Source organism: Zingiber officinale, chromosome 2A (assembly GCF_018446385.1).
Source record: "Zingiber officinale cultivar Zhangliang chromosome 2A, Zo_v1.1, whole genome shotgun sequence".
Lineage (NCBI taxonomy): Eukaryota > Viridiplantae > Streptophyta > Magnoliopsida > Zingiberales > Zingiberaceae > Zingiber > Zingiber officinale.
This window is the reverse complement of record NC_055988.1, coordinates 172,013,241-172,127,008: the sequence shown is the minus strand read 5'-3', so window position 1 is coordinate 172,127,008 and position 113,768 is coordinate 172,013,241. Positions and strand designations below refer to the sequence as shown.

The following is a 113,768-nucleotide window of genomic DNA, read 5'->3' as shown; positions in this document are numbered from 1 at the left end:
TATGGTTTCACCTGTTGGATCGAGAAGCGCTAGAAGGGGGGGGGGGGTGAATATCGCTCGTGCCTTTCACTTTCGAATTCATAAATCGTACGAAAAACTAACAGAGTAATAAGCAGCGGAAAATTAGAACAAACACACAGACACGAAGGAATTTACTTCGTTCGGAGCCTGTGACGACTCCTACTCGAAGGCTCGCGATCCTTGATCGCTTTCCGTGGACAACAACTATAAGCTCGATAAGGTTTTACAAGTATTACAATAAGTGCAAGATTGAGAAACAATATATAATACTGATAACAATAGAATGTAAACAGAAGCTCCGGGTCGTCGGAAGGTCGCTGCAGCGCTTCAGGAACAGTTTTTGAGCATAGCACAGAAGAAGAATGCTTTTCTCAATTGATGCTTAGGCCATTGCTCGAAACCTCCTTTTAAACAGTGCTGGAGGTGCCTCCAAGCTCGTCTGAGGTGCCTCCAGGCCGTCGAGTCGCGCGCGTGGATCAGCACAGACTTGGTCGAATTTTATCTGGTTCAAGGTGCCTTCATGCTTCTTCAAGGCGCCTTCATCCACCAGTCCAAGGCGCCTTGAGCTTCCTTCAAGGCGCCTCCAAGCTTGCTTCGCAGCCAGCTCCAGCTTTGCACCCGAGGCGCCTCCAAGCCTCATGGAGGCGCCTCGTACACTGTTCATCCGAGGTGTACTTTGTGTTTTTGGTACCTGCAAACATGTTAGTGCCAAAATACCTACAACACAAGGTTAGTACACAATAATAGTATGAATATGAAAGTTTGACAGTCTCCAGACTGTCTGAGTCTGACTTCGGATTTTCAACCGGAAACCTTAGGTTGACCCGACGCCTACTGTTCCCTCTACGGGGAACACGTCCTCACCTACTCCACTCAGGAGATTTACCTGTTGCCAGTGTGATCCTCCAGATCGATTGGACTTTTGCTCGGCGCTCGATGCTTCCGGACTTTTTGTTGGATTTTCGCTTCCCGGCTGGTCCAGTCTTTCACCTGGTTCGCGACACCAGGACTTTCCACCTAGGGTTACCACCCCCTAGGACTTTTACCAGAAGCACTCGACCCGCCAAGACTTTCCGCATAGGGTTACCACCCCCTATGACCTAGGGTTACCACCCCCTAGGATTTTCCTCCACCTAGGGTTACCGCCCCTAGGACCTAAGGTTACCATCCCTTAGGATTTTCACCTGCCTAACCACAGTTAGGACTTTCCTGAAACACTTAATCAAGCACGTTAGATCACAACAAGACTTAACTTTGAACCCTTTTCCATTATCAAAACTTGGGTTTGATTGTCGGATGCTTCCCGCACCAACATGATCTCTTCACAGCTTAATAGTATGTATGTTTTTGCAGCATGATATTCATCTTTGGTTAACCATCTAGAACGTGGTGCACCCATTGACTTACCAAGAAATTTAAAAATAGAAAGCATCGATGGGTCTATCGTCTGAACATCATCAGAATTTCTAGGACATTTGCGGTTTCTTGTTTGCACACTATCAGTAAAATAATATGAACAGAAAGAAGATGCTTCTTCAACCAGATAAGCATTACAGATTGACCCCTCAACTCTTGCTTTGTTACAAATATTATTTTTTAATTTCCTCAAAAACCGTTCAAATAGATACATCCATCTGTACTGCACAGACCCTCCTATTTGTGCCTCGTATGGTAAATGCACTGGTAGATGTTTCATTGAATAAAAAAAACTAGGTGGAAATATGCGCTCCAACTTACATAATATAAGAGGAATGTCTATTTCTAGCCGAAGCATATCATCCATCATAATATATCTCGCTGTCAAATATCTAAAAAATAGACTCAATTTAGTGAGTGCTTGCCAAACATGTTGAGGAAGTAAGTCATGGAAGACTGCTGGAATAAGTCTTTGCATGAATACATGACAGTCATGACTTTTCATTCCCAACATCTTTAATCTATTCACATCCACGCATCTAGCCATATTTGAGGCATACCCATCTGAAAATTTGATTTGTTTCAACCAATTGCATAAAGCTTGCTTACCATCTTTGTCTAATGTATAACAAGCTTTCGAAAATCTGTTGGTTGTTTCATCCTGATGCAACTCTGGTCTATAACTAGTTCCTTTAATTCTTCACATGATTTTGCAGTGTCTTTAGTTCTTCCAGGCATGTTCATCACAGTGTTGAAAATATTATCGAAGAAATTTTTCTCAATATGCATGACATCCAAATTATGTCTAATAAGTAGATCCTTCCAATACGGTAGCTCCCAAAAAATACTTCTTTTCTTCCAACCACACTTGCACATCCTAACAATGTATTTATTTAACTCATCAGAATCAGGTTGAGATACTGGTAGAAATCCATAACTATCTATTTGCTCAATGATTTGTTCACCTGAAACATGGCCTGGAGGAGATTTTCTGACTACAACATTTTTTAAAAAGAATTTCTTATTTCGCCTAAAAGAGTGATCAATTGGTAAAAATTTACGGTGATTATCAAACCAAGATACTTTCCCACTGTAAGGTAATGAAAATGTATCAGAATCTGTCATATAGTGTGGACAAGCTAATTTACCAGCCGTGCTCCATCCCGACAACATTGAGAATACTGGAAAATCACTGATTGTCCATAATAATGCAGCATGCAATCTAAAATTAGTTTTACTTGCAACATCGTAAGTCACTGACCCTACATTCCATAATTTATTCAACTCGGCAATCAGAGGTTGCAAGAAAACATCTATTTTCTCTTTTGGATTTGTTGGACCAGGAATAAGTACTATAAGAAACATAAATTCATCCTTCATACACATCCATGGCGGTAAATTGTACGGTGTTAATATAACTGACCAAGATGAATATTGTTACCCTGACTGACCAAATGGCTGAAATCCATCGACGGAAAGTCCCAATCTCACATTACGTGGTTCAATTGCAAACAAGGGAAATAAAGCATCAAGATGTTTTCATGCAGGGGAATCACAAGGATGACACATCAGCGCTCCATCGTGCTCATGTTCATGATGTCACATCATGTGGCAAGCTGTAGCAGTAGATGCATACAAACGTTGAAGTCTAGCAGTTAACGGAAAATAATACATCACTTTCTAAGTAATTTTTTTCTTGTTCTTCCCTGGTATACGAGTACCATGCTTATAACGAGGGTGTGTACAGATTTTGCATTCACGTAGATCATTGTCTTCATTCTAAAATATCATGCAGTTGTTTATACAACAATCAATTTTCTCTACAGGCAAGCCTAAACCTCTGACCAATTTCTTTGTATTGTAAAAACTATCAGTCATTATGTTATCAGCAGGAAGCAATTCTGACATCAATTGACATATGTCATCATATCATCTTCTAAAAAATGATGTTCTGCTTTCATATTAAATAACCTAGCAGTAGCTAATAACTGAGAATGACCAGAGGGAATGTCTTCCCACACTTCTCTTTCACTAGCTTTTAACATTTCATATAGTTGCTGATATTCAGCTGTTGGTGTTTCATCCATATTGGAATAATCAACTGCATTCATCGCATCGTGAACCATTGACTGCATTGCAATATCATTAGTTGAGATATCAGGAGCAGTATAAGTTATGGCAGATGACGTCCCACTAGAAGGTCCAATTGATTTATACACATAAGGCTCCCCGTGACAATATCAATTATAGTAATTTGGTACAAAACCATTTCTGCATATGTGAACCTTCACGGTATCCTCATCACGAAAAGCTCTATTCCTACATTTCTTAAGATTACACGAACACCATAACTCATCACCATTCATACATTCTGGATGACTCTTAGCAAAGTTCACAAATTCTTCAACTTCAGTAATAAAATCATCTCTAATAAACCCATTTTTCAAACAATTGTACATCCAAGCTTTGTTCATAGACATTTTGTCCTTAGACTAATAAATTGAAAATTAACAAATATTAACGTACAAACACATTACAAATGAAATAACTATATTATGTTACAGATTAATATACGAATATAACATATATCTAAATTAAACCATGCTAAATAATATAAAGTACAATTTAATAAAATATACCTGAAGATGTGTAGGTCAACCGGAGAAGAGCAACAAATGCTATCTATTTACAAAATAAAAACAATTTAGTACAAAATTTTACTAAAAATTAACAAGTACAAAGCATAAACTATTGCTACCGACCAAGACAGCAGTGTCCAACGCAGCAACGTTCACCAAGGCAGCGTTTGGAACAACCGACTCACCAGCAACCGGCACAGCGTCGAAAGAAAGGGTCCGCGATAGGTTAATTAGGCGTGTTTGCCGACGGAACGTTTTTTTCGTCGGCAACCCATAATTTTACCGACATAATACTTTATTCCGTCGCAAGACTTAGGATTTTACCGACGGAATACTTTATTCCGTCAGTAAAATTAAGGATTACCGACGGAATAAACATTCCGTCGGTAAAATTAAGGGTTACCGACAGAAAGTTTTTTTCGTCGATAAAACTGTATTCTTTTGTAGTGTTCGTCACCCCCCATAGATATTCAAAATATGATATAGGTATCTTTTTTTTGTTGATATGTAAAATTAGTTACACATTATACTTTTTTAGTGCATTGCTCTCACTTCCTTTCTTTTTTGTTTGTTTGAGTATTTTTGAGAGATCTAATCATGAACAGTTGAGCCATGCATCATTATTTTTTTTTGAGATTTCATCATTTCATTGTAGTACTACCAAATTATATTTATTATGTTTTGATATTTTAATCTACACAAATATTATATTATTGTATGTTTCAGGAGTTCCTATTGACATATTGGTGGCAAAAGGCGAATACGCTTGCCCCCAGCGCCCCCGCCAACCCGTCACAGGGCCAACACGGAGGAGGTAAATCACGGGCGGCTACTAACCTTTAGAATAGTGACTAGCACATAAGGGAGACATTTACCTCGGCTTTGCCGAGATTTGAACCCCAGACCTCATTGGTGGCAACACCTCATGTGCTAGCCACTAGACCCATCCGAGGGGACTCCTATTGACATATTGATCATTATCGTCATGGAGTTCCTATTGACATATTAATCATTATCGTTATTCATCATCTGCTCATTTCTATTTAGGTATCAAAATTAGTTATACATAAATCATTACCAAAATTTTATCGTATTCATAAATATGATCATATTATATTGTATTTTATTTTCTGCAGGATTTTCTATTGTATATGGATGTATTGTTTGGAGTATATTATCATGGTATGTATTTAAATATCTAATTATGTAAATTTGGATTTACATATGAATATTTGGATAGTTTAGTTTATTTCTATTATTGTGATTTGTTTAGATTTTATTTGTTTTAGATTATTGTGATTGTTTTTATTTATATTAGTTTGTTTGCATGGATTTTGTAGTTTATTTATGTTTATATAGATTGTATGAATTATTAGGATGTATATGTGATTGTTTGTAGGTGTATATATGATTGTTTGTATGTGATTATATGAATGTGATTATTTGTATATATGAAATATTATCGTCTGTAATGGTTTAGTGCATATATGGATTGTAAACAGGGTAAAAAAAGAATATAAATTTTTTCCATATATTTTTTTTTTTATTTTATCTACGGAATAAATATTCCGTCGGTAATTATCGTAATGGTTATCTACAAAAACTCTATTTCCGTCGGTGTGTACCGACGGAAATAAATGATTCCGTCGGTAACAATTGCCACCGGAAACACTATTTTCGGTGTGATTTACCGACGGAAATATAAATTCCGTCGATAAAATTTACTACAGAAATATAAATTCCGTCGGTATATCCATTTCTGACAAATTATCTCTCGACAACTGATTTTCCGTCGTAATTCCGTCACTAAACGATTATATAGACGGAAAATTCCATCGGTAATCCTATTTGTTTTTTAATATTCTATAAGATCAAGATTATCATTTTAAAATTAATTCATAAATTAAATATATGATACTAACTAAATAAAAAATTAAAGCAGCAGTCTTAATAATTAAAAAGAGCGTTTTTACTTTAAAAAATATTCTATTGTATATTTAATATCGAAATATTCTTATTCCAGATTTGCTGTGGTAGTTGTAGAATGGATGCTAACGTGTTAAAATTGATTATTTTTCTATTTAGTTTAACTTAGTCAAAAATATTATAAATAGAGTATTTTTAAATTAAAAAATTATTTAACTAATACTATTTAAATTTGATCAATATCACTTTTAAAAGGTTAAAATCACTTTAGCAACCCGCTGTTATAGCAATATAACAGTTATTCAGTGGCTGCTACAGTGATATAACCGCCATAATGATATGCTCAGCGAATATAAAGCACGAAACGCTCAGCGAATGAGTCAGCACTTCTTACATGGAGAAAAAAAACAATAAAAAAATCAATACGGAGAACACTAGACTTGGAATCGGTCTGGGGACCGATCAGCCTAGGGGACCGATCAGAGACCTTGAGGACCGATCAACAGCATCATAGAAGCTTGTGACTGTGAAATAGCAAAGCTTGTGACTGTGAAACTGCTGTCCTGGAAGAAACCTTTCCATTTTTGGTGTTTCTCACGCAATGCCCATTCGACTGAGGCAGCTCCGGAGACCTTAAGGGGCACCAAGGATAAACATGAGAATTGTCAGTATCTTCTCTTTCGATGACTACACCTCTTAGTCTTAGAAGAAATGAGAAGTCATCCCACAAAGAGCTTTTCTCTTCTTTAAAATCTCCAGACCTTGAAGAAACTGATACGGTTGAATGAGTAGAATCGATATCACTTGAATGGTCTTCGGGCAGCTTCATGTGGCGACATTGAAGAGCAACAGCCACACCAGCTGGTTTAATGCTGCTATGCAATGCCGCACAGATTTCACTTGCGAGTCTTTTAGGTTCCTGAAGCCTCCTCGCGAATACATCTGCGGTGCACGAGAGCTTACTTAGGCCAACGACGCGCCCTCCAGAAGGAATGTAACCGACATGGCACTTGATGCTGAAGGGAAGCAAGCAAGACTCACAGTATGAGAACAAGTTGATGTTGCGAACAACCACCAGTCCACCGGCTCCTCCTCCATGACCGATTCCCAAATTCAGTCCAGATTCAGGAAACAAAGCATCCTGCACAATGTCCTTCACATTTTGTTTGTAACCTAAGACATTGATAGAATTATTCCAAACATCAATAAAAAGAACCAACCCTTTATAAAGACATTGATGGAATTAGTAGGAACAATTTGTAACACAAGAAACCGAGACAATTGCAAGATAAGAATGCTGATAAAACTTAATGGTAGAAATTTTGAAAACATATTCATGTTTCATAAGCAAGTCAAATGGAAAGGAAACTTCAAATGGCCAATCAATAACTTTACGCTGAGTATGAATGAAAGATTTTAAATTCAGATAGTAAATCCAAAAAAAAAAGGAGTCTGAAGATTTGCTTAGCTTACAGAGAGAAGAAGAACATTCTGACTATAGACAACAATCAAGGTAATGCATTAGTCAACGAGTTTAAGATTGGAAAGTAAAATAATTTACAACAGCATAGACAATTCCACCCTGATCGGTCCAGGCCTAGTGTTCTCCGTATCTCAATATATAAATAACAATAAAAGAGAAAAAAAAATTAATACGGAGAATATTAGGCCTGGACCGATCAGGGTGGAGTCTGATCGGTCCTCAAGGTCTCTGATCGGTCTGGGGACCGATCAGGCCCTAGGCTGATCGGTCCCCAGACCGATTCCAGGCCTAGTGTTCTCCGTATTGATTTTTTTATTGTTTTTTTTCTCCACGTAAGAAGTGCTGACTCATTCGCTGAGCGTTTCGTGCTTTATATTCGCTGAGCATATCATTTCTCTAATAATTATATAGTAACTAGTAAATAACTGCTATAATAATTTTAAGATGTTTTTGAGCATGTTTAAATGATTTTAATTAACTTTAAATTGATTTGGTAAAAAATATAAATTTATATAAAAGTGTTGCATTATATATATATATATATATATATATATATATATATATATATATATATATATATATTTTTTTTTTTTTTTAATACGTTGAACAAATTTATTTTAATACAAGTAGCAGCTGTTATAAGATATACCGGCACGATGTTACAACAATGTTAAAATAAGAGAATATTCAAGATAAATAATACTAGCTAGGTTGTTTGATTTTTTAGGGTTTTTTCTTTTAATATTTTGTTGCCCTATTTAAATAAAGAGGTCCAAAAGATAAGGACGGTTGGAAACAAGATCAAGGTTGAGTCAAATTTAATTTTATGTTGTTAACATTTATTTGATAAAATAATTAAGTCGAATTTAGGAGGAACAAAATAGTTGAAATGGTTGTTCAATTTTGATTTAATTTATTTTTTATGAATTTGTTTGAACTTAGTTTAGATGTTTTAAATTTATTTAATGATTTTAAATTTTTATAGTTTTAAACTAGTGGGTTAGAATTTGATTTTGAGAGCTTATTTATTTCTTTATCATATTAATAAATATTTTATTGATAAATATAATTTATAAATTCTATTTGTATTGTAGTAACAATGAATAAAATTTATAAATTACATATATATAAAAAAGACAGTTTATAATTTTTTTTAATATATGTTCAAGTTTATTCATGGATTATTTAACCATATTTATTTGATTGATATGATGTATATAAAATAAATAAATTTTTATTAAATGCTCTTTGAAGTTTATTCATGGATTATTTAACCATGTTTATTTGATTGATCTGATGTATATAAAATAAATAAATTTTATTAAATGCTCTTTGAGTCATTATTTATTTATTTATTTATTATTATTATTATTTTAGAATTATATTCTAGAGTAGATAGGTAAAATGAAAAAGGCAAAAACACAGGAATAGACAAGTTGAAGATCTAAGCCATATTAACAACGTGTTTAATGATCGCCTACCTCATAAAATCACTCATTACCCTTCTATTTACCATAATGACTATCGTAATAACGTGTTTGAAATTAATCATATTTACCAATTGGCACTCCCATCTCGAATCCCACAGTCGCCCGACAAACCCAATCAAACCCTCCCCCACGTAGGCGCGCGTGCGGACGGAAAAACATTTTAAAGCCAAAAAGCAAAAGGCGGCCGCAGAAAAAGAAAAGCGTACGACTGAGGCGGTAATAAGAATTCAAAAATCGGTCCGGAGGAGAAAAAAGCGACCGAATTAAAGGCAAAACGTAGCTCCACTTTATTTCCCTCTTGGGTTCTCACCCGTTGTACGGTCTGACCCACGCGAACCGACTTCGCTCGGTTCAAATCGGTTTAATTAATTAATCATCAGAATTTAAGAATTACAATATTATAAAAATAGTTTTATATTTATATTTTATATGATAAATTAATTAGACTCGCGTTTCGAAAACACTGCTGAGTCGGCTCCTCTTTGCCACTCCGCCACTTCGTTTCAAACCCCCAACTACCCGAAACTACTGGAATCATGATTAAACCGAAAAGTGATCGCCACGATCGTAACCGACACGGAGACTTCTCTCTCTGTCTTGCGCTTTTTTCCCTTCCATTTAAGGAACTTCGATCCGACTTCTTCTTCGTCTCGTCTCCTCTTCTCGTATCGTATCGGGTCGTTTGTAACAGCCGAAGAGAGAAGATGCAATGGCGAAGGAACCAGAAGCCAAATAAGGAAGCGGAGAAGCGTACCTCCGATGCTTCGCCGTCCAGCTTCTCGCTCGCCCGCTTGCTTCCGTTCTCCTGGTTCGGTAAGCTCAACGCCTCCGCGTCCAAGTTCAGGCGGGGGAGTGATACCGCTGAGGCGTTCGCCGCCGTCGCTCCTCCGCCTTCACCTTGCCCGCCGACGGGTCCGATGCCTCGCTCCGCGTCCGCTCGCCTGCTTGCCTTCTCCGACCGCTTCCCGCCTCCCCCTGCCATCGAGGCGCCCCCCCGGCGTGCCTCTCTCGGGGGAGAGGGAAAAAACCGAGCGGGGGATCGCTCCGATCGCCACCGATCGGTGGGCGATATCGAGCTCACCCTTGGTCACATCATCCCCTTCTCGCGTCGTGAAGCGCCGGCGCGGCGGGTGGAATCGGAATCAGGGAGCGAGGCTTCCGGCTGCGACCTCGGGATAGGGCGGCGTAGGCCCCTCCGGCTCCGCAGGCGACGGCGGGTCCCGCCGGGTGATTCGTCGGGCCTGAGGGATGCGCAGCCGCGGCGGTCGATCAGCGGGAAGATTCGGCAGCGACCCAAGGTGAAGGTGCGTTCGCCTCGGCCGGCGGCGGCGAGGGCGGAGGTCGAGGGGACAAGAATGGCGGCGTCGTCGGCGGCGGCGGAAAGAAGGAAGAGAAATGCGGGGTTGGAGCGGTTCGCCGTGGTAAAATGCTCCTGCGATCCGCAGCGTGACTTCAAGGAATCGATGGTGGAAATGATCTGGCAGAAGGGAATCGGGCGGCCGGAGGAGCTGGAGAGCTTGCTCGCCTGCTACCTCTCCCTCAACTCCGACGAGCATCACGACGTCATCGTCAAGGTGTTCCGCCAGGTCTGGTTCGAGCTCAACCCGGAGCGACTCCTCGCCGAACCAGACCGGCAACGCTGTTGACTACTTCATTGCAATTTTAACTCTCCTCGATAATTAAAATAGTAAGAAAATATATTTTTATCTTCTAATTTACCATATAAAAAAAAGTTCCTATCAAATTCATCAAAAGATGAACAAATTTACATCACAAAAAATTTAAAATTTGAATCTCAAATGCAGGTTAATATTTCGAATTTACCTAATAGATGAACCAATCTACTTTCTAGATTAATCGAAAGACAGAAGCCATTTGTATGCTAAGTATTGAACATTCACATCTAATACAGGGAAACATTCTGAGAGTTATGATACATACAGAACTAGGATTAGGTTTTCTCTGCTGAAGTGAGATTCTTCTTCATATCGGGTGAAAAGTTATCGACACTTTTCCTGTCGATAACATTTCCTTGATTGTCTTCTGAATCTCTTCTAGTTGACTGAGCTTCCTTCGTATTGAAAGAGCCCGGAATTTCAGTGAGAAACTGCTCCCAGAATACATCATTTGCCCCGGCAGGCACTGCTGAGGTTGTGGTTGTGCCAACATCTCTTGATGAATCAACCTCAGTAGAATTGGGCTCCAAATTCACATCAATCTCCGAGAATTTGCTACCCGAATCCACTTCCTTTTCGATCGCAGGAACAGAAGGAGTCTCTACGAAGCTCGTAGATTCTTGTATCTCCGGCGATGAAGCGAGCAGTCTCGGCACCGATGAGGCTATTGTCTCGGAGATGATCATGTTATCGTAAGGTATGTCGTCCCCGGATGCTTGACTAACACCTCTAAAGAAATTCTCAAGTGAATTCAGAGACGATTCCATCTTCTCGAACGACTCCATGTCGAATGCTTGGACCGGCTGTTCTTCGCCGTAGATGTCGTCGTCATTCGAGTAGTCGATTCGCGGCAATTTCCTCTTCTTCTTGGTGTGAAATTCCTCCAAGTGTTGCACAAAGTTAGAAAGGAAGCCAGCGGGGTTTTGAATGGCCCTGGTCAAGAAGGACACCAGCCCCTTCTGCCTGTGCCCAAGAACCTGCAACCTTTCCTCCAAAGCCTGCATTTGCCATTCCAACTCGCACTGCTTCTGCGTGTGCCTCTGGATCTCACTCCAAAGCCTCCTCTTGTCCAGCTTGAGTCTCTCGATCTCTTCCTCGAGCTCTTGCTTATCGATCGAGGAATTCAAATGGGTGGCGGCGAGGGAATGGCTATGGATCGGCTTGCGTCGGTGTATGTTCTTCAGGAGGTGCCTCTGTCCTCGCACAAAGTCCTCGTTTGCAAACTCCCATTGATCGGGGTCTACCTTCCTGAAACCCTAGAACAGGGCATAAAACGACACCTCAATTATCTTCGAACAACAAGAAGAACATTAGGAAAAACACAGATATGGATTTTCGACTGATTGACGTAATTCAACAAACACAAAACCGGCGAGATTACCGGATCAATGAATGGACAGAGAAGATGAACACCTCAATTCTCTTCGAACAAAAAGAAGAACATTAGGAAAAACACAGATATGGATGTTCGACCGACTGAGGCAATTCAACAAACACAAAGCCGGCAGGATTACCCAATCGATGAATGAACAGAGAAGATTATCTCGAGGTGGTTTTGATGGGATGATTTTTTTTCTCCCCACTTACGTAAGTGTTGAGCTGCCTGACGAAGCTGGAGAAGTTGTTGTGCTTGAAGTAGCGGGGGAGGAGGATCCGGGAGAAGTCCGGCGCGTTCCAGACGACGAAGCTCGCGTTGCTAGCGCTCCACGAGACGACGGAGTTCGTCGCCGGGTCGTCCACCATGTCGTATGTCTTGTCGAGAAACGGCGGCGGCTGCGAGCTCGAACCGCCGCGGGAGCCGCCGCCACTGCCTTCCGTCTCCATCGGCCGACCGGCGGCTAACCACCAAGCTTTTCTGGTGAAAAAGGAAAAAAAGATGATCGTTCTCTTTTCCTCAAGATCTTCGCCTCGTCCTTCCTTCCTTCCTCGTTCGTGTTTCCATAAGCGAGAGAGATCGAATTCTTCCGAGTCCGTTCTCAAATTCTGGTACCATTCGCGAGTCGAAGTCGTTGGAATTTTCTAGAAGGCGAAGGGAGCAAGAAAGCGCAGAAAGTCCTTTCACACGACTCCGGAAAAAAATTCCTTTTAATTTTTTTTTTCAAAAAGAAACTAAATCTACACAAATTTATTTTTTCCGTAAAATATAATACTTTTACTTTAAATCAAGTTTAATGAAGAAAATGAATAGAAAAATTCAAGCTTTTCCTTATTTATTTATTTATTTATTTATTTTTAAAATATTCAAATTTGTCAAAACCAGGATAAAAGTTGCGGAGAGTAGTCTTTGTCTCTATCTTGATCATTTCCCATTTTATTATTAATTAAACACGTGGCAGGCAGAGAAAATTAAGCCATTTGTTAAAATAAGGAACAAAGAAAATTTTTAATTGTGTGGATTTCACGTTTTTGCTTAAAATAAATAAATCATAGAATATTGTGAGCGAAAAGATAAGGATGAAGATTCGATTCGAGATAAGATAATGTATATATTCAGAAAAAAAGAGAGATGAAATTATTTACCAATTTTAATATTTTTATTGGTAGTTGCCTAGTGATAAGAATCCACCGCACAATATTAAATAATGTAACTCTCAACATTAATTAAATATTATGGTCTGCAGAATAATATTATTATCTTCAACTAATTTATCATTTTTATATTCGAGGAAATTATTCTACCATGCTTCCTGACATATAATTAATTAATAAATTTAAATTCGTGTATGTTGATATTTACATAGCTAATCTGCCATAGATTTAGTTAATTATTTAATCTAATTAATAAAACGTTTATTTAGTTTATTTTAAACTATAAGGATGTCTCTTATAACAAAAGGGAACTTCTTGCGTTATTATAATAATTTTAGTCAAAATTAATATATAATAAAATTGTTCTAAATTAATTAAATTGTTGTATTTAAAAGTATTACTTTTTATATCAAAGTATTTTTATTTAGTTTGACTATCTTTTTTAAATTTAATGAAAAATATTATAATATTGTATCGTAATTAAATTAATTTAGTAGTTTGATCAAAATAATTTATGATAATTTTAATTAAATTTATTGAATGTTGTATAATAGTAAAAAAAAACAAGAGCTTCTTATGTAAAATGACATAATTATGATTTAAATATACTGTTTAATATTATTATATGATGTCACACGCATTAAATTCTAAACCGATCAATTAATTATATGAACAAAATTCTTCAGAGTTTTGATATTTATTTGATAATATGTTTAATAAAATTTTAACGGTTAGCTATAGAAAAATCAAGTTTTTAAAAAATTAATCTCTAAAATAATTTTAATTTTAAAAATTCATTTTTATTTTGATAAAAAACTAATAAAAAATTATGTAACAGTACAAAATTCCAGCTAACAAATTACATATTTGTTTATTACAGAACAATTTAAACCTAAAAAATTGAACATAAAGATTACTAAAAATAATTTTGCTAATAATGTAAATAAATCAAACAAATTAATTTCTAGTAATTAAATAAAAAATCTAACAAGTCAAAATAGATTTTGGAATTCATTATAAATTTTTATAATTTGGCTCTTGTAATTTCTAATATACTAATTTAATTCAAAATTTATTGCATAAGTATTCAAAAATAAGTTTGGAATTTTAAGAATTTTTTCTAACTTTAATTTTTGAATTTTCAATAATTCTTTTAATTTAGAATTTTTATTTTTAATTTTATCAAATTCTTGTAATGGCCACGTGCATTTGCTAAATTAACTCTTAACTTAATATTATCTTTTTTTTTATTTTAAATAATTTATTCTTTGTTTACATAATGATCTAGATAATATTTTACTGCTTCATACAATTTATCAAAAGATAAGAATGATACCTCTCTCATTGCGTTAGACTCATAGGTAGATGCTACCCTTTTCTCTATGCTTTCCTCCGAGGTGTCTTCGTCTTATTTTTTCTGACTTGTCATTAATGCTAGTTCAACATATTCTTCCATCTTAGACTCTTTTGAGAATAATTCGGTCCGAGTCGCCTTGAGATTCTTATTCTCAGATCTTCTTGTCCTTTTGACCTTTTCTATTCCCTTGTTTTTCAATTTTGGATAATTGTCCATGATATGTCTTTTTTCATTACAATTATAGCATCTTATATTTTTCACTCCTTTTTCTTTAAAGAAACTTCGAAACTTGTCGCTTATCAAAATTGTTAGTTCTAAAAACTTTATTAAACATTTCTTACTATATATGCTTCTTCGCCTTCGTCAAGTGAGGATTCATAATCTAACTCACTCCTCTTGGCTTATAATAAAAAATGTGGAACCGTCACATCAGCGATCCCCCTAGAGCCAGTCCCACGGATATTGAGGGAGGTAAATGCAGGTACACAGGTGGAAAGTGCATGGCGGAGACGTTAACCCCAGGCAATGACACCCCGGGGATCGACTCTTGACTTATAATGCTAGGTTCTAATTTGCCTCATTTTCTTTCCTTAGTTCTATACATCGAGATTCATGTAATTCTAAATTCAAAAATAAATTTTCTAAACTACTTATCTCGAGTTCTTAGAGATGTAGTAAGAGTCTACAATTGATGTTCATTCTTGGGTTCTCAAAAATACATTTAATGCATATAGGAGGGAATCCTGATTTGACATCATTTCTCTAAGGTTAAAGAGCCCAGTGATAAACTCAATGAATTTTGCGTGCATTTGAGCAACTAACTCACCATTTTCCAGTTGAAGATTTTTGAGTTTGTTTTGGAGCACATCTCGTATAGCCAATTGAATTTTTGATGTACCTTCGCGAAGTTCTAAAAATTTTTCCCAAAATTCTTTTGCAGACTTGTAGACACTGATTCAATTAATTTCCTACACTAATAGGACATTTAATAAATGAAATTCAATTTTACCGTTGGTCATGAATTCATCTCTTCGCTTCTTTGTTTATAGATGCTCTTCTTTTTCTTCTCCATCCTAGTCCCGGGGTGTTTCAAAATCATTTTTAACATAGAAAAATATTGAAATCAATTTTAGAAAATACCTCCATTTTTATTTTCTAAATGATGAACTCCCCCTTGAATTTCGTTGGGTAGATATTTGATCCAGCCATTCTCTTTATTGTTTTAGTTGACGGTTAGTCCTTCTAAGATAATTGAGCTCTGATACCACTTGTTAGAACGAGTGGACTGGTTAAATAGGATAAATAGCTTGCAAGTTAAATTAGACATTCTCTTGATAGCTTACTTTAGCAAGGACGCACTATTAATTAAATAAAAATAAATAATATAAAAGTAAAGTATGAGGTAGGGATTTTACTTGTTATAACTAGGATAGTTGTTAATCCACGGTAATAGAAAACACTAAGAAATCTTCTTCTTCGACAAAGGTTGAAGGTGGAGTAGCCTCTTATAACAGTTGAAAAGCTCAAAAATGAAAATACAGAAGTGAAAGTCAGTGTGTTACTTTATAACTAAGTCTACGGCACTATGTATAGTGTACTAATCAAAATTAATGTTTTGCTGATGTAGTAATTCGGTGTGCCTCCATTTATCCAGGACATCTCTACCGTTGAATTTTATCTCCACCGCAATGGCCACTTTCTGATCTAGCAGCATCAAAGGTGCCTCGGTTTATCAGAGGTGCCTCGGTTGTGCAGAGTTGGAATTCACTGCCTATCCACTCGGCAACAACTCTTGGGCATCTGAGGCACCTCTGTTCATTCGAGGCACCTCCAGAGTTTGATTTATGAGGTGTCTTACGACAACTGAGGTACCTCGTGTTGGAATGTATACTGAAAGCCTAAGCTTTGTAAACATTCATTATGAATAAAGAATCACATTTGGTCAAATTGTCTACATTTAGTTGTAGTTGTTCAATTAATTTATATTGTAGATAACATAGTATGTGGTGTCACATGCAGAAGATGATGTTATCAGTACCTTATAAATTATAAACAGTAGCCCACGACCAAAATGGAAAGGAACAAATCATTAGAAGGTCGTAGTGTAATTAGGTATCAGTTTATCTTGACTGTATAATTACACTAGTACACTTAGAGTGTATTGAGTAGGATCATTTGAGGTCGTTTCTTTTATACTGACTTTATAAAGAAACAAAGACCTTGGTTATTATGGAAGTGTGTGCTCCTAATCCTAATATAATAACAAGCACATATATTTGATATTTATTTCTTTAATTTATCAGTGGGTGAGATTTAGTTCGATAAATCAATAAGCCCGATAAGTTGGGAAATGGTATCACTTATAGTGTGTGTTGTTGATTATAGAAGGAAACTATGTTCTAGAGATACTAGGTTGATAATGTCCCCAAGAGGAGCTCATAAGGATTGTCATGTTAAACCCTGCAGGTGGACTTAGTCCGACATGATGATAAGGTTGAGTGGTACTACTCTTGGACTAAGATATTAATTAAATGAGTTGTCAGTAACTCACTTAATTAGTGGACATTCGATATCTTAAACACAGGGAGACTAACACACTCATAATAAGAAGGAGCCCAAAAATATAATTTGAGATTGGTGCGGTAGTTCAATAATAGTTCTCTAGTGGAATGAATTATTATTGATAAAATTAAGTTGTGTGTTCAGGGCGAACACGGGATGCTTAATTTTATCGGGAGACCAAAGCCAATTTCTCCTCTCGGTCCCTATCGTAGCCTCTTATTTGTAGAGTAATATACCCACCTATACCCACCTTCTATACCCACCCAAAGGGGGTCGGCCAAGCTAGCTTGGGAACCAAGCTAGGGCCGGCCTAGGTATAAATTGGGGTGGCCGGCCCTAGCTTGAACCCAAGCTAGAGGGGCCGGCCATATTAATTTAAAAAAGGATTTTAATTTTAATTTTTATTATGTGGGAGATATAATTTTTTAAAGAGAATTAAATTTAAAATATCTCTCTTGTAAAAGATCTACAAAAGATTAAAAAAAGAGATTAGATCTCTTTCCTTATTTGTAGACTGGTGAGATATTTTATTTTCTCTTTAAAAAATATTCACATGTTGTAAAATTAAAATTATAGAAATTTCCTTTTATCAACCATGAAGAGATTTTTAAAGAGAAATTTTAATTTTAAAAATTTCCGGAAACAAATTAGGAAGTTTTAATTGTTGATTAAAACTTGTCTAATTTATCTCTTTTAATGTGGCCGGCCATTAGAGATTAAATTGGGAAATTTTATTTTATTTTTCTCAATTAAATCATGTCAAGGAAATTAAGGAAATTTTATTATAATTAAATTTCCTAATTTGCCTAGGCAAAGGAATATAAAAGAAGGGGTGAGGGTGCCTTCACAAGATACAACCTCTATTATTTCTCTCCCTCTTTTATTCCTTGGAGTGGTCGGCCATCCTCTTCCTCTCTCCCTCTTTGTGGTGGCCGAAACTCTCAAAGGCTTGGAGCTCTTGTGGCGGCCGGATACTACTTGGAGAAGAAGAAGAAGAAGAAGAAGGAGAGAAAACTAGCATCTCTTGGAGCTTGGTTGGTGTTTTGTTCTTCATCCTTGGTTAAGCTTTTTGTGGCCGAACCTAGCTAGGAGGAGAAGAAGGTGGTTGGTGGTTTCTCATCTAGGAAGATCGTTGCCCACACAATGTCCGAGGTTAGAAGAGGAATACGGTAGAAGATCAAGAGATATTTCTAGAAAGTATAACTAGTAGTTTTTCTTTTTCCGCATCATACTAGTTATTTATGGAAATAATATCAAATACAAGAGGCTTACGATTCTAGTATTTCGAATATGTTTTTCGATGTTGTGTTCTTTTGTTTTATTTATCCTTGTGATTTGATTGTTCTTTTCGGTTAACCTAAAGTTATTTTAGAAAATTAAATATTAGCTTTCTATAAAAGGTTTTGTCTAGTCGGTGGTGGTTGCTCCCATATTCAAAAAGGCCATGTGCCTCGCCATGTCAGTACTGGGAACCAATTATGGAAATTAATATTTAATGGAATTAATAACTTAAGGCTATTTGGGTCGAACGTGTTAAGTTCCGCAGGAGACCCAAGTCAAAACCTAAAAGAACAAATAGATTATATAAGTTTTGGATCAAACGTGTTAAGTTCCGCAGGCGATCCAAAATTTAATTTAAAAGAACACATGGTAGCTAGGAAAAGGTTCAGACCTTTGTACAAAATTTTTGTACAGTGGAACCTCTAGATTTTCCGAGTAGCAACCAACACCTCAACCATCAGGGCATCTCCAGTCAATGGAGGCGCCTGAGATGGTCAGCCTCCGAGTTGATTGCCCACTTTTTCGTATATTTCGGTGATACTCCGACCGTCCAAAGTTGAGCTCATCCAAAATCAATTCTGATCGAGCAGGCTTCCACCCAACTTCTCATCCCTTAGATGCACCGCGAGCGTCCTTTTCACTCCATCAATATACTTTTCCGCAGCTCCTCGTTTCTTTGATGCACCGAATCCGTCAACTCCCTTCCCATGTCATCCTTATCGCTCGCTACATCTAGGTACTTACAATAGCTGCTATAAATGTTGTAGTAACTATGATTTCGTAATTATTACCATAGTTATAGAAGTAACAGTTTTGTAACTACTACAACATGAATGTTGTTAAACATGACAAGTTTGAATTATAACAGTTACAGTTTATAATTGTTACAACGAGAATATTATTGAACATAATAAATGTGAGTGGTAGCAACTACGAGTTTAATTAATACGTCATGAATGTTAGATGAACGTGTCAAATTTACATTGTAGTATCTACAAAATATAATTACTACAATATGTGGTAAAAGGAGGTAAATCATAACATCCTGAGCGAACATGTGGTAGGTGGGGTGAGTTGCACAGGGACCTGGGATTTATGCCCTGACTACCCTGAGTTTCGACCCCCGTGATCTCATATGGCAAGCATCCCATCACATACCAACTCGGGTGACTTGTGGGGTCAATATGAATATTATTGAACATGTCTAAGTCTGCCTAAATGGTTTAAAATTTAAACTTAGTTTAAACTTGAAATCGGCTTATTAAAAATCAAAACTAATTATTTGAGTACAACCTTATTTGAAATCGACTTATTAAAAAAAATCAAAATTGATCTATAAAAAATCAAAACTAATTATTTGAGAACAATTTATAAAGGGAGGGTTGATGGCTGAGGTGACCTTTTACTTATTACGTTTTTTATTTTTTATTACATGATGTATTAAAAATATTTTAATTATAAAATAAAAAAGTTTTTTTTTAAAAAAAAGTTATTAATAAATGAATATGTTAATTTTTAGTTTAAGATTGAATCTGCTGCAGCAGAATCAGCATAATTCCTATCTCATATCTCTCTCTTTCCAACAGCTCATTAAAGAGCAGTAATGTTGCTGAAACCTGATTTGAACACTGGGAAATTGAACCAACGGATGGACCCAGCAAGCATTTTCATCGATGCTTGCTTCAACCAACTTTAAGGTCAATTTTTAGTCAATATAAAATAATTGATCGAGTGTTTGATTTTTCGGATAAAGGGTTATTGTATTAAAATATTCATATCAATTCCTTATTATTATATCTAAAATTTAAGATAAATAATTTATTTTATTAAATTTAGATAATCATTTTTCACTAGACACTATATTAACTATCCTAAAATTTTTATCATCTTTAATTTTTTATTATTTTCTTCTCTTTATTATATTTTTTATTATTATATTTATAGAATAAGTAAAAGGAGAGAGATTAAGGAAAAATATTATTTTATTTTTAGGATAGAAGTTTCATTCCCTAAATTTAGAGAATCATTATTCATCAAATCTAAATTTAGGAAATGGATTAGGTAACTCATGCAAAATTTTTTTAATTATCTTATCAAAAATTTAAAGAAAATTTTTTAAATAGAATAATTGATATGAATGCTCTAGTATAAATGCTCATTTATTCTCTTTTAGAACACTAGCATCACTTTGCAAAAACTGTTAAAATTTGACGACTTTATTTTATCCTCTAACAATAACAAATTGAATGGAATTACAGTTAACAAATACAGTAAATTTTGTTGGTTAAAATCTTATCGGTTAGAAAATGAATTGTAATATATGTCATTTTAAATTATAATTAATTATTAATATATATAGAGATAATTTTATTTGAATACTTTTAATAATGACTTTAAAATATATTTTAGCTGCCGCATCTTGCATTGCCCTAATAAATAATTAATAAATCAGATCCATGCATGCAACTCTACGATATATTCTTGCAATAATTCCTCTACAACTTTAATTTCTACCATAGATATTAATAGAGACTATTATAAATAATGGTCATTACATCAAAATTAACTAGTGAAATGACTGATGGATATCTAATTTCTAGTAGATCTTATCTTAAGTACAAACTCCATAGATATGTCTTAATCTCCTACCTATATAAATATATTTTAGAGGCTAATGGATCTTTCACTTTCACACCTACTACTTATTATACCTTAATTACTTAAATATGGAAGGGTCCTCACCTAACATTTTGCTCTATTGTACACATCGTGCAGAATATTGGACCACGCAGTGCAAATCAAACTGCGCCTCCGTCTTAACATCCACCTTATCACTTTCACTTTAATTTGGTATTCACCTTACGACTAGATTTCGTTGGAGAACTGCTACGGAACTTCCTTCTACTGACTTGGACCATGTCAGTTGCTATTGAATCCGTCTTCTTCAATAGGGTCGGTTTGTAGCGGATTGGAAGCATACCGCTGAATGAAGAGGGGATGAACAAAATTTGAGGAACCAACTCTTCCTTTGCCTCGTTGGAGACCCTACTTCTTTGCCAAAACAAACCAACCAGAGGTTAGAAGGGGCCAGGGCGCTCTTTGGTGTGACCCATCCGACGTTCAAATCAAAATTGAAAAAAAAAAAAAAAAAAATAGAAAACAAGAACATAGAACGATAGCAATTTAGAAATCAACTGTGCATACTAGTGGCCGTCCTCTTCATGCTAATATCATTATCTTATATAGGAAAGGAGGGTGAGTAGGGTTTTTCCAACGAATGCCTTTTTGTATGCGGCATGCCTCATTCTTTAATTGGCGCCATTGTAACCGCCAACGGCGCAGTGTAACGTGATATCCTTCTCTACAGCCTGTGTCTTTTGTATAACTAATGCATGTTTGGATGCCTTCAAGCTACTCCCATACCCAAGCAGAGAAAACAACGTATAGTGATATAATGTACGGGACACTACAATGTTCGGGACCATCATCCACTCAGGCTCGAGCACTTGGTCACTCAGAAGTGTCCCCTACTCAGGCTCGGGAGCTTGGGCATTTGGGAATACTACAGTGCTCGAGAGCGGCACTTCACTCAGGCTCGAGCACTCGGGCACCCGAAAGCATCACCCACTTGGGCTCAAGATGCTATACTGTTGGGATGCTAATGTGTTCGGGCACTATTGTGTCCGAGATGCTTTAGTGCTCGAGATTGTCCCCACTCAAACTCGGGCACTCGAGAGCACTACTCATTCGGGCGTCACCCGCTCCGGCTTAATTGTTAGATAATCTGCCAAGTGGTAGAGTGGTTGACTGGGAAAAAACAAGTCGCAGAGTGGATGATTGGGCTGGGTAGTCGACCCGACTCAGTAGCATATTAGTAGAAGACAGGACAACTTAAAGGCAGAGTAGCTTGAGCAGGTAGAGAGGCCAAGTGGGCAAAACGGTCGAGTGGGCGAAGCGGCCAAGCATGCAAAGCGGCAGAGCGTGTGAAGCTGACCGAGGCCTGCGATTGACGACTCCAGTATCGATTCGCCATTGTCGTGGGTTTGAACTGATCAGGTTCAGTTATGAGACCACTATGCAGAGGTTGTTTATTTCTCGTCCCTCATTCAGGTTGACCTCCTGCTTCTTCTTTAGCTTTTCGCACTCCGAAGATTTGTGACCGACTCGGACACAATTGAAGCACTTCACAGAGAACTTTTTCCTGATGGCTCCTCTGGGTCCCATCTTGAAAGACTTGGGGTTCTTCCATTTCGAGTTTTGATCGTGCTCGACCACGTTGGCTTTCATAGTAGCCTAAGAGAACAACTTTCTCTCAAAACTCTTGTTGTCTTCTTCGATGTGAAATTTAACAATGAGTTCCTCCATATTCATTTTCTTCCGCTTGTGCTTTAGGTAGTTCTTGAAGTCCTTCCACCCGGGAGGCAGCTTCTCAATGATAGTAGTTAGCTGGAAGACTTCACTCAAAATTAGTCCTTCTGAGTGGATCTCGTGCAAGATCACCTGAAGCTCCTGGACTTAGCTGATCACTATCTTGGAGCTAACCATTTTGTAGTCCAGGAATCGACCCACGATGAATTTCTTGGTCCCTACATCCTTTGTCTTGTACTTCTTGTCCAGGGACTCTCACATCTCCTTAACCATTCTCTTTGTGCTATATATAACGTACAATAAGTCGGCAAGGTAGTTGAGAATGTAGTTTCGGTAAAGAAACTCAGAGTGAGTTCATGCCTCCATTATACTGATGGTCTGCGCATCAGCATCCTTAGCATGCTTGGGAGGGTCCTCAGTGAAGACTTGAGCCAGATTGAACGTGGTCAAGTAGAAGAGCATCTTCTTCTACCACCTCTTGAAGTTCAATACAGTGAACTTCTCTTGTCTTTTCATGTGGTTGATTGACACATTTCCAATCGGGGCGGAGTGAGCCTTCATGTGTTGAGTCTGTTGCACATCAACACCTTGTTCTGTGGCCATCTCAACAGAATAAAATATATTTCAAGATTGTTAGACAATCTACCAGAGATTTTGGGGAATCAACCGAATTTAAATTACACTGAATTAAATTCAACTTATATGCTAAGATGATCTAAGTTGATAATCCCAGACTACTAGCGGGGGTTGGTTTCTGTCAAGTGTTGATTGCAGACTGCACAGTGGCCGAGTGGGTAGATCGGCAAAGCAAGAAGAGCGTCCAAGTGGGAAGATCGACCGAGCAGGCAGAGAGCCAAATTAGGCCGAGTGGGCAGAGCAGCAGAATAGAATAGATGATTAGGACGAGTGGCCGACCGGACAGAGTAGCTACCGACTAGTGCAGTAGATTAGGCCGAGCAGCAGAGCAGAGTAGCCAATCAGGACAAGTGGCCGACCAGGCAGAGTAATCGACCAGGTAGTGCAGTCAAGCGGGTAGATCGAGCCGTGAGGTAGAGTACTAGAGTAGCTCAGTGGCAGAGCGACCGATCGGATAGATCTACCAAAAGGTAGATCAGCCGAGTTGTAGAGTGGTTGACCGGGCTGAGTAGCCTACCAGGCTTAGTAGCAGATAAGTAGAAGGCGGGCGACCTAAAGGCAGAGCAGCTTGAGCGAATAGAGTGGTCGAGCGGGCAGAACGGTCGAGCGGATGAAATGACCGAGCGGGCGAAGAGGCTGAGCTTGTGAAGCGAACCAAGGCCTGCAATGAATGCAATTTTCTTGAAACAGATTCACCCCACTTCTAGCTTTGCTTCGAGGTTTTCTCGGGGTCGTTTATTTCCTAGGATATAACGGTTAACCGTGATACACATTTAACACTGATGGTCATGATTAACTGAGAGGTACCTGATTGCTATCACGGGTTCTCCGTCGAGCAAGAGATGCACGACAAATGAGGAGGGGAAATATAGATGGAGAGCTTCAACTTTTCCATGTGCGTGTCTGCTCAAGACCATAGTCTCTTTTTATATAGAAGCACTATCCCTCACTTGCATTGAACGTCGAGTAATGATCATTCAATGCCCCAGGATTAATGATAACTGGTGACCATGACTGACCATTACTATCCAGGAGGTTACAAAATTGCCATTAATAATGGTTAATGTTTACGTTACCTTCTTGAGTAGTAAAATAAAGGAATCCATTTGGCAAAATGTTAGACCAGTTCAGCATTCGACGCACGCATGTCATGCTTGCATACGAGTCAACTTGGTTCAGCACAATTCGGACCTTGAATTTGTACCCCTGCACACTCACATGTGAGAGAGAGTCTCTCCCCATGTATTTATTCATATCATCAATTCATGTGAATCAATATAAACCAACAAATATGCCTTGAAACTCCTAATATACAACTAAAGTCTCATTTACAATAGAGTTTCTTTCTTTTTCCACCTCTTCTCCATTCACATATATCCAACATTATTATTGGCAGTAGCTCCACTAGAAAAAAAAATATGAAATTAGCAACGAAAAAAATCATCACAAATCTATAACAAAATTAGAGATGAAAAAGAAATTGTCCCTAATAAGTAAAGAAATTAGTGACAAAAAACATTTAGTCTCAAAGTTAGCAACAAACAAATCTCGTCATAAAATTCATCGTTAAAATTAATTTTATCACAAAATTCATCACAAATTTATGATGAATCCAATTTTTATCGCCAAATTTGTGAAGAAATTTGAATATGTCACCAAATTTGACCAAATACATTGTAAAATTTAAAATTTCTGTTCCATAAGATGAGAATTTAGCGACGAACTTTGAATTCGACACCAAATAAAACCTAAATTACATCTCCTCGACCCAACCTTAACTCCCTTCCCCCTCCCTCTTTGCTGACGCCGACGAGTGCTTAACTCCCTTCCTAGTTCCCCCTCCCTCTTTGGCAATGATGATGATTGATTGATCCATTCTAGCCGTCTCTAGCTCTCGAAGCTCTGTCAAGGCGTAAGCTATTCTCTCTTCTCTCCTTTTCCCTCCCCACACTAGTTGGATTTGGTCGCGGCGAGTTGTGGCAGCAGCTAGCTAAGTCGGCCAGGCCAGGCCTGATCTTGGGCATCGCCTCAGGCAGGCTACGAGGTTGGCCGCTGCTTCAACTGCCACTATGACCGCCGCCTCAGCATGGTAGCAAGGCTAGCTGTGACCTCCCTCCTTGGTAGCGAGCTTGGTCAGCCATGAGCTTAAGTCAGCCACGAGCATGGTCGGTCGTGAGCTCAACCTGGCCGCATGGTTGACTGTGACCAGGACTGGCCCTGGAGGAGGGCGACACTGGGCGATGGCCCTGAGCCCATAATTTAAGAGGGCCCAAATTTTATTTTTTTTAATATTATGTATTATAGGCATGTAATTGAGGTCTTGAATAGTTAGGCCCAAATTCATATTTCAGAATCTTTTGATATTGTCTTTTATTTTTATCATTTTAGACATGTAATTGGGACCTTTAGTAGTTGGGACCCAAATTTATTTTGGACATTTTTTTTTATGTTCCAGACCTCCTCGGTAGAAGAACCGGAGCTGACTGTGACCTCCCTCCCTTGTAGCGAGCTTGTTGGTTGTGAGCTCTGATAAGCCGCGAGCTTAGCTGACCGCAAACTCAGCTAGATAGTGAAAAAAAATGCACCGATCACAAGCTCATCCGACCGTGAGCTTAGCCATAGTCACGAGCTTGGTTGGCAATGAGCTCAGCTCTGGCTGCGATCTCTATTTTTTGTTTTGATATTCATTTAGTTTATTAAAAATATTTATTTATGTACCTTAATATTTAATTATTGACTTTATAATATTATTTATACGGGTCTCTTTTTGCCATGAGCTCAGCCACATTACTGCTCGTTAAACGAGCAGTAATGTGGCTGATATGAACAATGATAAATTGAATGGAATTGTAATTACTAAATAATTAAGGGAAATGAATTAGATACATGCATGCAACTCTACGATTGATACAATAATCCCACTACCATTAATGAGAGAGAGATGTTAATAGAGATTAAATTATTATAATTAATTGTAAATCATCTTATCTTTCTAAATTATATAAATTAAGATAAATTATAATATCAATTTATAGTCTACTGTCAAATGATAAAAAAATAATTTTTTTTTCTAAAGATATGTAATTGACCTCTTAACTTATTATAATAGTTATCATCCTCTAATTAATTAGATATTTGATCCGATGGTAAAGATGGGACATCCACGTCGGCGGCGGTCAACGACACGTGGAGGTCAAAAGTCAATAGAGGCGGCCCCAAGGTCCTACCGAGCAGACAGAACATCTAACCGGTCGGCAGGATGTCCTCCGGACCAATCGGAATATAGCTCGACCATAGGTCGAACTTCCGACGCTTAAGGTAAAGGAGCTTATGGGCCGAGCGGACAGGCCGCTCGATCGAAGCACAGATCACTAAGGTACGATCCCAGCCGAGCCCAGGACCGAGGATCTTCCCGCTCGATCCAATACATACACGCACTCGAGGGATAGGAGCGCCGAGTGGCAAGACCACCTGGTCCTAAAACAGACAAGGGACACAAAAAGACGAAAGGGACAGCTGGTAAACATCATCCTCGAGACGTCTGCCGTCGACAAGCAGCATGGTCGGCGGCCGGACCGGACAGAGTATCGTACGTTGGAAGTTTCCACTATCACGTCAGGGATATGCTCGAACGATTGCGGAAGGATGTCAGACATGCTTTTCTGACACACTCATTTGGAGGTATGTTTGGGGAAACGAGCACGCATCGAGAAGCGTGCTCGCGCCTCCTCGGGGTCCTATATAAGGACCCCAAACTTCGACGGAGGTATGCATAATTCTCATCACTGTAGCCACAGTTACTCTGCCTCTTTTCTTCTTCGCCTGACTTGAGCGTCGGAGGATCGTTGCCGGGAACCCTCTCCCGGCTCGGCTTCTTTGCAGGTTCGCCGGAGATCCACATCACCAGTCAAAGTCAACGGAGAGCGCCACACCCCCAACATCTATCGACTCAACGCTCGGACATCATCAATATCTATAAAGACTAAATTATTATAATTAATTGTCGTTAAATCAGAATTAATTAGTGAAATGATTGATGGATATATCTAATTTATATATGTCGCTTAATCTCTCACCTATAAATATATTTGAGAGGCTAATGAATCTTTTACTTTCATATTTTACCTGCTACTCATCATATCTTAATTACTTATATATCGAAGGGTCCTTACTCATCTAACATTTTGCTCTAGTGTACAGAGTGCATGCCACCTCGTGTTGATTTGACCACGGCTGCAGCCCAAACGAGACCCCTCTCTCTGTATATATCCTATGTGCTATTCAAACTACCTAAGATTAGTATCCATTCCTAATTTGCTGCTTCTATTTTAGCCTAAAAATAGATTAGCGGAGGTATTAGGATGAACAAATTATTTTTTGTCATCACATATTATAAGTATCCTAGGTAATTTTAATATGGTCAATCAAGTTAAATTAAGTTATATTATTTTGATGTCTTGTATCTGAATATGCAAGAACTAGGAATATAAGAAGCCGAGCAGAAAATATGGTGAGCGAAAAGGATAGCACGGGAAACGAGTTGATGGGTTCGATGCATTCAAGGGATAAAAAGTTGCGGAAAAGTATACTAGCAGACGAGAAGGACGTGTGCGGAACATTCAAGAGATAAGAAGCCTACTCGAGGAGAATATCAGAGTTGGGTTCAGGTGAGTTCAATTCTGGACGGTTGAAGAATTACCCAAAAAAGCACAAGGAAGAGTTAACTGATTGGAGGTTAACTAGATGCCCTAAAGGAGCTTGGAAGCGCCCTAAAGGAGTTTGGAGGTGCCCTAAAGAAGCTTGGAGGTTCCCTCGTACCTCTGGATTGGAGGCACCCTCGAGCCTCCGTTATAGGCGTTCTCGCGTCTCTCTTGGAGGCACCCTAGAGCTTCCATAGAGGTGTCTTGATTGAACAGTAGTCGTTAGGATACCATTGAGAAGAAAATAATCTTTTATCCTCTTGGAGGCACCCTAGATCCCTTTAAAGATGTCTTCAAGCAATGGTAATTTTTTCCAAGAGATTATAAAAAAAATCCTGGACCTAGGAATTATTCATCAACTCTTGTATTCATTTCCTAAGCTAATTTCTTGAGCTGTCAACATCTATAAGAGACTATTTCACCTTTAACGAAGGAGTTTTTTAGTGAGTTTTTCATTGCCTTAGATTAATAACCGCTTAGGTTATAACCAAGTAACTCTTTGAGCCTTCTTATCTTTTTTAGTTATTTCTATTATGTTAGTTATTTGTTTTTGCTAATATTATATTCTTACTTAGTTCAAATAGCAAATGATTTTCATATTTATTTTCAAGGTCATTTGCCTCCCTCTAGTTGGCTTAACGTGGACCTTCACATATATATACAAGAATGATACCCTGCACAATCTATTTCGGATTGGCGGGGGCGCTAAGGGCGAGTATATTCACCTTTTGTCACCAAGAATGATACACTGCACACTCTAACTTAAGTGACAATAGGAGACATCCAACGTGGATGATTTGACGTGACCAAAATTGATTTTTTTTATTTTCCTCTTTCATCTACATGCAACTCTTTTATCTCTCCTGCATTTAGTGCTAGTCTTTAAAACCAGCACTAGTGTTAGTTTGAAACCAGTACCAACATTGGTGCTGGTTTGAAATTAGCACCAGTGTTGGTGTTGATTTCTAGAAACTAACACTAATGTGGTACTGATTTTTAAAGAACAACACCATCGTTTGTTTGAAACCAACAGTGGCACTTGTTTGAAACCAACACCAGTGCTCATTTGAAACCAACACCAACGTGGTACTGGTCTTTAAAGACTAGCACCAACGCTGATGCTGGTTTCAGAACCAGCGTTCATGTTGATCTTTAAAGACTATCATTAGCGCTAGTCTTTAAAGACTAGCATCAGCGCACAGTGCTGGTCTTTAAAGACCAACATCAACTAGTAAGACCAACATCAACTGACTATTGGTTTCAAACTAGCATTGGTGTTGGCTGGTATTGATCTTTAAAGACTAATACCATTTTGGTACTGATTTGTACAAACCAACAATAGCTTACATGTAAGAGAGAGAAAATAGTTACTTATAGATATGAGAGAGGGAAATAAAAAAAAAAGTTTTGACCACGTTATATCATCCACGTTGGATGTCTCCCACCGTCACTCAGGAAAGAGTGTATAGGATATCATTCTTATATATATAAATCGGGTATTAGCCAGTGTATGAGATGTTACCACCATGAGATTTGGGAGTCAATTTCGAGCTAGTAACCATGTTCCTACTCTCTCCTATTCATAGTGTATATGATATCATTCTTATATATATAAATCGGGTATTGGCCAGTGTATGAGATGTTACCACTATCAGATTTGGGAGTCAATTTCGAGCTAGTAACCATGTTCCTACTCTCTCCTATTCACTGGTTACTGTTCTGTTTAATAGTCACTCATGATTTATCTCCCTTCACATAATCTAGAGATAGAATATGAGGTATATATATATATATATATATATATATATATATATATATATATATATATATAGAGGTTTGATATTGTGCGCGACGCGCACAGTGCGCGACTTTTTTTTTTTTAATTTTTTTTAAATTTTTTGAATTTAAAAAATTCAACATTTCCTTATTTAAAATTTAATATATAAATATATCCCCTAAACACATTACAATACTCAATAAATACTTAAATTAATTTTATTTTAATTTTTTTTTAAACCAAACACTATAACCTAATTGGAAAGCCTAAACCCTATAGGTAAAATCTAAAAAAAAATAACTTTAACACTATACCCAAAGCCTGAACCCTATAAATAAAATCGTAAAGAAATTTTGTAATTATTTTTAAATTTACAAATTAAAAAAAAAAATTAAAAAAACAAAAAAACGTTGATATTGTGCGCGACGCGCATAGTCGCGCACTGTGCACGTCGCGCACAATATCAAACCTGTATATATATATATATATATATATATATATATATATATATAACTAAACTTCTAAAGATAAAATTTTATTAACATGGCCGAGGGTTAAAAAAATGAAAAAAAAAAAGAAAAAAAATCATCATTGTGGACATCTATATATAATCATGACACTTTACCCTTATTCTTAGTCTTTCATATGATAAAAGGTGATTCGTTCGTTTTTAACATTTTCGTCAATTTATTCGTAGATCAACACGAAGAAGGTAAATCATAATTGACTACTAACCATTAGTACAAGTGGCTAAGATATCAAAGAAGACATACTCAGACGCACCATATTTTTAACTCTAAGACCCAGAGTTCGAATCCTATATCCCGAACTTTCATATCTTCTATGCCCCATTTATTGATCCAATAGTTCAGATTATATATCATGAATATCATATTATGAGGATATCATACATAGGGATGACAACGGGGCGGGGCGGGGCCGGGTTTGCCATTCCCATCCCCGCCCCGTTTCCATTTTTTCGGGTTCGGGGATTCCCCGAACCCGAACCCACGGGTTCGAGGATTCCCCATCCCCGCCCCATTTCTAGATTAATTTATATTATTATTATTATTATTTAATAATAATTATTAATGATAATATTAATATTAATATCAATATCAATAATATTATTATTAATAATATTTTCAAAAATTTTAATATTAATATTAATACTATTATTAATATTTTTTAAAAAAATCATATTATTATTTATTAATATTAATAATAATAATATTCGGGGCGGATTCGGGGATGAGGATAGTATTCCCATACCCGCCCCAAACCCGCCCCATCCCCGAAAAATCGGGGATCCCCATCCCCATTTCGGGTTTTCCCCCCGGGGCCCCAAACCCGCGGGGAAAATTGCCATCCCTAATCATACACATCTTAAAGATGTCTTCGGACATAGAGGATCCGAACTCCTCAGCTGGGGTCCGTCGGTTTGACTCTGACTATTCCCCTGGGTTGGTCACCGCACGTGGGCCTTTCGAGTGGCTCCCTCGGCCCGGTAGCGTTGCCCTTCCGGTTATTAAAATTTAATAGTTTTAAATATTATCTTTTGCTCTTATAATTTATTAAAATAAAATTTTTGTTATGATTAAATAGGCCCTTCAGGTTACGACCTCACGAGGAATTCGTGTCTTTTGTCGCTACTCGACGCGGCATCCACATCGCATGACCCCGTTCACGCGGCTCGCGAGCCAGCAGCACGAGGGAGGAGGGGGATCATGTGGACGACCCGTGTTCAACGGTGGCATTTGCGTAAATATTCTAGTCTTATGTGGGCATTAATGTTGCGTGTTTGACTACCTCACTGCTGGTGTTCCGTTTTATTCGAGCTTCGTCCCCAAATCTCTCGTCTTGTTCTTCCCGGGGCGATTTTCCTCGCCGGATCTGTGGATCTCGCTCGGCGAGGGGTGGCTGCGGAGGGATGAGTTGACCCTGCCGCCGAAGGAGATGACGTCGGGCGCGAGGATGGCGACGTGGAGGGAGCGGGAGAACAACATGCGGCGGGAGAGGAGGCGGCGGGCGATCGCGGCGAAGATCTACGCTGGCCTCCGGGCGTACGGCAACTACAGTCTACCCAAGCACTGCGACAACAATGCCGTGCTGAAGGCTCTCTGTGAGGAGGCCGGGTGGACCGTCGAGGAGGACGGCACCACCTACCGCAAGGTAAACAAACAACTATCACCGCCGTCGCTTCCCCCCTCTCTCTCCTCCTTCTCCTCCTCCTCCTCCTCCGTCGTTTGACTTCAAACCTATCAATTAGAAAGAAAAAAAAATCGCGTGCCACGGCGCGAGATCGCTGCCGTGCTCGTAGCGGAGCTACCTCAGCTCGCCGCTGCCGGTGCTGCCGCGGCGCAAGTTAGCGACTGGCCCTCATTCAACGTCTACCGCGGGCGGTCCACGCGACGCAGTCTCGGTCCATCACTTTGACCGAAGGCCGGGATCGTTCGATTCGTCTCCCCACAAATGTTTCCCGCTTTTGCTTTCACACAATTGACCTCGTTCTTTGTCATTTTTATCTTTCAAAGATCCTTTTTTTCTCTCTCTCTGGGGAGCTGCGTCACGCGTCACGCGTCACGCAACCCATGCCCGCCTTCCACGGTCTGATGCCACCGAATCGCACCGCCGTCCCGATCCGGTCCGAGGCGGCTATGGACATGGCGGTCGCCCTCCCTCATCCTCTTGTCCAAGTCAACGCGCCATCGCCATGGCAAGTTGCAGTAAATTCCATGGACAAGTAGTCGATGAGAAAGACAGGCTTATAGATGATAAGAATTGAGATGTCCTACTTTGTTCCTTCCATGCATTCTTTCTGTGGTGTTCCATGAGAATGTTTGACAACTGCATTCGCTTGTTGTTTTTGTTTGGGGCAAATTGGCATCAACATAGCAGTCAAAGTCATAAGCTTTGAAAAGAAGGCTAATTGTGTTGGTGTTCTCATGATGATTGCTAGCCGGCTAGACTAGTAACAGAGGTTCTAGAACTCAATCTAGTCAAGATAGAAGGCTTGTTCAACTTGTCAACATTATGATCTTATCAGAGTTCAACTCTACTTTTTGTTTGTTAGCTGAAGATTGATATTTCGATACCTAATCACGTTGATTTATTATGTGTAGTAGCTTCCATAGAGTTTAAGCTTTGAATCTTTTGTATGTTTACTGATCTAAATTCAAAAGCTCTTCCTTTTATGAGATAGACTAAGAACATTTCACAGAAATTGCCAATTGGCAATGATAATCTGAATAATTCTTTCCAAATGTTGTACTGCAGAACATTACAAGTTTCTCTTATGTTGATTGAAAGCAAATCCAGATTGAAACTGAAACATGTTTGAATGTGCAGGGAAGCAGACCAGTCAAATCTGTGGAGATTGTCGGACCATCGGCTTCCCCAAGCCCTTGTTCATCTTACCAGCCAAGTCCTAGTGCATCTTATAATCCCAGCCCAGCTTCATCAACCTTAGCAAGTCCTGCATCATCAACTTTGATCACGAATGGCAAGAATATTAGCGATGTTCGAGGCAACTCTCTGGCTCCATGGCTTACAAACCTCCCTCATCTATACTTGCATGGGGGATCCATAAGTGCACCTGTATCCCCTCCACTGAGCTCCCCGTCTGTGCAATCCCCACGCATCGAAAAGGATTGGAATGAGTTAAACAGCCTGCCACCTTGGGCTGGTTTCAACCATAATTACTTACCATCCTCCATGCCGCCAAGCCCTGGTGCCTGGGCTACTCCTGATTCTTCCAGGCTTGACGGTTTACGGCTGCCTTCTGGCGGCCCTTCTTCACCCACATTCACCCTTGTGTCACCTAATCCTTTTGGTTTTTGCAACGAAGTTAGTGGCTCCAGAATGTGGACTCCTGGACAGAGCGGGACATGCTCTCCGGTTCAGGGAGGGAACAACCATGGTGATGTTCAGACATCCAATGGCGCTTCGGATGATTTTGCATTCGGTTGCAGCAACGATACCGCTCCTACAGCTATTGCAATGGTGAAAGCATGGGAGGGAGAGAGGATCCATGAGGTCTGCGCCTCCGATGAATTGGAGCTTACTCTGGGATGTTCGAAAATCAAATCAATTGCTTGAACGACAATGGTGAATCACACTTTCCCACTACTTATGTCAATTTTGAAGGAAAGAAGATCTTTTATTCATCCAGTGTTCTTAGAGATTGTTAACATTCGTAGGGGATTCAAAAGGTAAGGTTTTAGTCTCTTACCTTCAGCCTCTTTGCTCCTCTTTCCAAAAAAAGAAGTGATCTTTCGTCTAACTCGATTGCATATTGGTTATGAAATAGAGATTGTTCCAGAGCAAAATCTGATATATCTACTCACTGAGAAATGAATATGTGTTTATACAAAATGACTAGTTACTGAAAGTACACATGTTACTGAAATCATGTTTATGCTGTCTTTTTAATGACGATAATCACCTATACTTGATCATAATTCATAGGTTTATCGTTCCGGTGTTAAACATCCTTTCAAGCGTCGAGTGTTGTGCTTGCACAAACCAAGTCGGTGGTTTGCGTTGAGCCCGGGGTCGGCAAGACTAAGATTTGGATTGTGTTTGGTCAAGTGAAGCAAGATGTCTTTTTATCTTTAAACTTCTTGTGTTCGTTGATCTCTTTAGATGAGACCTCCTCGAGGAGATGCACTAGGCACACCACCAATAGTCGATCTCTGCAGTCTTCGCCACCCTTTTAGAGCCGTTCCAACGCCAAATTGAATACTTTGCTCATGAAAGTAGATTAGTGGAGTTTTTTCCGCACACGGGTACTTCGGCCCACCGCCATCTAACTCGAGTTTTTAACTAAATCACGGTATTCTTGAGTATCCTTGCTGTGCCTCATCGATGCACCGTATCCAAAGGCTACTCTAGCTTTTTTTTAGTTAGCACTAAATTCCTAGTTTACGTCAATTAATTCTAGGGGTGATCGATCCAACTACATATAATTTTTTTTATCGATTATTAGGGTATATCAAGAAGCATTCACAGTGAGCGATCCATCAGTCTAATATTTTTAGGTCAACCATCTATTAAGAAAAATTTATCTATTAATTTATCAAAATTAGTACTTAATTCTTAAATGTCTAAAAAATTAAGAATCAAAATTAGGACTTAATTCTTAAATGTCTAAAAAAATTAAGTAGGCATTATGCCGTTGTATTGTTACCCAGATCTACTCTAACGATATACTTTAGCTCCTTTATAACATTCATACTAGTTTACTTATTCAAAATACATAATTTATAATAAAAAATTAATTTATTAAATTTTAATATCTACTTTTCACTATCTCATATATCAACTTTTCTATTTTTCTATCTCCTCTAGAATGTTTAGAGAATGAAATTTATTCCTTAAATTTAGAAAAGTATTATTCATAAATATCGTTGTACTGTTACCCAGATCTACTCTAATCATCTACTTTAGCTCCTTTATAACATTCATACTAGTTTCCTTATCCAAAATACATAATTTATAATAAAAAATTAATTTATTAAATTTTAATATCTACTCTTCACTATCTCATATATCAGTTTTTCTATTTTTCTCTCTCCTCTAGAATATTTAGAGAATGAAATTTATTCTTTAAATTTAGAGAAGTATTATTCATAAATGTTAAATTTAGGAAATGAATATGATAATTGATATAAAGATTTTTTAATTATTTTATTCAAATTTTAGGATAAAATTTTTAAATTAGATAAATATAGATGCTCTTAGTACCGTGCAATACGATACTTACGAAATTAACATATTACATAATTGCAACTCCTTTGATTATTCAATAAATTAACTGTAAATCTCTCTAGAAAAATATCTACCTTTTAATTAATACATCCAAAACAAAACTAAGAAACATATTGTTTTCATATAATTTTATCACCTCAAGAAAAATTGGAATAAATTTTCCTTAATAATAAATTCAGTCTTTGATGTTCACAAGGCCAGTCAGTGAATAGCACATTGATTGATCAAGGAAACATTTATTGAGGCCCACCAGGACATGTTACATCCGAAGATTTTTCTACTAATTAAAGTAGAAAAATCCAATAAAATCCCAATGCTTAACAAAATTGGAAGCTTTTAATAAGATTTCAACCCAAATAATAATAATAATAATAACAAAATCATTAATTTTTTAAAATTAAAAATTGATTTATAAAATTAACATATACTACTACTAATTCAGTTTCATATACATCTATACACCTACGTTTAGAACTTTCATAATTCAATTTGAATATCAAAACCAAACTGTAACCACTTAAACTGAAATTTCTTGATTTGAGTTGATTTAGGTTTAGATCTCAGACATGGAGATAAAAGAAGATTAAATCCTTCGAGGAGAGCTAAATTTTTGCACCGGAACACCAGACACTTAGCCAGCCCAAGATCAACTGATAACAATGAAATCTAAGCAATAACCAGAGTTGTTTTCCACCTGAAGAACTCGCCAAACCTTCCTCCATTGATGCTGCTTCAGTTGGTCTTCCAGCATCTTGGCACAATTCGACTCCAACGTCGACGCTCTGCATTCCCCGGTTGGAGGCGTTGAGACAGAGTTCAGGATTGCCACTCAAATCCAAGTTCCTCCCCAGCCGCCGGATAAACCCGCTGCCGAAGGGTACCACCCCACTCAGCAAATTCCAGCTCAGGTTCAAGTGGTAGATCCTCCCGAGGTCCGAAAAGCCGGTGGGGATCTCTCCCGACAGCCGGTTCCTCTCCAACGACAGACTTGTCAGGTTGGTGAGCCGCGCGAAGCTCTCCGGGATTTCCCCTGAGTAGCCTGAGTTCCCCAGCCGCAGCTCCTGGAGCTTGTCCAGCCGGCCAAGCACGGCCGGCAGCAAGATGAACATCGGGTTGTTGTCCATGATCAAGTACTGTAAGCTCAGTAGCCCAGCCATCCCGTTTGGCACCTCACCATTCAGTTTGTTGTCGCTGAGCGCCAGAAACTCGAGCGAGGTGAGGCTTCCAATGGTCTCCGGTATGCGGCCGGTTAAGTCATTCGAGCTCAAGTCGAGCTTTTGGAGGAGCACCATTTGGCCAATCGACTGCGGAACGGAGAGGGAGTTGTAGCTGAGATCAAGGTTGATTAGTTTCTTGAGCTGGCCTATTTGGGGTGGAATGCTGGAGGTCAAAACATTGTAGCTGAGGTCGAGATGGACGAGGGAGGCCAATTGGGAGATGCTATCAGGGATTCTCCCAGTGAGGTGGTTCTGAGACAGAGTGAGGACTTGCAGAGAATTCAGCGAAGAGATTTCAGGTGGGATTGCGCCAACAAGAGATGGGTTTGACTTCAAGCTCAGCTGTTCCAGGGAAGCGTAAGCCTTTTGGTCAGCGGCAATGGAGAGGGAGGTCTTGGTGACGTTGAAGCAGTTGAGGAAGAAGAGGGACTGGAGGCGAGGGAGAGCAAAGACTTGGGCTGGGAAAATGGCAGTGGGTTTGCAGGTCGGATTGGGTGAAACTCCAAAAGCCAGCCTCGTGACATGGAGTTGTTGGTTGGAATCGCCATACGAGCTTGGCTTGCACTCGATGCCTGGCCAAGGGGAGCTGCATGGGTCAGGGTTGGAGGACCTCCAGTCTCTGTCGGAGGACATGGTCTCCATGACATGGAATAGAGTCTCCATCTCTTGAGGATCCATGGAGGTGGACGTGCATGGAAGGGAGAACTGGATTAGGAGAGGAAGAAGGAGGAGGAGGTGGTTCATGGATGGTGCTTCAGCTGGGACTGCGTACAAGCAAGAAAGTGAAAGAAGGGAGGAGGAAAAATATTGTCTTTAAAAGGTGAAGTCCGAGTGAAGACAAGAAAAGGAGCCTACACGGAATCCACTTTCTCCTATGAACTGGACAAGTGAAGAGGGGAGAGGACATACCAGCAGAGAAAATGTTGATGAACAGTGGCAGCAGTTGATTCGTGCGAGGCAGGATTGGTGGCTGGCTCATGGCTAGCAGGAGCAGGAGCAGGTCTGCTGCAGTTACTGAACACTTAAAATATAAACATGGTGATCATGCGTGATTCATGGATGTGTGAGAAGTAAGAAAGAAAGCTGCTTATGCGATGAATTGAAAGGATGAAACATGCAGTAAAGGGATTGATCAGGGAGTTGTTGACTGGAAAGAACACAGGGTGATTACTGAATCTGACAAAGAACTGCGGAGGGATGTGACGAGTCCACCAACCTGGGGCCAGCTACGGTTGTCGCGCTTGCATCCACCCAATTATATGGTACAGCTCGATCCTCTCCCCCCATTGACAGGTTCCAGGCTCATGCAATCTTCTCAGCTGTGGCACCTGTTTACTCAGACAGGAAGAGGCAGCATTATCTTAATGAAATGGTAGTATCTGGCATAACTACAAGTAAACAAAAGGCTTGAAGGAATGTTGCGACACCACTGCACTTAGAGGGAAGAGAACAAGCACAAAATCCAGTGGCAGGGTGAGGAGGATGGTGGGGGTGTAGCCAAGGTGTCAGTGTTGAGCAGACCAGCAACACGAGTTCTCTATCTCTTAATGCACTGTTTACTGGAGAAGATACAGAAGATGGCTGGGTTCAATCTGTTCTTATTGGTCAATGGAGAAAGGAAAAGGCAATAAAAAAGAATCCATTCTTTTGAGAAAAAAGGAAACTTGTCTAACCAAACAGTTAGTGAAAGAACTTACTGAAGTAGCCCGTGAAGGATGACTCTAATTCTAATATACACACACATACACTTTTCTGTAAAACAAAAAAAAATGATAAACTTGGATTTAAGCTTCTGACTGTATGTGTGAGTTGTTCATTGACATAATAATATAAAAATTTTAAAAAAATTCAATCCTTTTCTTTTCTTTCTTATTTTGTTTCAAAGAAAACAAAGCTCCTTTGTCAGCTTGTTTTCTCTTTGATTTCAATCCTTCATGGCAGATCATGAGAATTGTATCTAATTAGCCCACATGGTTTTAGTATAAATGCAAGTTTAACCATTTAATTTAATCTTAATTGATTAGATTGTGTTGTGTAAATTCTTACATGCCAACCATTAATGCCTGAGAATATGCAATGATTAATTGAACCATTAAAGAAGTATTGATCAACAGAATAACCAAATTCTTTCAACTCCTATGGACTATTGCCACTTGTTCAATTGAGACATTTCGATACCTGCTTCTAAAATACAAACCTCTCCACTTTCTCAGTTTATATGCTTAGGGCAGACGTTCCATTTCAGAATTTTGATATCGTTGGAAAGAACGTCAGACCCTGTGCGGCAACAAAGCAATACTGATGCGATTAGTTCCTCAGAATGAGCAGTTGAATCAGCATTGCCAAAATGCTGCCAATAGAGATGTTGATAACGTTAACAATATCGTTGCTCAGCTGCATGAGAAGGGAAAAAGCAATATAACTCAGCTTCAAATTGGCAGAAAACATTAAAGAACTTGAATAATAGTAAGCATATTACAGTGGAATCTGAAACCAGTGAAAACCAAAAGAAGTTGCCAAATCTCCTCCATTCTTTAGAAATTGATTGTAGAAAAATGCATTGGATGAGAAATGAGTTGACAGAGATATAATTGTACAACTGCTTTTCAACACTAGAAATCCAAGTCAAATTGCATTGTAGTAATCAAAGGGCAGGTGCAGGATATTAATCTGTTGTTACTTAGCCAGTGATCATATTTGGTACTAAAGTTGACCCCAGAAAAATATATTGGAAGACGAATAGAAAAGAGAGGTTGTTTTACCACAAAAGCTGCTTTTCAGCATTTAAAATCCTAGCAACATTGCATTTCAGAAATCAGAACTACTACTATTATTACTTGGTTCTAGCATTATCTATCTGAAACCTTTCTAATGATCGTTTACTTGGAAGTTCCTATAGTCTAAAAACAATCAAAGCGCAAGGGATTATTCATATCGCAATTTTATCACAAAAGACCAGTAAAAAACGAAAGTGAAAAGGAAAGATATCTACTGCAAAATCATAGATGGGATTAGCCACATCCTTGGACACTCAATAAACTCTCAACAGGAGTGTGAAACTTAATTAGTTTACATTGTCACTAGGCTAGCAGTATCTGACTACATGAAAACATAGGGAACCTATAATTTTACTAACACCTTACCCATTGAAAACTGTCTTTGTCTTGTAGAGTAGCACCAATTAGGCTCTCACAAAAGTTTGCAATCAGAGATGCCAGAATGCATATAGAAGCTTTTGGTAAATCTACCTGCATTATCAAGGTGTATAGAAAAAAGGGATTTCTTAAATCAAGAACCAAAATAGCTCTTTTTTTTTTAATTCAAATATTTAACGAGCAGAGTTTGATGGATCCATTCATTAAACATTTGTCTAAAGTCTACACTGGCTGACAAACTTTCTCAAATATTTAATGAGCAGAGCATTTAGGAATTTCTCCATAATAATTTCTTTGGTTCACACAGAAATCAGTCATAAGTGTAGTAATTTTGTAGTAGAACTATCTCACTAAAATCTTAGTTTCATCATCATTGTTTGTTCGAACTATTTAGGATTGGCTACATGAATTTTATTCTCCTATCCAGTTATATATGAAGCAATATCACTAGTAATAACCAAATTAATGTCATTATGTGTTGTATTGTTTCTTTTGTCATCATCTACCCTTTACACCTTCCACTCTAATCGGTTCAACACCTTTAGCTACAAAATCTATTGATCGTCCTAGAGCATTTCCATACCATCTCGTCTATTTTTTTTTCCCTTTCTTAATCATCTATTAGAGCTACACAGAATTCCTCTTGAACATTAGCTAGAGTCAAAATCAGTAATGCACACACACATTATTTAATTTTTACTTATGAATAAAGAAAGTGAATCCACAAGTTTTCAAAAATATTTTAAATTAATTTAATTGGATAGATATGATTTAGATCTCATCAAAACAATAGATAAATGTTATCTAATTATAATCTATCCTACCCATATGGTTAAGTAGTGTTCTGTAGAATAAATTGGGGCATGTTTTATAATTTCGCCCAGGGCCTTTGAACAATAAGGACCGGCTCTGCATACGGATAAACTATCTTACCCTTATTTCACGTGAGGACCTCTACTTAAAGGGATCAATACACCATGTGGATGAGTGCACTATTTTACTATAATTTTATTTTCTACTTGAGATTCTTAGAACCTATAACAGGGCTTCCCACAGTTTGCTGTTAACAGGAAGGCTATCACCTATTGTTTCTTGGGGTATAGTTCTGGATCATCCTATACAAACAACCAAAAAAATACCTTAAGACAGCCATCTCACCTTCAGATCCTATCTATTTTATCTTTCCTCCTTTGATTTTTTTTAGTATTTTAAATTGTTAAAATGTTGCATACTAGTTCTCTATTGGTTCTAGAATGAAATTATAATTTGTTATATTTGTCACAGATCAGAAGATGACTAATGAATTTTTAATTTGGATTCAGAGGTGTATGAGGATCTACAGGCCATTCATATTCGTCCAATGAATCATAGACATCACATATAAAATGGATTGAATCGTCAAAAATGTGTTCTGAATTCCATATTTCCTTCTTGAATGCTTTTTCATTATAAGAGACCTTCATACCAAGTCTTATCCCACTCAGTAGAGTCTTTGGATAAGAGACCTTCATGCATCTCAAAAATCATTTTTTTAAAATCTTTTAGATGTAATTAATGGATGGCATATAATTGTGCATTTGGAACACAATAGAGTGACAAGGACTTAATTTACCATTCTCCCTCAACAAGTAGGGTAAAGTAGAGAAGATACAATGAATAATCCTCTTTCTCATTCTACTTCTGTTATATGTGATGGTGTAGGTTGAGGGTGGGTCTAAGCAATAAAAAATAAATAATAGATGATTATTAGAGGTGAGCCACAAAAAATACCACTGTACAATTACATTTTTGTAGGAAAGCAAGGGATAATAGCACAAAGCGAGGCAAAAAACCTTAGCATTTTCCACATCTCACTTGTAGATTTTATTTTTACATTCTGCCACTGTGGGCTCGCCACAGATTTCATTTTTTCTGCTGCTGCTGCTGTTGTTGTGGTAGTATGCTTTGACCTATGCAAGTAGTGTGGGTATATACTTACTTGAGATAAAACAAAATATCATAGATGAACTCAAGCCCTTTACTAAATTAAGCTCCAGAAGGATGAATGAACAACTATGATAAATTTAAGGAAATGAACACCAAACATTGTCAACTAGACCACATGCTTATACAGTTGCACCCATTCCAAAAGTATTAAATTCAAGAATATATGAACTATTCCATAATTTGAGAAGGTTTTAAACTTTTGACAAAGTTAAATTAGAGTAGTAGCATTGACCCCTATATTTTGTCTTTTTGAATGCTAGCTAATATTTTGAATTCTTTCATATAATATGAATTCAAATCAAATGGAGCGTTACATGTCATTCTAGAACAATTTTAGATGGTGACAAGCAGAGATTCTAGAGATCTCATAATTGTACCAAGGCGGTTGTAAATACTGAGATGAATTTATGTAAAATGAAAATGCACCTGCCCTAAAGAACAGGCAATGCCAGCCAGAAGAATTGACGAAACAACTCCAGCAACAGTTCCTTCAATACTTACAGCTCCTTCTGTGCCCCTTGGTACAACCTTAAATGTGGTGGCCAAGTACCTGTTCTGAAAGAACCAAGTTCAAAAACTTGTAAACAATTTGTGCATCGAGAGTTCTATATGTTGGTTTCTCCCTTTGAATATGCAGGTCTGCGTGAATAAAAAGATATGATAGTATATAGAGCACATAAGCAAGTAGGGATGCCCAACTTTGCAAGATATACACTGAAGGGAACTTAACAAAATACCTACCTTTATATATATATATTAAATCACCTTACATTAGTGCAAAAATCCAGAAATGAAATAGAGTCGGGAAAGGAATACCTATGCAATAGATGGAAATTTTAGAAGTACAGTTTGTGACAAAAGCTGAAGTTCAACCCAGCATAATTGATGAAAAATAGTAAATTAGCTTACAGTATTTAGTTTCTGATGTGTGTAAAGCTACAGACTCAATCCATCAGTAAGATTCTTCAGGATTCATAATAACTCAATTCTTTCTGTGGCACATTAACACGATATACTTGCAAAATGATCATAATTTTTAAAATTGTGCAATTTTTTAGAAAAAAATAGCAATATTGCAAATTCAAATACTAAATATAACATGTCTATGACTAAACTAAAACCAACTAAACCATAATTGACCATCACTGCAACATACTAATATGATCATAATATATTCGTGTGTGCACGCACAGGTGTGCAAATTGAAAAAGATTAAAAGACAATAAGTTATGAATTAAGTAAAACCAACTTACAAAATCCTAATTGATCATCATTGAAAAGTATTACTATGATCATAATATGTGCGTCTATTTCTGTTCAAATAGACTTACGTAGTTTTTCCATATGCTTTGCCTATCTCACTGGATACAGTATCGCTCAGCTTAGTACAGAAGCTGGCAACAAAACCTAGTTGCCAAAGTGCTGCAAATACAGGCCCACCAATATTGAATATTGATAGGACTGCGCAAACACAAGCAGCAGCACTCGAACCAACAACACTGCCTGGTCCTCTTCTTCCACTCCTTTTCTCTGCTATGCCAAGAGCCTCTTTTTGTGCAATTTTCAACTTTGTAACTGCTGTCCCCTGTGTACCAAATATGATAAAGAGAAGGCAGAAAAACATATAAGGAACAAGGCAGGAACGGCACTCCACTGTTAACTGAAGAATATATTTCTTCAATGTATATATAAAAAAACCTCGTCTTTGAATCCTGCTTCACTGATTATAGCATTACAAGTACTCGCCATGTAGTATGAATACAAACTATTAGACTACTGCGCTGAACTACATTATTTAGCCACTCACATGCTCAAAGTGGGAACCGTGAAGGAGAGGTGCCAGAGAAAGGACAAAGCGCATCACACAATAAAAGCGCTCCTATGACTTGTGGAAATGAGATTAATTGACGGTTGATAATGATGGGCAATGGATACTATGACGAAATGAAACTTGATCAGCAATCTTCGCAATCAAACATCAAAACTATGGAACATGAAAAAGGCCTCCAGAAAAAAAAAAAGCCCTAATTTACGATACAAAAAAAGATACACCAAAAATCGCCCAGACCAAAACCTAGGAGGAAAACCAGAAGGAAGCTAGTGATTCCAAAATAATTATTGTACACCAAAAATCATAAAAGAATCCAGACTTACGATAACAAAGTAGGCCGCTACAATGAGGAACCCGGAAGGCCCGAAGGCTCTCCAAGACAAAACCCCGAGTAGGAAGGCCGATCCGATGCCGGGAATCGTAAGGCCCGAAAACAGAATGGGGGACCCGACGGCGAATATCAGGAGGTTGCTGGCAGCCGCCGACTGCCAGGTGGGCGGAGAAGCCCGGATGAGATGGAGGAGGGAATCCTGGAGCGGCGCCAGCTCCGGGAACGGGGCCGCCTTAGGAGGCGAATGGGGCTTTCGGCGGATCGTCGATCTCGGAACGTGGACTAGGAATTGGGGAACGGCGTAGTGGCGGAGAGGCAGCCGGGGAAAAGGCGAGAGCGGAGAAGACGGAGGAGCGTACGCCATTTCGGAAGCGGGGAGCTGAGCACGGAGCTTAACAAAGTAGATATTTATTGCAGCAAAAACGATTAATTAAAAGAAAATCCCAAATTTCCAATTTTTTTTCCAAATTTATTTACTTTATTAAAAAAATTCTTACAATTTTTCAATTGATTAAATATCTGTTTAAATTAAATGAAACCATACGATAAAACTAAATAAAAAAAAAACACAGCTATATTTTATTTCATTTAAAGCATCCTGGTGACAAATATTAAAATATTATTATCTCAATACAACTTCATCTCTTCGGCTCCACACAGTATAGAAATAAGCAACGACCACTTTGTCTTCTTAAAAAGAAGGGGAAAAAAATTAAGGCGAATTAAGAAACAGAGTTCCTCTGTTCCGCTGATGTTCATACTTGAGCAAGGCTACTGATGTCCATCGGGTAGGCGTCCGACGGCGACTCTGCTCTGTAAGATCTCCTTCCGATGATGACGTTCGCAGCTTCCGTCGGGTGGAACGCGTCGAAGAACAAGTACTCGCCCCTGTTCGGGCACGGCGCCTGGTAAGGCAGGCACGTGATCTGCCCGTTGTTCCTCCCCACGCCGCAGCATCCCCTGTTCGTCACGCTCAGACCTGCAGAAACCGCCGTATATAGCTAGTTTGAGAATCGCAAGGCAATTTTCGAAGGTCGGATTGAGAATAGGTGGCGGAGGAGGACGATGACCGTATGAGCCGGCGTCGTTGAGGATGTCTTCGAAGATGCCGTAGCCGTTCACGTAGATGAAGTGGGCGCCGTCGAGGGTGTTGAATTGGTCGACGAGGCCGATGACCTTGGCGTTGAAGATTCGGATGGCGCTGTTGATCTCCTCGACGCAGGTGACGCCGTTGGGGCTGTGCTGGGCGAGTTCGTTGGGGGAGCAGCCCACCTGGCCGACGCCGATCACCGCGACCTTCCTGGCTCCGTAGTTGTACAGAGTCTGGATCGATCAGACACGAGAGAAAGCGTGTGAGACAATATCGTCGATCTCGCATGGGAATTAGGGACCTTCGTGCTGACTGACCCTTAGTTGCTCGGAGTACTGCTGGAGGAGCACGTCGGCGAATTGCTCGGGGGTGTACTGTTGGCCGGTGGAGTAGAACGCCGGCATGAAGTAGTTGTTGAGGTAGTCGTTGCTGCCCATGCCGACGGAGAAGATGCACTTGCTCAGGTAGTTGGCGGCGGAGTCCTCGTCGCCCAGAAGGCTCACCATCTCCGCCACCGCCGACTGGTAGTTCTGCAGCTGCCCGCCGAACGGAATTCTACCGCCCTGCGCGTGCATCGATCGATTGACTCCGAAATCAAAAGTTGACTTCTTTAATTAGAATTAATTAGAAGGTGGGTTTGGGTTGCCAATTGATGCAGTGGTTTTGGCACAGGCATATATACCAGTTGCCGGCCGGTTTCTTCTCGGATTCCGGCGGCGGCTGAAGCGAAGTTGGCGCCGGAGAGAAGTGCTTGGCCGCGCGTGCTTACGTAGGGTGGGATGAAGTCGTCGAATCCGAGAAGCTGAGCTGCTCCGGTGAAGTTTTTCATTAGAAATTAATAAAATTTGGCCGAAATTCAAAATTTGCCCTTTTTAGCTATTTCACACAAAGGACTCTAAAATTAGGAATGGAGTGAATTATTATTTTGATATATTTTTTCCAAGAAGGCACTGGTGTTTTACTCTATTTTTCATTGTGCCCTCTCTATTTGATTTTTCTAATATTTTTATTTTATTACTATGATTTACAAATTAATGAAACATTGAGAACTTTAATACAAATGACCTAGTACAATCTAACTTGTACTCCAACCCAAATCAAAAATATCGTTGACACAAAGTCCGAGTTGGCCCGACCGGAACATAATTGAGGTCATGCTCAACCTAACTAAGATGCAAACAGTTGAATCAATAGGCCGAACATGACTCTAATTGGCCCTAAGCTTACGTTAGCTATAATCTTGAGAGCAGGGATTCTCTGATCCATTTTTAACGGACCACTGCGTTGATTTGGAGGGATTCAATACCCCTACCTACTAAACAGATGGAGATCATTGAATCCCTCTAATCATTATCCTTGATCCAGGCCGGACTAGGGTAGGCAGGACCAGAGAATCCCGCTTGACAATATTGACCACATTTTACTTTTTTATTTCCCCCCTATAATTCAGATATTTTAAACTACAAGGGCTAAAAAATTGGGGAAAGTACGGGGTACCATGGAATTTTTGCTAAATTTTAAGTACCTTTGAGCAAATATGAGAGAAATATGAAAAAAAATACCGATGACGTCGACGGTGGTCAAGCCGTTGGTGAAGCGGCCGTTGGGTCCGCCGTCGAAGTCGATGCCGTAAGGCGGGTAGTTGGCCACCGCCAGCGACGCCATGTTATTGTTGTTCCCGTTGTCCACCAGCGAGTCGCCGAAGATGAAGTAGCACGGGACTTGCGGGTCCGCCGTCGTCCCCGGCGACCACCCCAAAACCAGCAGCGTCGCCACCGCCGCAAGCGCAGCGGCGCCGCCAAGAACCTCGCGGGACGACATTTAATCGAGGAGTCGGCGTGCGAGAACTTGACGAGTCGAGAAGGAAGTGAAGTGGAGGTGGTTAAATAAGGGGAAGGAGTGAGGAGTCGAGCAGAAGAGCTGGTGAGGGAGGACTCCGGTGCATTAAATGGGCGAGCGAGGTTAACGTGGAGGGCCTCATGGGGAAGACAAGTAGTAATACTAGTGTTCTTCCTATTTTCTCTCTCTCTCAATTTTTTTTTTTGTTTTTTTACCCAACAATTAAATGGCGAGATTTCCCATAGATTCTCTTAATAATTGTACGCTAAAATAGATGGTAACAAAATTTAAAAAGCATTTTTTTATCCGGTCTGACAATTATACGAATAATAAATTGGGTAATGCTAAATGGTCAGAATCTGGCCAGCTAGAATCAATACATGCAAGTGTACACATGGGTATTTTAGTAATATCATCTGTGTACATTAATTACATGCATGTACATACATGCATTCGAATTGGAGCATAACAAATTCTAACGGATCAGATTCTGGCCAACAAGAATTACCGTAATAAATTTACATTGTAATGCTTGCTGTTTACCGCTTCTATCGTAGTTATTCAAATTATATTTTCATAATTATTACATGAATATTATTAAATAATATGATTACAACTACACCATTATAATTCGTATATCATGTTCATATAATTAACCAACTAATATAGAATTTAATGCGTGATAGAAAATAATGATATTAAATAATATATTTGACTGGAGGATAGTGGGGTGTCTTTTTAATAATAAAAAATAAAAGAGGTATAATAATTTTTTTAAAAAAATGTTCTTTTGATTTTTATCAAAATTTAAATTATGCATTAAAAAAAGAAATGTTGTCTAGTAAACATTAAAAAAACAAATTTAAACCAATGTGTTATTCTAAATTACTATATGCTCCCGTATTGGTCAAATGCCATTATAGTAATTTTTTGCTCTACATTAATTTTAAATATTTAAATAATATTAACTAAAATAGTTTTTGATCAAAATAGTATAATAGTATTGAATATTTTATAAATAAAAAAATATAAAAAATCTGATGGTAATAAAAATAAAAAATTGAGGGTAATAAATAAGGGGTGTGGTGCATCCCACCTAATCTTTCCTTCTAATTTATTAGAGAAACCAAGTGGATGAACAATATTCAATTTATATCCATTAATTTTGAGATATTGATGTAGTCGTATCGAAGTTTTCTATAGATTACTAGAGTAAATTGAAAAGTATCGAACTGACGGTTCATTAGTCGAGCATTGTTAGGTCAATTGTCCATTAAGAAGAACTCATCGATTAATTCATCAAAATTGGATCTTAATCCTTAGATATATGAGAAATTAAGAAGACAATTTACTACTATATCATTACCCCAAGGCAATTGTCTTTCTTTTCAATGATATATAAGGTAAAATCAAATATGTGTCCAAAGATAATCATTTATTTCAGATGAATTATCATATATGATAGAGCTCATATACATGTATGTATACTCTAATTGTTATCCTTCTCACAAAAAATACCACTATCAAACATACGGACTCAAGCACCAACAACTCAACTAATCAATTGTGCCGGCCAAGATCATCCTACCAAATGCAAGGAATAATCTAGAGTATCTAACCACATTGAAGTATTTGTCACTCCGCCAATGTCATAGTGCACATGACAACCAAAAGCCTCAGCTCCGGTCTTCCCCAGTCTATGTATCCTCAGCTAACTGTATCGTGACATCAATCACCTATATATTCGATTGGGCTACAGAGAGGACTCGGTCAGTCTACCAACAAATCATGTCAATGACCCATCAACCTAATGCTCTAATATTCTTTTTAGTGTTTTGTACAACGGTTGTCAAAGAATCAAGAGAATATTCCCTGTGCAATCTTTATGAGTGAAACTTCTATTCTGTAAATTAGAGAAATGACGGTCCTATTTTTGAAAAGGTGTCAGAATATCAAAAGGATCGGTCCTTTTTTGAAAAATATATTGATATTAGTGCACAATGGGAAAGTAACACTATATAAAAAAGATATCCATCTACAGGTGTAGGTACGCAATGTTACGTTATCGTATTGACTCGGAACCACTGTTCATTACATTCCTTTTCCTCTCGATCATTCACCGACTTAAACATCAGAGTGCCTACGTCAAGACTCCTTCATGGCTTGATTACAAGTGCTTTTTCACTCTACCTTATGTCTTTGGCCCGCAAGAGTGCTCGTCGTCATTTTCCTCTAACTCATAGTCTTCTAGCGGTGTACATTAGGACCATCTGTCCAGGGCTCCATCATTCTCAATTTCAGATTATATATAAACCCTAGGGTAAAGTTGAGATAGGCGTTAACCTTCGCCCCTAGACTAGCCTAGCCTAGCCCATCGACATTGTATATTGGACATAAGTTGGCTGGAGACCCTACAAGAATTGAATGACGGCGCGTTGAAACTACGAACAGCAGTACTCAGACACCAAATCTGCCGTCGACGAGCAGATCTGGGCAGCTGAGGTTGACTAATTGTGCCACCCCAGGCAGCTCGCACCTAAATTTAGCAGCTCTTGATGAAGGCGAGCCTGCCTGCCGGCCAGCCAACTAACCCTCATCAATGCAGGAAGAAGCAATTAACCGATGAGCCATGGAAATGGAGGAGCCACTAGCTGCTCATTCCAACTCTGTCAGAGCAAGTGCGTGAGCATTCAATTCTCTCAGTTCCCCTGGCTGGCTGGCTGGAGAAAGAAGCGCGCACACATACATCACACATGGATTTGTTGATGGAGCAGTAAATGCTGTACAGCAGCTCACAGATCTAGAAACTGCTCTGCTCTGCTCTGATCTGCTCTGTACTGCAGACTGCTCCGGAGCTGGCCGCTGGGCATGGAGTGGAAGGCTCTGGGGCATGATGCATGCCATGCGTCGCTGGGGCATGATGCATGCAGTGAGCTAGCTACGAAATGGCGTGTGGTACAGCTGCATAATGTTTGGCATTTAACAATTTCCGTCCTGTTCTGTTCGGAATGGGAAAAAACAGGAAGGAAGCTTCTTCATTTGACACAGAGAATGAACTATAGCTAGATAGGAAGAAAGCAGAACGATGATATCATTCATTTTAGCCTCTTATTTGATCAACTAGTTTTGCATAGTAAAAATAAAATATTACCTCCTCTGATCCTGAGACGAATTGAGAGAACGTTGGAAAGAACATATTCGTTTATACCACCGTAATAAAAAATTAGTAAATCATTAAGATAGAACACTTTTCTTTTCAAAAAGTTATAAAAGGATATTTATTATTATTTTATTAATAAAGGTCATCAAAAGTTCGATTAAATCTGGATTAAGTTAATTTGCTTTTCTTAATATCAGTTTTATTTTTTTTTTCAATTATGATTTTAAATTCTACAAATCAATTAAACTGCTTAAATTAAAATATCATCCGTTTATAAACAGTGATTGATATATTTATATTGAATCGGACTATAACTACACAACTTAACTAATAAACCAAGCTAAGCCCAAATTGTTTAAATAAACAACTCATCAATTGACTGATACATTATCAATAGAGTGAGACTAATTCGATTAATTGGATAGTGTTGGTGCAATAATTGGATAGTGTTGGTGCAACGGGACTAATAAAAAAAGGATGAATTACTTATCTGAAAATTAAATAAGTCTTTTCCAATCTCTCAACTCAGATAAATAACAGTAGCACAATTATAATAAAAATAAATAAACAACTTTAAAAAAAGATAAAAGGGTTATTTGGTTACAACGTAGGTGGTTGTTAATGTAAGACAAATAAAAGTACTAAAAAAGTCTCCTTTGATGAAGGTGAAGAAGCCTCTTACACTCTTTGAACGCTTAGAAAGTTATTACGAAATAAATACAAGAGTTGATAATTATTTTCTAGGTCTAGGGGTCTTTTTAAAGCCCCTGGAAAAAGTTATCAGCAGCTTGAAGGCGCCTCCAAAGAAGTCAAAGGCGCCTTCCATCGGATAGAGTTTTATCTTCCGAGGATAAACTTCATCCTCGGCTAACGGTTAGCAAAGATGCCTTCAAAGATTGGAAAACGCCTTTGTACTATTCATCGAATGCGCCTTTAAAGGTTGGAAGGTGCTTTCATACTGTTCATCGAAGGTGTCTTCCACAGGGCAACTCAACTCAAAGTTGATCTCTTTGCGTAGCTCTTCGCATAACTCTTCGTGTAGGTGATTATCCGTCTAACTAGAGTTGAGCTCACCTGAACCCAACTCTGACTTTCTCTTCGAGCAGGCTTCTTCCTCGGGTTCACATCCCTCGAATGTCGTGCACGTTCTTTTCGTTCATCGGTGTACTCTTCTGTAGTATTTTGTCCCTCTGATGCACTAAGCCCATCAACTCCTTTTCCCATGTCATCCTTCTCGTTAGCTGCGTCTTCCACTCGACTTCTTATCTTTCTAAGCTCCTACATGCTTAGACACAAGGATCAAACACAACAGGATCTAACTAAACTTGGTTAACCATATCAAAATAACCACGGGGGTACTAACAATCTCTCCCTTTTTGATGTGCATCAACCTAAGTTAAAGTTAAGGTGAAAATTACAATGAAATAATATAGTAAAACAATGAATTAAATAAGTTAATTGTACAAATAAATACAAGGATAAAAATTATGGAAATTATCCTAACTCCCCCTTAATTCCCTCTTAACTTATATTTATTTCTTCCCTTTTGATCACATAAAAAAATTTGGAGAAAAAATTAGAAAAATAAAGTAAACTGTTAGAAAATTTTGAAAAACTTTTCGAGAGGTACATTACAACGATTATCAGTAAGCTAATATATTTCAGAAATAATTTAGAAAATACTTTATTTTTACTAATTAAACTCATGTTTTGACAAAAATAATGTTAAAAATACTTATCGATTTTGAAAAATCCTGAAAAGTTTTGTCAACCTCAACCAGACAGTATTAGATAAAAATTCACACAATGAAATACTTTGTATTTAAAAAGGAATACATTATTTTAGTAAAGAAGCAAATTTTCAACTCGAGATACAAGATGAATTAAAAAAATATTTTTCTAATTGAGAAAAAAATAAAATTTAATCTAAAAAAGATTTTGGAACCCAATATAGACTCCTGCCTATTAGATTTACTCAAAATTTGGAAGGTACATAATTTTTAGGAATTTTCTTAATTTATCTCTAGTGATTTCTAATGTTCCAGTTGATTCTACCATAATTTCTAAACTTTGGTTGAATGTAGTTATAACATGCATGGTAATCTTTCAATTTTTCTATTTGTTTTTTCAACTTTTTATTTTCTAATTTTAAATTATTAAACAATTCTAGTGGACATGCATCGGCTAATTGTCTTTTCAAGTTTATATTTTCTTTTTCTAATTTGCATATATTTTTAGAAATAATTTCGACAAATTCAAAAGATTGCTTAGGAGATAGTGCACGCACCTCACTTACCTCGTGTTCTGATGCTTCCCCTTCATCACAGCTTTCCTCTGATGATCCCCCCCCCTTTATCGATGATAATCTCTGAGCTGCTTTCATCTCCTCCTTGGTGGTTTGCCATTAGAGCTAGTCCGGTGTAAGTTTTGATCTCGGACTTGGAGGACGACGATTCATGCCATGTAACCTTCATATTCTTGTGCTTTGATCTTGTTGGTCTTTTACCCTTGTCTTTCTCCTTCTTTAGTTCGGGGCGACCACCTTTGATATGTCCTTCTCCTTAGCATTTGTAGCATCAGACCTTCTTTTGCTCCGAAAGTATTTTTTCGCTTGAGACTTATTAAATTTATTAGTTTTAATGAACTTACTAAATTTTCTTACTATTAACGCCGCTTTATCTTCGTCAATTGATTCTTCGGCGTCTGAATCTGGTTCGTCTTTTTTGTTGGCCTTTAGAGTTATGTTGTGAGATATCTTTTCTTCTTTATGTCATAAGCCTACACATCTTGATTCGTGAAGTTTAAAAGTGAAAAATAGATTTTCTAATGAATTAATTTTGAGGTCTTTAGATATATAAAATGAGTCGGTATTTTAGGAAATGCATTTAAAGCGTACCTTAACGAATCTCGACTCGTTACCTTTTCTCCAAGATTCATGAGTCCGATGATGAGTTCTTTGATCCTCGAGTGTAGATGTGCGACTGTTTCGCTTTCTTCCATCCGAAGGTTTGTCAGTTCGTTCCAAAGCAGGTCTCGTCTCGTGAGCTTTGCTCGGAGGTTCCTTCGTGTAGCTCCAGGAACTTCTTCCAAAGTTTCTTTACTAATTCGTAATCTCCGATTCGATTGACTTCTTGGGGTGGAAGTTCACTGAGCAGGTGGAATTCGGCTTGTCCATTTGTTATTAAGTTTGTTTGCTCTTTTTTAGTCCATTAGTATTCTTCTTTTTCACTTCCTTGTGGATATTTGGGAGTTACAAAATCATAGTTTATAATTAAGAGAATCTAAAAATCCGTTTTAAAGAACCTCCATCTGACGTTTCCATTACACAAAGTCTCCTTTGAACTTCGTCCTTCTGAGGTAGATTGTCGGTCCGATCATCATCTCAGTGCTTCAGACGACGATTAGTCCTTCTGAGGTGTCTTGGCTCTGATACCACTTGTTGACATAGCGAGGCCGGTAAGAGGGGTGAATTGCCTATGTGAAAATCAAACAAGTCTTTCCCAATCTATCAACTCAAATTAGTAGCAGTAGCATAATTATAATAAAAATAAATGAATATTTTTAAAAGAAAAGAGGCAAAAAGGTCACTTAGTTATAACCTAGATGGTTGTTAATCCAAGGTAAATAAAAGCACTAAAAAATCTCATTCGGTGAAGGCGGAGAAGCCTCTTACACTCGTTGAACGTTGAGAAAGTTGCTAGAAAATGAATACAAGAGTTGATAATTATTTTCTAGGTCTAGGGATCTTTTATAGCCCCTGAAAAAAATTATCCGGAAGGCACCTCCAAAGAGTTCTATGGTGCCTTCCATCGGATAAAGTTTTATCTTCCGAGGATAAAACTTTATCCTCGGCTAACAGCTAATGAATGCGCCTTCAAAGGCTGGAAGGCGCCATCATACTGTTCATCGAAGGCGCCTTCCAGCCATGGAAGATGTCTTCCATAGGGCAATTCAACTCAAAACTGATCTCTTCGTGTATGTGATTCTCTGATTAATCGGAGTTGAGCTCACCTGAACCTAACTCCGACCTTCTCCTCGAATAGGCTTCCTCCTCGGCTTCTCGTCCCTCGAACGTTGTGCATATTCTTCTCGTTCACCAGTATACTCTTTCACAGCATTTCGTCCCTTGAATGCACTAAGCTCGTTGGCTCTTTTTCTCGTGTCATTCTTCTCGCTAATTGTATTTTCCGCTCAACTTTTTCTGTTCCTAAGTTCATGCACACTTAAACACAAGGATCAAATATAACAAGACCTAACTGAATTTGGTTGACATATTAAAATAATTATGATGTACTACCGGACAACTTATCAAATTAATTGATTTTATATCGATTTGGTTGGTTTAATTTTGATGATAAAATTTGATGGATTCAGTTTATCTAAAAAAAAATTAGATTTAATAAATTTGAATTTATTTAATTTTATCGGTTCAATTTTAAACCAATTATCTGAAATAAATTATTTTCTAATATCAGAATTCATTATTTATTTGGCTTAAATTTGATAACATCATTTAAAAAAAATAAAACTACAGTTATCTAATTATTATAATAGTTTTATACTAGTTACTATAATAATTTTAAAGATGATTTTAAATAAGTTAAAGAAATTTTAATTAAATTGCTAAAAAAAATTATATAAAAATATTTTATGTATATATTTTTAGTAAATTGAATTGATTTAGTTGAATATGTTATACTAGTCATAATATGTCAGAATCAGGAATTTTTGGAATAAAAAACATTTTGGATATTATGTTTTGGCTTTTTAAGAATAAGGGCGTCCTTTTTTATTTTTCTCTTATTTTATTAAATTAATTTATATTTTATAAAAATAATATTTGAATTATGCGGTAAAATAAGAAAAAGGTTAAATTACGCAAAAGGTAAAATAAAATTCGCATTGCTATTGCACGCGGGCGGCGCGGCGTGCGCGCTGCGCCATCTGTCTGCGCCTCCTAATTTCCCCTCCGCGCCACCGCCACGTCTCGCCGGTAAGCTTCTGCTCCTCTGCATTCCTCCTATTGTACCTCCGTCTCTTTCGTATCCTGCCCTTCTTCTTTTACCGCCACTCCTTCCTGCGCGCCTCCGCTGCATCTCGCTTGATCGGGATAGTGAATGTCGGCGTGGCTATATATGAGCGACACCGTTCATCTCGTGGAGCTATCGCCATTTACCTTGTATCGAGAAACGAGGAAAAAACCCTACCTTTTGCGCGCGTTCACTTTATTATTCGATCCTAACTCCAAATGTTAGGGTTTTCTAGCCTACCTATTTGGTTCCTACCAATATTATCTGAGGTTAATCTTGTTATTCAGGTGTTAGAGAATTTTTAGTTGTCATTATTAACGCAAGAACAATTATTCATAACTGATGCATAATTTTTTATAGTGAAACAGGACTACAGAATGTCTCTTGTTGAAATGTCAAGTTTTTCAAACGTTTTTTGATCGGAGGTTTCTCTTGTTCTCAAGCTATGTATATCTGATTTGATTATGATTATTTATGCAACTGAAACATTCTAAATTGATCTACAGTTTAACTTCTGATGGTCCCATGGCTACAGATTGTTAAAGTATCAATTTTCTATTGCATACAAATATTGATTCACAGAGATTGAGGTTAGTAGCAACATTTTGTTATCACCGATTTTGTTTTTAATGCTTTAATATTTAGATTTACTTGTTTTTTTTCTATCTATCGTCATTATCTTTATCATCATCATCAAGCTATACTTGTACTTACTATCTGGGATCGGCTAGATAAATCCTATTCTCCATTGAGCTCTATGCAACACCATATCACTAGTAATTCAAATTAATTAAATTATTTATTTATTGCATTAATTAATAACCAAAACTGTTTCTCCATATGGTTGATAATGATGGTAAGTATCTGAAATCTAGTGAATCTTTACAATCCATTATGTTCTATTTGTGTATTTGATGGAGTAACTTAGTGTTTTGATCTCTATCACGGAAACAAGCTTTTGATGATTGCTTGGATAGTGCAGCTCATGCAGAAGTTCTCTTACTGCATTGAATAATTTTGATTTGGCCTCTTCTGAAGATGAAACTGATGTGATGAAGCGCGACGATGGTTGCCATTATTTCTTATCTAGTTGGAATCTCCGTATCTATCCAATCTTTAGTTTTATTATTTTACTTTCTTTATAAATTGGACTTATATCTGCAAACTGAGAGTAATCCTGTTCCCTTCTTACTAAGTTAGGCATACTAGTTACAAATTATTACATAAATGTTAACATGGATTTTTTTTTTTTTTTTTTTATATTAAGTAGATGACATTCGCTTAGTTCGCCTAATAGGTAAATCCGGGGCATAACATATATACACTCTGAAGTCTACCTCTAGAATATTCATCCCTAGTGGAATTCGAACCCGATTCTTTTAGTTATTCCTCCAAGTGCTTTACATGTTAACATAGATTCTTGATTGGTGGGAACATGGACTGAGATACAAACATTTAAGAGGGATGGGGTAAATTGAGGTTAGAGTCCAAATTTGAACTTATTTCTCAAGAACAGGAAGAAACCGAAAAATACAAGAAGTGATAATGTCATTCCTAGAATGGTTGGTATCATAACAGTGCTATGCTAAGGAACCTAACTTGCTACTTATCTTTGTCACATCAAGTTTTGAAGAGTTCATTCTCTTGGCGGGATGCTTAATTGGCCATCACTGATCTGCTAACATGGAAACAGCAAAGAAGGTGAAGTGTGGAGCATTAATATATGGCTAACAATGAGATCACGAGAATTGATAGGTATGAAGCTTCCTTAATGGGTTGGACAAGGCTATACATGTGTAAATCATATGGAATTATTTATCAATTTTCACTTTTTTGGCGATTTAGGGGAAGCATTAGAACTAATTTGTGAAGATGTAAGATCTGCAATGAGAACATCATATATCAGAGAGTAGATGCACTTTGCTGTTCGGTTTAAGGACATTAGTATCTTTCTTTTTTTATAGTCGAAGGACATAAGTAATATCTATTAAACACAATGAAGAACCACGTACATATGAATGCAACCTGTTTTTTCTAAACTATCTTGTACACTTATTTTTCATGACTTTCTTTGCTTCAATTTATGACCTATTGTCGATTACTCGACAACGGTTCCAACTGAAAACCATGCAAGAAGTCTAAATTCAGTGTAGTTCGAATAAATTGTAATAAGATTGAGTTTCTTTAGGCCAATGAATATCAATCTTTAGCTCTGAAACCCGACTTCCTATTCTGCAGATTTATGTTCTGTTAGATACTTCTTTGTGGCTATAGTGTTTATTCGGTTTAAAAGGAGCATGCCGACCCGACAATCTCACTACAACTAATTCTGTAAGGCCAAAGAATTCCGGAGAGCCAGATCTTTTCTGCAGGATGATGATGAATTGATAAAACAAATGGGAGTTTTCAGTGACGAGAGAGGCCATTCAAACTCTGGGAATGCAAACTTTCAAATTCCATGCCAAACTAATACTGCACAAGGAAGCTTCATTGATTCTTTTAACTTGAGTAAGATGCCTCCTTCCATTGTTTACTTGCTGAAACAGAAAAAGTAGAAATCTTGTTTATGTTCTTTTTGCTCTTAGATTAATGTAATTTGATGCCTAATTAGTAATCATATCGCACTACGACAATAACAATTAAGTTTTTTAGTCATAATTTTTGTCCCATAAAGTTCACTTATTATCTTACAATGTCATTAGTTAGGAAAAAAATATTTTGCCATTTAAAGTAATTTCAATTAATTGTTGTGCCCAAAAGATATTTACATATCTCCATAATGATATGATATAGTCTATTTGGGTTGGGGTCTAGGTCCTCATGACTTCACTCTTAGACTCTCCATAAAAGGCTTCATGCCAATGGAAATATTCTATATCCTTTAAACTCATAATCTTTATCAAATCTTTTCAATGTAGGACTTTGATTGAATCCCAACAAACCCCCCTCAAATGAAGGATTACAATTACTCTTACAGTTCGGGCCTACTCACGAGCATTTGGTCACCCTGACGTGCTTTGAGCCTCCCTACAATCATCCACATCCGATTACCTTGATCTACTCTAGGCCTCTCCGTAAGTATCCGCATCTAGTCACTCTTGATATGCTTTACGTTTTTCCGTAAGCATCCGGTCACTCTGACTTGTTTTGGGTCTCCCCGTGAGCATCTGGTCATCTTGACCTGCTCATCTTCTTGTAAGTATCCGATCACTCATGATCTGTTCCGGGGTCTTCCTACAAGCATCCGGTCACTCATGACTAGTTCCAGACTTATCCTCAACTCTGTTCAAGGCCACACCATATGGTATCTGGTCTGGATCATAATTCTGATATTATTTGTTATGACTGAAGGATATTCACATATCTCCATAATGATATGATATTATCTATTTTGGGTTTAAACCCTCATGACTTTAGACTTTCCTTAAAAGATCTTATGCTAATGTAAATATCTATGTCCTTTTAAATTCATGATTTTTATTAAATTTTTTTAATATGATATTTTAATTGAATCTCAACAGTAATTAGACACTGAGTAACCACTATTATGCCTTTGATTCTTCTATTTAGCACAAGAGAGCCTCAACTCTCCCCCTTTTGGGTTCAACTTCAAGGAGCTAAATTTGACTCATGGAGCAGTCTGATGAGGCAGAGAGATCTTGTGGGCTGACCGCCACTGCAGAACCCTAATGTTAAAAAAACTTGAGGAGTACAAATAATTTGTAATTTTTTAAATTTTGTTTTGTTTTTATTGTTGGCCAAACTCGAGCTGAGTCCAGAATTTGCTGGTTAAAACAAGCAACGAGTTCTTTCTTCTCCGAACAAAAAACCAAAACAAAAGGCGTTGACTTTAGAACAGGGATGCGTTCGTGCGTACATGACTTTGCCAACGCACGTAACCGCGTCAGGTCCACGTGTCCTTGCTGACTTTGCCCACGTCGTGACGCTGCAGCGTAGCGCAACGTAACGTAACGCATGGCTTCAAGTCTTCGATACTCTTCTTCTCCACGTAACGGCTACGATACGACAAATTAAACCCTCTCTTCACTGCCGTGTGGGAAAGAACTAGTAATTAAGACGAGAGATTAAGCATTAAGTGTACTTGATCATGAAGTCCTCATGCCTTAATTACTTTTATTCTCTAGATTTTTCATTATCTTATAATGCACCACCGTAAATAATATTCGAATCATGCAAGTTGGGTTAGGGCATGATGGTATTCTTGTGGATAAGAAGAAGCTTATCCATAAATCAATGGGCAAAGAAGGAAGCCCCATCCAAACTCTATTTCATGATTTAGGTTTGTCATCATTGACTAAGTGAACAAAAAATAATTACAATAAGTTATTATCTTTTGATCTTGTGCACCAACTTCCTTCCTCTAAAAAATTTATGTTTTTCAATTGTTTTTATTATTTTTTTTTAGAGATAGACAGTCTTTCCCTCTAGATCGTCTAAATCCAAAAATACAGATCTAACAGTTTACTTTTTAGATTTTTCATGTAAGAGAAAATGTCCTTGCAGTAACTAATATTCAAATCATGGATGCCCTAGTTGGGCAAGGGCATGATTGTCTTCTTGTGGATAAGATGAAAGTTATCCATACACTATTTCATGATTTTGATCTGTCATCTTTGACGTAAGTGAAAAAAAATAATTACAATAAGTTATTCTCTTTTGACTTTGTCTACCAACTTCCTTCCTCTAATTTTTTTTAAGGCATGAGAAGCTCCACACAGGGACAAAATTTATGTTTTTCAAATTGTTTTTATTATTTTATTATTTATTTTTGGTAAGAATTCAATAAACACTCCAAGCAACCCAATTTATTATAATTTTTTTGGATAAATATTTTACTCAAAATCCAATCAGAAGGTTGGCGACGTTGCAAGTAAGTGTAAGGAATGGATTAGGATTTATATATTTGTTATTTGTCGTTTTTCTCTTGGTTTTAAGCCACGTGGCAATGTAATTTTTCTATTTAAGGCCAAGAGAGCCTCAGCTTTTTCTTCCCCAATTCAACTGCTCCAAGTTGCTTTCATGGAAGAGTTCGAGGAGGCGGAGGTCTTATGGCCAGACGATTCCGGCGGCGGAGGCAGCAAGACGGCGGCAATAGCTCCGGCGATCCTCGGAGTCAAGACTCCATCTCGGTCGCGTGGTGCTCGCTCTTGGACCGCCGGATTAGCCTCCGGCCAGCTGCATGCTGATGAATATATATACGCCGCCGACGACGATGATGACGGCGGCAGCCGTGTCATTCCGCCGCATGTCATTGTGGCGCGAAGGGCCGTCGGCGATAAGATGGCCTTCTCGGTGTGCGTGGGGAACGGGAGGACGCTTAAGGGGCGCGATCTGAGTCGAGTTAGGAACTCCATTCTCAAGATGACCGGATTTCTCGAGATAGGATCAGAAGAGCTAGCCATTTTCTAGTCATTTGTTAATTTTTAATGCAAGGAGAAGAGTAATTAACTAGTAATTAAATGTAAATAATAAACTTTCCATTTATATTGTATTTATTAACGGCCCTATTCACGTGGATCATTTGACTTGGTAAAAAGGATATTAAGAAGCATTCAAGGAGCTAATGAGTGGGCTGAAGGCATAAATTGATTAATGCACAAGGCTTTAAACTTGTATATGTTTGTATGACACAAGTTAAGACTCCGATCAACTATTGTTTCCTTCCTACTATAAGAGGGTACTTGAATAACGATCCACGACAATTCGGCGATCAAAAAACGAGAGAGCACCGTGTCGGCGTATCGCCGGAAAGCTCGCCAAAGAAAGTCAAGGTCAACGGGGGACACATTGCCGGCCAGAAGGCGGTGAGCATCCGCCGCATCTTCGCCTGACAAACTGCCTCGTCGGTGATGTTCCGATAGAGCTGATCGTTGATGGTAAAATAGCGGCTGTCGAAGGCGCGACCAAAAGGGAAAATCATCCTTCGACAGAAATGCAACATCACTTGGGGTGGTGGGTGCGTGATGGCAGGATCTCCTGGATCATTTTTTATGGTCCAGGGAATGTGTCACTCGTAATTATGATCGGATCGTAGTCGTGATCCGACTGTAAATGGTTGCAATCCCTTCTTTATTCATCGTTCCCACTAGATTATAGTTTTTGTTCGAAGCGGACGGCCGGAGGTCGCTCGGAGGTCGGAGGATACTCTCGCTCGACGCACAGTAACCTGGCCACTTATCCACCACCGGAGGCCTCCAGCCGCTCGCTCCGAACAAAAACTATAACCTGATGGAGACGGTGAACCCAGGAAGGGATCGCAACCATTTGCGACCGGATCGTGACCACGATCCTATCGCAAATGCGAGTGACACATCCCTGGCCTGGACCATAAAAAAATGGTCCAGGAGATTTGTGCTCGGGTGCGTGTCCTCGTCGGCCGGTGAGAGCTGTTTCACCACTTCTGTGTTCATGTTAAGGACGCGCGATACCGCTTGTGCGGTGCACCATCTCCATTGGCACAGCCACATAATACTCAATGAAAAGGAGGAACAAATATTGGTAGGTTAGGGCTTTATGAATGTCATGGCAATTAGTTATAAAATCTGTTCCTAATCAAATTTGTTCCAAGGACTTTTTAAATTATTGATCAAATTAAATAAATTCATCTGCTCCTAAATTTTTTTATATTTAGACACAAGTATCAAAATATAACAGGACCTAACTTTACTTAGTTGATCATATCAAAATCACTATGAGGTACTTACAATCTCTTTCTTTTTGATAAAAATCAATCCAAATTAAATTAAGGTAAAACAATATATTAAATTAAATGAATATACAAGTTTTAAAACATTATATATACAATATTTTAAAAATATGTACCTCCCTTTAAACTTAACTTCTAACTCCCCTATTTGATCATATTAAAAATAAGGATTTTGTTGGATTAAATTGAAATTAAATTCTAAAGAATACTTGAACAGTGACTATACCTTTAAAAAAAATATGAAATTTATTCTCAAAATTTTGTTTTTTTGATTAAAAAGTAATTTTTAATAAAAAATAATTTAAAAATTATTTTGTTTGCTGAAAAAATTTAAAAATTTTTATAAAGGTTAAGTAGATATATCTAAAGCAGTAATAAAATTTTCACAAAAAATAAAATCAATTTGAGCAGTAATAAATTATTTACTACAATAAAAATGAAAATTTCTTTAAAATGCTTAAAAAATAGTTTTGAGGTTTGAAAAATCTTGAGAAATTTTCTAAGATGGTAATAGAGTAAGTTTTTTTTTAGAAAAATTAAATTTTTAAAAATTGAGTGTTAAAAATTTTTTAATATTAACAATTAGCATTTGAAAAAATAATTCATAGAAAATTAAATATTAGTAAAAAAGTTTAAAAATATTTTGTTGGACAGAAAATATTATAAGTTTTTACCAAAAATAAATTTTATAAAAATAACTTTGTGAAATATTTTAAATTAAAATATATAGTATTTGAAAAATAAATCATAAAAATAATACAACTAGAAAAAATTTTTGAAAATTTTTCTAAAGATAGGAAAGGAAATCTTCTTTTTTGAAAAAATTAATACCTAATTAATTTTGAACAGAAATATACAAAGAAATTTATTTTAGCACATTAGGCAATTAAAAGGTAAATATTAAATCAAATTTAAATTGGAAATATGCACAATTTTAACTAGGCATGTTTTAGGAACCGAATATAGGTTCCTTCTTACTGAATTACTGAATTGGTAGGTATATATGTTTTTATTATTTTTCTGATTTAATCCTTGTGAAATTTATAATACTAATTTAATCTTTGAGAATATCTAAAATTTGAGCATGCATAATTTTTAAAAAAATTTATTTGCTTCTTTAAATTAGCATTTTTAATTTTTACTTTTTTAAGATCTTCTATTAAGCAAGATTTTGCTAAGTTTCTTTTTATTTCTAATTTTTCTTGTTTTTTTTTAAAAAAAAGTGCACATTGATTTTACCATTGATTTAATACCAAAATACAGTTCATCAAGTGGTTAGAGGCATACCTCACTTATCATATCGAATTTGAAGCTTGATTCTCCCCCTGCTTCACTGTATTCGTCTGAAGTAGGTCCCCTTTCATCATGCTGACTTCTGAGGTGGTTTGTATTGGAGTAATCTGGGTACCCTAGGTTTTGATGTTTGGGCAAAGGTTTAAGTTACGTTTATTGTTGTATTTGATATGTATTGTGAGTGTGTAGGATACAGGTACAACAAGGAAAGTCCAAGTGTGATCTTGACAAAGGAGGAAAGTCCAAGGATGAGTCTTGGCGGTGTAAGTCCAAGCATGTAGTCTTGGCAATATAAGTCCAAGTGGAGGAAGCTCCAGAAGGCAAGACGTGAAGGATGGGGAGACATTCGAAGGACGCAAGGCTGATGGAGGAGGCTAGAAGGCTAGGTCTAGGTTGGTCGGATGAGGACGAGTGCTGAGTGAGTGTACTCGGGGGTTAAATCATAAGATTAGGGATTACTGTAGCAGTTGACTGGTAATTTTATCAGTCAACTGGTGCAGTCGACTGGGAGCGAACAGAGGGCTGGTATCGAGCTGTTGGGCTGTAATGGTCGAATTTCCACATAGGGCAGTAGACTGATGGTTTTGACATTCGACTGAGAGGCGGGAGTTTCCAACCCGTGGCCTATATAACCAAGACTTGGGAGCTTGGTTGAGATTGACGAAATAGAGGTGGTTAACCCCTATTAGTAGTCTACCTGTGCCCTAGTGTCTCGAGTGTTCTTGTGAGAGTTGTGGTGAGGTTTCTCCACCCACAAGAAGCTACGTGAGCTAGCCGAAATTTGCCGGGGAGTCATCCACCGACGGATCGGGATCGTCCACCTTACAGACAGCCATGGAGTAGGAGCCCTAATCTCCGAACCACGTTAAATGATTGTGTAGCTTGGTTTGCATTTCTTGTCTTGTATTTAGATTAGCTTTCTACTTGTTCGTTTGTATTTCCGCTGTGTAACTAACAAGTGTAGGAAGAAGTGATCGATTTGGCGAGACGCTATTCACCCCCCCTCTAGCGGACGTCAAGGTCCCAACAGTTTGTTCTTCATGGTTAGCCATTAGTGCTAGTCCGGCATACGCTTTTATTTTTGACTCTGATGATGAGCTTTCATCCCAAGTGGCCTTGAGATTCTTGTGCTTGTTTTACTTGGGTCTCTTGTCTTTTTTCCTTTTTGAGTTCTGGGCAGTCCTCCTTTATATGTTATTCTTTTTGACATTGGTAGCATCAAACCTTTTTTTTATTTCTTGAATTTTTTTCTGTTATGCATTTCATTAAATTTGTTAGATTGAATTTTTTTTCTAAATTTCCTTACCATGTAAGCTTCTTAGTCTTCTTCCATATCTGAGTCTGACTCGGTTTCATCTTTCTTAATGACTTTTAGTGTCAGATTCTGGCTTGACTCTTTTGTTGTACTTGCACATCGAGTTTCATGTAATTTCAAAGTCGAAAAAAGTTCTTCTAGGGTACTTACCTCCAGGTTCTTCGAGATATAGTAGGTGTCTATGATCGAAGTCCATTCTAGAGTTCTAGGAAAAGTGTTGAGTGCGTAGCGTACTGAGTCCCGGTTGGTTACCGTTTCGCCGAAGTTGGTCAGTCCGGTGATCAGGGCCTTGATCTTCGGTATAGTTGGGCTACCTTCTTACCTTTTTCTAGACAGATGTTCGTTAGCTTGCTCCGAAGAATGTTCCATCGTGTAAGCTTCACTTTAGATGTTCCTTCATGGAGTTCCAGGAACTTCTCCCAAAGAACTTTTGCTGATGTATAGCTTTCGATGTGATTTACTACTTGAGGCAGCAATACACTTAATAAGTGATATTTTGCTCTGCTGTTGACCAAGACATCACTTTGCTCCTTTGTCCAGAGGTACTCTTCTTTCTCTACGTCTTGCTGATCTTTAGAAACTATAAAATCATACTTAATTATTAAAAGAATTTCAAAGTCAGTTTTTAGGAATATCTCTATTCGGCTTTTCTAGTGCTCGAACTCCCCCTCGAACTTTGACGGGATGAATAGCCCTAGCGACCGGCTAGAGGGGGTGAATAGCCCTGAAAAATAAACTCAAACCTTTCTCGATCTATAGCTTGATTAAAATAAACACTTGTATAAAAAAAATTAAGAAGTTAATTAATTAAAAGAAAGAAGCAAGAAAAGATTTACTTGGCTAGCAATCAGAGGATTGCTAATCCATGACAAATGAATCTCACTATGAAGATCTCCTTTAGGTAGGGTAGCTTTTTATAATGTTGATAGCTCACACAGTAGTAGACCAGAAAAAGAAATGATTACAAGTGTTATTTTTGCAACTATTAAAATCAGAGCTGTATTTATAGCATTGATCCAGGTGCATGGAAGGGTTCCGAACGCCTGGGGGTGGATAAAATTTTATCGATGATGCAACGGATCGCAATAGCTCGACAAAAGATAAGTTTCTGGTCCGGGCGCTTGGACTAGGTCCTGGCACCTAGACCGAGCTAAACCAATCCATGACCAGGGCACGCACCCTTGGTGATTCGGGTGTTCGGACCAGAGTCAACTCCCAATTGTCTTTTTGTCCAGGTCTTCCGTTCCAGTTTCGCTCGTTGGGTGATCTCGGCCATCTGGAATAGAACTCACTCGAACTCATTTTTTGAACTTCTTGAGCAACCTTCCACCCCGACTTCTCATCCCTCGGAAATGCCACGGCTTCCTTCTCGTCCCCTAGCATACTCTTCCGCAGCGCCTCGTCCCTCAAACGTATCGAGCCCGTCGACTATCTTCCGTGTCATCCTTCTCACTAGCTGTGTTTTTCGCTCGACTTCGTATACTCCTAAGTTCCTGCATACTTAGACAAGGGTTTATAATCGACCGTTGATGAAGACAAGGGTTTATAGTCGTCGCTCAACTTTTAACTTAGTCAATCAGCTCGAGAGTTTGGAAAACTTGTTTTTTATTTATGTCTATCCTGCATCCAGAAGACATATGCACAAATACATCTATATTTACTCATGCACCTCTCATCTTCGTCACTCAAGCCTGTATTAGTGTGTTGAGATCCTCTTGCGTCAGTGTCACTGGTCTTCCATCTTCTCGTTCTGCTGTAAGCTATGTTCCCACAGATGACGCCAAAATGATCCTGTCCGAAGGTGTGAAGCTGGAAAGCCGGGGATGTGGTGGTTCCGCTGACTAGATGAAGACCTCGCTCCTCTCTGCAAAACAAAACCAAAACCATGGAAGGAGTCCCTGGCGTTGGCCCTCCGACAATCAAGTTAGAAACAGAAGAAGAAGAGAGTGAAAGTACTAGGGACCGAGATTCATCTTGCTTTTCTTCATACCTGACATACTCTTTTATACCTTTCTCAGTGACCCTCCATCTTCCTCGGTTTAATGATATTAATTACCGACGGAAGACATCTTTGTCTTGACTGTTTTTCATTTAATGATAGATAGAGTGTTCTATTTTTTCTTCTCTTTGTCTAATTAATTATCTGTCTTTTCCTCTTTTATTATTTTATCGGTTCATTATGTATATAATGCCAATGACATACCTCGAGCCGGACGGGTGCCCCACTCGGCTCGGGCTCCTGGCCCGCTCGTCTTCTCTTTCCACCCGGGTTGACCAGTCACTGGTTTACTCAGATGGCCGACCGGATAATGATCCCTCTGATCGACCGATGAATCGCTTCTCGCTCATGTGCGGTCGAATTTTACTTAAGTTCTAGCATTGACCGTCTTGACTTTGACCTACACTGTCGTAATTGATCTGTATCAGGTAGGCTCCTCCTTATCATCTCATCAACATAAATAGTTGTCAGAGATCATATTAGTTGATTATTGTCCTTCAACAATCGATTGATGTCTGAAGTAAGGATTTTGACTCAAGGATTCATATAAAAGCAAAAATGAACGTTTGAAGGGGCAGAACTCTAATCTCAAACCAAGATTTTCATGCTATTTGAATGCCGAGAAGCTTTTGAGCCTAACCTCCATCTTTGGTGCACGCATTTGAAAAAGAATAAGCTACATCTATCAAATAAATCATTGTAATATATTCTTACTTCATCTTCTTCTACAACACATTGTAAGACTAAGCTACATCTATCAAGTAAATCATTCTAATATATTCTTGCTTATCTTCTTTTATATTGTGTTGTAAGATTATTATAGAAGAAGATTTCTTCATCTTCAATTATAAAGTTGAGAAGAAGGATTTTATTAGTAGAAGTGGAGAGTTAAGAGTAGATGTTTGAATTAGTTATCTCAAGGAATCGAATACCAAATAAAATCATCTAAGTTAGCATTCTGTGTGTGTTGTGATCGTTTTGTTTCAGAGTTTTCACCCAATCTCAATAAGAGTGATTTGATTTATTTATCATCCCTTCTAGCCCGCAATATCCTAATATTAATATTATTCCGTGTCTTTCCTGAAAAAAATATAATTCTATGTTAGAATTAACCTTTACAATAATCATTATTTTATCCAATATCAAATAATAATATCATATGTGGTTTAGTGTTCGATAATTATATATTTATAAATATACTATGAAATTTTAAGAAATTTCGCTAGACTCTTACCATCGTAGGCTATCCAATCCTGATCGCAAATGGATCTTACATATCCAATCCTAGCAATGCCTATAAATACTAGGGGTATGTGTATCTTTACTTCAATTGCCACTTCGTGGGTAGGTTTCACGTCTCTACTCCAGCGTCCAACTCAGCAACCGCATGCGGTTGGATTTGGATTTTTTAAAGCGTTTAAGCTACAAAATAATAATAAAAAAATATACAAATATTTGGTAAATTAATGTTTTTTTATAAGTCAGATTGTCAAATTGTTACGACTCAACTAATTTTGGAGACGACAAATTTAATCTCAAAAGAGTTTTCAATCGGCCGCTATAATAAATCATAAAACTATTATAATAAATCGTCCATATATGACAGTACAGCGTCGAATCGCTACTTCATTCATTCATTTGTGCAAATAAATTTATAGATTGTTTTGACCAATGAGTGTAGTACTTCGGTCACGCCCGTTCCGTTCGATTTAATTCATTAAATTCAGCGTCAGCTCACGTTGAGTGTCGAGCACACCCTGTTTTGGCATGGAATGAATGCAGCACCTGCACCGACCTGCACTTTTCATAAACCATCACGTGTTTTTCTCTGTAGGTTTCTTAATTACCTGTCCAGTGGCCACAGACACTTAATGGCATTATCAATTACACTAACACACAGTTCTACTATATCCAGTCATCAATTAACACTTAAAAAATAACAATAAAACAACACCTAAACATCACGCGCAGTTCCACTAAAAGTAGCTGACAAAAAAAAACAAGACACGGACTAATTAACCTTTAACAGCGTCATTAAGACCACCTAATTACTACCCTGCACGCATATTAAAGCTCAAACCTAACGCACTCTAATAATAGTCGATGGGCGGCCTAATCAGCCTCGCTTGAGCCGGCCTTCGTTGGCCTGCTTGAAGAGCTGGGCCTGGGCCGAGGCCTCTTTGTCCGACACGACCGCCGCCCGGAACGAGTCCCGCACCTGCTCGCCCGTGAAGTAGAAGTGGTGGTCCACCAGCGAGTTGAGGAACGCGGCGGTGGCCTCGCGGTAGAGTTCGCCAATCCCGTCGCGCCGCGTGTTCGCCAGCGCGTCCATCACGGTCGGGTTCGTGCTCGCGAAAGCCGCCGGGTTGGGCAGGCCGAAGATCTGGGCCACCGGGCACCAGAACCCAAATAAGGACCAAATAGCGTTCGGATGGCATCTCCAATAGCTACAAAATTACATTATATTTATTTTTATATAAAAAAAATATAAAATATAAATATATATATAATTTCATACTCGCAAGTGAACGGAGGGCAATTAGGGTCGACGGGAGTGAACGGAGTCCCCGGAGGCACCACCACGGGAGTCGTTGGCGTTGGGACCACCACGGGAGTCGTTGGCGTTGGCACCACCACGGGAGTCGTTGGCGTTGGCACCACCACGGGAGTCGTTGGCGTAGGCACCACCACGGGAGTGGACGACGGCGGGTTGTAGTACCCTCCGCCGCCTCCGGACGGCGGCGCGTCTCCGCCGGTGGACGGCGGGCTGTAGTACCCTCCGCCGCCTCCCGATGGCGGCGAGCCATGGGAGGCCGGTGCGTCGCCGCCGGTGGACGGCGGGTTCGTGGTCGGAGTACCGGAGCCGCGATGAGAACCTGCATGCAATGCATGCACGTAACGACATACGTCATTTAGCTTCCAAAAACAAAACAAAACAAAACAAAAAAAGAAAAAGGAAAAGAAAAAACACTTTTTCATCAGCAAAAAACATTACGATGGGGACTTGTTGTGGAAGGAGGGGAGTAGTAAGCCTTGCTGTCAGCAGCAGGACCAGCTTCAAAGCCTCTACACATGGCCCGACTAGTGAGGGCCGAGCAAATCACTAAGAAACACATCATCTTCTTCACAGTAGTCCCCATGCTGTAAGCTCGATCGAGTTTGAGCTGATGAAGCTCAATTAGGTCAAGGAAGATGAGTGAAGTGAGACTAATGTCTGGTTGCCAATTTATAGACAGATGAATTGTTCAAGGGGAAGGGAGATCTACCATCTATAGCGTGTGTGAGTGGTTGCGGGAGGGTCGTTGTGAGTAATAAATGGAGTGTGAAGAGGGGAGAGTGAGTGGTTGGTGCGAGGCAGGAGGGTGCATTCAAGTGAGCTGTAGGGTTAATTAATACTACTGTGGGAGGGTTTAGGGTTTAGTGGACAGTTCTGCCTCCCTTAGATTCCCACATTTATTGCTATCTTTATTCTATTGATATTGATAATTAAACCATATTTCATTAAGCCTCCCATTTCTATATATATATATATCATATTTCATTAAGCCTTCCATTTCTATATATATATATATATATATATATATATATATATATATATATATATATAATATTTTGATAGACTGGGGGCTTTACTTTGCGGATTTGTCTATACTTGACTCGAGGTACTTGGAATTAATCCAGATGTCTGTGTGTAAATTGATCTAGTGTCTGGAATGAATCCAGACATCTAAACTCCTTCAGTAATTTTTTAATTTATTTTAGAATATATATATATATATATAGTAATTTTTTAATTTATTTTAGAATATATATATATATATACACACACATACCTGTTCGAAAGCAAGGAAGATGACAAGTTAGGGATGTGGCTGAAAGTTTGACGCGACGAAGACTCTTTGCTATCTTGTAGCACAAAAGCATCAGTACCAGACCGAGAAAGGATTCTTGATGTTGGCCATCCGACGTTCAAGTCAGTCTCCAATGATATAGAAAAAATGAAGAACTGTAGCTAAAGTGGGTAGTAAACAAAGTTGCACATACCTCCGCCTATAGGTGGGAACCCCTTTTATAGCGTCATTTTAGTGTTCGTGTATGCATCTCAAAGTGTAGATACGTTTTCTTAAGAGTCCTAGGAAAAGACAAGTCAAAATGTAAAATACCGAAAATAGACAAATATTAATAAGGGAATTTTCTGGAATTTTTGGAAATTTTTTAGGAATTTTTCGGAGCTCGTACGGACGAGATAGCGGGGATAGAAACGGGGTCCGGAAAAGCCTGTTTAGGCTACCCCATTTTAATGAGGAAAAATTTTATTTTCTTAATTTTTTTCCTATTTCCCTTTTCTTTATTTCTTTTCCCTGTGCTTCTTCCCCCGCATGCTCGCGTGCCCGAGCCCCCCACGCGATCTCCCTCTCCTCGCGTCGAGCCATCACCTTCTTTGCCCTAACCACCGGCCGCGGCAGTTTTCTTCTCCTTCCCTTTTATTCCTCACTTCCTCCCGAGCCACACACCTTAGCCCTCTTCCTCACTTCCTCCTGAGCCGCACTCGACGTCTTCTTCTTCCTCTTTCCCCAAGCGCCGGCGATGAATCTGCCACCGCCAATCCACTGTCACCCTTGTGTGCCGACGCCGCCGCCGACTCTTGACCCGAGCAGCACCGCCACACCCTTTGCCCCAGTGCCGAGTCGTCCAATTCCGTGCCCTATTTTAGGTTCACAGTCAGCCGACTCTCCTTCTCCACGCCATGCCCTAGGTTTCTTCATGCTGCCGGATCCAAACAAGACAGCAATGAGGTGAGCAAGCATCAGTGATTTCATTAGGAAGGTCCCACAGTCCTGATCAGTTGGTGCCACTATCGTTTTCGTGAGGCCAACATCGTTCACAGGCGAGCCACGACTCTGATCACCCTGTTCCGACAGAGAGGAGGCTGTGGTCACAAGATTAAGGTAAGTGATTTAAATATGGTATTAGAGTTGGGCAGTTGATTCATTTGTAGTGTTGATTCTGGATTGTTGTTTGGAAGGCAGCGACATAGTGTTGCTCCAATCGATGTTGCCACCTCAATCAGCTTGCTACGATTTTGGACTAGGGTAAGGTTTGTATAAAAGTAAATTTATGCCAAATTATATCCACTGTTATGTTAGCTATATGAGATAGATTCCAGTGTTTAAGTTTGAAGTGTTAATTGTGAGCAAAGGATTGGTTCATTTTTGGATATTGAGGTTGCTAATCTGTATAGCTTGTTTAATGGGTGATTAGTTGTTTATGTGTTAATAAGGGTTAATGAAGCTAACCCTAGATGGTCGGTGGATTAGGAATTTGTTTAGCTATTTGTTTATAATTAAATTAGCTAAACTGTACGATTTACCACAGGACTTTGACGCGAGACGAGTATCTCGATTACCAGATTTGGACTTTTCGATTGGAGGCGGGTACTTTTGACTTTATGTCGTTCGATATGCATAGTAGTGAATTTAACAAATTACAATAATTATGTTTCTTATCTGTTTCAGTTAGTCACTACCCGATACTTGTTACATGCTTGGTTGATACTTGTTTTGCATCTCATGTTATTCCTTACATGCTTATATATGCTTATAGGGGGTAGTGATATACCATGCTTCACCATGTTCAGGACCTAGGTTTTATACCTTGTCTTATCTGTGTATCTTTGATTTGATTCATTGACCTATGGTGCACCTTCTATATATATAGGGATTAGCTCAGGATATTTCCATGGTTAGTATCATGCACCATTCGCATGATTGCATGCTGTGCGATAGTCCGCTCCATTATTGTTGAGCACATCGCCAGTTACATGGATCTGCACACACCACCACTCATGGGTTAGTGGTCGATACAGGCAGAGTGTGTTGCAGCAGGGATTTTGTTTGGCTTCGTTGGTCCGCTCATGGGTAGTGTGACGCAGCGTGGTAGCCGGCAGAGATTCCTCCCCGTCATCGTGTACCGGGAGTTGAGAGCATTGCGCTCCCCCATTTATGATTTGGGGTAGGAGGATAGGTGTACTCCGACAGCATCCCGTCCACTCGGTCACTCATCAGGAGCAGTGACGACAGAGTGCACGGTTGTCACAGCCATACCCACTCTGTCTCACTATTGTGTGTGAGATGGTTGACTGGCGTCAGGGGTGACCAGGACGCATCATTGGCATCATACGCATTGTTGCATTTATTTCTTGTGATTGTGTTTGCTGCATTTATTTGCTGCATTTTGGTTGGATGACCATGCTTGACATGCATACAGGATTTCTATACCTCTCGGACTGTTTATCCTTGTACCAGGTCCTGATTAGTATAGTATTCTCCTGTTTATTTCTGTTTGCATTTACCTTTATTACGTCAAGAGACTGTACACATGATTAGTGCTAGATGTTATTTTCTTACTATGTATATTAGTTGTTACCCGCTGAGGAGTTGACTCACCCCGTGGATATTTACTATTTTCAGGATGATGCTGTCAGGAGAGGGTTCCAGTTGCTAGTCCCCTGTAGCCATGAGGATGTTTATTTATATGATCCTGTCGGAACGCTGAATCAACGGACGCTGGGCACGTGGCGCTCTCCGAACTGTTGACGTGGATCTTCGCCCGGTCGTACGGACCTCCGGCGAACCTGCAAGTAAGTCGGGCCGGGAAGGGGTTCCCGGCGACGACCCTCCGACGCTCAAGTCAGGCAGACGAAAAACAAGAAGGTGGCTTCCAGGATCAGAGATCTCATACCTCCGGTGAAGTCTAAGGGCTCTTATATAGAGCTATGGGAGCTTGGTGCACACAAACCGAGGTGTACACGTGTCATACACCATACCGCAGCATGGGCGTGTCAGAAGAGCATGTCTAACGCCATACTGCTACAGTATGAGCATCTCCTTGATGGGACAGCAGAACCTTTTGTCGTACGATACTGAGTATGGCCTGGTCTTCGAACATGCCTGTTGTCAGCAACAGGGGTTACTAAGATGACGTCCCCACTGTCCCATACTCTTTGACTTCCTCTTCCCGGATCGACCATCAAGCCGCTCGGCCAGAATATTCGCCTTTGGTCTGGCGCAGTTGGTCGTCCGTCCGGGAAGGTTCAAGGTCGTCACCTGCTCGGCTCTCATAGCCTGACACCCTGGCCGAGCAGGCAGACTGCTCGGCCTTTACTCTTGCCGTATACCACGGCCGAGCGAACTATCCGCTCGACCATATGATCTTCTTTCCTTCATTGGAAATCTGGGCTCACGGCCAAATGGTTGTTCTCTCGGATGAAGGTCATTGCCTAATGATCGGCCTGTCTCGCCCGCTCGTCGAGCCCATGGGGTTGACCCCCCTTTGACTATTGACCTCCACGTGTCGTTGACCTTTCCCTCATGAGGGTCCCCCGGCCTTACCACCGGATCATTATACTTTGGTTTTATGTACTAGACTATGTTTGGACTGGTTACGTTTTGATACTTGGATCTTGTGAATGGATTTGTTTTTACTTATCGATGGGTTTGGATTTGGATTTGTTTTACTACATATGTCTGCCTAGACGGCAGAAGAGGTAAGTTGATTTGATCATCGGATTTGTGTTTTATGGGTGTAGTTGAGTAGGGTGGATTTTGAGTCTTATTATAATTGCTTATTAAACTGCGTGGATGTCTATATGTTGTGGTTTGTTTATTATTGTTATTTATTCCAGCCGCATGTGGCTGAGGTATATGGTGATGTAGTAAAGTTTCAGATTGTCCGCCGTACAGGGGAGATGCTACCGAAATTTTTTCGGACAGGGACTCCTCCGGGGCGTGACACAAAAAGTGTCTCTGACATCATTCCTTAAGCAATCATGCAACTCTCAGATGTGACAGCTTAGAAGTTTCCAAAGCACAATTTACCTACTGGACATGCTCTGTTGTTAGTGACACAAACTCTCAAAAGGATATAATAAGATATTCAGTAAGTCCACATGCGGCTGATCGGCCACTATTCGGCTGGATAGTCTTCGTCCGGGCGTAATATGCGGTATTATTGTCCTGCTTTTCGTTCGGTTGTACAATCATTGAAGGGCTGCCCTTTGTCCAATCGGGCACGCCTCCTGCCCAGGGGTAGTGGTCCGGGAGAATTTCTATTTAGCCATTAACCTTCATCACGGGCCATCCTAGAGCGGTAGTTTGGGCATACCTTGGGCTGTCTGGGTGGTCACGCCTGGCCGGACAGGCGATGCCGCCTCTTGGCTTAATTGGTATGCTTCCTAGGCCTAGGCCTTTGATTGTTCTGACTTTGACCTCCACATCCACTGCTTTCCTTCTACTTTGACCCATTGGTAGGACCCTTCTTTGTCACCACATCACAAGTTTTCACCTCAAGTCTAGTCGAAGGAGGTAGTAAGTCCAACTGACTGGACATTTGGTGTGACCTATCCTTCTTTCCTTCCCTAAGGGGGTGGTAACCCTAGGTGATGGAAACCCTAAGGGGCGGTAACCTTAGGTCCTAGGGGTGGTAACCCTAGGTGGTGGAAACCCTAAGGGACGATAGCCTTAGGTCCTAAGGGATGGTAACCTTAGGTGATGAAAACCTAAGGGGCGATAACCTTAGGTCTTAGGGGGTGGTAACTCTAGGCTATGGAAAATCCTAGGGGGTGGTAACCCTAGGTCCTAGGGGGCGGTAATCCTAAGCTGAGGAAAACTCTAGGGGTGGTAACCCTAGATCCTAGGGGGTGGTAACCCTAGGCAGAAAGTCCAGTTGGTCTGGAGAATCAATCTGGTAAACAGGTAAACTCTCCTGAGTGGAGTAGGTGTGGATGTGTTCTTCGGTGAGGGAATAGTAGACGTCGGTTCTACCTAGAGTTTTCGGAAGTGAAATCCAAAGTTAGAATCGGACAGTCCGGAGACTGTCAAAATAAGTTTCTATTTATTTTATTTTGTTGTACTAACTTTGTTTTACAAAGTATACTTTGTTTATAGACTAACATGCCTTGTAGGACGGAAATTGCACAAGAAAAGCCTCGGATGAATAGTCCCGAGGTGCCCTCCATAGAGCTTGGAGGTGCCTCGGGTGACTTGGTCGACAACCCTGCAGCAAGGCGCGAGGGCACCCTCCATGGAGCTTGGAGGCGCCCTGGACGCTGCTTGGAGGGCGCCCTCCATGGAGCTTGGAGGCGCCCTTAGGCGGATAAGCAGCGAAGATGCAGGAGCTTATCAATGCAGCTGACTCGATGGGTTGGAGGCACCCTCCATGCGGTCGGAGGGGCCCTCAACATGCTACTTAAGCCTAGTTTGAGCAGCAGCTTAGAGATAACAAAAAATCGCAACCCTTCTTCCGTGTGCTGCTCAAAGAACGATCCAACAAAGCTGTAATTCGACTCTGACGACCAGAAGCTTCAAGTTTATTGATTTTAGTCGTGGTATATTTTACTGCATTTATTTAACTGTACTTAGAATTGTAATATTTCGAATTGATAGTGATTGCCCAAAGTAAACATTCAATGAATGTGAGCCTTGGAGTAAGAGTCGCCACAAGCTCCGAACCAAGTAAAACTCTCGGTGTTCGAGTATTGTTTTATTTTTTCGCTACATGTTTTACTCTAACGAATGAATTAGCTACGAGTGCTATTCACCCCCCTCCCTCTAGCGCTTTCGATCCTACAATTGGTATCAGAACGAGGTCGCTCTGAATCAGTACAACTACTGTTCGAGCATTCTTATTCATCGCTTTTTCGTCATTTTTTCCCTCCAAAACTATTTTTGAAAATTTTATTTTTATATTTTCACCATTGGTCGGTATTAGTGAAATATTGTATTTTAAAAAATTTGTAATAGTATTTTTTAAAAATATTTTTATTGATATTTTTTTTTAATTAGTGAATTGCTAGTTTTATTTTTCTCCTGCACTACTAATCCAAGATCAAGTCTTGGAACATTCGTATTTTTTTTTCTTGTGTGCGAGATTCTATTTCAATGGCCCATCAAGAAGGTTATAGCACAACCCACCCGCCTCTCTCCTCCGGCGAAGACTTCGGCTACTGAAAGGGCCGAATGGAGTACCATCTGAACACTCAGGTGGAAATATGGATAATAATCGAGACTGGATTCACATTTCCCACCCGAACCCTACTATAAATGGGACGCACCAAGCCACAAGAAGATTGAAGTCAATGCAAAAGCAACCTGCACTCTCCAATGTGGCCTAAGCAAAGAAGAGATGAACCGGGTTGGTCCCTTCAACAGTGCAAAGGAGTTGTGGGAAAAATTGATCGAGCTGCACGAGGGTACTTTCGATACCAAGGTAAGCAAATGAGACGTAATTTTAAATAAATTATATAATATAAAAACACAGGAAGGTGAGTCAGCGAGTCAGCTTCATGCTCGCATACAAGATCTACTGATTAGACTCCATGCGATCAGACAGAAGGTGGAGAACCGCGACGTAATAGAGTACGCACTAAATGCTTTTCCGAGGAATACATTGTGGGCATCAATGGTGGATACCTATAAAATATCTAAGGATTTGTCGTTAATTAGATTAGATGAACTATTTTTTGAATTTGAGTTACATGAGCAGACTAATACTACAAGGGTCGAGAAAGGTATTGTCTTGATTGCATGTATGAGCAGAACCCGGGAAGCAAAAGCAAAGCATAGAACTGAACCCGAGTACGAAGAAGAACCTAACTTAGATGACGACCAAGACGAAATCACCACCGAACTAATCAAATTAGTTCGGAAAACACTAAAGAAGAAGAAGAAGCATGAAACAAGGAAAGCCTTCAAGGCAACGTGGTCCAAATCATCGAAAGAATCTAACGAAGAAGAACACGAGCAAGCAAGCTTCCTTGCTCTAGCGGTACAAGCGTACGTTGCCGAAATCGAGTCCGAGCTTGGTATCGAGAGCGAATTGGAAACTGAGTCCAAGCGAAGTCACGGATCCGTATTCGTTTCCGAATGGCCTAACCCCACTGTAAATTCTCTATTCGCTGGTACTCAAGTAGATGATCTAAAAAAGTTAGTTTCATATCTATTAAAGAAATTGACCAAATCTAACATCCGGGTCAAGTCACTCTAAAAGGAGGTAACAATTCTTAAGGAGGAGACTAACCTAAGTTCTTTAACTGAGCCAGTTCAAATTAGAAGTTCAACTCAAGTCCAACAACTCAAGTAGATTCATTTGTTTTCTCTTGTTCACTGGTTTTTCCCTTGGTTTGAACAAAGTAAGGTGATGCTTCACTTCAAGGGTCTGGTCACCTCTCTAATTTTGGTTGTTGATTCCATTTGATGGGCATGATTGGCATTCGTTTAGGGTAGAAGCTAATATTGAGAACCAGGAGGGAAAATGTATTAAGGGTTTAATTAAAAATGAGAGCAATGGGGTAAATTCCTATCTATTAGGGAGTTTAAACAAATGAATATGTTTGTCAAGAAATGGGAACATATTTTATCTGACATAGGGATCGATGAGGGAGTTGGAATTGTCATTGGGGATTTAAAAACAACTTCCCCTTATTTAAACCCATAAAAAAAATTAATGCTAAATTAAGAATTTCTATTTGTTCCTTGAATATTGCATTTTTATCCAATATTTTTTTTTTCAAATTCTTCTTTAGAGCATGAATTTTTTAGTTCATATTTAATATTTTTTTAATTCCATGTATTTATTTCTAACCTGCATAATGATCTAGAAAGTATTTTAATTGTATCATACAATTTATCTGAGGGTAGATTATATACCTCACATACCTTTTTGTATTCATATGATGAAGCTCCCCATTGCTTTCTTTTGATGATGTGCTTTTTGACTATTCTTCTTGATGAGTACTTGACATCAGTGCAAGACTAGCTACCTACTCCATTTCTAAATCTTTGAAGATGAGGTGTCATTCCATGTTGCTTTTAGGATTCTTTCTTTGAGTTTCACCTTATCTTTCCCATTCTGTTTTGTCTTTTTAATGAACTTGGGGTAGTTGTTCTTGATGTGACCCTCCTTATCACAGTTGAAGCACTTCTCCTTCCTTTTTGGCTTTTGTTTTAGCAACTTTGATGCTTGCCTCCTCAAAATTGTTAGCCATAAAATACCTTTTCATCTTTCTTACCAATTAGGCTTGTTCATCACCATTGATTGATGACTCCAAATCTAACTTGTTCTTCATTGCTTGTAGAGCAATATTGCAGTTCGATACTCTTATTTCTTTTAAACTTCACCTATACTCATATAATTCCATGGTTGAACAAAATTCTTCTGACTAGTTACTTTGAAATTCTTTAAAATATAGTAGGAGTCTACTATCAATACTCATTTTTAAGTTCTCAAGAAGGAATTGAAAGCATATGTGAGGATGTCTCGATTTGGAACTATTTTTCTAAGGTTGTTGAGGCTGGTAAGGATCTCTTTTATCTTCGCATGTAGCTATGTAATATTTTCTTTCTTTCTAATATAAGGTTGTTGAGTTGATTTCTTAACAAATCTCATTTGACCAACTTCACCTTCGAAGTACCTTCATGAAACACTAGGAATATTTTTCTTAAAATTCTTTGATAGAGTTGTAGGAGACAATCGAATTAAGTTCCTACTATACATTGAACTCTTCTCATTCCTTTTTGGTTTATTTATGCTCCTTGAGTTCATCTCCGTCTTCATTGTTAGGCACTTTAAAATCATACTATTGGTCCCGTGCGGCCAGGGGGGAGAGAATTGCCTACAAAATAAAATTCAACTCTTTATCAATTTTTGACTTGATTTTTAAGCACAATTAAATTAAGTAAAAGTAAACTGAACAACTAAAATTAATAAGAGGCAAGGAATTACTTGGCTACAACTTAAGTAATTGTTAATCCAAGACTTTGAAAAGTGCTCCACTAGAAAGACTCTTTTGTTAAAGGTGGAGTAGCCTCTTATAGACATTGACAGCTTATATGAAAGACTAGGAAGTGAATACAAGACTTGTAGCTTAGTTGTTGAATAATTCCTAACTCAAGGGGTCTTTTTATAGCCCATGGAAAACTCTATTATTCGTAGCTTGAAGCTGCCTTCAAGTGAGTCCAAGACACCTTCATTATACTAAGTTTTATCTTCGGTTAACGACTATAGAAGGCACCTCCAATAAGCTGGAAGGCGCCTTCCAAACCATTAAAGGTGCCTTCCCTGAGGCAGATCAACTTCTTTGTTGATCTTCTTCACGTTAGTGATGCTCTGGTCAACCGGAGTGAGCTCATCCGAACCGAACCCCGACCTTCTCCTCGAGCAGGCTTCCTCTCTGGCTTCTTGTCCATCAAACATCACACACGTCCTTCTTGTTCGCCGATGTACTCTTTCATAGCACCTTGTCCCTCGGATGCACTGAGCATGTCGGCTCCTTTCCCATGTCATCTTTCTCGCTAGTTACGTCTTTCGCTCGACTTCTTATGCTACTAAGTTCCTACACATTTAGACACAAGGTATCAAAGATAAACAGAACCTAACTTAACTTGGTTGCCCATATCAAAACTACTACGGGGTACTTACGCATACTTTATATACATCATTATTTCAAAATCGATTTTTAAAAATAATCTCTATATTTTTCTTTCATACGGTGAACTCGCCCTCAGACTTTAGTGGATAAATGCTTGTACTCGCCATTCCTTTCAATCTAGTTGCCTAGTTGGTGATTAGCCTTTCTAGGCTCTCCGGTTCTATTACAACGTGTTGGGTGATATTAATGTGGAAGTAGTTCGAATAGCTAGAGGAGACTGAAGAGGGGTGAATAGTAATAATCAAATTAAAATTTCATTTTCTCTTTCTATCGACTTAGTAATGACACATATATTATTTAATTAAATGAAACATCTAAAAGACAGAGACCGATGATTTATTTGGTTTACAACCCTCGAGTTGTTATTCCAAAAACTATGTATTATGTCCAAAAAGATTCATATATTTTTACAATAGTATGATATTGTTCATTTTAGGTCTAATCCTTCATAGTTTTATTTTTGGGCTCTACCTAAAAGGTCTCGTACTAATGAAGATATCTTCATCTTTTTAAATCCATGTTCTTTTCTATGTCTTTCTAATTTGAGACTTTGATTGTATCCCCAACAATTCTCCTTTCAAACGAAAGACCACCATTACTCTCTTGGTTCAAACCTCCCCACAATCATCCGGTCACTCTAGACCTGCTTTTGGTCTCCCTGAAAACATCTGATTACTTTGATCTACTCCAACCTTCCTCGTAAGCATCCCATCACTTTTGTCCTGCTTCAGACCTCCCTACAAGCATCCAATTATCCTAATCTGCGTCGGGCCTCTCTATAAGCATTCGGTCATTCTGATTTGCTCTGGACCTTCCTACAACTTCATTCAAGATCATAACCCACAGGTCCCAGGATTAGAATCTGACTCTAATACCATTTGTTGTGTCCAAAAGGATTCATACATTTCTATAATAGTATGATATTGTCCACTTTGATCCTAAACACTCTTGATTTTATTTTGGGGCTCTACCTAAAATGCCTCATACAAATGAAAATATCTTTATTTTTTTTAATCCTATGATCTTTTCTATGTCTTTCTAATATAAAATTTTGATTGTATCCTCAACACTAAGCACAAATGTACACTATGTTCTTCTATTTGGAAACTTACTTGAGGCGAAGAAGCCTCTTACAATGATTGAGTACAAAAGCAATAAACTAAAAACAAAAGTATTTGAATGTGTCGTCTTTTCATTTTTAAGATTCAATCATATTTATAACATTCATCTTAATCTAACCGTTATGCAAACGTGACACATTAAGGTTGATTGGAAAGCCTCTGGTCCATTGGAGTTTTTTGAAGTGGCTCTAAGCTTTTATGACTTAGTGAACTTCGATCGCTTGGAAACTACAGAAAATTGTCATTCTGATCCATTTCAACAACGGTTCATGATGACTCAATAACGGCTTCCGATAGCTAGCCTAAAATACATTTGATCACCTAGAACATGATCATTTTTTGTACTTGACATTCACTGATCCTATCTTCTTTGGTCACTTAGGTGATTCTTCGGTCGCTCGAAACTGAGCTCACCCAAATTCAATTCTGATCACCTTGAGCACACGTTTTTTTTTTACTTCTCATCTCTCTGATGCATCGAGCTCTTCCAGTTCATTCCTTGTGTGTCCTTCTCACTTCATTGAAGTACTCTTCCATAATTTTTCATACCTCGAATGCACTGAATCTCTTGGCTCATTCCCCATATCATCCTTCACACTCACAACTGCTATCATCTTTGATATCTATGTATTTTTCTAAGTCCCTTATTTAGACACATATATAAAAATACAATAATATCTAATTTAAATCTTATTTGACAACACATACAATACTCGTGGTGGCAAAAGGCGAATACGCTCGCCCCCAATGCCCCCGCCAACCCGTCCCAAGGTCAACATGGAGGAGGTAAATCACGGGCGGCTACTAGTCTTTGGAATAGTGAATAACACATAAGGGAGGTATTTACCTCGGCTTTACCAAGATTTGAACCCCAGACCTCATGGTGAGAATACCTCATGCGCTAGCCACTAGACCCATTCGAAGGGGCAACACATACAATACTCGTGATTCTACTGCTTGGGGTTCTAATAAAAGTTTCCATTCTTTTAAACAAAGAATACAAATTAATGTAGCGTGGTTTTGAATCTCGGATTTCTAGTTAATCATCTCTAATTCATATGATAGATGACTCTACACAAGTATCTATTTGCTTTTATTTTTCATTTACCATGCAATCAAGCGAAGCAATCTCTCTCTGTATTTTTAGTTACGACTTAGGATTCAGGGAAATACAAAAAAGAATGAAGCACTGGTATACAAACCGTTTACTTAATTGAGAGTCGAAATATAAAAATAAAACTACCTTTAGGAAGTGAAGGATATTAGTGATTTTAGAAAAATGTAGAGTTTCCAACGAATCTAATATTAGTTGGAAATTTCCAACGAATTGGCAGATTCGTTGGAAATCTCCTACGAATTTCAGATTCGTTACAAAGTATGCAATGTCTTAAAAATCCGTTTGACCGACCTAGAGACCTCAGAATCGGATGAAACAAGTTCCTATGCGCTCCTCTTGGTCTCCTGATTCTATAGATGAGCTCAAATATTTTTTTGAAATAAGATGAATTTTTAACATCTAGGTCAATTGGATGAATTTGAATCATTAGCATGGAAGTGTTAGAGTTTTAAATCAAATTGAAGTATAGTTGAACTTGTTAGATTTACAAAATAATGTTCAAGTGGTCAGAACGAGGCGAAATCAGTTTGTTTGCGTTCGTAAGATTCTCGTGATTATATCCATGAATTAAAAATATCTTGGAGCTAATTTATTTTTATCTGTGAACTTTTAAACCTGAATTTAATTTTCCTAACACAATGGGGATTGAAAAAATAAAGGAAAAATATATGAGGTAAAAAAATATTTGAGGAGATATATAAAATCAGGATAAATAAAGGAGCACATAGGAACTGGTTTCATCCAATTCCGAGGTCTCTAGGTCGGTCAACCGTGATTTAGGAAAATGTAGAGTTTCCAACGAATCTGAAATTCGTTGGAAATTTCCAACGAATTCCAGATTCGTTACAAAGTATGCAATGTCTTAAAAACCCATTTAACTGACCTAGAGACATCGAAATCGGATGAAACAAGTTCCTATATGCTCCTCTTGGTCTCCTGATTCTATAAATGAGCTCAAATAATTTTCTCGACATAAGATGAATTTTTAACATCTAGGTCAATTGGATGAATTTGAATTTTGCATGAAAGTGTTAGAGTTTTAAATCAACTTGAAATATAGTTGAACTTGTTAGATTTACAAAATAATGTTCGAGTGCTCAGAACGAGGTGAAATTAGTTTGTTTACGTTTGTAAGGTTCTCGTGATTATATCCATGAATTAAAAATAATTTTGGAGCTAATTTATTTTGATTTGTGAATTTTTAAACCCGAATTTAATTTTTCTAACATATTGGGGATTGAAAAAACAAAGAAAAAATATATGAAGTAAAAAAAAATATTTGAGGACATATATAAAATCAGGATAAATAGAGGAGCACATAGGAACTGGTTTCATCCAATTCTGAGGTCTCTAGGTCGGTTAACCATGATTTTAGGAAAATATAAAGTTTCCAACGAATTGGCATATTCGTTGGAAACAATTCCAACGAATCTACCAATTTGTTGGAAATTTCCAACGAATTTCAGATTTGTTGCAAAGTGTGCAATGTCTTAAAAACCCGTTTAACCGACCTAAAGATCTCAGAATCAGATAAACAAGTTCCTATGTGCTCCTCTTGGTCTCCTGATTTTATAGATGAGTTCAATTTTTTTTTTTTTTGAGATAGGATGATTTTTTCCACATCTAGGTCAATTAGATGAATTTTAGTGTTCTTTGAAAGTGTTAAAATTTAAAATCAAATTGATATAGTTGAACTTATAAGATTGACAAAATAATATTGGGGTGCTCCAAACGAGACGATCGAAATCAGATTGTATGCGTTCGTAGATTTTTCGGACACATTGACATTTGAAAAATTACAGAGAAAAATATATCAAGTAAAAGAAATATTTGAGGCCATATTTAAAATCAGGATAAATAGAGGAGCATATAGAAATTTGTTTCATCCGATTCCGACATCTCTAGATCCATCAACCGCGAATTTAGGAAATTGTAAATTTTCCAACAAATTAAATTTGTTGGAAATTTCCAACGAATCTACAAATTCGTTGCAAATTTCCAACGAATTTGCTAATTCATTGGAAATTTCCAACAAATTTGAGAGTTGTTGGAAATATCCAACGAATAATTATTTTGTTGGAAATTCGTTGGAAGAACCCTAATAATATCTCGACCTAGCCCGATCTCTTCTCCTCACCTCTTGACCTAATTTTTCTCCTTGCTTGCAAGACGGCGGCTGCGGCGATTTTTCCGCCCATCTCTTGACCGGTAAGCTGCCTCTCTCCGTCGATCTCATGTCCTTCTTTTTCCGTTGATCTCGCAGCGTCGCCTGGATGCTCGCGGCCGCGCCTGGCAGCGAGTGGCCGCGAGCGGCAGCGCCTGGCCGTGCGCTCGCGTCTGCTCATGGTTTCTCGTGCTCGCGGCGGCGCCTGGCCGCTCGCGGCAGCGCCTGGCCCTAGCGTCGTCGCCTGGCCGCTCTCGCCGCCGCCTGGCCGCTCTCCCCGGCACCAAGGTTGGCCACTGACGCCGAGGTTGGCCACTAGCAGCCTCACCTAGCTACTGTCGGCATAGGATGGCTACTGTTGGCCTCGCCTAGCTGCTGTTTCTCCTCACCTCTTAACCTAATTTTTCTCCTTGCTTGCAAGACGGCGGCTGCGGCGATTTTTCCGCCCATCTCTTGACCGGTAAGCTGCCTCTCTCCGTCGATCTCATGTCCTTCTTTTTCCGTCGATCTCGCAACGTCGCCTGGACGCTCGCGGCCGCGCCTGGCAGCGAGTGGCCGCGAGCGGTAGCGCCTGGCCGCGCACTCGCGTCTGCTCATGGTTTCTCGTGCTCGCGGCGGCGCCTGGCCGCTCGCGGCGGCGCCTGGCCGCTCGCGGCGGCGCCTGGCCGCTCGCGGCGGCGCCTGGCCGCTCGCGGTGGCACCTGGCCCTAGCGTCGTCGCCTGGCCGCTCTCGCCGCCGCCTGACCGCTCTCCCCGGCGCCAAGGTTGGCCACTGACGCCAAGGTTGGCCACTAGCAGCCTCACCTAGCTACTGTCGGCATAGGATGGCTACTGGTGGCCTCGCCTAGCTGCTGTTTGGCGTTGGTGATCCCGCTAGCGGCGTAGGCTGACCACTAGCGACTAATGTTGGTCGCTGGCAGCATAGGTTGGCCGCTGCCAGCATTGGGTGACCTCTGTTTATAAATCGGCAGGTCATTGTTTGATGTTGGCTAGTTGTTCTCGACCTTGGTTGGTCGTGGGGTGTCTGTGCCTTACAGCGGCACAGCTGTCCGGGGGTCAGTGCCTTGCCGTTGGGGCCAAGATTATATTTGATAATTTGTAGACTTTTTTTATTTTACTGTAAATTTGATATTTTTGTTTGTGCAGGTTTGGATTTGACGTGGCTGGGAGAGACGTTCGATTTTATTTACCTTTGTTAGGTATATTTATTTACACATGATATTTTAATAATGATTGTATGTTTTTATTTTCCTCTATTATATGTTATTTGTAGTTGTATATGAACTAAGTAATATTGACCATTAGTATTTATGTTCTAGGAGTTTTTATTACTATAATTTATTTGAAACAGGCAACATGCAGAATGAAAGAAATTGAATGTATAATAAAAATTTACCTGACCGTGGGGGTTTAACTGATGAGTTTATCATTGGGTTGAGATAGTTTTTAAATTTTGCATCTAGTAATGTTGAGTATATGGATGGTATCAAATACGATGTCCATGCAAAAAGTGTCATAATGGTAAATTTTTACCATGTAATAAAGTTTCAAAGTATCTTTGTAGATTTGGTTTTACTCTGAATTACTATAATTGGGCATGTCATGGTGAACCATTCATATCTGATGAGGATTATTATGGACACAACATATAAGTCTCTAGGGATCAAAGTTATTATAATCAATTAAATCCATATCAGAGAATGATATTTGATGCAGCAGGTCTGAATTTAATTCCTGAACCACATGGTGCCAGTTCTAGCTGCCCTCCAACAGTTGAGCAAATGTTTACAACATATGCATCACCATTAGAAGAGGTACAAGTACCAGGTGTCAATGAAATTTTGAATAATGAAACATATCTTAAATTTTAGGAAGTGTTGAGTGCTGCAGATGAACCATTATGAGCTGATTGTGACAATCATACTAAATTATCATTCATCGCAAGATTGTTGAATATCAAGGCAGAGTCTAATGTGTTGGAAAATAATTTCAATAAGTTTGTTCAGGCTTTTGAAGAGGCATTGCCCCGTGATAATATACTGCCTAATGATTTTTACAGTATGAAAAAACTTACGAAAGAATTAGGTCTTCCGGTGGAAATTAATGTTTGCAGAGACGGTTGTATGTTATATTGGGGAGATGATGCAGATGCAAATGTTTGTAGATTCTGTAATCAAGATAGGTACAAGAGCACTAGAAGGAGTCAACAACGACGTAAATCATACAGTTAGTTATTTTATTTGCCATTAACTCCTAGGTTACAAAGGCTTTATGCATTAAAGACCACTGCTGAACACATGACTTGGCATGCAAATCATCGAACAGAGGAGGGGTTAATGTGTCATCCATCAGATGCAGAGGCATGGAAAAATTTTGATAGAACATATCCTGAATTTGCGAAGGGGACTCGAAACATTAGGTTAGGTCTTTGTGCTGACAGTTTTGCTCCATTTAGTAAATCAGGAAGACAGTATTCTTGTTGGTCAGTTATATTAACTCCATATAATCTTCCGCCTGGGATGTGCATGAAAACACCGTATATGTTTTTAACATTAATTGTGCCTGACCCGCAAAATCCAAAGAAGTTAATAGATGATTATATGCAACCACTGATTGCAGAGCTAAAACAACTATGGGATGAAGGGTTTCCTACATATGACGTTCATACTAATCAGATGTTTGTTATGAAGGCTGCTCTTCTTTGGACCATTAATGACTTTTCAGCTTATGGTATACTATCTGGGTGGCTTACTACAAGAATCTTAGGTTGTCCAATATGTATGGAGAGATCAAAGTCGATCAGATTGAAATATGGGAAAAATCTGAGTTATTTTGATTGTCATAGACAATTTTTACCATTAAATCATAATTTCAGAAGGAATAAAGATGAGTTCACTAGGAATAGAATTGAAAGAACACCTCCGCCATTAAGATTGACAGGTCAAGATATTTGGTATAGAGTGCTTCACTTTCCATTTGTTATTGAAGAACCACATGGTACAACATATGAATATGGAAGCACTCATAAATGAATTAAACGGAGTATATTTTGGGATTTACCTTATTGGTATAGAAATTTAATTCATCATAATCTGGATGTAATGCAAATTGAGAAAAATATTTTTGATAATCTCATAAATATAGTGATGGATATCGCCGGAAAAACAAAAGATAATTTGAATGCAAGAAAATATATGCGACTAATTTGTAAACGACCCACTCTTGATGTGGATGAAAGTAGTAGGGGATCAAAGCCAAAGGCAATTTATACATTGAATAAAGAACAAAGACGTGTTGTTTTTGAATGGTTGAAATCATTGAGATTTCTTGATGGGTATGTCTCTAATCTTGGGAGATGTGTCGATATGAAGGAATTCAAATTGATTGGTTTGAAAAATCATGATTGTCATATATTTATGGAAAGACTTATTCCAATTGCTTTTAAGGAACTCTTACCAAATTTTGTATGGGATACAATTACAGAGTTAAGCATTTTCCTTCATGATATTTGCTCAACAATTTTGAGATATTCACAGATGGAGAAGTTAGAGAGAGACATTCCAATTATTTTGTGTAATTTAGAAAGAATCTTTCCACCTTCATTTTTTGATTCAATGGAACATCTTTTGGTTCACTTGTCATACGAGACCAAAGTTGGAGGACCAGTCCATTTTCGATGGATGTATCCATTTGAAAGGTATATTTTGTTTTATCTTATATACTTCGTTATTAATGTGTTGTAAATTTATAACTTTTTTTATATATGTTAATCTAATAAAAATTGTTATATTTCAATCAGATTTTTATATTATTTGAAGAAAAAAGTAAAAAATAAGGCACATGTTGAAGTCTCTATTGTTAATGCATACATTGTGGAGGAAGTAACAACTTTTGCATCGTAATATTTTGAGCCTCACATTCAGACTAAAAGACGGAGACCTGGAAGAAATGATGAAGGTCCTATTGATCCCAATACGAGCATATTCTCAATTTTAAATTATCTTGGTCGACCAAGTGGACAATGTAAGCAAAGATATTTAACTAATCAAGAATGGCGAGCAACCCAGACATATGCTTTACTTAATTGTCTAGAAGTATCATCATATTTCGAGTTAGTATATCTTTCCTATTTATTTCTTTTGTCGTAAATTTTTGGTGTTATAATTTAATTTTTTATGATAGGATTTTTCATAACTTGTATTCTGATATGCCAACACTAGAGTTTGATCGTTTCTACGATCAAGAATTTACACCTTGGTTCAAATCATATATAAGTAATTTTTACCTTGTATTCTGATTTACTATATTGGTATAGTACATTTTAACTTTTAAATGAATAACATATTCATTTGAGTTTAGGTTTATGATAATCAAGATCACCTCGAACATCAAATGTTATTTCATCTGTCTTGGGGTCCAAAAGCAATGGTAAGCACTTGGCCAGCATATTTCATAAATGGATATAATTTTCATACTCAAGAATAAGGAAAAGGGAAGACTACAATGAATAGTGGGGTACGTGTTCAGTCATCCAATGATGGAGGTGTAAGCAATGATTTTTATGGTCTACTGGATGAAATTATAGAGATAGAATACCCTGGTCCAGAAATGTGAGTTATCTTATTTATGTGTCGTTGGTTTGACCCTATCAGAGGGATGAAGGTGCATCCACGTTATAATTTGGTTGAAATAAATCATAAAAGATTATATAAGAGATATGAACCTTTTGTTTTGGCACAACAAGCAATTCAAGTGTTCTATGCTTCATATCCTAGCTTGAAACGTGATAAAATTGACTGGTGGGCTGTTTGTAAAATTAAAGCACGGAAAAAAATAGAGGAACATTGGGAAGACATTGCATATCAACAGGAGAAGGTTGTAAATACATTTTAGATCGAGGAATATATTATTCCAACATTACGAGATCCCAGCGGAGTAGTGATAAATGTAGATGCCAGTGAATTTCATAAGGTTGATGATGAGGAGGAGGAGGAGGACGACGACAGCAACTTTGATTTTTAACATGTACGATAAGTTTTTTTTATATTTAATTTTAATCTGTAAGTTTATAAAATTTATAGTTCAATTAGTTGTCTATATAATATCTCATTGTTAAATTTATATATGTTATATGTGTGCTATTTTTTTCTATAGGTCATTAGAGGTGAAACATTATCACTGAAGATTCTCGCTCTCTGAGTTTTTTTATTATGGATATTATAAGTTTTTCATATTTCTTCAGCAAGCATCAAGTTTTTATTTCTTTTATTCTAATTTTGATTTTTCAGTTTTTCTTAGAGTCGCAATTGAAATTTGATCTTACATGTCTGCTTAAAAAGTCTAACACCGTTGCCTGCGTACCCGCCTCCAATAGAATGTCCAAATCCGACATCGAGATGCTCGTCTCGCGTCAAAGTCCTGTATCCAATAGATATACGATTATTTAGCTAAATTCCTATAAATAGCTAAATAAATTCTTTAACTATAAATTAGGGCAAAACCCTAATTCAACCTCCTCGACCTGCCTAAATTAAATCCAAATCATACCTAACTTACCCTCTTAGTATTTAGCTTAACAAAAAACCTTACCCAAATTTTCCAATGCCTCAGCACTGCTCAAATTCTGAAGAACTTATTGCCGAGATCCGGAGAAGCTGCTGTGGGGAAAACAATGACAAGTTCCACAGTTATCAGCCAACAAATTCAGCACATGATCCAAATCAAAAATCCAAATACCTCTTTTTACCTTACCTAATTTGATACCCCTTGTTTCCCTCTCTGTCGGCGGCTGGTGGCGAAGGACCCGGTGGTGAGGTCTAGGGCAGAAACATTTGGCCGGCTAGGAAAAATCTCGGTGGCTGGCAACCAGAGATCGATAGGGGCTCATCTAGGGCTTGCTTCTTCCGTGCAGAGGGTGACTCCGAGAGAGGGAGACAAGGCCGGCGGTGTGATCAAACCTAGGGCACGAGCGGAGGTGATTAGAAGAGAGGCGTCGGTTGTGGCAGCGGCTCGGAAAGCAAAAAGAAGGAGAGGCGAGGGAAATCGGGTTTGGCGATGTCCCGTGAGGCAGCGGCGGCGCTGGGAACTCCACGGCGAGGGGCGGCGATAGAGGAGGGCTTCGGGCAGTGGCGAGAAGTGTGGTTGTCGAGGAAGGAAAAAAGAAGGAAAGAAGAAAGAGGAGAGGAAACCGCCTCGGCGGTTAGGGCAAGCGTCGGGCGCCGGTTAGGAGGAGGAGACGACGTCGAAGGGTTTAGGGCACGGGTTCAGCAGGGTCGGGCGCGCGAAGAAGAAGAATCGTGCACGCACAGTAATGGGGAGGAAAAGAAAATAAATAAGAAAAAGGGAAAAGAAATAAATAAATAAATCTTTTCCTCACTTAAATGGGTAGCCTAAACAGGCTTTCCCGGACCCCGTTATTATCCCCGTTAACTCGTCCATACGAGCTCCGAAAAATTGTCGAAAAATTTCCAAAAATTTTAGAAAATTCCCTTATTATTATTCTCTATTTTTTTTCCAATATTTTACCTTCTCCCCCACTAATAAAAATTTGGTCCCCAAATTTCGTTATTTACCATCAACAAATACTAACAACAGACAAAAGTATAAAATGTTGAATGGTAAATTAAATCACATACCTCAAGTGAAAGATGGGGGTATCAACTCAGATCAAAAATAGATTACAACATTGTCAACAAGGACGGACAATGGGAACCGATCCAAACAACTTAGGAACACCGAAATCATCGAGTCCATGAAAACATCTAGGGCTTTGTAAGCCTAAATGGTAAAACCTAGAACTCATAATTGTTGATACAGTCTGACCTGGCTATTGTTTTGATGTTGACACTGATTTAAGTTTGTATCAGATATTAATCAAACTCAGACTGACTACTGATCGAGGTTGATCCGTTGGTGGGAAAGTCCTGGTGAGTGAGGCCAGGCAAGGGAAATCCAGATGGGTCAAGGTTGACCAGACATCTGGTGAAAAGTCCAAGCAGGGAGCTTGGCATGGGAAAAGTCCAAGTATGGAGACTTGGCACGAAGTGGTCAGAGAGGGCTCTGTAGCTGCTCTCCGGACCCGACAAGTCGGAGAGGGCTCGTGGCTCCTCCCGACTAGGCCGAGAGGGCTCTGAGTCGCTCTCAAGACCAATCCTAATATCACATGGGCGTTGGATCGGTCAAGCACCGATCCGGGATTGATTGCTGACGGTTGCACTCCATCCGGTGAAATTATTGCTTGCCGATCGGCTCGGTGACCGATCGGAAACACTCTGGCACATGGAATCCGATCGGTGTGGACCGACAGAAACACCCGAAGCCCTCGAGTAATTCGATCGGCATCAGACCGATCGAGAGATGATGTCGCGGGGGAAAGTGGATCGGTCCGGACCGATCCATATAAACCCCGATCGCTGAGGACCGATCAGGTCATATCTGACGGTCTTGAGACCGATCGGTGGCGATCTCGAGTGCGAGGAACCACACCCATTAAGCTCGACGGTGCGCAGACCGATCAGCATACCGATCGGTCCTCACAACCGATCGACATAACCAAAGATGTGGATCGGTCCTGACCGATCCACCACACCGCCTCGCACACACCGCCGTCACGACGATTCGTTTCGGCGCGTCCGATCTAACATCCGCCAGGAGCTTTTTGAGTAACAGGTTGCGTACCATGGTGATGCTTGAATTCAAATCAACAACTATCAAAGGAATAAAACAAAATGGTTTTCCACTGGTTATCGCTGCAAATTGTGCAAAAGAAGCGTCAACGTTCACTGGCTGCAATCAGCTTGACTCTTCCTTATTGGTTCGAGCTCAGAGACACCAGTGAAGACCAAGGATGGTATTGGTGTGAGCTCAGATAATCAGATGAGGAAGAAGCGTGATTGGCAACGCCTGGTTCGGCGACAGTGATACGCTACTGGTTGACGTGATTCGATGCAGTGGTTTGGCTCTGGCTGAAGACAGCAAGAGAGCAGAGAAATAAGAAGGAGGTAGAAGAGAGGTTTAGTAAGATTTCTTTCTTTGGTAGCAAACTCTCTGTTGACGTTCAAGCAAGGGTGTTCTGTGAAGCTCTTGGCTGTGAATCTACTTCGTCTTCACTCTCTGCATTCATTGTGGCTGTAAGTTGATTGTGCATTCATTGTAGCCACAAAATTCTGTAAGTCTAAGTCTTGTGCTTCATTCTAAATCTGTCTTGAGACTTTGTGGGAGGTTTCTCCACCGAGAAGGAGAAATACTTAGCCGGAATCTGTCCGGGGGTTGATCTACCGAAAGATCAAGGGATCGTCCACCTTACGGACACGCCGAGGAGTAGGGGCAAGTTATCCCCGAACCTCGTACATCATTGTGTTAGTGGTGGTATGTTTTCTTCTTTGCATAAGTATTAGTTTTGATTATTTCCGCTGTGCTAACTTATCTCTGTGTAGAAATTTTGTTTTTATTTTTAAGAGGCTATTCACCCCCCCTCTAGCCATCTAAGATCCCAACAAGTGGTATCAGAGCCTGGTGCTCTTCATTCGGCTTAACAACCCAAAGAGCTAAACAATGGCCATGAAGGAGGGATTCAGCACCAACCGTCCACCTTATTTCGAGGGAGCAGATTTCCAATACTGGAAAAGCCGCATGAAGTATTACCTCAAGACCGATATCTCCATGTGGTTTTCCGTCAAGGAGGGTTTTACACCACCAAAAGATGAAGAAGGTAAGGAACTTGATTCGTCTAGGTGGTCTACCGAACAACTACGCAAAGCACAAGCCGATGCCAAGGCTATGGTCACCTTGCAATGTGGAATCGCCAAGGACCAACTCGTCAAGGTAGGTCCGTTCTCGAGTGCAAGAGACCTATGGAACAAACTCATCGAGCTCCAAGAGGGAACTCGAGATTCTCGGATTGCCAAGAGGGACCTATTCTTGAATCAACTCCAAAATCTAACCATGAAGGACAATGAAACGGTAAGTGAACTTCATGGGAGATTCAAGGAGATCATCAACGGTCTACACTCTGTGGACGAACGAGTGGAGAATCGCGATCTAGTAAGGTATGCTCTAAAAGCTTTTCCTAGGAATGCCTTGTGGTCATCTATGGTAGATGCCTACAAGGTATCCAAGGATCTTTCCATTGTTAAATTAGATGAATTTTTCTGTGAGATGGAACTTCATGAGTTTGCTAACAAAGGTCAAAAAGAGAAGGGTATTGCTTTGTTTGCAGGACCAAAGAGCAAGGATGGAAGAAGGAAGAAGGAAAAGAAGAAAGAAAAGGAGATTTCCTCATCCACCTCTTCCTCAGAATCCGATGATGAAAGTGGATCATCATCAAGTGAGATGGCGAATTTCGTAAGAAGAATCATGAGAAGGAGCAGGAGATACAAAGGAAAAGGTAAACCTAGTGAACAAAATATTGACAAAACTAATGTTACATGTTATGAGTGCAGCAAAAAGGGACACTATCGAAGTGAGTGTCCAAAACTTAAGAAGAAGGAGGAACGAGCCAAAAAGAAGGAGGAAAGAGCCAAGAAGAAGAAGGCTCTCAAGGCCACTTGGGATGAGTCATCATCAAGCTCATCGGAGGAAGAAGAGAAGATGGAAAAGAGCACACGACAATTAGCACTCATGGCAAGGGAGGTTTCGGACTTCGGAAGTGAGGAAGATTCGAGCGACGCCTCAACCGCGGCTTCATCATCGTCGGATGATGAAGAGGTAACCTCTCCTCATATAGAAAAGTGTTATAAGACTATCACTCATTTATCTACATTGCTTAAAAAGTTAAAAACAGAAAATAAATTGTTAAAAGAAGAAGTAAAAACCTTAAGGACCCTTAGGGAAGATGAGGTCGATGACCTACATCTAGAAGTCCTTGAGGATGAGAACAAGGCTTTAAAGGGTGAGGTTGAGAAACTCAAGAAAATGCTTGAGAAGTTCTCAACTAGCTCTAAGACTCTAGACATGATTCTAAATGCCCAAAGGGCAGTCTACAACAAGGCCGGGCTAGGGTATCAACCCAAGGAGTCGAGTTTCATTTCTCTAATGTCTAGAACTCAAGATAGTAGATTACATGTTTCTAGGGCTCATGGAACTAGGAAAGGTATGACCAAGGCATGGGTTCCTAGGTCTTTCATTGTAGAAGCATTAGGTCCCAAGATTTGGGTACCTAAAACCTCTATCTTCCGTGTCTTGTAGGCATTGGTCGAGGGGGAGCATCTATCAACTTGGTTTGTTGATAGTGGATGCTCCAAGCACATGACCGAGAAACAATCACTGTTTACAAACATTCAAAACAAAAGTAGAGGTAATGTGTCTTTTGGTAATAATGGTAGCCTTAAGGTTGTAGGAGTTGGAGACATTCATATATCCGAATGTCTCCATATCAAGAATGTCCTTCTAGTCAAGGGGATGACTTTTAATCTCCTAAGTGTCAGTCAATTGTGTGATACGGGTTACACAATTGAATTTCATTCAAGTCAATGTTTGGTTAAACACATTGACACACTTGACACAGTACTAGTAGGCACAAGGGTTGATAATATTTATCAAGTATCGTTTAAAAGTGCTACTAATGCTTTGATTAAGTGTTTCATGTCAAAAGAAGAAGAGTCTTGGCTTTGGCATAGAAGGTTGGCACATGTAAACATGAAGAACATTCGGAAGTTGGCCAACAAAGGACTAGTACGAGGCTTACCAAGCATCAAGTACCAAAAGAACAAACTATGTGATGCATGTCAAATGGGTAAGCAAACAAAAGCACCTCATAAAGGTAAAAGCACTGTGAGTACATCTACTGCATTAGACTTATTACATATGGACTTGTTTGATTGTAACAATGTTATTTCATTGAATGGAAGTAGATATTGTTTAGTAATTATTGATGATTTTACTAGATACACATGGACTTTCTTTTTGAAAACTAAGGATCAAACCATAGATATTTTTATTTCTTTTTGTAGAAGAACTGAAAATGAAAAATCAACAACAATTAAAACCATTAGAAGTGATCATGGTGGTGAATTTCAAAACCATAGGTTCTTAGAATTTTGCCAAGCAAAAGGGTATAGACATGAGTTCTCAACTCCAAGGACCCCACAGCAAAATGGGGTTGTGGAGAGAAAGAACCGAGTCTTGCAAGAGGCTGCACGAAGCATGCTTAATGAGTACTCACTACCAAGTTACTTGTGGGTGAAGTGTAAATACAGCTTGCTATGTGCAAAACCGAATATTGATACATAGGTTTTTAGGAAAGACCCCCATGAACTTTGGTTTGGGAGACCCCCTACAATTAAACATCTTAGGGTGTTTGGTTGTAAGGTGTTTATCTTGAACACAAAGGATCATCTTGGGAAGTTCACGGCTAAGGCTGATGAAGGGATACTGGTCGGGTACTCTCTCACCAGCAAAGCCTATCGAGTCTACAACAATAGGACTAAATTGATTGAAGAGTCCTCAGATGTAGCGTTTGAAGAAATCCCCAACTCAAATGATCAATCAAGGGATGTAGGAGAAATTCAATTTGAACTTAGAAATCTAAGTTTGAATGATCAAAATGAAGAAAGAGTCGAGGTTGACTCTGATGACGATGAGCAAAGGCAACAAAGGGCTCCGGTTGATCCCTTGCCTGATATTGAGTCCTTGCCTGTGCCTAGTGAGACCATTCATGAGGCACCACCAACACCAAGACAATCTAGGATAACCACTAGTCATCCCCAAGACCAAATTGTGGGAGATATCCAACAAGGGGTTAGGACTAGGTCATTCTTTAGAAATGAGTCTAATGAAGTCGCATTGATTTCAGAGATTGAACCAAGACTAGTTGATGAAGCATTGCACGATCCTGATTGGATCATAGCTATGCAAGACGAATTAGGTCAATTTGAAAGGAGCCAAGTGTGGGACTTAGTTCCTAGACCTAAGAAGACCACCATTATTGGAACTAAATGGGTCTTCAAAAATAAGTTAAATCAAAAGGGAGAAGTTGTAAGAAACAAGGCAAGACTTGTAGCCAAGGGCTATAGTCAAGTCGAAGGTCTCGATTATGATGAGACTTATGCTCCCGTGGCCCGATTAGAGTCCATTCGTTTGATGCTAGCTTTTGCTGCACATAGAGGTTTCAAGCTCTATCAAATGGATGTTAAATCTGCTTTCTTAAATGGCTTTATTAAAGAAGAAGTCTATGTTGAACAACCACCGGGGTTTGTGAATACCGAAGCTCCAAACCACGTGTACAAGCTCAAGAAAGCACTTTATGGGCTTAAACAAGCACCACGAGCTTGGTACGAAAGGTTGTCAACATATTTACTAGAAAAGGGTTTTGTGAGAGGCCAAATAGACCCAACACTATTTCTGCGTAGAGATGGTGAAAATATTTTTGTAGCCCAAGTTTATGTCGATGACATAATTTGTGGCTCAAATAACAAGGGCTATTTGAATGAATTTATTTCTCACATGGAGAGTGAGTTTGAGATGAGTCTAGTAGGAGAATTGACATTCTTCCTTGGGCTTGAAATCAAACAAACTCGAGATGGCATTTATATCCATCAGACGAAATACACTCAAGAGATGCTCAAGAAATTCAACATGAGTGACTCTAAGGAAGTATCCACTCCTATGGCGACAAACACTCGCCTTGACAATGATGAGAGTGGAAAACCAGTTGATCTAACGCAGTATAGAAACATGATTGGTAGTCTTCTATATCTCACAGCTAGTAGGCCTGACATACATTTTGCTGTGGGCATGTGCGCGAGATATCAAGTCTGTGCCAAGGAATCTCATTTAATTGCAGTTAAGAAAATATTGAGATACCTTAAGGGCACAATTCGAGTAGGTCTATGGTACCCTCGTACAGAGTCTTTTGACTTGATAGGCTATACCGATTCCGATTATGCTGGGTGCAAATTGGATCGGAAAAGCACTAGTGGGGGTTGTCAATTCTTAGGTTCATCATTAGTTAGTTGTGTTGGTTGCTACTCGGAAAACCTAGAGGTTCCACTGTACAAAAATTTTGTACAAATGTCTGAACCTTTTTCCTAGCTACCATGTGTTCTTTTAAATTAAATTTTGGATCGCCTGCGGAACTTAACACGTTTGATCCAAAACTTAATCTATTTGTTCTTTTAGGTTTTAACTTGGATCTCCAGCGGAACTTAACACGTTCGACCCAAGTCTCCTTAAGCTATTAATTCCATTAAATACTAATTTCCATAAAAGGTTCCCAGTACTGACGTGGCGAGGCACATGGCCTTCTTGGATATGGGAGCAACCACCACCGACTAGACAAAACCTTTAATAGAAAGCTAATATTTAATTTCCTAAAATAACTTTAGGTTAACCAAAGAGAACAATCAAATCACAAGGAAAAGAAAACAAAAGAACACAACATCGAAAAACATATTCGAAATACTAGATCATAAGCCTCTTGTATTTGGTATTATTTCCATAAATAACTAGCATGATGCGGAAATAAAAATTACTAATTATACCTTGTAGAAAAACCTCTTGATCTTCTACCGTATTCCTCTTCTAACCTCGGACGTTGTGTGGGCAACGATCTACCAAGATGAGAAACCACCAACCACCTTCTTCTCCTCCAAGCAAGGTTCGGCCACAAAGGAAGAACTTTACCAAAGAAGAAAATCAAAATACTAACCAAGCTCCAAGAGATGCTAACTTTCTCTCCTTCTTCTTCTTCTTCTCCAAGTAGTATCCGGCCACCACAAGAACTCCAAGAGAGATGAAGTATTCGGCCACCACAAGAGGAAGAGAGGGAGAGGGTAATGGCCGGCCACAACACCAAGGAAAAAGGGAGAGAAAACAATAGAGGTTATATCCCATGAAGGCACCCTCACCCCTTCTTTTATATTCCTTGGCCTAGGCAAATTAGGAAATTTAATTACAATAAATTTTCCTTAATTTCCTTGACTTGATTTAATTGAGAGAAATAAAATAAAATTTCCCAAATCAATTTCAAGTGGTCGGCCACATCATTGGAAAACAAAAGAGGACAAGTTTTAATCAACAATTAAAACTTCCTAATTTGTTTCCGGAAATTTTAAAAAATAAAATTTCTCTTTAAAATCTCTTCATGGTTAATAAAAGGAAATATCTATAATTTTAATTTTATTAACATGTGAATAATTTTAAAGAGAAAATAAAACATCTCTCCAATCTACAAATAAGGAAAGAGATCTAATCTCTTTCTTTAATCTTTTGTAAATCTTTTACAAGAGAGATATTTTAATTCTAATTCTCTTTAAATTATATCTTCCACATTATAATAAAAATTAAAATTAAATTTCTTTTTTATTTATTTTGGCCGGCCCTACTAGCTTGGTTTGAAGTTAGTGCTGGCCACCCAACTTTATCCCTAGGCCGGCCCTTGCTTCTTCCCTAGCTAGCTTGGCCGACCCCTTATTGGTGGGTATAGAAGGTGGGTATAGGTGGGTATAGTACTCTATAAATAAGAGGCTACGATAGGGACCGAGAGGAGGAATTGGTTTTGGTCTCCCGATAAAATTAAGCATCCCGTGTTCGCCCCGAACACACAACTTAATTTTATCAATAATAATTCATTCCACTAGAGAAATATTATTGAACTACCGCACAAATCCCAAATTACATTTTTGGGCTCCTTCTTATTATGAGTGTGTTAGTCTCCCTGTGTTTAAGATATCGAATGTCCACTAATTAAGTGAGTTACTGACAACTCATTTAATTAATATCTAAGTCCAAGAGTAGTACCACTCAACCTTATTGTCATGTCGGACTAAGTCCACCTGCAGGGTTTAACATGACAATCCTTATGAGCTCCTCTTGAGGACATTATCAACCTAGTATCTCTAGGACACAGTTTCCTTCTATAATCAACAACACACACTATAAGTGATACCATTTCCCAACTTATCGGGTTTATTGATTCATCGAACTAAATCTCACCCATTGATAAATTAAAGAAATAAATATCAAATATATGTGCTTGTTATTATATTAGGATTAAGAGCACACACTTCCATAATAACCGAGGTCTTTGTTCCTTTATAAAGTCAGTATAAAAGAAACGACCTCAAATGGTCCTACTCAATACACTCTGAGTGTACTAGTGTAATTATATAGTCAAGATAAACTAATACCTAATTACACTACGACCTTCTAATGGTTTGTTCCTTTCCATTTTGGTCGTGAGCAACTGTTTATAATTTATAAGGTATTGATAACATCATCTTCCGTATGTGACACCACATACTATGTTATCTACAATATAAATTAAATGAACAACTACAAACAAATGTAGACAATTATACCAAATGTGATTCTTTATTCATAATAAATGTTTACAAAGCTTAGGCTTTCAGATATTCCAACAATCTCCACTTATACTAATGACTAAGTTGCCATATCTTCTACCATACATCCGATTCCCATTCCTCCACATGCCGATCGAAAGCTTCTGGAAGGGCCTTAGTGAAAGGATCTGTGTAACGATGCAATCTTGGTGATGACAACTTCTCCTCGCTCCACAATATCTCGGATGGTACTTGCGCTCTATATGTTTACTTGCCTTATGAGCTCGTGGTTCCTTCGAGTTTACAATGCACCACTATTATCACAATAAATTGTGATGATTTTGGGCAAACCAGAATCACATCTAAGTCCATTAGAAAGCTCCTGAGCCATACCGCTTCTTTAGCCGCCTCAGAGGCTGCTATATTCAACTTCCATGGTTGAGTCCAAACGCATTTCGCTAACACTCCTCCATGAAATGGCTCCACCTCCTAAAGTAAACACATAGCCCGATGTAGACTTACTGTTATCCCTATCGATTGAAATGAATCCGTGTAACCCACAGGGAGCGATCGTCTGCTTGGTAAACTAGCATATAATCTCTAGTCCTTCTCGTACTTCAATATATGCTTTACACGATCCAATGTCCTTGTCGGTTACTCGATATCTCACGACCATGCCACTCAGAAATGTATATCGGGTCTCGTATAGCATTGCATACATTAGGCTTCCTACACCGAAGCATAAGGAACTGCTTCATGTCCTCTATCTCTTTTGATGTCTTTGAGACATCTCTTTAGATAGAGCTACTCCATGTCTAAAAGGTAAGAAACCTTTCTTGAATTGCATGCTAAAACGAGCAAGGATTGTATCTATATATGAAGCTTGGGATAGACAACATTCTTTCTTACGATCCCTTATAACTTTGATCCCAAGAATGTGTGCATTCTCCTAAGTCCTTCATATCAAATTGTTTGGACAACCATACCTTACGCCCGATAATACCTTGACATTGTTGCCAATTAACAAAATATCATCTACGATAGTACAAGAAATACCACCACGCTTCCACTTCTTATATACACAAGACTCATCCGGACTTTGAATAAATCCATATGATCGGATTACTTCATTAAACCGGATGTTCCAAGACCTTAGCTTGCTTCATCCATAAATGGACCGATTGAGCTTGCACACTAGATGCTCTTTGCCTTTTCAATGAACCTTCTCGTTGCTTCATATGGATGTTCTCTTCAAGACTTCCATTAAGGAAAGTCGTCTTGACATCCATTTCCCAAATCTCATAATCCATATGAGCAGAATGGATAAGAGTATCCGGATAGACTTAAGCATAGCTATGGTGAAAAGGTCTCCTCATAATTCTCTTTTTGAGTGTACCCTTTGCAACAAGCCTAGCTTTGAAGGTTTCTACCTTCCCGTCTTCCTCTTTTCCTTTTGTAGATCCACTTGCATCCAACGGCTTTACACCATCGTGGTTCTACAAGCTCCCAAACCTTATTAGAGTACATGGACTCTATTTCAATTCATTGCCTTTTTAATGCAATCTCATTATCTGAGAGTGCCATTATTTAGGGGATCAGGTTCATGTTTACCCGGATCAAGTCCAAGACTCTCCCAAAACATGAATCTTTCAGTGCCTCACAACCCTCCCACTACGACGAGGCACTATCTGTGGTTGTGTATCATGTGTGACACGTGTTGCAGTCTCTTGTGGTACTTCATCTTGCATTGTTGGTACTGAAGTAGACATGTCCTCTAAGTTCTTCTAAAACAACTTTACTACTGGGCTTGTGATCCATTATATAGTCTTCTTCTAAAACTGGGCATTGGTGCTAACAATGACCTTCCGGTCTTTAGGACTATAAAATAAACCACCTTCGTTCCTTTGGGATATCCTACAAACACGCAAACTTACGAGATTCTAACTTATCAAGATCTGGTTTTCAGCACATGTCGGACTACCCCAAACCGAATATGTCTTAGACGGGTTTCGCCCATTCCACAATTCTATGGGAGTAGAAACTGATTTAGAAGGTACTAAGTTCGGAACATACACTGTTTCCAGAGCATATCCCCAAAACGAATTTGTAATTCAATAACTCATCATCGATCTAACCATTTCCATAAGAGTCCTATTCCTTCGCTCGCTACACCATTCATTTGGGTGTTCCAGGTGCAGAAATGGGATTGAATCCCTCCGATAAGTAATTCCTAAACTCTCCTAAGAGGTATTCGCCACCACGATCTGACGTAGTGTCTTGATACTTTTCCTAGTCGTTTCTCCACATCAGCCTTGTATTCTTTGAACTTATCAAAGCACTTTGACTGCGCATTAGGTAAATGTATCCATATCTTGAATAATCGTCTATGAAAGAGACAAAATATTCAAACCTCCTCTTGCCTGGACAGGACCACACAAATCGAGTGAACCAACTCTAACACTTCTTTGGCTCTATACCCCTTGGCCTAAGGTCTTCTGGTCATTTTACCTTCCAAGCGGATTCACAAGTTGGAAAATTTTCCAACTCTAATGAACCAAAAGTCCATCGGCTATAAGCCTCCGAATCCTACTTAAGTTAATATGACCAAGTCTTAGATGCCAAAGATATGCTTGTTTCATTTGAAGGTTCTTTCTCTTATTAGAATTAGAAGATGAGTTATAAATTTCCATGTTTTGCTTTGTGGAAGAAATTGATTTAATATATACAAATTGTCAACTAATGCACCAGAACGATAATCACTTTATTTCTTTTAATAACTACATCGTTCTCGAAAGAAACCGAATATCCATCTATAAACAGTTTAGAAACCGAAATTAAATTCTTTCTAAACCGGGTACATAAAGACAATTTCTTAAACCAAATTCTATTTCTACTAAAAGATAAGTAGACGCTCCCATTGCAACAATCGCCACCTTAGTAGCATTGCCCATGTAGACGGTAATTTCTCCTTCAGATAGTCGCCGGGTTTCCTGGACCGCAAGGAATTGCAGACATGATCAATGGCTCCGTATCTACACACGGTTGGTAGATAACACCGCTAAACATGTTTCAACAACTAGAGTATGAGATATACCTTTGTTTTGGTTCCTACGAGGACAGTCCGCCTTCCAATGTCCTGCCTGCTTCAGATGAAGCACTTGCCCTTCGGCTTCTTCATTCCAACTCCTGTACACTGAGATTTATTCACTTTCTTCTGAAATTTTTTCTTCTTCTTTCCTTTCGGTTTAGAAGTAGAACCATTTTCAACATAGTGAATTTGAGCATTGTGACGAAATAATCCTTCTGCTGCTTGAAGAGTTCCGCTAATGAATAAACCCTCTTATTCATATTATAGTTCAAAGGAACTGCTCAAAACTTCTAGGTAGCGTTTGGAGGATCATATCGATCCGGGTTTCCCATCAATTTCTCCTCCAAGGATCCGTATCTCGCCGATAAGCCATCATCTTTAGGATATGATCCCTCACAGGAGTACCCTCTTGCATGGTGGCTGTCATTATCTTTCTCATGGCTTCTTGCCTAGAAGCCCTATCATGATGACCAAAGAGTTCCTTGAGATTGTTCATAATATCATAGGCTGTTTGTAAATCTTGATGCTGATGTTGCAATACATTTGACATTGAAGCCAAAATGTAACACCGCGTCATCTCATCTGCTTTTACCCATTTCCTATGATATTCAATCTCCTCTTGGGTAGATTCACCAGTAAGTGTTTCAGGGCACTGCTCAGTCAGTACAAATTTATAGCTTTCAGCAGTAAGGACAATGTCCAGGTTCCTTTTCCAATCTATGTAATTAGGTCCAGTAAGTCTATTCTGTTGAAGTATGATGGACAGTGGGTTGAAAGTCATCCTAAAAATCACAAATAACTTTTGGTCAGAACTCTAAATTTAGAATAATATTGATTCCTCAAACAATAATATTTTAAATTAACCAACACCTCAAAACACCGTGAATTTTGTATGCCACGTTAGTGTGGACGTATACTAATTCAACATTTGTAAAAGGAGGGTTTTAACCCATTAATTTTATTATCTTGTCAACCTAACTTTTGACAAATAAAATTAATAGTTGGTATCATTTGGTCACACAAATAATAGCAGTGACTCCGATGGGGAGGATACTATTAGATGTGTCTAAGTGTATACCATTACTTGACACTAAGTCCATTAATAAGATTATGCCCCTTCCGTTGGGGAAGATCACACGCTCTTAATTAACTTCCTATAGTCATCCAAAAATGGAAATCTGTTCTAGTGATCCGCAAACAAGCTCATCCGTTATGGAGGAAGGCACTCGAGCCAACGCCAAGCTTGTTTGCATCACTTACAAACCAATAATGGAGACCATGGGATTTATTTAAAAATCCCTCTCCCACTTAGTTATTTATAAATGAGGAATTTTAACTATGCTAGCCTACTTAAACTTGTAAACTAACATGCACACACAGCATAATATAAAAGCAATAAATGGAAAATTTAATTTTCAACTATTATGGCTTTTATAGTTGTCATCCGTGTGTTGTCATCCCAAGCTGCTGCCATATTTGGCCACCGCCACCGGGTCTAGCTGTCGCATCCATCTTACTCCTAGTTCCGCTGCGCCTCTGGTCCTTAGAAGGTTCCACGCTTTGCAAGAATCGATCCGCGACATAAATAGAATTTTACATTTTGATCCTATATTCCATAAAAGGAACGTACATGTATCTAGATCAAAAATAAAATCCTAATAAAACTAAATACAGCTCCTGCTGTATTTTAATACAATCATGCACACACAGATAAATGCCCTTGACATGTCCAAGGGTCCAATCACACACATAATAACTAGAAGCCATAATAGTTGGATCCTGGATCCACAAAGTTAGCACATCCTACTATTATCCCGCCTAAATTATGTATGATATGCATAATTAACTAAATACCAAATACACAGAGGCAAAACCCTAGCTCGATACCAATTGTTGGTTGCTACTCGAAAACCTAGAGGTTCCACTGCATAAAATTTTGTACAAAGGTCTGAACCTTTTCCTAGCTACCATGTGTTCTTTTAAATTAAATTTTGGATCGCCATGGAACTTAACACGTTTGATCCAAAACTTAATCTATTTGTTCTTTAGGTTTTAACTTGGATCTCCAAGGAACTTAACACGTTCGACCCAAGTCTCCTTGTTATTAATTCCATTAAATACTAATTTCCATAAAAGGTTCCCAGTACTGACGTGGCGAGGCACATGACCTTCTTGGATATGGGAGCAACCACCACCGACTAGACAAAACCTTTAATAGAAAGCTAATATTTAATTTCCTAAAATAACTTTAGGTTAACCAAAGAGAACAATCAAATCACAAGGAAAAGAAAGAAAACAAAAGAACACAACATCGAAAAACATATTCGAAATACTAGATCATAAGCCTCTTGTATTTGGTATTATTTCCATAAATAACTAGCATGATGCGGAAATAAAAATTACTAATTATACCTTGTAGAAAAACCTCTTGATCTTCTACCGTATTCCTCTTCTAACCTCGGACGTTGTGTGGGCAACGATCTACCAAGATGAGAAACCACCAACCACCTTCTTCTCCTCCAAGCAAGGTTCGGCCACAAAGGAAGAACTTTACCAAAGAAGAAAATCAAAATACTAACCAAGCTCCAAGAGATGCTAACTTTCTCTCCTTCTTCTTCTTCTCCAAGTAGTATCCGGCCACCACAAGAACTCCAAGAGAGATGAAGTATTCGGCCACCACAAGAGGAAGAGAGGGAGAGGGTAATGGCCGGCCACAACACCAAGGAAAAAGGGAGAGAAAACAATAGAGGTTATATCCCATGAAGGCACCCTCACCCCTTCTTTTATATTCCTTGGCCTAGGCAAATTAGGAAATTTAATTACAATAAATTTTCCTTAATTTCCTTGACTTGATTTAATTGAGAGAAATAAAATAAAATTTCCCAAATCAATTTCAAGTGGCCGGCCACATCATTGGAAAACAAAAGAGGACAAGTTTTAATCAACAATTAAAACTTCCTAATTTGTTTCCGGAAATTTTAAAAAATAAAATTTCTCTTTAAAATCTCTTCATGGTTAATAAAAGGAAATATCTATAATTTTAATTTTATTAACATGTGAATAATTTTAAAGAGAAAATAAAATATCTCTCCAATCTACAAATAAGGAAAGAGATCTAATCTCTTTCTTTAATCTTTTGTAAATCTTTTACAAGAGAGATATTTTAATTCTAATTCTCTTTAAATTATATCTTCCACATTATAATAAAAATTAAAATTAAATTTCTTTTTTAATTTATTTTGGCCGGCCCTACTAGCTTGGGTTCAAGCTAGGGCCGGCCACCCAATAATATACCTAGGCCGGCCCTAGCTTGGTTCCCAAGCTAGCTTGGCCGGCCCCTTATTGGTGGGTATAGAAGGTGAGTATAGGTGGGTATAGAACTCTATAAATAAGAGGCTACGATAGGGACCGAGAGGAGGAATTGGTTTTGGTCTCCCGATAAAATTAAGCATCCCGTGTTCGCCCCGAACACACAACTTAATTTTATCAATGATAATTCATTCCACTAGAGAACTATCATTGAACTACCGCACCAATCCCAAATTACATTTTTGGGCTCCTTCTTATTATGAGTGTGTTAGTCTCCCTGTGTTTAAGATATCGAATGTCCACTAATTAAGTGAGTTACTGACAACTCATTTAATTAATATCTAAGTCCAAGAGTAGTACCACTCAATCTTATTGTCATGTCGGACTAAGTCCACCTGCAGGGTTTAACATGACAATGTTTATGAGCTCCTCTTGAGGACATTATCAACCTAGTATCTCTAGGACACAGTTTCCTTCTATAATCAACAACACACACTATAAGTGATACCATTTCCCAACTTATCGGGTTTATTGATTCAACGAACTAAATCTCACCCATTAATAAATTAAAGAAATAAATATCAAATATATGTGCTTGTTATTATATTAGGATTAAGAGCACACACTTCCATAATAACTGAGGTCTTTGTTCCTTTATAAAGTCAGTATAAAAGAAACGACCTCAAATGGTCCTACTCAATACACTCTGAGTGTACTAGTGTAATTATATAGTCAAGATAAACTAATACCTAATTACACTACGACCTTCTAATGGTTTGTTCCTTTTCCATTTTGGTCGTGAGCTACTGTTTATAATTTATAAGGTACTGATAACATCATCTTCTGTATGTGACACCACATACTATGTTATCTACAATATAAATTAAATGAACAACTACAAACAAATGTAGACAATTAGACCAAATGTGATTCTTTATTCATAATAAATGTTTACAAAGCTTAGGCTTTCAGTATACATTCCAACAATCTCCCACTTATACTAATGACTAAGCTGTCATATCTTCTACCATACATCTGATTCTCATTCCCTCCACATGTCGATTGAAAGCTTTCGCCGGAAGAGCCTTAGTGAAAGGATCTGCCAGGTTATCCGCTGATGCAATCTTGGTGATAACAACTTCTCCTCGCTTCACAATATCTCGTATCAGGTGGTACTTGCGCTCTATATATTTACTTGCCTTATGAGCTCGTGGTTCCTTCGAGTTTACAACTGCACCACTATTATCACAATAAATTGTGATGATTTTGGGCAAACCAGGAATCACATCTAAGTCCATTAGAAAGCTCCTGAGCCATACTGCTTCTTTAGCTGCCTCAGAGGCTGCTACATATTCAGCTTCCATGGTTGAGTCCGAAACGCATTTCTGCTTAACACTCCTCCATGAAATGGCTCCACCTCCTAAAGTAAACACATAGCCTGATGTAGACTTACTGTTATCCTCATCTGAATCCGTGTAACCCACAGGGAGCAGATCGTCTGCTTGTAAACTAGCATATAATCTCTAGTCCTTCTGGTACTTCAATATATGCTTTACCGATCCAATGTCCTTGTCAGGTTACTCGATATCTGACCATGCCCACGAAACAGGATATCGTGTCTCGTCATAGCATTGCATACATTAGGCTTCCTACAGTAGCATAAGGAACCGCTTTCATGTCCTCTATCTCTTTTGATGTTTTGGAGACATCTCTTTAGATAGAGCTACTCCATGTCTAAAAGGTAAGAAACCTTTCGAATGCGTAAAAAAGCAAGGATTGTATCTATATATGAAGCTTGGGATAGACACAACATTCTTTTCTTACGATCCCTTATAACTTTGATCCCAAGAATGTGCACATTCTCCTAAGTCCTTCATATCAAATTGTTTGGACAACCATACCCTTACGTCCGATAATACCTTGACATTGTTGCCAATTAACAAAATATCATCTACGATAGTACAAGAAATACCACCACGTTTCCGTTACACTTCTTATATACACAAGACTCATCCGGACTTTGAATAAATCCATATGACTGGATTACTTCATTAAACCGGATGTTCCAAGACCTTGAAGCTTGCTTCAGTCCATAAATGGACCGATTGAGCTTGCACACTAGATGCTCTTTGCCTTTTCAATGAACCCTTCGTTGCTTCATATGGATGTTCTCTTCAAGACTTCCATTAAGGAAAGCTGTCTTGACATCCATTTGCCAAATCTCATAATCCATATGAGCAGCAATGGATAAGAGTATCCAGATAGACTTAAGCATGGCTACCGGTGAAAAGGTCTCCTCATAATCGATTCCCTCTTTTTGAGTGTACCCTTTTGCAACAAGCCTAGCTTTGAAGGTTTCTACCTTCCCGTCTGTCCCTCTTTTCCTTTTGTAGATCCACTTGCATCCAACGGCTTTTACACCATCAGGTGGTTCTACAAGCTCCCAAACCTTATTAGAGTACATGGACTCTATTTCAGAATTCATTGCCTTTTGCCAAGATGCTGCATCTATATCTTGGAGTGCTTCGTCATATGACCGGGGATCAGGTTCATGTTTACCCGGGATCAAGTCCGAAGACTCTCCCAAAAACATGAATCTTTCAGGCTGCCTCACAACCCTCCCACTACGACGAGGCACTGTCTGTGGTTGTGTATCATGTGTGACACGTGTTGCAGTCTCTTGTGGTACTTCATCTTGTACTGTTGGTACTGAAGTAGACATGTCCTCTCTAAGTTCTTCTAAAACAACTTTACTACTGGGCTTGTGATCCATTATATAGTCTTCTTCTAAAAACTGGGCATTGGTGCTAACAATGACCTTCTGGTCTTTAGGACTATAAAATAAACCACCTTTCGTTCCTTTGGGATATCCTACAAACACGCGAACTTCTGTACGAGATTCTAACTTATCAGCATCTGGTTTCAGCACATGTGCTGGACTACCCCAAATCCGAATATGTCTTAGACTGGGTTTTCGTCCATTCCACAATTCTATGGGAGTAGAAGAAACTGATTTAGAAGGTACTAAGTTCAGAACATATACTGCTGTTTCCAGAGCATATCCCCAAAACGAATTTGGTAATTCTGAATAACTCATCATCGATCTAACCATTTCCATAAGAGTCCTATTCCTTCGTTCTGCTACACCATTCTATTGGGGTGTTCCAGGTGCAGACAATTGGGATTGAATCCCAGCCTCTGATAAGTAATTCCTAAACTCTCCTAAGAGGTATTCGCCACCACGATCTGACCGTAGTGTCTTGATACTTTTTCCTAGTCGTTTCTCCACATCAGCCTTGTATTCTTTGAACTTATCAAAGCACTCAGACTTGCGGCGCATTAGGTAAATGTATCCATATCTTGAATAATCGTCTATGAAAGAGACAAAATATTCAAAACCTCCTCTTGCCTGAACAGACATAGGACCACACAAATCAGAGTGAACCAACTCTAACACTTCTTTGGCTCTATACCCCTTGGCCTTGAACGGCCTCTTGGTCATTTTACCTTCCAAGCAGGATTCACAAGTTGGAAAATTTTTCAACTCTAATGAACCCAAAAGTCCATCGGCTATAAGTCTCTGAATCCTACTTAAGTTAATATGACCAAGTCTTAGATGCCAAAGATATGCTTGGTTCATTTCTGAAGGTTCTTTTCTCTTATTAGAATTAGAAGATGAGTTATAAATTTCCATGTTTTGCTTTAAGTTATCTTACCTTATTCGCACCTTTTCGGTGTTTGACAAAGGGGGAGAAGATAACTAAGTTTAGATGAATGAAAATTTGAAGACCCTCATACAGTGTAGTATCCGTCTTAGTGGGAGGATCTTGATTTGATTCCCCTAAAATTATGAAAATTTGAACAATTCTGATCTAAACTTAAATCGTGTTGTCAAACAACAAAAAGGGGGAGATTGTTGATACAGTCTGACCTGACTGTTGTTTTGATGTTGACACTGATTTAAGTTTGTATCAGATATTAATCAAACTCAGACTGACTACTGATCGAGGTTGATCCGTTGGTGGGAAAGTCCTGGTGAGTGAGGCCAGGCAAGGGAAATCCAGATGGGTCAAGGTTGACCAGACATCTGGTGAAAAGTCCAAGCAGGGAGCTTGGCATGGGAAAAGTCCAAGTATGGAGACTTGGCACGAAGTGGTCAGAGAGGGCTCGGTAGCTCGTTCTCTGGACCGGACGAAGTCGGAGAGGGCTCGGTAGCTCGTTCTCCGGACTAGGTCAGAGAGGGCTCGGTAGCTCGTTCTCAAGACCAATCCTAATATCACATGGGCGTTGGATCGGTCAACAGACCGATCCAGTGGGATTTTGATTGCCTGATCGGTGCACAGACCGATCTGGTGAAACTATGTTTGCTGATCGGTCTGGTGACCGATCAGGAAACACTCAGTGGCACACTGAGTGTAATCTGATCGGTCTGTGGACCGATCAGGAAACACTCAGTAGCCTACTGAGTGTAATCTGATCGGTCTGTAGACCGATCAGGAGATGATGTCGCGGGAAGGAAAAAGGCAGTGGATCGGTCCGTGGACCGATCCATATAAACCCTGATCGGTCTCAAGACCGATCAGGATATGACCTGATCGGTCCTATAGACCGATCGGTCTTGAGACCGATCAGGTGACGATCTCAGGAGTGCGAGGAACCGCACCCATTAAGCCCTGATCGGTCTGCAGACCGATCAGGCCATACCCTGATCGGTCCTCACGACCGATCAGACATAAATCCAAAGATGTGGATCGGTCCGCTGACCGATCCACCACACTGTCTGCACACACTGTCAGTTTCTGCTGATTTCTGATTCGTTTCTGATGCGTCTGATCTAACATCTGCTTGTGAGCTTTTTGAGTAACAGGTTGCAGGTACCATGGTGATGCTTGAATTCAAATCAATGACTATCAAAGGAATAAAACAAAATGGTTTTTCCCACTGTTATCGTTCACTGGCTTGTGCAGAAGGCTCACGGCTCATCAGCTTGACTCTTCTCACCGGCTGCAATCAGCTTGACTCTTCCTTATTGGTTCGAGCTCAGAGACACCAGTGAAGACCAAGGATGGTATTGGTGTGAGCTCAGATAATCAGATGAGGAAGAAGCGTGATTGGCGACGCCTGGTTCGGCGACAGTGATACGCTACTGGTTGACGTGATTCGATGCAGTGGTTTGGCTCTGGCTGAAGACAGCAAGAGAGCAGAGAAATAAGAAGGAGGTAGAAGAGAGGTTTAGTAAGAATTCTTTCTTTTGGGAGCAAACTCTCTGTTGACGTTCAAGCAAGGGTGTTCTGTGAAGCTCTTGGCTGTGAATCTACTTCGTCTTCACTCTCTGCATTCATTGTGGCTGTAAGTTGATTGTGCATTCATTGTAGCCACAAAATTCTGTAAGTCTAAGTCTTGTGCTTCATTCTAAATCTGTCTTGAGACTTTGTGGGAGGTTTCTCCACCGAGAAGGAAAAATACTTAGCCGGAATCTGTCCGGGGGTTGATCTACCGAAAGATCAAGGGATCGTCCACCTTACGGACACGCCGAGGAGTAGGGGCAAGTTATCCCCGAACCTCGTACATCATTGTGTTAGTGGTGGTGTGTTTTCTTCTTTGCATAAGTATTAGTTTTGATTATTTCCGCTGTGCTAACTTATCTCTGTGTAGAAATTTTGTTTTTGTTTTTAAGAGGCTATTAACCCCCCCTCTAGCCATCTAAGATCCCAACAATAATGTCCGTACCAAAGACATTCCTAACCATAAGATCTCTGACAATAAATCTGAAATCTAATCACCAACAATATAAATCATCAAAGAATAAATCCTCTAGTGTGAGAGCAACGCTCCATCACAGGAAATACCACATATGTGGGAGTAATGTTCCACCACAACAATCCATAAATACCACTAGAGCATTGGTAAGCCCAAATGACATCACCAAAAACTCATAATGGCCGGAATGTGACCACCCTCGTCTAGCAATCAACTGTAGCATGATATGCTGACAAATAGTCCACGCCAAGTATAATATCAAAATCGACCATTTCCAATACTAAAAGATCCACCGTAAGTATTAAGTTGTCAAAATCTAACGGCAATCTCTGACCTCCTGAGTGACATCCAATGTATCACCGGACGGTAGGGAGACGATCATTCGCTGGGGTTTGCAAGTGGGTAATCTACCAATCTCTCGTATAAAAGTACGAGATATAAAAGAGTGCGAGCTACCTGTATCAATCAATATATCAGCGGAAAATGCATAAATGGAAATCGTACCGCGGAAAATGGATACGTCGGCTCGCTGCGCATCCTCTCTGGTAATTGCATGAACACGTCCATTCTCTGGCGGAGGAGGAGGTGGTAACACTGCCAGCGGCTGCTGCGGCTGGGCAGAAGCCTACCACTGAGGCGGTGCTGGATAATGCGCTAGAGAAGACTGAGAGGACGGTGACTGATACTATGTAGATGGCTGGGACTGAGTCTAGTACTGGCCTAAAGGCTGAGGCTGCAGCTGATACTGCCCCTGCGTCGGATAATAAGGTCCTGGAACAGAACTCTGGGTTGCTATGGAAGCACTGGAGCACTCCTGTCCAAGCATGCCAAATGCCGCTGCTGCAGGTGAAGCTATCCCTTGCTGACGATGTGAAGATTGGGCTTTCTGTCCTCCTCGATATGCCCCTGACTGACTAGACTGTCCCCTCTGACCTGACCCTCCGGAAGCCGTGTGCTGAGCCTTCAACTGACAATCTCGGCTCTGGTGCCCAGGCAGTTTGCAATAAAAGCAAACTGGTTGTTTCAGAGAGCAGGCTGGGGTGATGTGATCTCTGGATCCACATCTGAAACAGCGAATGTCACTGTCGGGTCGTTTCCAGTTCTGCTGCTGTGTAGTCGGTGGCTGCTGGATCTGTCTAGATGTCTGACCCGTATGCTTCCTCTTCCTGTTCGGAAATGCTCTCTGCTGAGCTAACTCTATCATCAAGGCTCGATCCAGTGCATCTGAGTAAGATACGATTCTTAAACCGGCAAGCCTTACTTGCAGATGACCATCCAATCCCTGTATAAACTGCATCATGCGAGATCTGTCCTCCGCAACTAACTCTGGACAAAACTTAGCCAACCGGTTGAATTCAGTATTATACTCTGTCACCGTGTGATTGTTCTAACGCAGACTCATGAAATCCTGCCGGCGAGCCATCTGATATGCTAGTGGAAAGAAACGACTCTCAAAAGCCTCTCTGAACCTGGCCCAAGTAATGCTCCGCTCGCCGATAATGGAACGCTGAGTAATCCACCAGGCGTTAGCCTCATCCCATAAATGAAAAGCAGCCAGCTCCGCTTTCTCCCACTCGGAGCAAGCCATATAGGAGAAGGTCTGCTCCATGGTCTCTATCCATGATAGAGCCATACTCGGGTCAAGGTCTCCTCGGAAGAGTGTGAAACGAGTCTTCATCGACTCTGCTAATACTGGAATCCTAGCTCGTGTCGCGGAAATATCAGTGAGCTGTGTCGGGACAGCTGCAGGAACTGGCGGAACCACTGGAACTGGTGCTACAGGTGGTACCGCGGAATAAACCGGAGGAGGAACTCCCGGTGCTGCTGTATAAACTGGAGCAT

The 113,768-nt window shown here is 39.1% G+C and overlaps 9 protein-coding genes and 2 long non-coding RNA genes across 14 annotated transcripts; 5 read left to right on the top strand and 6 right to left on the bottom strand.

The window, feature by feature from the left end:
* Nucleotides 1–6,510: 6,510 nt before the first annotated feature.
* Nucleotides 6,511–9,059, bottom strand: LOC122044276 (GTP cyclohydrolase 1-like). The gene is made up of 2 exons (XM_042604791.1): nucleotides 9,044–9,059; nucleotides 6,511–7,223 (listed from the first exon to the last, which is right to left on the bottom strand). The coding sequence occupies exons 1-2, from the start codon at nucleotides 9,057–9,059 to the stop codon at nucleotides 6,511–6,513; spliced, it is 729 nt and encodes a 242-aa protein (XP_042460725.1).
* Nucleotides 9,060–9,679: 620 nt separating this feature from the next.
* LOC122044275 (transcription repressor OFP1-like) lies at nucleotides 9,680–10,621 on the top strand. Its single transcript, XM_042604790.1, has one exon. It carries the CDS (start codon nucleotides 9,680–9,682, stop codon nucleotides 10,619–10,621), a length of 942 nt encoding a protein of 313 aa, XP_042460724.1.
* A 207-nt stretch (nucleotides 10,622–10,828) lies between these two features.
* Nucleotides 10,829–12,692, bottom strand: LOC122043286 (heat stress transcription factor A-4b-like). The gene is made up of 2 exons (XM_042603835.1): nucleotides 12,239–12,692; nucleotides 10,829–11,907 (listed from the first exon to the last, which is right to left on the bottom strand). Exons 1-2 carry the CDS (start codon nucleotides 12,473–12,475, stop codon nucleotides 10,927–10,929), a joined length of 1,218 nt encoding a protein of 405 aa, XP_042459769.1. The 5' UTR covers nucleotides 12,476–12,692; the 3' UTR covers nucleotides 10,829–10,926.
* An 18,992-nt stretch (nucleotides 12,693–31,684) lies between these two features.
* On the top strand, nucleotides 31,685–34,272 carry LOC122043285 (protein BZR1 homolog 3-like). Its single transcript, XM_042603834.1, has 2 exons — nucleotides 31,685–32,033; nucleotides 33,210–34,272. Exons 1-2 carry the CDS (start codon nucleotides 31,818–31,820, stop codon nucleotides 33,957–33,959), a joined length of 966 nt encoding a protein of 321 aa, XP_042459768.1. The 5' UTR covers nucleotides 31,685–31,817; the 3' UTR covers nucleotides 33,960–34,272.
* Nucleotides 34,273–36,118: 1,846 nt separating this feature from the next.
* On the bottom strand, nucleotides 36,119–38,101 carry LOC122043282 (receptor like protein 29-like). The gene is made up of 3 exons (XM_042603829.1): nucleotides 38,064–38,101; nucleotides 37,757–37,861; nucleotides 36,119–37,611 (listed from the first exon to the last, which is right to left on the bottom strand). Exons 2-3 carry the CDS (start codon nucleotides 37,824–37,826, stop codon nucleotides 36,233–36,235), a joined length of 1,449 nt encoding a protein of 482 aa, XP_042459763.1. The 5' UTR covers nucleotides 37,827–37,861; nucleotides 38,064–38,101; the 3' UTR covers nucleotides 36,119–36,232.
* An 802-nt stretch (nucleotides 38,102–38,903) lies between these two features.
* On the bottom strand, nucleotides 38,904–44,546 carry LOC122043284 (protein VTE6, chloroplastic-like). 2 transcript variants are annotated; one of them, XM_042603831.1, is made up of 5 exons: nucleotides 44,143–44,546; nucleotides 43,320–43,573; nucleotides 42,415–42,538; nucleotides 39,991–40,095; nucleotides 38,904–39,241 (listed from the first exon to the last, which is right to left on the bottom strand). In XM_042603831.1, the coding sequence occupies exons 1-5, from the start codon at nucleotides 44,512–44,514 to the stop codon at nucleotides 39,155–39,157; spliced, it is 942 nt and encodes a 313-aa protein (XP_042459765.1). In that variant the 5' UTR covers nucleotides 44,515–44,546; the 3' UTR covers nucleotides 38,904–39,154. The 2 variants fall into 2 exon arrangements, with proteins under 2 accessions (XP_042459765.1, XP_042459766.1); XM_042603832.1 differs by lacking the exon at nucleotides 39,991–40,095.
* Nucleotides 44,547–44,706: 160 nt separating this feature from the next.
* Nucleotides 44,707–47,109, bottom strand: LOC122043283 (GDSL esterase/lipase At5g45670-like). The gene is made up of 5 exons (XM_042603830.1): nucleotides 46,803–47,109; nucleotides 45,923–46,047; nucleotides 45,558–45,803; nucleotides 45,221–45,473; nucleotides 44,707–45,129 (listed from the first exon to the last, which is right to left on the bottom strand). Exons 1-5 carry the CDS (start codon nucleotides 47,059–47,061, stop codon nucleotides 44,906–44,908), a joined length of 1,107 nt encoding a protein of 368 aa, XP_042459764.1. The 5' UTR covers nucleotides 47,062–47,109; the 3' UTR covers nucleotides 44,707–44,905.
* An 8,029-nt stretch (nucleotides 47,110–55,138) lies between these two features.
* On the top strand, nucleotides 55,139–59,004 carry LOC122040283. 3 transcript variants are annotated; one of them, XR_006128575.1, is made up of 6 exons: nucleotides 55,139–55,232; nucleotides 55,630–55,694; nucleotides 55,776–55,859; nucleotides 57,508–57,777; nucleotides 58,188–58,343; nucleotides 58,840–59,004. It is a non-coding gene; the product is annotated as an uncharacterized LOC122040283 (long non-coding RNA). The 3 variants fall into 3 exon arrangements; XR_006128574.1 differs by lacking the exon at nucleotides 58,188–58,343 and adding an exon at nucleotides 56,895–57,024; XR_006128573.1 differs by lacking the exon at nucleotides 58,188–58,343.
* Nucleotides 59,005–60,285: 1,281 nt separating this feature from the next.
* On the top strand, nucleotides 60,286–60,797 carry LOC122040282. Its single transcript, XM_042599609.1, has one exon. The coding sequence runs from the start codon at nucleotides 60,310–60,312 to the stop codon at nucleotides 60,697–60,699; it is 390 nt and encodes a 129-aa protein (XP_042455543.1). The 5' UTR covers nucleotides 60,286–60,309; the 3' UTR covers nucleotides 60,700–60,797.
* A 7,690-nt stretch (nucleotides 60,798–68,487) lies between these two features.
* LOC122040281 (protodermal factor 1-like) lies at nucleotides 68,488–69,832 on the bottom strand. Its single transcript, XM_042599608.1, has 3 exons — nucleotides 69,599–69,832; nucleotides 69,122–69,479; nucleotides 68,488–69,050 (listed from the first exon to the last, which is right to left on the bottom strand). The coding sequence occupies exons 1-3, from the start codon at nucleotides 69,741–69,743 to the stop codon at nucleotides 68,720–68,722; spliced, it is 834 nt and encodes a 277-aa protein (XP_042455542.1). The 5' UTR covers nucleotides 69,744–69,832; the 3' UTR covers nucleotides 68,488–68,719.
* Nucleotides 69,833–84,404: 14,572 nt separating this feature from the next.
* LOC122040279 lies at nucleotides 84,405–85,770 on the top strand. The gene is made up of 3 exons (XR_006128572.1): nucleotides 84,405–84,535; nucleotides 84,913–84,951; nucleotides 85,638–85,770. It is a non-coding gene; the product is annotated as an uncharacterized LOC122040279 (long non-coding RNA).
* Nucleotides 85,771–113,768: the final 27,998 nt, after the last annotated feature.

What these genes read in the sequence shown, in the direction of transcription:
- LOC122044275 (XM_042604790.1), top strand. Translation starts at nt 9,680, where the DNA reads ATGCAATGGCGAAGGAACCAGAAGCCAAATAAGGAAGCGGAGAAGCGT.
- LOC122043286 (XM_042603835.1), bottom strand. Translation starts at nt 12,475, where the DNA reads ATGGAGACGGAAGGCAGTGGCGGCGGCTCCCGCGGCGGTTCGAGCTCG. An exon ending in TCAGGCAGCTCAACACTTAC is followed by an intron (nt 11,908 to 12,238) that starts GTAAGTGGGGAG and finishes GCCCTGTTCTAG; the next exon opens with GGTTTCAGGAAGGTAGACCC.
- LOC122043285 (XM_042603834.1), top strand. Translation starts at nt 31,818, where the DNA reads ATGACGTCGGGCGCGAGGATGGCGACGTGGAGGGAGCGGGAGAACAAC. An exon ending in ACGGCACCACCTACCGCAAG is followed by an intron (nt 32,034 to 33,209) that starts GTAAACAAACAA and finishes TTGAATGTGCAG; the next exon opens with GGAAGCAGACCAGTCAAATC.
- LOC122043282 (XM_042603829.1), bottom strand. Translation starts at nt 37,826, where the DNA reads ATGAGCCAGCCACCAATCCTGCCTCGCACGAATCAACTGCTGCCACTG. An exon ending in CATCAACATTTTCTCTGCTG is followed by an intron (nt 37,612 to 37,756) that starts GTATGTCCTCTC and finishes GCTTGTACGCAG; the next exon opens with TCCCAGCTGAAGCACCATCC.
- LOC122043284 (XM_042603831.1), bottom strand. Translation starts at nt 44,514, where the DNA reads ATGGCGTACGCTCCTCCGTCTTCTCCGCTCTCGCCTTTTCCCCGGCTG. An exon ending in AAAGCATATGGAAAAACTAC is followed by an intron (nt 42,539 to 43,319) that starts GTAAGTCTATTT and finishes CTTTCAGAACAG; the next exon opens with GTACTTGGCCACCACATTTA. An exon ending in ACAAAGACAGTTTTCAATGG is followed by an intron (nt 39,242 to 39,990) that starts GTAAGGTGTTAG and finishes CTTCTCATGCAG; the next exon opens with CTGAGCAACGATATTGTTAA.
- LOC122043283 (XM_042603830.1), bottom strand. Translation starts at nt 47,061, where the DNA reads ATGTCGTCCCGCGAGGTTCTTGGCGGCGCCGCTGCGCTTGCGGCGGTG. An exon ending in GACCACCGTCGACGTCATCG is followed by an intron (nt 46,048 to 46,802) that starts GTATTTTTTTTC and finishes TCACCGGAGCAG; the next exon opens with CTCAGCTTCTCGGATTCGAC. An exon ending in AGTACTCCGAGCAACTAAGG is followed by an intron (nt 45,474 to 45,557) that starts GTCAGTCAGCAC and finishes TGATCGATCCAG; the next exon opens with ACTCTGTACAACTACGGAGC.
- LOC122040282 (XM_042599609.1), top strand. Translation starts at nt 60,310, where the DNA reads ATGGAAGAGTTCGAGGAGGCGGAGGTCTTATGGCCAGACGATTCCGGC.
- LOC122040281 (XM_042599608.1), bottom strand. Translation starts at nt 69,743, where the DNA reads ATGGGGACTACTGTGAAGAAGATGATGTGTTTCTTAGTGATTTGCTCG. An exon ending in TTCCACAACAAGTCCCCATC is followed by an intron (nt 69,480 to 69,598) that starts GTAATGTTTTTT and finishes CATTGCATGCAG; the next exon opens with GTTCTCATCGCGGCTCCGGT. An exon ending in TGCCCTCCGTTCACTTGCGA is followed by an intron (nt 69,051 to 69,121) that starts GTATGAAATTAT and finishes GTAATTTTGTAG; the next exon opens with CTATTGGAGATGCCATCCGA.